This window comes from Mus caroli, chromosome 3 (assembly GCF_900094665.2).
Source record: "Mus caroli chromosome 3, CAROLI_EIJ_v1.1, whole genome shotgun sequence".
Lineage (NCBI taxonomy): Eukaryota > Metazoa > Chordata > Mammalia > Rodentia > Muridae > Mus > Mus caroli.
In genome coordinates this window covers 91,193,286-91,318,933 of record NC_034572.1, presented here as the reverse complement: position 1 = coordinate 91,318,933, position 125,648 = coordinate 91,193,286, and the positions used below count along the sequence as shown (strand labels likewise).

At 45.7% G+C, this 125,648-nt stretch overlaps 2 protein-coding genes and 1 non-coding gene across 7 annotated transcripts in view; 1 reads left to right on the top strand and 2 right to left on the bottom strand.

Annotated features, from left to right (window-relative positions):
- The first annotated feature begins 6,028 nt into the window (after positions 1-6,028).
- Bcl9 (BCL9 transcription coactivator) lies at positions 6,029-93,514 on the top strand. 5 transcript variants are annotated; one of them, XM_029475356.1, is made up of 10 exons: positions 6,029-6,195; positions 72,822-72,957; positions 74,932-75,014; positions 80,457-80,769; positions 81,657-81,751; positions 83,180-83,369; positions 84,110-84,209; positions 86,356-88,594; positions 89,756-90,016; positions 91,182-93,514. In XM_029475356.1, exons 4-10 carry the CDS (start codon positions 80,717-80,719, stop codon positions 92,297-92,299), a joined length of 4,056 nt encoding a protein of 1,351 aa, XP_029331216.1. In that variant the 5' UTR covers positions 6,029-6,195; positions 72,822-72,957; positions 74,932-75,014; positions 80,457-80,716; the 3' UTR covers positions 92,300-93,514. The 5 variants fall into 5 exon arrangements, with proteins under 5 accessions (XP_029331216.1, XP_029331213.1, XP_029331215.1 ...); XM_029475353.1 differs by having other exon boundaries at positions 81,657-81,973; XM_029475355.1 differs by having other exon boundaries at positions 81,657-81,973; positions 91,218-93,468.
- LOC115030797 lies at positions 24,728-24,807 on the bottom strand. The gene has a single exon (XR_003836370.1). It is a non-coding gene; the product is annotated as a small nucleolar RNA SNORD71 (small nucleolar RNA).
- Positions 93,515-120,487: 26,973 nt separating the features above from the next.
- The window catches only part of Acp6 (acid phosphatase 6, lysophosphatidic), a 17,804-nt gene continuing 12,643 nt past the window's right edge, over positions 120,488-125,648 (bottom strand). Inside the window, exons 7-10 of the mRNA XM_021157977.2 lie at positions 125,151-125,251; positions 122,976-123,071; positions 121,227-121,392; positions 120,488-120,687 (exon numbers count right to left, since the gene is read on the bottom strand). Of these exons, the coding sequence (XP_021013636.1) occupies positions 120,550-120,687; positions 121,227-121,392; positions 122,976-123,071; positions 125,151-125,251 (501 nt within the window). The 3' untranslated portion in view covers positions 120,488-120,549. The remainder of the gene's footprint in view (positions 120,688-121,226; positions 121,393-122,975; positions 123,072-125,150; positions 125,252-125,648) is intronic.

Genomic DNA, 125,648 nt, shown 5'->3' with positions numbered 1-125,648 from the left:
TGCCTCTCTGCCTCTCTGCCTCTCTGCCTCTCTGCCTCTCTGCCTCTCTGCCTCTCTGCCTCTCTGCCTCTCTGCCTCTCTGCCTCTGCCTCTCTGCCTCTGCTTCTGCCTCTCTGCCTCTGCCTCTGCCTCTGCCTCTGCCTCTGCCTCTGCCTCTGCCTCTGCCTCTGCCTCTGCCTCTGCCTCTGCCTCTGCCTCCAGAGCACTGTGACTAAACATGTGTACCACCACCTCCCAGTGAACATTTACCTTTTTGTTTGTTTGTATAAACCATGGTTCTCTATTTAACTGTCTGGAAGAGGACACAGTAGCTTAGTTTCCCAAACATCTGGTTCTTCTTGATTCCACACCAGCATGTTCAGTCACTTGTGATGCTCTTTATTGATGTATAACTTAACTAAGAGAAGACAAAGTAATAACTTGCAAGGCTTAAAAAACATGAGTTTGAGCCAGGCGGTAGTAGCACACACCTTTAATCCCAGCACTTGGGAGGCAGAGACAGGTGAATCTCTGTGTTAGAGGCCACCCTGATCTACCTAGCACATTCCAGAAGAGCCAAACAGCGAAGGCTACACAGAGAAGTCTGGTTTCTTTCTTCTAAGACATAGAAAATATTTTCCTTGAATGTTTACATTTGCCGTCTAGAATTCAAGGGAGGAGCTAAGGTCTCTACAGTTGCCTGTGGTCACAGAAATCTATGGCAACGTAGACAAGATAAAATAGCAGTAAAGATCAAAAGGTTGGGGTCAAACAGAGCCAAGTATGAGTCCCTTATATTTATGAATTATGTGACCTTGGCCTAAACCCTGATAACATTTAACATTTGCAGATTGCTTTGTGTGCACTAGACACTGAGCTAAATCTGCCAGATGCATTCATTATCTCATTTCATCCTTAAAATAATCCCATAAGGAAGGTGCTATTAATATCCTCATTTCACAAATGAAAAACTCAAAGCTCAATAGGTTGGGCAGTTAGTTCAAAATCACAGACACCAAGTTTCAAAAAACAAAGCATTCGATTGCAGCCCTGTTGTCTGTACTCTACTTACAAGCAAGAGTTGTGGGAACTGAGTAGATGATACACACCAAGAGTATGTCTACATACAGCGGTTCCTTCCGTGTAGTGTTTGTTTGTTTGTTTGAGACAGGGTCTCACTATGTAGCCTTGGCTGGCCTGGAACTTACTGTGTAGACCAGGCTGGCCTTATACTCACAGGGATCCACCTGTCTCTGCCTCTCGGTGCTGGGATTAAAGACCTGCGCCACCATGGTGGGCCTTATGAAGTATTCTTACTTCACATTGCCCACTAGAGTTTGTCCAGCACTATACCATTTATAAAGATCATTTGCTTAGTCAACCACTAGAAACTGGCTTAGAGAAGTGACAAACACAGATACTCAAAATAAAACCAGGCTGGGGAGATGGCTCAGCGGGGAAAGGCATAAGCCACAAAAGCCTGAGAACCTGAGTTCTGTCCCCCAAACCCACTTAAAGGTGGGAGGAGAGGACCGACTCCACAAACTTGCCCTCTAACTTCCACACATGTGCTATGACATGTACAACCCCACATGTATATCATGTGCACACATGCATACCAACTGGCACACAATTGTAATAAATTATAACTTAAAAATATAGCCTGGGTCATTTGGTTTGTAAATGCTCTTTCAGTCCCAGAATGCAGCAGCCATGTCCAACTTTCAATATGTGTGTGTGTGTGTGTGTGTTTCTGTATAACATATGCCATATATTATTATACATATTATATACATGCCATATATATATTCTTAGGTGGATTCTAGTCCTATCTGCCTCTAAATTGCTTCCTCAGGGTGGCAAATCTGGAAACTTTTCCTTTTCTTAATTTTCCACTTCATTCTCTCTTTTTTCAGACAGTTCTCCTTCCAGTGATGTGAAGGAACAAGAAGTCCCGTTTGTCTGACCCCCACATTCTTTCCCCAGTTAAATATCTATGTAGGGAGGTAGATGTCAAATTATAAATGGACCTTTTTTTTTTTTGGTTGATTTATAATTTGGGGTGTCTGGAAATCTGAGAATTTCCCGATGTTTTGAGTGGGACTCCAGTCCCCCAGGGATCCCAGAGGAACCCATCCCCTGTACCAGATGTAAAAAACAGGAAAGCAAACGGAGAAGATAAAGCAAGGGCTCCTCTTCCTGTGAGCCAAGGCGGCAGGGCTGAGTGAAGCTGACTGTGCCTGCACCAGGCACAGGGTTCCATTACAGGCACTTGGGAGGTGGAACTGGGGTGATCACAAGTTCAAGGTCAGGGTGCCTGCTGTACAGAGCAAGTTCCAAGAGATTTAGATCCCCCACCACCACCATACACACACACACACACACACATACGCACCTTTCAGTCTTCATTTGTTCCTAATAAAAGCTTGTCTTCACTTTCCATAGCCCCTCAAAATTCGCACCACCTGAAGGATGTTCTTCATCTTTCTGTTATTTTAAGCAACCTCCACATTAGACCTTGCTCACACCAGAGGCTCCTAAGTTCCCAAACTTTTGCCTGCTTCCATTTTGTTCCTCTAATCTGAGCCGCTATCTGATATAAACTAGCTCTTTGTAGCAAAGTAGAGTAAGGAGGTAATTCACACTGAAGTATGAGCGGCTGCTCTGCTTTATTTTCTTCACAGGTATTTGCATTTTAAAAAGACTGCTTTCTATGCAAATGAATTTGTAATTGGTGAGAATTCTCTCTGGTGACCGAAAAATAAAGTAGCAAGCGCCCATTAGGCAAAAAGGCATTTTTGGAAGAAGTGAGCTGTAAGCGAAGTAGAACAACTGACCAGCCACAGGAGCACTAGCAGCCTTTTCTCCTTCCCAAGAGTCTAGAGCCTTGGCTTTTGTACAGTACTTAGCTCTCAGAGATGCTGTGAAGTACACTTAGGAACATTCAACATCTTCATCCAGAAAACTAGCACTGAGAGCCCATCCCTTCTGGAGTTGTTTCATATGTGTGCATGTATGTCTGTGTGTGTCTATGTGTGAATTTGTGTATATGTGTATGCTCCTGTGTATTATGTATGTACATGTGTGTTCATGCATCATGTGCTTATATGTTTATGCATATGTATATATGAGTATAAATGTGTATGTGTGTTCATGTGAGTGTATTATGCATGTACACACTAGTGCATGTGTTTATATTGTATGCATATGTGTGCATGCATCTATATTGTATGTGTGTGTGTGTGTGCATGTGTGTACGTGTGTGTCACTATTGTCATTACCGCCATCCACACTTTTGCAGGTGTTTTTACTTTTTAAAAATTTTTTGAAACAACATTTTGTTGTTGTTTAAAATGGACAGACAGCTTTCCTGGTCTCCAGTGTCTTTCTCCATTACAGTCTGTGGCTGGTCACTGAAGGTTATGGTGACCCTTTAAGCAATTACTGTCCGGGAGGCCTCATTGTGTGCTGTGAGTCACCACGGCTCAGAAGCACAGGGTGACTCAGTAGCCTGTTAGGGAGAGGTTAGACGCTCCCCTGGACTAACATGAAAGGATCCAAACCCACAGCCCAGGAAGAAACATGGCACTTGCTTGGGCAGCCAGGGGGTCTGGTGTGCCTGATTATGAGGCGCCCAGGAGACCGAGGGCTACTCCAGCGAGAGAGCACAGTGTGGCGGGGGTGCTGGACTTTGGAGTCACAAAGGGCTCGGTTTTAGTTCTGTTTCTGCTCCACTCTGCTCTCAGGCACCACACACGTGCTCTGAGCCTCATTTTAAAATGTATTTATTTTTATTATTTTAAAATAACGTATAATAATAATGTGTGGGGAGTATATGAATATGTATGCGTAGATGACTACATACATGAGTATGTAAAAATAATGTCGGGTGAGTTATGAATATGTATGCATGTACCCAAAGGGTCCACAAGAGGGCATCAGGTCCCCTGGACCTGGAGTTACAGGCAGTTATGAGCTGCCATTGAGGTGCTGGGAACAAGAATCCAGATCCTCTGGCAGGGCAGCCAGTGCTGAGCCATCTCTCCAGTTCCATCTGTGCTGTGAGGGGTGTGTGTGTGTGTGTAAATGCACATGTAGTGTATATATACACATTTTCTGGCCTGGTAGTACCAATACACAGGAGGCAAGGCAGGTGGATCTCTTTGAGTTTAAGCCCAGCGAAGTCTACATACACAGTGAGTTCCAGGCTAACCAGAGCTACCTAGCAAGATCCTGTCTCAAACAAAACAAAGAAATCTATCTGTATGTGAACATGGTTCCTCTTAATAAAAATTACTTCGTGATATAAATGCTCTGGCAAATGTTGAGAAACATAAAGGTAATTATTATTCCTATCACCATCATGATTGTACATTGGGATCCAAAAATACAGTTCCCAGAACTAGTAATAATAGGGACCAAGCTAAGGGAAGGGAGTGACAGGGCTCAGATGTCTCTGTCACTGGTTCAGGCAGGGACAAGCCATTCAGCTAGGTTGAAGCATGTGAAAAGTCATTCTTTATTCCTTACTGTGTGCCTGTCAAGGGAGTAGTCATTTGTGTCCACAGCACTTCCACTTTAGAGAAGAAGATTCTGGGGAAGGGGTCCAAGTGACCTTCACGCAAAAACAGAGCTGAGGCTGAGCCGTGCTTCACCAGGGCAGCCATGTAGGCCTACCTCTGTGAGACACCAAGGCTTGCCAGAGATATGAGTGGTCCTCACGCCCTTTGTGGGTCCACTGCTCACAGTTCCTGCCTTCCCCTGCTGTCTCGTGTTCTCCTCATGTTCATAGCTCAGAGTCTGGAGTTCCATTTTTCCCCCTTTTTTAAAGCAGCCTCAGCCACTCTCCTCTCTCTCTCTCTCTCTCTCTCTTTCTCTCTCTCTCTCTCTCTCTCCCATTTCCCACCTCCTCGCTCCACACCAATCACATTCCTGCTTGCTCCTAGCCCCGTTCATTATCCTACCGCACTCCCCTTCATTCCTAGAAAACAGCTCACCCGGCCCCCCTCCCCCTCAGCTCATGCCCACCTTCCATAAATTCCAGCAGCCTGGCAATCAGTAACTTCAGCATCACACTTCACAGCTCTCAGAGTTTATACTAGTTACTACGCTCCTCCTCGTTATTGCTCTCTGAGATTTGGGTTGTGGACCGGGGATGGGGGGCTGGGAGTCGGGGGTTGGGGGCTTCACTTAAAAAAAAATCTGGCCATAAGTTGAACCTACAGTTAGGTTGACTCCCACATTTCCACGTTTCTTTTTGAAAAATCAGTGGCTTGGGTCTACGCTCTGTAACATGGTGAAAGACAACTAGGTCCTTTGGGGAACAACGGGGAAGAAGTAGAAAGAAAAAAAAGAAAATTTATGTATACAAAATACCTAACCCGGTCCACACAAACATTAGCCCTGGGTCCACCCACGGCATCTCCCCACTCCCCCAAGCCCAAGCTCAGGGGTCTTGGCTTTTTCCCTTCTGGGTCGTTTATTCCACTCCTTCTGAGGCCAGATTGCCTCTGAGTCTGTATGTGTGCACACGTGTGTGGCCACTGCTGGCTTTCCAAAGGGCTCACCTCTCTACTGCCATTTTGCTAGGGCACAGCTCCTTCGGATCTTACTCTCCCTCTTTCTCTCCCTGCCCCCAACTCAGCCTGTGCCTTTTCCTGTCTCTTAACTCCACCAGTGCAGCAGCAACTAGCCGAGCTGCTGGCGTGCGTGCGAGTGAGCGAGTGTGAGTGTGAGTGCGTGTGAGAGAGTGAGTGTGTATGTCTGCGTGCGCAGCTAGGCCAAGCCTGCAAGCCTGCCTGTCACTGGAGAGTTTTAGTTTGCATTCAGAAGAAAGGAGGAGGGGAGACAAGAGGGAAGGAGGAAAGGTGGAGGGGGGAGGAGGAGTGAGGGGGGGTGCGGAGAAGGGAGGGAGAATGTCTTGTTTGTGGCTTGTCAGCAATTGCTTGAGACAAGCTTCCATGTGTGAAAGCTACTTGGCATGAATGCCTGGGCCGTACCAAGTGTCACCGCAGCAAGAGGGGGAGACAGAAGAAAAACAGATCAGACCAGAGCAGACAATAGGCCCCTAAAGTGTTCCCCCTAAGTTGCTTTGATGTTGTCCTGGTGTCTTGATACCAGGAGGCCAGGGATTGCTGGAAAAGGGTCTTTTTTGTCTTCGTTCACTTCCCCTCCAGTTTCTGCAATGATTCTCCAGAATCTCTGCTCATGAAAAAGGTAAGCACTCTAACAATTCCTTCTTCTGTGGCAAGCTTGCTCGCCGGTGCTGGGAAGTGGGGGTCTCATTCCTGCGCTGCTCAGGAGGAGCGCTTGGGTCCTGCGATAGGAGCTGCTGCGGTGCCCCTGAAGTCTCTGCCAGACGCTTAGAGCTGGGGATGGCCCCTCTTTCCAGGGAACCCCAGTAACACGATCTGTGCCTCTGGGTTGGTGGGGGGGTGAGAGAAGGGGTGGAAGGAGAGGGTGGGAGGAGGATGGGAGGGTGGAGGGTGAGAGGCAAAAAAAAAAAGAGAGAGGGAGAGCAGCCTGGAAGAGAGGAAGAGAGGGGCAGAGCCCTATTTCAGAGAAGCCCCAGCCCGGAGCCCAAGGAGGCCTTGGGAGCCCCGCGCTGTGCATTCGCAGGCTGAGCGAGGCTGCCTGGAGCTCTACTCAGTGACTGCAGAGATTGCATGGCGCTTTGTGTGTGCGAGTATGCCTGTGGGTCTGGGTGTGTGTGTGGACCTCCCACACACTGCCCTGGCGTGTCTCGTAGTGAAGGGGAGGTACCCCAGTCCTGATCACCCAGCCCAGACTCGCAGGAAGAGAGCGGCATGGCCGGCCAGAAGGGTGAGAGAGAGGACTGCCCCGAGACATCCACAAACTTTTCCAGTTTCGGGGAATTCTCTGCTCTGAAACACTATAAAGGAGTTGTTGGGTTCTCCGGGCCTCAGTTTACCCAATCTGTGAAAGCGGGAGAGCTGACTGGGGATGTTGCACGCCTCCCAGGGGTGAAACCAAACAGAGCAGCCCACTCCATGTAACTGTGTGGCGAAATCTTCTGGCTGGCAATGCTGTGGAATCACAAAGTGGAAGTGTGACCATTATTCCTGATTATCGCCGTCATGACGATAAAACCATCATTAAAGACACCGGGAGACAAACAGACCGGCGAGCACAGATCAAGTGTCTGCCCATTTCTAATGAAACAAAAACCCTCTTTCCACCTGTTGGCTTCTGTCCTTTTCTCTTGTATCTTTTCCTTAGATTTATTGGCCGATTTGTAGAGAGAATAGAGTGGGAGGGGTTGGGTTTTCCCTTTTCTCCTCCTTCATCATACATATATATGTATTTAAAGGTCAATATAAGATTCTCAAAGGGAAACCGTGCCTCCCGTTAAAGCTCTTTATTCAAGACCTTGTGTTTCCTGGCGCTGGCAGGGTGTGCGTGCACATTTGTAAACTACCTTGGAGGTTAAAGATTTTTATTGTGGCTTTTAGAGATTAAATGAGATTTATTTACAATTGCCATTTATCGGAGAGTAAATATCAGTGTGGAGGGGTAAGAATGTGACGGCTGGTTTCTTCTCTGGCGGTTTTTGTGGATAAAACCTTTTGCTTTTTTTAAAGTGGCGTCTCAAGAACTGGGAGGAAGGGAGGCTGAAATCAGTATCTAACACCCGTCTTTCACATGATTGTTTGGAAGAGGAAAAAAATGTCTGCTTATGGTTTTGAATTGTGGATTTCTTCTGCCTTTCCATGGTTCCAGCCCTCTTGAAATTCCCGGGGTGGGGGGGAGTTGCTTGCCTGGTTTTAGGTTCTCTGTGACTCTGTTTTACTGTTTGTTCAAAAAAGAAGTCTGTGGAGGTCTGCGTGGCTGTGACCCCTTCCTATCCTAACTCAAATGTTTCAGATGATCTGTGATAGCCCGAGATGGAGGCAAAGAGCCATCCCTGGCTAAGAGGATGTGTGCTCTTCCTACAGAGGCCTGGAAACCTAGATGCTGGGTGTGGGAGAGGAGGAAAGGCATTAGGGGCCTCCATCTGGCACGAAGGTCCCAGAACTTCTTTATTCTATTTTAACGTCTTACATCTTCAGACTTAATCATCATCTGCTGTGAAGGCTGGAGAGCTCCCTATGATTTGTCTTTGGCAAGCTTCTGAGTCCAGATATCTCTTTTAAAATGTTAGCATTTCAGAACCGGAAGGGAGACGGAAGGTTACTTGTCATGTTTTTAGATGTGGGTGCTTGGTGAAGCTGACTGCAGCACAGGGTCCCAAGCCCTCTGAAGGTTGTCTCACCGTCCACTCCAACCTCGTCACTGCTTGCCCTCACACAGGAGCAGGCACCTTTCCCTGTTCCACTCAACGCACTGGGTTCAGCCGGCACGATGTGCCAGGTTCACATCACAACAGGGCCCAGACACGGGAGGCATCGGTTGCACCGTTGACTTGTTTCAGGCCCTGTTTTTTGAGGATGGAGGAAAATGTTAGGGGCCCATCCTCGGGCGATGTCTGGTCTTGTTAGTATGATCCACATGAGCCACAGAATCACACAAACCATTGGTTCCAACTAACTGCTAATGCATATTAAACAGCACGCAGGCATCACCATGCAGCGTAAAACTGTAGAAGCTATTGAAGCTATTTATTGTAGAAACTCCACCATGTTGTTTTGGAACTCTAAAGACAATATTACAATAATATTGACTTCCCCACCCTTCCCAGCAGAGCCTGCTATCTAACTATATGGCAAAATCTTACCAAGAAAGTGAGTTTGGAAGTTATTGGCCTTCCAAACTGTCATTTTTGTCTACGTGACTGAGGTTCCCTGTTCCAGTCTCACAGAGCCCAAGAACCCCAACAACTGAAGAAAATGCCCACCCCCATCCCTGCACCCTAAACACAACGTACACCAGAGACAGATAACATCTGTTAACCCTTATTTCACACTTGTTGTGAGCTGGTCTACGTAACAGTCATTATCTGGATAATTCACATTCACTGTAGCGCTTGTGGACGTTGTACATCGTGGTGCGCACTAGGCTCCGCACCACGATGTACAACGTCCACAAGCAGTAGCTATATATAAATTGGTAAGTTGTGTGGTACTCCACCATGTTGTTTTGGAACTCTAAAGACAATATTACAATAATATTGACTTCCCCACCCTTCCCAGCAGAGCCTGCTATCTAACTATATGGCAAAATCTTACCAAGAAAGTGAGTTCAGCCAATCCCATTTAGGGTCAAGTTATTAAACTCTTACTGGTTTGGTGATGTCAGAAGTACCCCCACTTCCTCTTTATAGCCTGCCTTGGAGAGAACACGTACCCATGCTGCTAGTCACTTCTAAAGAGTCACTCGGGGCTCATCCTAACATCTTCCCGGCTTTCTCTAGTATTCAGGGTAATGTTGTCTTCCGGGCTGTCAACCTGCTTCATCTTTTTAAAAGAAGACAGACATGCCCCCCCCCACACACCCATACACACAAATCACAGGTTAGGTGCCTACATTTCAGGAACCCACACACATTGTGTGTGTGTGTGGTTAAATCACGTCTCAGGCAAAGTGAGAGTCATTTCAATGCACTCGTCGTTGTTACACAGTGACGTGCTCAAGCCCACGTTGTAGCAACAACCTAAATCAGGAGCTTGTCATGTCTGCATTTGGAACCTGTGGCTTAGGCCTTCTCTCTCAGCAGGATGCACTCGATTCAATGTCTTTGATCACTTCCGGACACACTCCCCTAGATGCGAGTGACTGAGTGTAGCGGCACCTGTGGGGGAGGCAGCTTGAGTTGGCACCGGAGAGAGTCACCCAAAGAGAGTAAGGGAGTTGAAAGGTGAATAAAATGAGGATCTGGGTGGAAGAAAGATTTAATGGGCAACCAGAGAGCAGGCATACAGGTCAACCTTACATCCAAGAGAATAAAAGTGAAGACTGTTAGGACATTTTAAAAGGTTGTTTACAGACACTTATATTGAGTGCATCCACCCACTACAGGCAAGACCAACACCAGTGCAAGGCACTCCCTAAACTCATTAGTCACAAGTGATGTTTTTGTATGGAGTTTTACAGAAGGAAATTGATGGGTTTTTTCCCTACAAGAGACATACATATAAGATATAAAGTGGAAACTTTATTTCTTTTAAGCTTTGGCATCTCAATGCGAACTAAGATGGATGCTTAGTCCTCTGCCCTGGCAGCTCTCTGGAGTAGGTGCTATTGTCAACCTCATGTGATATGTAAATAAGGTTCCAAGTGGGTCATCTAAGGAGTGGCAAGGTAGCCTCAGGGTGAGATGGCTAACCAATTAAACAGTCCTGTTAGGCTAGTGGCTTGGGTTGTGACGTCTCTGATGGTTTCACAGGGGTCTTCAAAGACCATCTGAAAATGCAGATGTTGTCGTTGCAATTCATAATAGTAGCAAAATTACAACTATAAAGTAGCAACAAAATAAGTATATGGTTAGGGGTTACCACAACATGGGGAACTATGTTAAAGAGTTACAACATTAGGAAGGCCAAGAACCACTGTGATAGAGCATCTCCTCAGGAGATGGGAAACAGAAAAGAGGGCTACACAATTCATATCGAAAGCTCTGTGGTGACAGGACAGAAAGAGCCTTAGTTTGGGCATCCCACTCCCTGACTTTTAATTTAATTTAATTTAATTTTTTTAAACAAAAAAAAACCAAAATTCTAGAGATTTTTAACAATAATTTTAGTTAGTTAATCAGCGGAAGAGATTCCTATTTCTGACTTAATAGTGGCATGTTTTCTATAATGGGTATTATTCCAGCTTTTGGCTTGAGTTTGACAGAATCCTTGTTCTCCCACTCTGGATTCGCATTGGAGTGAAGGATTTGGACTAAGTCATCTTTATGGTTCCCTTCAGCTTTGCTAGTCAGTTGTTTTTCTGATTCTGTGAACAGGCTAAGGGGACAGTCTAGCCATCTAGATGAGGCCCCATTCAAGAGCTGCGGCTGCCAAATAAATACAGTGGGCTTTGTGGATATATAGAATAAATGTGTACACATATGCATCCATACAAACTATATTGACATTTTGAAGTGAAAGCACGTTAGGAAAGAGTGGAATTTTAATTTATGGATTGCAAGAGAATTTGCCAGTCAGCATGCAGGCACATGTGCGAGCGACTAAAGAGCCATTTTCAAAAGAATAAGCTGTTTTGAATGCATGTCTTCCTGTATAATAAGTATGAATTTAAAATGGATGGGCACTGGGTGCATCTCTTAGCTTTGCTGTTCTCACGTGCTCTCTCATGGCAACCACGCTGCTCCTTTTTGTATTATGGTCATATGCTGTTTTGAGGGTGCAAAGGACCCATTTAAGCAACTGGAGTGCTGACCGTCCATGCCATGAATTTCCTACTCACTCTGCTCTGGGGCATGGCGGGCCTAGCGACAGTCTTTATCATATGCAGCTCACGGATGTTCTTGTGGAAGAAGAGCCTTCTGCTAAGTTACTTGCAAACTGTGTGTGTGCCTGTGTAGTCTGTATGCCTAGCCTAGGGTGTGAGGAACAGACTGAATAATGGCTGAGATCCAGACAGAGAGGCTAGAGAATAAATGGTCTTTTCATTCATGATGTCCCCTCCATGAGTCATCTCGAGAACTATGCATTCAGAGTTGGACAAACCTTTGAAAGCTATCATTTAAAATCTTTACAAAAGATTTATCTATTTTATTTATATGAGTACACTGTAGCTGGCTGTGAGTCACCATGTGGTTGCTGGGATTTGAACTCAGAACCTCTGGAAGAACAGTCAGTGCTCTTAACCACTGAGCCGTCTCTCCAGCCCTCATGATGCAATTTTTAGAACCCCAGAATAAATTCTTCTACCATGGTTTAGAAATATCATCTTGCCTGTGGCAGGGGAGCCCATTTCAAACCTGTGTTGACAGTTAGTAAACCAGCAACTCTTTTAATTGGTCTCAATTTTTTTTTCTGAAAAAAAAAAAAAATCGAGTATATAAGGTATAATGACTTTCTAACTGAGAAAGGGGATTTGAGGAGCGAATATAATTATATTTTACTTATTCTTTTATTCTGGGTTGTTAAAAATTCCTACCAGTGGATCTCTTGTTTATTTCATAATCATCATAAAATGTACATAATAATAGAAATATATTAGTGACTTCAGAGGTAGAGAAGCTGGAATGGATTTATCAGCAAACATTTTAGGCAGCATGATTGTACTCTGTAGACATGTGTAGAATATTTAGTTGTTGATGGATGCTAACAGGGTAATAAACAAAAAGCACTCTGTGTATTACACTGCTCAGTTCATTTTCTGTAATCCAAGCAGTTACCAAGTGTTTTTAGGTCACTCACTTGATGATTAAAAATACCTTGAAGTCTAAAGCTTTGGAGAACTTTTATAATTAAAACCAAACCAAAACAAAACAAAACAAAAAGTAAACAAACAAAAAAAAACAAAAACACAAGGACTCTTTTTTTTTCCTGAAAAATAAAAATAAAAACAAAAGCAAAACAAAAAACTCAAGCAGCCATGAATGGCCTTTGGAAGGAGCCATGCCCCCACTGGCTAAGAAGGAAAGCTTATGGCCCCCGAGGCTGCTATCCTGTCTTCTAGGTAGGCTTGCCTTTGTTGTAGGCATTGGCTGGTGCAACCAGGGGAGAGCTGTTACTGGCAATCTGTGGACAAGGGACAGGTGAGGGAACGGTCAGGTGCTTGCTCGCTCTAGTCAGGACTGTTTGATGGTTTACTGGAGGGAAGAACACAAGCACTCAAGTATCCAAGGCAGCATTGTCTAAAAAGTCAGGACTTGGACTTGCATGCCAGGGACCAGGATTCCCCTGCCTACACTGTCTTTTACTTTGTCTTTTTTTTTTCAAACTAGATCCCTAGAGCCAGTCTACCGCATCCCTTCTGGACCTCCTAGGGTGGGCATGTACTTAGGCAGTCCTGCACTGGTTCATCTGCCTACTCCTTTAGTCTACTGTGTCCTCAAGGGTCGGGATGCATTTTTAGTCTTTGTGCCGTAATACCTCCGGAAGGATGAGACAGAACAGGGAACAAATCACTGTTGTTGAATAAACAATTTTCATTAGGAATAGCTTCTTATGGCACTGGGGAGATGGATCAGTGGGTAAGGTGCTTGCCTTGTAAGCATGAGGAGCTGAAGACCCAAGTTCAGATCCCCAGCACCCGTGTAAAAAGCCAGACTTCGTAACACGTGTCTGTAACTCCAGCACTGGACTGCGGTGTGGAGGGGATGGGTGGGGCATGTGGAGACAAGCAGCTCTCCTACATTGGCTGGTTCAGCAAAATCCAAAATCCAAGATTTTTTTTCCAGATTCTGTGAGATACCCTGCCTGAAGAAAAAGAAAAGGTGGAGAGTAGTAAAGGAAGACACTTGACAGCTACCTCTAGCGTCTACATGCATGCACACAGGCAAGTGCACCCTCACACAGGTGGACATACACATGCATCATGGACACAAGGAATAGGAAAAAATGCACCTTCAGAATAACATCTTTAAAATAGTCCTATTTATTGACTTATAGTATATGAGTGCTCTCTTTGCGTGTACCCCTGCATGACAGAGGAGGGCATGAGAACTCATTACTGATGGTTGTGAGCCAACATGTGGTTGCTGGGAATTGAACTCAGAACCTCTGGAAATGCAGTCAGTGCTCTTAACCACTGAGCCATTTCTCCAGCCCTGCTTATGAATAACGTAACCAGCCAAGTGTGGGGGCACATACTTTTAATCTCTGCACCAGAGTGGCCGGGCAGGTGCATCTCTGTGAGTTCAAGGGCTGCATGGCGAGACCCTGTCTCAAGAACTAGAAGAAGAAAATAAATTAATAGTTTAAACAAATACCAAAGATAATGGAAGCGATATGAAGTTATCAATCTTGTATATATCTCATCAAAAAAAAGGAAATGTCTCATTCTGTATTCATTCCTTTACTAAAGAGTGTCACAAAAGAATGAATCACTCATTCATCCTGAAGTACTGGGATACCCCAATCTATCTTTGCCTTATGACAGACTGCTGCTCTAGTTTCTCATTCTTGGGCCTTGTAATTCCTGCTAAGAGGGTTTTTTTGTTTATTTATTTTGTGCATATGAATGCTTTATCTTCATGTATACCTCCATGCCAGAAGAAGGCATCAGACCTTATTGTAGATGGTTGTGAACCACCATGTGGTTGCTGGGAATTGAACTCAGGACCTCTGGAAGAGCTGCCAGTGCTTTTAACCGCTGAGTCATCTTTCCAGCCCCAAAAGGTTATTTTTTATGTCCAAAAAATACCACTGACACTCAGTGTGATGGTTACCCTTTCCTAACCCTTTGTAGGGTCATGTACTGATATTTAGGCAGTAGCTAAAGAAGAGATATTTCCTGAGAAAGTCTACACAGTCAGACAACAGCAAGGAGAATACCTGGCCTGCAGACATCTGGACTATCAGAAATAAAAAAAAAAAGCAATTTATGCTTTAATTTTCTAAGCATAGGTATAAGTGAAGAACCCTCCGGACAAGGGCTTTTAGTTGCAAAGAACTGACTCACTTAAGTGCCCTCAAGCAACGGGGCATTCACGGTGAGGATGCCCACAGCCAAGTGGACATCACAACTGGATGCTTCTCCAGGACTGTGCCAGTCCCAAGGACATCCACCTGCCAATCTCAGTGTCTCTCTACTGCTTCTCTGTCCCCTTTGGTTCCCTGTGGCTTTAGGCTTTTTGCTTTATTATGGGAGAACCTTTTAATTTCATAGCTTTTTTTCTGCTGATGCGTAACTGTTGCTTCTTAGACTTGCCCGCACTCTCATGTCCAGCTTCTGCCTTGCCCCCTCTGTGGCTTCTTGGTTCATAGTCTTTCGGTTGTACTTTTCCTGATGACTGCGGTGTTCTCTCCGAGTCCTTTCTTCTTAGTGCACATTCCTGAGAATCCAGTTAGTCCCTTTTATCTTTTCTTTGTCACGCCTGTAATTCTTTGGCTGATTGTGGGTGTAGTTGTTCAAGAGTTTGAAGTTCTCCCGTAGTATATAGAGGAGGGAGGAGCAGAGCTGTTTCTGTTTGATGTAAGCAGAGAGGCTTTTTGGTAGAAACTATGGAAAGGCTCCCTTCCTTTCCGTGTGGTTGGCAACAACATATTTGACATATCTAATATAAGCCCATTATGAGAGTCTAAGTTAAGAATAACCAGGTTATTAAAAATTAAAATGGTTCATCGGTGATAATTAGTATAACTGTGATAAGAAAGCCATGGGACGAATAGCAAATTCATAACCAAGAACGAAATGGTGAGATGGAAGAGAGTTAGAGCTAGCTCTTAGATATCATGTTGTACGCTTGTTAGACAACAAGAGTAAGCGAATGGTGAGGATGAGCATATGTTGACACAGATCCTAGAGGCTAGCTTACAAAGCAAGCAGAACCCTGGAATCGAAGACCAGGGAGACAAAGAGAAATATTAAACTCCGTAGGGAGTTTGGGCCAGGACGTTCTTCCTGTGTGTTTTCCCCTAGGCTTCCCAAGTCTATTCTCGGTCCTTTTTATCTGAAGTTCTGAACAACCTGAACTGAACCAGTGATACGATACAACCGTGGACTGTTGATTCTCACTCCAACTCACTTTGCTCCCCTGTCAAATATGGACCATGCTAATTATTTCAATACCTTGTTATATGAATTAAATTAGACGGGACCATATCTTTAAAGTGAGTAATATATTACCTGGCATTAATGGGTCCTCGTTTGATTGTAGCAATTACTGTAATACACAGAAAGGAAGGAAATGATGATGAGATAATACAGTGAGGAAAATTTCACTTGTTACATCATTGACTTCGTGGAGCAGCCCCGAGAGACTTGTGTTTCTACTTTGTGAATGAGAAAACAATAACAATGTTGCTGGGGATGTAGCCTAGGGATAGAACATTTGTCTAGCATATACAAAGCTCTAAGTTTGACCCCCCCCACACCCCCCACCCACTCCCGTAACAACAACAAAAGCCCCAAGAGGGAAAGTATATAATTATTCAAAGAGCTAAGCTTAATTTTTTCATACACTGCTGTTATTAGTATTTCCATCTCATAGCTGAGGACGCTGAGATCCTGGGAATGTAACTTGCCCAAGATCCCACAAGGAGTAAATGATAGTCACAGCTGCAGTCTATGTCTTTTAAATCCAGGCAGTCTGCCTTCAGATGTTTCCAGAGACCCATATAACTGAGTCAAGGTTCAGGTCTTATTAAAGGTGCTAGCTAGTTCAGGTTACTCCCAGAGATGTGTGCAGACTGAACGCGGGACTGTGATAGACACGCAGCTGGAGTGCGCACCTGAATCCCAGTCCTGTGATGCAATAGGCAATGGCCACTTCTGGAATGGGTACAGACAATTTTAAAAATAACTTAGACATATCAAAAATAAGGTCTCTGAGATCCGAAGAAATGATTTAACAAGGACATCTATTGTGTCAGGCAATCAAAAGTGAGTGTGATTTGGTAAGGACTTAAAGATGAGTAAAGCTTGAACCCCTACTCTTAAGATGTGTTCATCCTGGTGGAGGAAGACGGATAATCACACAATTAATTATAAACCATATAGCAATGGACCAAAGAACTGCAGCAGTCACGGGAGAAAAAGATGAATTTGGCAGTGATGAGCGTGGTAGAGGAACCGGGGAAGGCTTCATGCAGAAGATGACATTTGCAATTGTCCTTTAGGGACAACTTTGGAAGTACCAGAAGCCTTCTATAATTTCCTTTTTCTTCACACTAGTGATTTTCTAAAGATAGTATTAAATAGATAACTTTATATCACACTACAGCACTCACATTATATGTATGCAGTGTTTTCAAAGATTAGGTTCTTTGAGGGAAAATGGAGAAATATCTACTCTTAATACGCATATGACAGCATTGGTATTTCCCCGGCCTGCACTTATGCAGATACCTATTAATGGAGTCAGAAAATGGAATTGTCTAGTTTGTGCTTTCAAGGTTGGGGCTCTAAAGCTGTGCGACAGCTGCCCAGAGCCCAAATGGTGTATTTGCATGTTGTCAGGAACACTAAGGCAGTCCTTGGGAAATCCAGACAGGCCATTTGTCTCTTTCTCCTCTTCTTCTTGCTCCTCCTCTTCTTCCTCCTCTTCTTCCTCCTCCCCTCTTCTTCTTCTTTCTCCTCCTCCTCCCCCTCCTCCTCCTCTCCCTCCTGTTCCTCCTGCCTCTCCTGCTCTTCTTCTTTTTATTTATTTATGAGTGTTTTGCTTGCATGCATGTCTGTGTGCCATGTGTCTGCCCTCAGAGGTCAGAAGAGAGCTTTGGATTCTCTGAAACTGAAGCTATGGATGGAACTGAGCTGCCATGTGAGAGGTGGGAATCAACCTTAGTTCTTCTTCAAAAACAAGTGCTCCTAACCACTGAGCCATCCCTCCTAGATTTTAGTTTAAAATTAGAAATTCCCAATTTTCATTACATTTAGCACCAGGTTTTCTGTATATATATATATATATATATATATATATATATATATATATACCACATCAATTTGAGATATCCTATGTTGTCTCCATAAGTATTGTGATTGTGGTCTGTGTGTTCTGGTTGTTGATTAAACTGAGATGCCCCATCCCAATTTAGCTCAAAGAAGCCACCACAGATACCTGCTGCATTTGGTTTCAGTTCCCTGGCGCATTCAACTCTGCACTGCAAAACAGAAACCTAAGAAAGAGCTCTTGACTGGGTCAGTGGGTCCTCGGTTCAAGTCTCCTCCCCCCAAACTTCTGTTGATCAGCGTTGTGCTCTTTTCTTCTTCCAAAGACCAACTCAGATGCTGCTTTCCTCCATCTTAGAGGCAGAGGAGCTACAGAACCAGCGTGCCCATCTTATCTTCCGGTTTCTTTCAAGTGGCCATAACAGCTTCATGTATTTCTTACCACAGATCACTTAGAGACAGTACAGCAGGTGCTGGTTAATTTACTGTCAGCTCAACACGGCTCCAGGAAGAAAGACCCTCAACTGAGACTATGCCCCACTGAATTGCCTGTAGCCAAGTCTGTTGGGTATTTTCTTGATTGATGATTGATGTGGGAAGAGCTTCTGGGCAGAGCCACTTCTGGTCAGGTCGTCCTGGGTGGTATAAGAAAGAACACTGCTCAAGTCATGAGGAGCAAACCATTAAGCAGCATTCCTTCATGGCTTCTGCTTCAGTTCCTGCCTCCAGGTTCCTGCCCTGATTTCCCTCAGTGATGGACTATGACCTGGAATGTAGAAGCCAAATGAACCCTTTCTTCTCCACATTGCCTTTGGTAACAGTGTTTACTGCAGCAATAGAAAACACAGCAGGATTGTAGGTTCCAGGCATCCCACAGACCACAAAGCCACAAAAAGGTAGCCTTGACTAACAAGTGCTGTTCAAAATTGCTTATTGAGTTCAACCAAATTGAATTTTTGCCTTGGTTGGCTTGGATTTGGGCATGATAGCCTGGATGTCTGTGCGTCACTTCTCTTTAGAGAAAGGAAGTATTTTAAGCCAGTCATGTATTACCTGTATTACTAGCATTTAGAGGCTGAGGCAGGGGAATTGCTATGAACTTGAAGCCAACCTGGGCTATATAACAAGTACCAAGCCATCCTCGGCTACAGAGTGAGACCCCTAGTTACAAGCAAATAAACAACAAACAAAAAACGTCAATGACTTTAGGATGAAAGAGATCGCATGCTGCTACCATTTAATGTAATTATTATTAATAAGCATCAACAAAGCAGTATGAAGTGATAAAATTACTTCCTTTGCTTGCTTTTGCAGGCAGAGTTGGAAGGCTTGATAAACTCACTGGCCCCTTCCATCTTTAATATCTATGATTCTTTGAAATCTTATGTAGACAAGTGCAAGCTAATGTACACTGGTAGGAACAATTGAAGCAGCTCATATTCGCTGATGGGCTCTGAATTACTCTACTTGTAAGTGCTCAGGAAAAAGATCTCAGATTCATTGTGGATTGCTCAATGGAGACATCTGCTCGCCGTGCGGCAGCAGTCAGAAGAATGAATGAGATATAATAGGCTGTATTAACTTTGAGAATGGAATAAAGAAGAATGCAGAAAATAATATAGTGCACATAATTTGGCATTGACTATTTCTGTAATTACAATAAAACATTTTAATGATATACATTGATGTTATGACTTCACCTTAAAATCAGAATTCAGCACTCGGCCCTTTCATTTCAAACAAAACAAAGCAGAATTATAAAGGATCCAGAGAAAAACAACAGACCCTCTCAAAGACATGCAAGGGACTCGCCTATAAAGAGGAACCAAAAAGATGAGGACATTTTAATTTGGGTAAAGGGGGTGGTGGTGGTGGATGACATTGTATAAATTTATTTAAAATTAATGAAAGTTTCAGAAAATTGCTAGAGCTCGCTTCTGATTATCCTTGGTAATGGAGGTCAGAGATAGGCAGGATAATTGAAATCCCCGATTATCTCCAACCTTCATTTTAGCCATTAACGGTAGCATCCAGCCCTGGCACAGTCTTAACAAATGAGTAAAAATGGGAAGCCCAACAGCCCAGGGTTTATGAAGTGGAAAGCCACGGCAGAGGCAGTCTGGGGTAGTAAGCTACTGTGCAATATGCCACCAGGAAACCTGAATCCAGTTCCTGCTCTCTGTCCATCATCTGCATAACCTGGAGTGTGGTACTTAACTTCTGTCCCCATGCCTAGCATTGCTAGGGGAATAAGTAAGCTGGTTGGGAAAGGTGGTGAGCCGCATCGCTCTGGGCTGGGGTTGTCTGTGCCAGCTTTCCCACTCGGCATGCCAGCCTCGGGATCTGGCATGGCTCCGAGCTCCCAGGTCTTACACACTCCGTGGTCCCTTCCCTCGGCATTCTGCGTGAGAAGATGCTGTTATCCTCAGAAGCATCCTCCACAACCCTGGCTCCTGGAGAGCCTGGAGGGAATTTTGCACGTGTCTTCATTTTATTTTGAGATCCTCTCACATAATCTTCCCAAGAGCCCACCAAGGTGGGGACCCCTCCTTTCCTTCTCTTTCAAATGGAGACCCCGAGGCATAGGGGACTTGCTTTAGAACCATGGCAGTTACAGAACAGAGATGGCACTGATGCTGCTGGCCTCTCCGTTTGTTTACAGAATTTAGAAAGCTGTTCATTATGTGTCTCTGATTCGCCCTTTCCTTAATCTCCTGGAGGCTGCTGTGTCATTCCTCAGCACCCAGTACAGGACTCTCCCTTCCCTCAAACTCTGAGCCTTCTCCTCCCCTAAAAGAGCAGCATGTCTGCCTAGGCAGCCCCCACATCGTAGTTCTTAACTCATATTACTAAGTGCAGAAGCCCCTAAATCCAGCTCAATAATACTCAACTCAAATAACTCAAACCCAGTGCAAATAAGAATCAGTGGTTTTAGTTAAGCAAGTTAGTTAGAACAGCAGTCATACAAAACGTGAAACCAGTCTTGGAGCCTTCATTTTAGCTTAAAACTTCCCTTGGGATTTTGTTGTGGCCCAAAGCTTTGTCTTTAGGGTTCAGGACTTCCCATGAGAACCCTGATTCTTTTGTTTGTTTTGGTTTTGTTTTATTTTGTTAAGACAGGGTTTCTCTGTGTAGTTCCAGCTGTTCTGGAACTCACTCTGTAGACCAGGCTGGCCTTGAACTCAGAGAGAGCCACCTCCCAAGTGCTGGGATTAAAGGTTGAGAACCCTGATTCTTGATTCTGTGTTAGAGCCACACATGGAAGTTTTCTCAATCTTTTTTTTGCTTGCTGTCTTCAAAGTAGAGTAATGTCTGAAAGAGACTGGAGAAACAATCGAGTTTTTTTTTTCCAGATGTAGTGATGTTTTACAGCTGTTTCTCCCACACTAGTTTTTAAAATTGTGTGTGTGTGTGTGTGTGTGTGTGTGTGTGTGTGTGTGTGTGTGTGTGTGTGTGTTGGGAGCGGATGGTGTGTGCACATGAGTCTGTCCAGGAGGCCAGAGGCATCAGATCCTCCGACCAGGAGTTTCTGATGCTGCCTGTGACTCAGGTTAATGGGGTGCTGGGAACTGGACTCTCATCCTCTGCACGCGCAATCTGCTCTCTTATCCACTGATTGTCCATGCTCGGCTCTAGCAGCCCTCCTGAAAGGCCTGTCTCATACTTAAAGCTGTAGGCATGGTTTCGTTTTTGTACCTGTAGCTCATGATTTCAAATACATTTAATTAAATCATGTTATAATAACACAAAGAACCAGTGCAAATAGTCTGCAAACATAGACTCTTGATAAACAGAAAACTCCTGCAGAGGAAGGTGTCCCAGGGTAACCTTTTGCTAGCAGGGGTGGCTCAGTATGCCATGGACCTTCGATGTGTCCATCGAAAGAGGCAAGGGAGGCCACGATGAATCAGTCGTGTGCCTTCCCTGGAAGGTACCCCAGCTCATCAGGGCTTCTGTTACATACTTCTGTCCTGAAAGCTGAATTCCCCGAAGGTCTAACTTCCATCTCTGTAGTCATTCTCAGAACCCAGCATAGTGATGGGCATATATTGACTAACACCGACTAACCAGCCAGCTAATAGGCTAAACCAAAACTCAAACTGGCCACTATATATCCTCTGGTGGGACTATCGAAAGCCTCAAGCCACTGCATAGAAAAAGCTGGCGAATGAATTTCGAATGTCGCTGCATGTATACTTTTCGAAGGCTGAGTAACCTAAAGCAGATGTTAAGGAGTGGATTCCGTGTAATATGTAATTAACCTAGGAAACTCACCAACATAAAATAACAGCAAGGCAATGCTTGATAACATTTTATAAGGGATTAGGTATGTTCTTACATGGGGAAAAAAATCTGTTCTTACAACACAGTGACTGACTACAGAAAGCCTCTGTGGTGATTATGTTCAGGGCCAGGCCGGGTCAAGAAAAAACCCTCCCCTCCCGACGCTTCCTCGCAGCATCAGTTTATTATCTGCTTCTGTGGCAAATCGAAGCGTTGTGAATAGAGCACAGGAGAGAGAAGTCAGACCTGAAGGATATTAAACTTGACAAAGACATTCTGTGGTGGGGGATTGGTTGGGAAGATGGAGGCTGGGGATAGAGTGTTGGTGATGGCAGGCAGGCAGGCAGAGCCTGTTTCCCAAAATAAAACCAGATAACGCATTTAGGCTTGTATGCTACAAATGAGTTTCAATTTGAACCAAAATATACTGAGCAAGCACAGTTGGAACGTTACAGAATGTTTACGTGGCCATAGGAGGAATGAGACGAGAAAGCCTATCCACGTTACATATACCCGCATATGCTCATGTGTGCAGAATAGAAATGTTTGTAAGATTAGGTGGGTGTGACCTTTCTCATCACTTTTCCATATTGGGGATCTGTGGGCCAGTTTCAGTGATTAGCTCTGGGGGAGCCATCTTTCCTTCAAGAGACTGTGAGATGGTTCTCTGGAGAAACAGACTGATTCGCCTTTTCCTTAATCTCCTGGAGGCTGCTGGGTCATTCCTCAGGACCCAGTACAAGACTCTCCCTTCCCTCAAACTCTGAGCCTTCTCCTCCCCTAAAAGAGCAGCATGTCTGCCTAGGCAGCCCCACATCGTAGTTCTTAACACATGTTACTAAGTGCAGAAGCCCCTAATTCCAGCTCAATAATACTCAACTCAAATAACTCAAACCCAATGGGATTGGCGTGGGACTAGCATTGTACGGAGTACCCCTTGGGTCCAGTCTGCATGCTTAATAAATGGTAGCGTGTTTTCCTTTGAATGTAAATGTAAATACCACTGATTTTCTGTTTTCTTTGAGGCATGGTCTCACTATGTAACACCAACTGTCCTGGAACTAACTATACAAACTAGGCTGGCCTTGAACTCACAGAGCTCTACCTGGGTCTGCCTCATGAGTGCTGAGATTAGAGGTGTTGTGCCACCATGCCCGCTACCACCAAGTTGTTGGTGGTTTTTTGTTTTGTTTTTGTTTTGTTTTTTTTACAAGATCTGTTGAATATGCTATTGTGAAAGCAGAAAGCCCACTACCAACTAGAATTACATGGATGCTGTAGCTACTGTCAGTATTAGAATGTTTGAACTCTTGATTTCAGAGTCACTAAAATGCAAAAAGCATGCATGTTAAAATCAACGAAGTATGGTATTTCACTTAATCCCCCCCCAACAACTGCTAGTCAGTGATATGTGTGGAGAAAGAAAGTGAGGCTCCGAGAGGTCAAATAATTCGCTTCAAGTCAAACATCAGAGCAGATGTCAGAACCGGGCTGTGAGCAAATCTGTCCAGTTCTTTCTCACAGTCCCATGCCACAGAGTGAGCTAAGATTTCCCTAGACCTCAGAGATGAAGCAGCAGCAGCAGCAGCAGCAGCAACGACAGCAAAAGCAACAGCAACAACAACAGAAACAACAACATCCTAATATTCTGCCAAGATCCATTTCCTTTTGGATCTGATTCCCGAACACCTTTCCTCTGAAGGACACCGGAGCCTGCCAGGGCTGTCTAAGGCTAGAAGGGAATTCTGAATTCCTGGGGTCTGTTCTCCTAGTTAGAGCCTGAACACCTGGTATTAACACCTCCCTCCCCAGGGACCCCTACCAGTGGGGACAGGCCCCTCAGTAGCTCAGTGCCTGGCCGGGCCGGGATCCTGGCTCTGTTTGTGAGATGCACAGTCAGTTCCATCCATATTAGCAATGCCTGGCTCCTCCCATGTTTGGGAATGGCTGTGAGGTCCTCTTATGGCTTCCTCTCTCTGCGTGGCGATCTCTATTTTCCTCCCAGGCTGTGGTGTAAAGACTGCTTTCTTGCTGGCCAATGTACTAATAAATACACTTACTGCATCCATACCCTTTGTTTGTTGTTTGTTTGTTTGTTTGTTTTTAAGGCATCACTATCTGTGCTCCTTTGGAGTGAGCGCTGTCACTTCACTAACCCCGAGTACAGGCTTCCCTTGGTACAGCCTGGGACAGTGTTTGGGTTTGGGGGTTGGTTTTTGTTGTTATTGTTTTTCTTTTCTTTTCTTTTCTTTTCCCAGCATCTCATCTGAATGTGTAAGTGCCTGCTCCCCTGGATGGGTGAGCTTCTCTGGGTCTCTATCTGTCTCTGTCTCTCTCACTCTGTCCACACGAAATTTGGGCAATTTGGACTTTAGTAATTTATATATTAGATTTAGGTTGTTTCTGTTCTTCTCAATTTTGAGATTAATTTTGTGACGGTTGACGTTTTATTTATTTTTCATGGTGTGTGTGTGTGTGTGTGTGTGTGTGTGTGCATGGGTGACAGTGCACGAGGGCACATGGGCACCTTGAGTGTAGGTTCCTGAAGAGACCTGAAGCTGGAGTTACAGTTGATTGCAACTCTTGTGTTGGTTTTGGGACTCAGGCTAGGCCCTCTGTAAGAGATGTATCCTCTCTTCACCACTGAGGCCCAGGTTTGACATCTTGAGAGCCATTTGTTGTGGGGTTGCTTGCTTGCTTTTGATAGCCATGCTTCCAATTCTTTTTAGCATTCTTTAAAAAATTTTTTTAATTAATTTTAATTTTATATGTGTGTGTGTGTGTGTGCACGCGCGCGTGCACCACATGTGAGTCTGGTCCTCATGGAAGCCAGAAGAGTGGGTGAGGTCCCCTGGAACTGGAGTTACAGACAGTTTGTTAGTCATCATCATGCAGTACTGGGAATCAAACAAGGGTCCTCTGGAAGAGCAGCAAGTGCTTTTAACTACTGGGCCATTTCTCCAGCTCCCAACTTCATAGTGTTCTTAAATGAGTTTTTTTTAATCTGTCAGCAGTTTAAGTGTCAGCTTTGTAATGAGATGCTTAGCAAAAGATCATTCCTGGTTTTTATCCTCTAATGACCTATTCAAAAATCTATAGCTTTAACCAAACAGAGCAGGGTGGGCTTGGGATGTAATAAGAAATCCTGTAGGGGCTAATTGACCAGATCACCTGATTTGCCTGTCATTCAATGTCGCCCCACAGTTCTCTAGCCAGTTTGAAAGAACGACAGGTATTTCACATCTCACATGCCACCGTAACCGGCTTGAAGCCTGTGTGCACCGGGTGTGTTTTCCTGATTTAGCTCGCTCAGGACCCCTATTTCCCAAATGATAGGGGAGTACTTCTGACCCCAGTTTTGCAATAGAGAGACACACTCTGCTACCTTCCCTCAGAGAATCAAAGGCAAGACAGCAGACACCTCACTCATCTTTAAGAACAGAAGCCAACACTCACCTTCCTGTTGATATCTCAGAGATACAAAAATTGTAGGATATTTCTTGAAAGAGATTGCTGTGGAGATTCCTGGGCTGTGGAATGATAGTTGGGTCTGTAAAACCAGGAATTAGGCTGAGCAGGATGGCGCACGCCTTTAATCCTAGCACTTGGAAGACAGAGGCAGGCGGATCTCTGTGAGTTCAGGGCCAGTCTGGTCTACATTGTGAATTCTGGAACTGCCAGAGATATACCACCGTGAGACCCTATCTCAAAAAAACAAAAACAAAAGCAAAAAGCCCCAGGAAGTAGGACCCAGAGAGGAACCTGGCAGAAAGCATCGTCACATCCATACTCAGTGGGCACCTTCGAGCAATGAGTCAGGAAGAGTGGCCTTCCTTAAGTCATGCTGATTAAACTGCAGATTTCAGAAGAAGTCACTGGTGTGAAATCAGAGAAATGAAAATGAATGTAAGCACAGAAACACCATCTACTGAATCAAGCTTGGTCAGCAAGAGAAAGTTAGCATAGATGGGAGTCCGAGGGGAGACGTCTCACCCAGGAATCATCAGCTGCCAGGCTCCTTCCTCAGGGAAGGAAGCATCCTGGGATGATCTTTACCTCCCGGAATGAGTGTGTTAAGCTCTTGTAGCAGAAGATGGCCAAGTCGGCCATCATTGGGAAGAGAGGCCCCTGGGTCTTGCAAACTTTATAGGCCCCAGTACAGGGGAACACCAGGGCCAAGAAGTGGGAGTGAGTGGGTAGGGGAGCAGGGAGAGGGGAGGGTATAGGGGATTTTTGGGATAGCATTTGAAATGTAAATGAAGAAAATATCTAATTAAATTTTTTTTTAAAAAAGAGTAATAACAAGGAGCGCTTTCTCCATGGTTCTTTAAGATTCGCAGGCATGATTAATAACAGGTGGCTTGCAACTAAACAATGTACTAGAAGCATGTGTGATTTCGAAGGCAACAGGGCTTCACGGACTTACTGTCTCGTTCATAAAGAGTCGAGGTCTTTGTGGAAAGTCAAGGATGGCCAAGGAGGAAAGCTGTCGGTCTGCCGCTGGGCACTGTCCTGTGTGTACACAGAAGTCTTTGCTCGGTGAAGCTCATCAGCACCTTCCTTCCTAAGTGGAGTCACTTAAGACAAATGAACTCTGCAGCTCCATTGATTGAGGTAAACCCCAACACACTTACTCAGGCTCTCAGGAACGCTAACACAAGGCTGGAAAATCGGGGAATTAGCTGAAAAGCTTACCCTTTTTTTTTTTTTTTTTTTTGAAAAGGATTTGCTCGATTCAAATTAATTGCTGAGGGAAATGTTGTTATTTTTGTTTTACTTTTTTTTTTTAATTCAGTGTGAGTGTTCTGCCACACATCATCCCCAGCTCAGAAGAGGGCATCAGAGCCCCTTACAGATGGTTGTGAGCCACCATGTGGATGCTGGGAATTGAACTCAGGATCTGTGGAAGAGCAGCCAGTGCTCTTATCTGTTGAGCCAACTTACCAGCCCTAGGGAATGGTTTTACACTATTTCCCATAAACCCACCACCTTGGGCTTGACAGACTGTGAGTAGCAGGAGCCACAGACATGGAATCTGTGTCCTAGGGCACTGTGGGCACACCGAGTAATTCCAGGCAACTCCCGGGTGACCTGTTCTCATAGCCACCCCATGGAAACAACGGAGAATGATTGCCATGTTTATTTGTGTTTCCACGGAGCTCTGAAAACACCATTGTGACGCTTCGAATGTTTGCCCTTCTCATTCCCTCTTATTATTATTCATGGTCTTCTAAAAAATCATCAAATTGAGCCAAGCAGCCCAAAAGATGAATTTTAGGATCTATTTGTCTATCGTCCATTTGTTGACCCCATCCATTTATCAAGAACCTCCGGAATGCCACACTCTAATGGGTACCGACGGGCAGGAAGAGTGACTCTGATTCTGTCTCCATGCCCAGGAAGCTGCATTTAGGAAGAGTGTAAGACATGCACACAGACAACTGTGACACCAGGAAGACTCCAACAAATGCTTTAAACAGGTTCAGGTAAAAAATCCTTCCGGAGGTCCACATGGGATCAAGCAAGAGCAGAGAAAGCATCCAGGAGAGAAGGTGTCACTGACTCCAGGGAATGACAGCCTAGGAGGCCGACAGCTGTAATTGGAGGAAGTGTCTAGCAGAGCTAGAAAACAGCACAAGGACAAACAAGCCACGCTCAGGAAGCTGGAGTCACTACAGGATGAATGTCAGTAAGTGCAGAGAGAAGTGGACGGACTGGGCGCAGGGTTAGAGAGGTGCAGTTTGGTTTCCTGGGTGCTGGAGAGCTATTGAAAGTTCTCGAGCAGGAGCTACAACTCAAGCAACCCTTTCTTTATTCAAGGGCTGGAATCGGGCTGCTGGCTGTACAAAGGAAAGGCTGCACTTCAGTCCATAAACACTGTTGAGGCACTCATGAGATCCAGCAACAGACTGCAGCGGGGGAGAGGCAGGAGGGGAGGCAGGCAGGTAACTGGCAGCCTGGTGATACTCTTAGAATTCGGCTGAGCGAGCGCTTGTGCACATGCGTGAGTCTGGGCAGGGGGTGGCTGGATTAAGAATAATCTTTTTAAAAGGCAGAGTCAATCTCATTGTTCTCCTACTTAATGTCCAAATGGCCCTCACTGCATTTAGAACAAAATCCAAACTCCTGCCCATGGCCCAGCATAAACCCAACATAACCTGGCCTGCCTTGGCTCTCACCTCACCTTTTAACCCTCTGTGTTCCAACTTCAACCGTTTAAACCCTTTCAGTCCCTCAAATGCACCAAGCTCATTTCTGCCTCTGGGCCTTTTCGTGTCTCATACTCTCTATCCATAACATTCAGCCCTCGGAGGTCCCCATTGTCACCTCTTCTCAGAGGCCTTTCCTATAGCATCATGTGTCATCACGTCCGTCGCTTACAGAACCCTCTACCACATGGTTTTCCCTTTCTATTATTCTTCTCAGCATCACCGTGTGTAATCTGTAGTGGGTCAGTGTTTCAGAGCAGTAACTGCTCTTCCAGAGGACTTGGGTTCAATCCCCAGCACCCACAGGGCAGCTCACAGCTATCTGTAACTCCAATCTTAAAGAGATTCCACACTCTTTCTGGCTTCCACAGACAATGAGTGCACATGATGGACAGACGTGCAGGCAATACATTCATACACATGAAATGAAAATCAATCTAAAAACACAAACCAAAACCAAACGACAGCAACAGCGGGGGAAGAAAAACACCTAGCATAGCATATTCCAGGTACGTGATAGTTAATCAATAACTGAGTAAGAGGGAGCTGTCTGTCAGAGAGTCTGGCTTTGTGTGTGGACGCACGTAATACTCAGGTAAACTAGGCAAAAAGTACTCTGGAAGGAGGCCGGAGGGGGCTGGGGGACAAAGTCTGACATCATTGCACGGAGAGATGAAAAGTCAGGGAAAGCTGCCCCACCTGCCCGTCCCTGATCTATCAGCTCCACCTGCCCAGTCCTTGATCCTATCTGCAGCTGTTTAAAGCCTGACCGACCTTCATCCACTTTCACCTTCCACACCCAAGCAAAAGCCCCTCGTCTTACAGGGATCTTTTCCATATTACTTTCTCTGAAAGTAGTTTCTGCAGGTCCTGTTTTAAAATCCACAAGAATCTGCAGTGCCTAAAATGGTATAAAAGATTACTAACTACCACTCATACACACTATGCCCCAGGGTCCACAGTGTCTCTCCATTAATGTATCCCATCGCAATCTAAGACTGGAAGAAAGTGAGCCCCTGGTTTTGCAGAAGAGGAAAGTGAGACTCGATTGTTTGAAGAGTGTCAGGTCTGCTGCTCAAGTTTAGCCTGAGTGTCCCCTGAGTGTGTGCTCAAGCACTTCGTAGGGTGTTCCTGGGGTGAGGGACAGACTCTTCTTTTTGGTGGGACTGTAACTTTTGGAAACAACCAGAAGCTCTGGAACACAATCTGGCTCTGTGATCTCAAAGGGGGTCCTGGCTCAACAGCCAGACAAAGGAACGCAGGGGGTGTTCTGTGAAGAGCCACCTTAGTGAGGGCTTAATTTTTCCCTCCCTTTCTCCTCTCATAAGAGACAAAGCCAATTCTTGATTTCTTCGGGTTTTCAGTTATCTGTCAGAAAGCTCCCAAATCCTGTGCCTCTCCTCGTGTTTCCTATTCTTATATTTAAGCATATGTTATCATGTGTTGCCATTTCCACGATGAAGGGCTGCGGGGGCGGGGGCTGGGGCTGAGGTAGGGTGCTCACCTTGTCTGTGAGAGGAACTGGAGGAAAATGAAGTCTAGAGCTTGGTTCAAAACATTGCTTCCCCACTCTTTGAAGTCTGTAGCCTTAGGCAAATATCTGAGTCTAGATTTCCTCATTGTAAAACGAGAAACTGTTACTCGGGTTCCCACATCACAGAACCCTGCTGATGCTCAAACCACACCCCATGAAAGACCTCTGCAGAGTATAAAGTTATACATTCTTACGAAGAACCTATTATCACTGTCTTCATCACAAAATGTGAGTGTCCTGTTGAGAAGACCTAAAATAGTCCTTGTGCCCCGTTTGGAATTACCGAAATTAACCCATGCTTCTGTCCTCTCCTAGAAACAGTTCTCAGTCCTTGGCGTTACCCTTGCTCGGTGTACCTGGTGTCCCTGCTTAAACAAAGTTGATGTTTGCCCTGACTGGTATGGTAGTCACTGGCCACACATAATCATTTATGTAAAATAACTAGGATGAAATTAGATATTAAAAATCAGTGTCTTAGCCACATAGCCTTCATTTTAGACATTCAAATAGTCTAATGTGGTCAGTGGCTACCATATTGGATGATACATATAGGGGATATACCCATGCTTGTGAAAAGAAAGTTCTATTAGGTAGAACCTTTCCATTTTTCGTGAGCTGATAGCTGTAATAGAATATAGTGTGCTTGCCCCTCAGTTAACGGATACCTTCCATTTGCTTCTCATTGGCCACTTTGTCTCACTCCTGTCATAAAAGCAACTTGAAAAAGGGCTGTTGGAGGGGACAGCAGCCATAATAGTGGGGAAGGTGTGGCAGCTGGAGCATGAGAGACTGGCCACACAGTAGGTCTGCATCGAGGGAGCAGACTCATGAGTGCTGGTCACAGTAGGTCTGCATTGAGAGAGCAGACTCATGAGTGCTGGCCACAGTAGGTCTACAGTAAGAGAGCAGACTCATGAGTGCTGGCCACAGTAGGTCTGCATCGAGGGAGCAGACACATGAGTGCTGACCACAGTAGGTCTACAGTAAGAGAGCAGACTCATGAGTGCTGGTCACAGTAGGTCTGCATCAAGGGAGCAGACTCATGAGTGTTTGTCTCGTGTTTTTCTTTCTTCTGGGACCTCGAGAACAGTGTCACCTACATTCAGAGTGTGTTGTCCCTTTTCAGTTAACCCTTTCTGGAAACACCCTAACAGAGGCACACCTAGAAATACATCTTGCAGCTGACTCTAATTCCAGCTGACTCCCATTGGATTGACTCGATCAACCATCAGGACTTCTTAAGACTAAACCATAGAGTAGGACATTAGCCATCGTCTTCCAAGGTTCTGCTTTTTTAACATGAGGAGGCTTAAGCCAGAAGTGATGAGTTTGCCCGCTCCAGCCCCTGCATCTCTCCACTGGATCCCCACTGCTGTTCTCAGGAGCTCAGAGTGAGAGGCAGAGGCGTCTGTCCCTCTTACTGGACTCCTGCTGCCATCTGTTCAGGAAAAAATGTTGCCTGAGACACAATTCTCACTCAGGCTGCCCACTTTGCCAGTGGACTGTCTTCCTCACTCCTGGTCACATGTGGACGCCAAGCTCTTACTATGTCACCATGGAGACAGGCTGGAAGGCAAATGTACCCACACCACACTCTTGCCTGGGCACCTCCATACAGTCACATGTGCCCTTCTCGGCTGGCTGCTTAGACAACTGAAATTTTCAGTGACTCAGAACTGCAATAGATTCCCCAGGCCCATCTCCATCCCCTGAGATTGGCCTTGCTCCTCTCCACATATAAGTTCAAATCATGAACTAAGGAACCATGATGCAAAACGCCAGTTGGGGTGGGCTTGGTGCCTTATCCTATGAGTCCAGACCACATCCAATGTGGATATAAAAGGCTTTTGTACTGAGATCTTGGCACATAGTAGGGCCTGGTGGGTTTCATTCTTTTCTTTCTAAATAGACCACTTCCATCCCAACCCTCTGTCCGTGCCTAGATGGCCAACCCAACACTTGCAATTCCGTTCAGTTGCTAAAAATCTCAAATTAGTGTTTCTTAAAACTTCTTATTCCTAAAAGTAATCCTCACTGAGAGCCCACAATCAAATGACCAGTGTACTATGAGCAATAAAGAGACGAGAACCAGACATGGTAACTCTTGGGAGGCAGGCAGATCTATGTGAATCAGGATAGACTGGTTTATGTAGCTGAGTTCCAGAACTACATAGACAGACTATGTCTCCAAAATGAACAAATGGAAAACAATAAAACGACATAAAAGTCTATCATGAAGACATTGAGTATCTTGTTGGTGTAAAACCACATCAGGAGATGACAGCACACTACATGTTAATTAGTAGATACGCCGGAAACATTACTGTTTGGTTACTCTAGCCTTCCAACGTCTAACTGGACTGGCTGACTACCTGGAGGGCCCATTCTTCATGGAAAAATGGATGTTGGGGCCTGAAGGAGATTAACTGATTATTTGGTGATGAAATATACGTACAGGCCGTGCTTTAGGGAGCTATTTTATTCCGTTGGGGGAGGGGGCTTCAGGAGAAGAAAATAATAAGAGTTAAACTCCCTTAGGTGAGGCTCTTCAGAAGGAACCAACGAAGGTGAAAGGCTCTGAAGCTTAGGTGACACTTCATTTCTGTGAGTTCTTTGGTGATGTTGTGTGTATGTGTGGTGCTTTGAAGGGAAAGCTACACACAGACAGCTTTCAGATACCCAAGGCTATTGCATTAGATGGCCTCATTACCTCATCTTCTATGGGGTGCGTTAAATCGGACCTCGTGGGAAACAGGTCTCAGAGGGTGCTGAGAGCCTCGTCCTTGCGGGAAGGATTTCCACTTCTGCACGGATGGTGCTTGCAGTTTTATTTCACATCACAAGGGAGTATCAGCTTCTGGTTTCCCTCCTTTGAATTAAGAATATATGTTTTAGTTTTATATTTTTGTGCATGCACGCGTGTATGCATCTGTGTGTGTGTGTGTGTGTGTGTGCACTCGAACACACATGAATGCAGGTGCCCAAAGTTAAGAGCTGCCTGATACAGGTGCTGGGGACAAAACCCTGGTCCTCTGACAGAAGCTAACTACTGGGCCTCTCCATCCCCTCCACATCCCTCTCCATGGCCCCCCAGACCCATTTTCTCCACCCATTGCTCCTAGCCTTCCCTCTCTCAACACCCACCAACTCCAACAAGTGGATTTTTGAAACCCCTTGGCTGTGGTGATGAGTTCTTATACAGCCGAGCTCATAGACAACATGAAACTTAGGAAATCGGGGTTTGCTTTTGTTGTTGTTGTTCAGAGAAGCATTTGCTCTTGTTTAACTTCCGGAGCCCAGGCTTCTTATTACTGCTCCTACTGCAATTGCAGTAACAGCCTTGGGTTTAGGAAAAGCCTTCTCTACCCTGGCTTGTTTTTTAGAAGCATAGATAACTTCCAACATATCCTAATTGAGCTGACATTTCACACATATTTGGTCTATGCCTAAGGGAAATTTAGGAGGGAGAGACAAAATGGAATCCATTCATTTATTTCTGAGTCAAGTAAAAGCCATAAGAAAAACATTAAAAAAAAAAAAGCTCAACAATTAATGGTACACAACTCTTTTTTCTTTTCTTTCTTTTTTTTTTTCTTCTTCTTTTTTGTTTTTTTAAAGCATCAAGCCCTCCATGAGAGAATTAATGCGTAACTCTAGGGAGGAAGGAAAGTGTGTAGGAGAATGAGACCAGAAGTGAAAGCAGGTAGTGTTCTTGCCCTGGGAGCATCACCCCGCACCACCCCACCCCCACCCAACAATCTCAGGAGCCAACCCCTCCTCCTCCTCCTAAGGCAGATCTCCCTTATCTGCTAAAGTGGCAGTGCTGGTGACCCACCAGGTCCGTCTGCCTCTCTGCTCAACTGCTGGCTATCAATTTCAAATGTAAGGTTCCACGTAGTTCTGACAAGCGCACTTTGGGAGAGTATGTGCAAGTCACAGACACACAGAACTGTTCGTGGTCTCCGGCGTGCTGAGCACACCAGCAGCTTTCCCCAAGAAAGCTCCTGCGGATCAAGCTTTAGATATGCTAATGAATCCACCTCCTCAGCCAGAGCCTTATCTTTGTTCAGCATCCAGGACGTCTCCTCTAGACCTCTGTCATAGGATGCCCTTGCTTAAGGGCAAAGCATCATGATCGGACGGATCATCTCTGGAGACAGGTAGCCTCAAGAAACTTAAGCCACAAGACACTTATAGTCTAAATAATGGTCTTTTTCTGAGAGGGAAAGAAAAGAAAGATCAGGCACGAAGATTTCCATGAATGTGAAGACTCCAAGAACATCCCGGTGATGGCTGGTGGAGCCTGTGACTGGAAATATCCAGCTCTCCGACTCAGTTTCAGCAGCCCTTTACTGCTTTCAGTGTAAGGTGTTTTGTTGAATGAGGTGTCTGCCTGAAGATACCCAATTTGAGAGCCATCTGTTGGTGAGCTGCAAAATCACCCACAGAGAGCATGTTGAATGAAAAGAAAGTCTTAGGGTGGAATTTGTGAAATCCTTGCTATTTCATTTAAAAGGCAGAAGCTTCGAGAAGGTGAAAGAGGGAGGAAAACAGTTAAGTGTCCCTGAAGACATTGAGGAGTCGGTGACGAAAACCTTCCAAAGAAGACAGGCAAGATGCAGGCTTGAAGATGTAGGCTGGAAGGCAGGCGTGGAGCAGGCCGGAAGGCAGGCAAGACACAAGCTGGAAGGCAGACAAGATGCAGGATGGAAGGCAGACATGAGGCAGGGCTGGAAGGCAGGCAAGACTCAGGCTGGAAAGCACCTAGGTTTGCCTGAAGCCACTTGTTTCTTTAGCCAATCCAGTTTCTATGGAGTAGAGTGGGTGTGGTTTGCCTAAACCTCTTCCAGTGCTCGGACTACACTTTCCAGTTCTTGCATGTAGCTTCCCAGGGTGCCTAGTGGTTAGGACTCAGCTATCTCAAATTCTTTCAAGTGCACGCTCTACCTTTTGCCCCTTGACCTCCTTGTCTCTCCGCCTCATCCACACTCAATGAACACATTACTCACTGGTTTCTAATCCAAGACTCCTTTACCTTCTCCAAGGTTTCCTGGAACCTTTACCACTGTCTGGTTTCCCTTGCACTGCTGGCCTCTCTAGAGTTCCAGACCCCATGCAGTTATCCCTGGGCACTCCAACCTCACAGGCATCTTCAGCAGAGAACAAACAAGCAAACCAAAAGAACACAGAAAAGAAGCCACGTTCACTTTATTTTAGAAAGGCGGAATCACTACCCGGTTTCCCTTTCCCAGTTAATTAATCAACACCACCTTTCATCCAGTCCCCCAAGGTAAAGCTCTTACACTAACAATTTGAGTTCTTTCCCCTCTTAATCTCTACATCCAAATACTCCCGAGAACCTGTTGAATTGACCTGAGGAGCATCTCCAAACTCATCATGCTCTTTCTCCATGTAGCTTGCACACCTCCTGGAGGACACACATCACCTTACTTCTAATCTTTGGGTAACCCTGGTAACCATGCTTAGCATCGCATCCAAAGCTCATCACACAGGCTGAAGGAATGCTGAGACCTTTTGCTGTTTGCCTCCCGCTTCCGGCCCCTCCTGACCTTCCTCTTCTTGTACTTCTGCTGTGCTCTCTGAACCATCTGCCAACCCAGTCCCTTCACATGAGACTTTTGTTGGAAGAGGATTAAGTGCATAAAACCAACTACTTTTGATTTTTCCCTTCCTTGATCCCCCAGCAGAGAACACCAGTTATCAGATGAAAAGGACCCCTCGCCTACTCTTCAGGGGATGGAGGTGGGCATAATCGCTGGAGAGCAGTTACTCCTTGGCGAGCACATGATCTCCCCCTCCCCACAGTGGAGCTCAGAATAGGAACACAGAGTCCGCTGAACAAATAAATAGGAATAAGCAAGAGTGTGGATGCTGAGGAGAATTTGAAGAAGAACCTGTGTCAAAGAAGAGCCAGTCTCACACCATCGTTGAGGACATTTTAAAGGCTGTTTAGGAAGACTCAATTCAACATTGAGCCTTCAGATTAAGCTCTCTAATTGGGAGAGTCTAGCCTGTTGGTCCCCAAATGATAGTGTTGGCTATAGATATTAAACAATACTGTATCCTATTTAATATTATTAATTTATTTATTATTGATTAATTTAATAACATATTAATAATAATTGACTATATTTAAATAATAGTAGATATCTCTGGGCCAGACATGTTTTTTTAAAAGGATCCTCCAGTCATGTAGAAACCCTGCCCCCACTGAGACTCATCTTAGCCACATGGGACCGGAGAACAGCTAGGTTAACTTAACCAAATTCTCCCTTAGGCACGCTTGCAGTGGTTTGGTTCTGAGTATTTCCCCAGGCACAGAGGCCCTCTGCTCTTTGGCATGTTTTCGTGGTATGAGAAGCCAAGGACCTCTAGCTATATTAAGGAATCAACAACGGTGCATTAATCCTCTGTCTGTGCATCAGAGAAGCGAGGGCCGGGAGGACGGCTTGATGAGCCACCTTATAAAAGGCTTCCTAATCTGCCAAAGCAGTTATTTATTTATTTTTCATGCCCTTAAATTACTCACCTACTATATTTGAAGGCCTGTTCTTCCGAGAGCTTCCTGCCCTCTTTCCAGATTCCTTAAAAGCATACTCCTCTTCAACCTGGGATGCTCCCTGCCCAAGGGCCTCACTTGCCAAGGCAGCGCATCCTTCTAGGCAGGATGAGGAGCCAACCCTGTGAACAGCAGAAGAATGGGTGAAAACCCTTAGTTCCCATTGGTCTTCTCTCCTACAAATCCATACCCCAGGGCGGGGGAGGGGAATCCTACAGATGCCGAGAAGATACTTCAAAAAGTGCACTGTCCTGGGATCTAGTGTTAGACTGGGCTGTCAGGGTGTTTGTATAGGTGGGGCGTGTTATTCCCTGTAGAATGGAGCCTGTATTAGACACACAATAAAGACTCCGTACTTGATAAATATTGCACACTTTACAAAGACGTAGACTGCAAGCCCTTCCGTTGCAGGGAGGGATGAGGGCAATCCATTGTAACAGTGACTCTGAGAATTCACTGTGAGTGAGGTTCTGCTCCCAGACTTGGCATTTAGTAGCAGTGAACGTTGTCTTTATTTTTAAGTTAGTTACTTGTTGAGGTCTCCATTTTCTTATCTTGAATGGGGAGTATTGTGGTAAGGATGATGTCAGAGAGAACGTGTAGGACACTCAGCCAAGTGTGTAAGGAGTGCTGCTTTTTTTTTTAAGATTTATTTATTTATTTATTTATTTTATTATATGTAAGTACACTGTAGCTGTCTTCAGACACTCCAGAAGAGGGAGTCAGATCTCGCTACGGATGGTTGTGAGCCACTATGTGGTTGCTGGGATTTGAACTCCAGACCTTCGGAAGAGCAGTCGGGTGCTCTTACCCACTGAGCCATCTCACCAGCCCAGGAGTGCTGCTTTTTCTAGGAAGAAGTGACTTCCTCAAGTTGCACAGCTGGTTAGAGAGCAACCAGAAAAATAGTCAGGCATCCTAACTCTGTGCCATGTGTCTTCTTCCTGCTACCACAACCCAGGAAAGAATGCAGAACAGGTAAAGGTAGAATTCAACTCAGATTTGGGTAATACAGTGCTCATGAGGGGGGGAAATTTTAAAACAATCATATTACTTTATTGATAAGTACCATGCATCTCCATTCCATGCTGGAGGTGCAGTTCACCTTTCCTGAAGCACCCCAGGATTCTATTATTGATCCCTGTCTTAGAGAGGGAGAGGGAGGGTTACACAGCATGGGAAACGTGCACCAACCTCTGTCTGTGTGCAGAGCCCAAGCCTGGAGTGCTCTGCCCCGTGGAGGATAGAACAGGAGTGCAGACACAGATGAGCTAGAACTGCAGGTTAATGGGAGCCAGAATCAGGCTGCATCAGATGGCCGTTTGCCACAGCCTCTCTCAGTGGCTGCTGCTTCCAACACATCTGTGGAGGAGTGTAGTATGCCTTGAGTGGAGAGGGCTTGTTTCCCTGTGTAGGAGAATCTGGGAAGACAAATGAAGAACCTATTTCCATCCCGTCCAGAATTCCATAGAACCAACTCTGAATGCACCTTGATGTCAGGGAAAGGCGCTTTATTTCCAGAATGAAAAGCCAAATAGTCCAGGAGTGATAAGATCACCCTAGCTTTTCTTATGAACTCCTAGAAGTCATCTTTGTTGGTATAAATGAGATCATTTAGCCTAATTAGTTCCAAGCTTAATTAGCAGTAATTATCCCAACATGGGAGTAATATCCGAGCAGGAAGTGCCGAGTCCTCGATTAGATAGATCTCTAATTGGTGTTACAATATTGTAATTAAAGCGTGTTTGTACGCCTCTGCCGCAGCGCGCGATTTGTTTCATGTCTGATTAAACAGGGAGGAACTGCAGTCTTTGAAGGGGCCAGAATTTTAGATCTGATTCATGTGACATATTAACCCTGTGACTAAAGAGATTTGGGATCTGCTTTTGTGGTCAAGGTGAGCGTCGGGCATGCTGGGGGAAGGGCGTGTTCTTCCTCGGTGGTCTGCTCATCTCTCTCTCCCATGGTGCATGCGCAGAAAAGGGAAGTATTTGATTGGAGAGTCACTTTATAAGGGTTGCATTTTTAGAGAAAAACTTTTTCTTTTTTTTTGAGACAAGATTTCTCTGTGTAGTCTTGGCTGTCCTGGAGCCCACTCTGTAGACCACACTGGCTGAAACTCACAGAGATCCCCCTGCCTCTGTTTCCTGATTGCTAGAATTAAAGGCATGGGCTTACCACCATCCAGAGAGAAGAGTCTTGATATAACTCAACAAAGGCTGTAAAAAGAGTAATGGCAGCTATCATTTATTGAGTATTTACTACAAGCCAGAAGCTGTGCTAACTGCTTTAAATATCAACACTCATTAAAACTTCAGAGGAACCCCCTGAGATAGCTTATTATAATCCTCATTTCAAAACAAGGACCTAAAAAGGAGGAAGTGGCTTTCTCAGGTTAACTCTAGGTTATTCCTCTGGTTATGAGTGAATGTCACCCTTCAGGCTACTTTTGATTTCCAGACCAGGTTAGCTCACAATGGTAGGCAAGGTTAGCTTCCCTGAACAGATCAGATTAACTCCCAGAAAGAGACAAGGTTCACTCACCCATATAGACCAAGTTAACTAATCCATGCCAACCAGCTTAGCTCCCTGAAACAAACCAGGTTAGTTCCTCCATACAAGCAAGGCTAGCTCTCCAATACAGATCAGGTTAGCTCACCCATGTAGAGCAGTCTAGGTCCCTGATACAGTGTTGGTATTTACAGACCAGGTTAGCAAACGCATGCTGAGCAGGCAAACTTTCCCATGTAGACCAAGTTAGCTCCTCCGTGCTATTCTTTCACACTCTTTTCTGTTGTCCACACAAAATCATGTTATCTCTGCTCCATTGCTTCCTGTGTGCCCGCACCTAATAAAGTGCTAGCCACACAGTGATTGTCAACGAATGAGAACCAAATTAATTATCAGTCACCCCACATACCAGTCACCTGCCTTAATGGATTCAAACCCAGGTTTGGCGTTTCTCTGGTCTCTTCCCAAGCTTCCTTTCGAGAGCGGCAAACCTAACACTGCATTTCTGGGTAGCGCAAGCACAATAAATGTGTGTCTGGGGGAAAGGGTGGGAGAGTAGAAGTCTTAATATTTCAAAATGCTGTCTTAAAACCTTTTAGGAGAGCCTTTAACTTATCATTTATGTTTATCTGCTCAACGCTTCCACTTCATGTTACAATTTAGGGATATTTTTAACCCATATCTAATAATTGGTAATTGAATCTAATAGCCCTGAGAGAATTGGAATAAACCAGATAGAATTGATGTGTCTTTGTACATCACCACAGATGAGAGTCTGCAGTCGTTTAATGTACCTAGCACTCTCCAAGTCTGTACTTCAGGCATCGGCAGTGACAGTTTTTTGACACGTTTCAAGAATATTCGGTTATCATGATCAGTGACACAAAAATTCTCAGGAATTTTTTCCACATTGATTTTGCTAAACATTTAAATAAATATGTTACCTGATGCATTGTGGAGGAAGAAGAGGCTGGATCAGGATGGAGGCAGGAGATTTTAAAGTTTGGAAATTACTTGTCTTAGTCAGGGTTTCTATTCCTGCACAAACATCATGATCAAGAAGCAAGTTGGGGAGGAAAGGGTTTATTCAGCTCACACTTCCATACTGCTGTTATCACCAAAGGAAGTCAGGACTGGGACTCAAGCAGGTCAGGAAGCAGGAGCTGATGCAGAGGCCATGGAGGGATGTTACTTACTGGCTTGCTTCCCCTGGCTTGCTCAGCTTGCTTTCTTATAGAACCTAAGACTACCAGCCCAGAGATGGCACCATGCACAATGGGCCCTCTCCCCTTGATCATCAATTGAGAAAATGCCTTACGGGTTGGATCTCATGGAGGTATTTCCTTAAAGGAGGCTCCTTTCTCTGTGATAACTCCAGCTTGTGTCATAAAACCAGCCAGTACATCACTCTGTGTGTGTGTGTGTGTGTGTATTTTTTTTCCCAGCTAATGTGTGTGTGCACGCAGGTGCACTTGCACCGTGGCATGTGTGTGGAGGTCAGAGGACAACTTCTGGGAGTTGGGTTTTGCTTTCCTCCTTCCTGAGTCAGCTGTCTCTTGTGGTTGGGGCTGCTGTGCTGCTGTGCTGGGTATTCCAGGCTTGCTGGCCATGGCTCCCAGGCACTTACTTCTCCTGTCTCTGCCTCTCATCTCAACATGGAAGCACTGCAGTCAGAGAGGAGAAGCAGCACCACATTTGGCTGACATTCAGGCTGTCAGGCTCAACAGCCACACCTTACATGTGGTGCTGGCTCCCACAAGGCATTGCTGTTTAATCTCCGTCCCCAGTGAAATGTATTTAGGGACTAGGGAATTCAATGATACTCTTGTTTATTTAAAACATTTACTTATTTTTATTATGTGTTGCTTAGGATGCCCCCAAACTCCTGAACCAGACAATTTTTGCTTCAGACTCTCAAGTAACTAGAACTATAGCTGTACACCACTACACCTATCTAAAACCACATTTCCTCAACAATGAATAATGAAATCTGGTGTGTGTTTGTGTGTGTGTGTGTGTGTGTGTGTGTGTGTGTGTGTGTGATCCACAAATCCAAGGAAAAGTGAAATCACAAAATTTTCAGGAAAAGAAAGAAGGAAGGAAGGGGGAAGGAAGAAAGAAAAAAACCTTCCTTATATGGATCCTAATTTATAATATATACCTGTATTTAAGTAAACAAACATACAAGTAGCTATAGTGCAACATTTAGAATGGAAGACAAGAAAGGATAGTTTTTAAAAAGACAAGGGTTACAGAGATGGCTCAGCAGTTGAGAGCACTGGCTGCTCTTCTGAGGAACCAGGATTCAATTCCCAGCACCCACATGGCAGTTTACAACTGTCTGTGACTCCAGTTCTAGGAGATCTGACACCCTCTGCTGGCCTCTGAGGGCACTGCATGCACCTGCTACACAGGAGATGTGTCTGTCTCATAAAATCACTCATACAATCAAATTAAATTTAAAAAAATACAGAAGCAAAATGCTTAGTAATGAACTCACATAGGCAGTAGACTTTCTGTAAGTCATCTGGGTGCTCTCTCAAGGTGTAACAGGTTGTCACTGCAGGACACCTCCTTAAACGTGATGCCCACACTCCATAAGTGGCTATTACCCCGCTGGGAGACCTGGATTTCTTTTTTGTTTGTTTGTTTGGGTTTTTGTTTTTGTTTTGTTTGTTTGTTTCTTTTCGAGACAGGGTTTCTCTGTATAGCCCTGGCTGTCCTGGAACTCACTTTGTAGACTAGGCTGGCCTCGAACTCAGAAATCTGCCTGCCTCTGCCTCCCGAGTGCTAGGATTAAAGGCATGCGCCACCATACCCGGCTGAGACCTGGATTTCAAACTAGTCACACTGACTAGTCCTGCAAGAGGCAGTTCTTTGTGAGCACTACTAAACTTACTGCATTTTGTTCTTTAAATGAGGATTTTAGCTATTCAAACTATAGCATTCGAAAACTGTTATAAGTATGTTTTAAATATAAGTTTGAAAACTCTGAGACCACCTGAGAATGCTGATTTTTGTTTGTTTGTTTGCTTGCTTGCTTGCTTGCTTGCTTTTGTTTCTGAATTTCAAAGAGTAGTGTGCCAAGAATCTGCAAACACCAAGAGATTTTGTTTTTGTTCTCATTCAACATCATAATTCTGAGTTGTATCATTGTTAATGGATAAACATACTTTTTATTTGTTTATTTATTATTATTTTTATTATTTATTTATTTATTTATTTATTTTGGGTTTTTTGAGACAGGGTTTTTCTGTGTAGCCCTGGCTGTCCTGGAACTCACTCTGTAGACCAGGCTGACCTCGAACTCAGAAATCTGCCTGCCTCTGCATCCCAAGTGCTGGGATTAAAGGCATGCATCACCACTGTCCAGCCATACTTTTTAAACAAAAATAAAAAAAATAAATAAAAACACATTTAAGAATATAAAGTTTAACATCTTAGTAGATGTATACTTGCACAAAGTATAAAACTCACAAGGAAAGTAAGGAGCCCCAGCTTCCATTCTATAAGCAGCTCCTTATCCTCTCTAATATTATATATTATAATCTTACACACATGCTAATATTATATGTTTGGTCTCACCCCTATTATCCCTAGGTCTCTTGTGGGCAAGCCCTTTAGAATTATCTCATACCCCCTCCCCCAGCCAATCTATAGGTATTAGCTTTGCTGGAGAGGTAGCCCAGGACCTCTGCCTTCTAGACAAGTCCTGTATCACTGAGCCACACACCTCAACTTTTGAGGAAGCAGCATAGTTCACGCTGAACTTACAGGTAAATTGACTCACTTTCTAGTCTGGGCAAAAACCAGAGAGTGAGCAGGAGACACTCATTACACAGAAACCGAAAGCCCAAGAGCTCCTAAAGACATTTTTCTGGCAAAGCGATTGTGAACCATTGTGTTGACAGCCGGCATGTAGCAGGTCATTTAGACCCAGTGCTAATAAATGAAAGGTACCACTGCTCTTGTTACAGTGACGTCATCCAGGGTGGGCTCTGAAGTTTGTTGGGTTTTTGTTTTGACAAACTTCAAGATGATGTTTCTAGTTGCGTCTCTCAGTTCTGGCCATGACGAGGCTGAGTTTAAAGGTTGCGATTGAAGTTAGCAACTTCACGTACTCCTGGTGTCCGGCCATTGGAGGAGTGGGGTGTGAGGGTTAAGATGGATCTTGGGGGTGCATGACCATCACAGAGAAGCTGCTTATACAGAGGCCACCCTCATCGAATTGCTTTATGGGGCCAGGGCTTGATGGAATCAGAGGAAACTTGTCTGAGCACAGAAACACACAAAGCTTTCTGCAATACTTACATGAACATTTGGGAGTTTTGTTGTTGTTGTTGTTTGTTTGTTTGTTTTGTTGCTCTTGAATAACCATGTTAGTAAAACAGTTGAACTTGCATTTTGACAAGTAACCACATGGGCTAAATTCATGGTCATTTGAACATGTCAGGGCACCCACACAGCACACCAGCCAAGGTCATTGTCAGCTTAATATCGTTATGTTTGGGAATTATTGAGTTCTGAAGATGCTACTGCAACTTTAATTTTTTTCAAACCTTATTTTTAATGATGGTCCTTAAATGCTTGAATGTCCCTTTTAGCCCACCACCCACCAGAGGTAGCGGAAAAGAAAGGATGGGGGTGGGGGAGTGGACCTGTTTAGAAAGGTTCTTTGGAGCAACTCTGTCTGTGTTGTCAGGAAATCGGCTGTTCAGTTCACAGGAGTCAGCAGTGGCAGCTCGATCCACTCCCAAACACTTCAGGGAGCCACCAGCATCCAAGTTCAGTAGAGTCAGGGTAGCAAACACTAACCAGCAGTGGTGGCACTACCTAGCAGAGATGGCCAGGCCTCAGCCTCGGCTCCCGTCAGCAGGGGGAACAGGAACAGCAGGAGAGGTTCTCAGCTGTGCCTTTCTCAGTGAAGCAAAGATCAGTGAAGACACAAGCATTGCACAGCTAGCTCTGTAAGCAAGCCCAGCTCAGCCCCCATCACTGTCCACTGATTTATATTTATACCCTCCAAACATCACTTGTCCTCCACAGGTCTTGCCTCAGTATGTCTGTCTGTCTGTCTGTCTCAGATGACATCACTGCCAATTAGCCCGAGTCTGAGGAAACGGCAAGAAACTGCAGCACACCACCAGAAGTTTGTTTTTTGTTTTTGTTTTTGTTTTGGTGTGTTTCTCTATGGAGTCCCAACAAATGGAGCTCAACTACACAGTGTAAGGCAGACCAATACATGTGTGTGGTTAGCAAAGAATCCTTCATCACATGTCCTTTCAAGTGCTGGCTTTAGCAGAACATCCTCTCTCCTGTGTCTGCTTTAGTGAAACGTTCCTTCATGAGTCTGCTTTCGTCGTTCACCTGTATCCACTTCAGCTAAATGTTCCTTCACGTGTTTGCCCCAGCCAAACACCATCCAACACAACTCACTTAAGTTTCCACTTCATGCTAGCCCTTCCGAAGCTGGGGTGGTCTGGTGGTCCTAAATGATCTCGCTTATATGTCAGATATCTGTTTGCTATTGTAACCTCCGAATTACTGATTCTAACTGAGCTTGACAATAAAAGACTCTTTTGCATGTTTCAGTGGACTTTGCAAATCTTGGGCTCGTCTGGGTTTCCCATGAACTCGGGGCACAGCGCTATCCCTGTGGCTCTCCATGGACGCAATTTGACTCTAGAGTCTGATATTTCTTTTGTGACTACAGAAAGCTCTCATGGCTGAGTAAAGCAGAATCCATTATTGGGATAAAAAGGGGTGAATGGGGCAAAATGCTCAGGAAGCGTCAGCTCAGCTCACGGTGACTTTTTATTTTTAAATATTCTTTTTAAGTTTAATTTTATTTATAAAGTATGATAAAAGATTTAATTATTATTAATAAGTAAATAAAATGTTTAAAATAATATTTAAAAAAAATTTTAAATTGTTCCATTGTGTACACAGGTTCATTTTGTGTCTTAATTTTTGGCTGGGAAAATATAACTGACTGCTGGAATAGACTGGTTTTAGGCTAAATATTTTTTACCTACACACACTTTTAAACAGACAGATCTTTTAAAAGGCCAATTTTTTTATTTGTTTTGTAGACCTTGATTTTTTGGTTTTGTTTTATTGAGGCAAGGTTTCTCTGTGTAGCCCTGGCTGTCCTGGAACTTGTTTTGTAGACCAAGCTGACCTCAGACTCAGAGATCTGCTTGTCTCTGCTCCCCCAGTGCTGGGATTAAAGGCATGCGCCACCACACCCAGCTCTAGACCTTGGATTTTCAATTTGTATCGATATGCTAGGCCAACTGCTGTCATATGCCACTTTGGGAATTTTCTGATCCTACCATCTGAGCTTTTAAAAGATATGTGTATTGTGTGTGCTGTGTATGTATGTTTAAATGTCTTCATGACGCCAATCTTTAATATGATTACAAATGAATATATATATATATATATATATATATATATGACTATATGGTGAATCAAACCCTCACTATATTAGTCAGGATTCTCTTAAAAAAAAAAAAAACAGAACTGAGAGAGTAAATAAAAGGGGCTTGTTATATTGGCTCATAGGATGTAGTCCCAGGTAGTCCAACAATGGCTGCCACCCACTGGAAAGGCCGAGAATCCATAACTCCAGAAGTCTGGCTATCTTAGCAGCCCAGATCTGATGTTGAAGACCTGGAAGATCCTGTTGTTCTTCTGTTTACAGTGGAACCCTGAAGAAGTTAAATCTAGTATCAGTAACAGAATGTTGTGGCAGTAGGATAGATGAACTTGCCAGCAAGAGTGAGAGCAAGTAGACAAAATACGGTTTCCTTCTTACACGCCCTTTTATCTAAGCTACCAACAGAGGTTGCCACCCGATCAAACAATCTGATCACAAAAATCCCTCTTGGGAGTAAGTGCCTAGCCATTTGCATTTTAGCTGATTCCAGATGCACTCAAGTTAGTATTTGGTCCCAGAGCCAAATATTTTAAATAGGTAAGTTGGTCCCTCATACCACACCCTCTAACTGTCACTAAACTTAAACTTAAAAATCTTCCTATTTTGAGGCCTTACTACAACTTTAGTTCTTTTTTTCTCAAGTTATACCCTCTAGACACTCCAGGCAGTTGTGTTGTTGTTGCTGCTGCTGTTGAGACAGGGTCTGTCTGTAGCCCTGGCTGGCTGAGAACTGAGAGATCCACCTTCCTCTGCTTCTTAAGTGCTGAGAATAAAGGTGTGCGTTCTGGGCTTCAACCCCAGCTCCAGCTCCGGCCCCGGCCCCAGCCCTGGCCCCGGCTCTGGCTCCAGACAGGATTTCTCTGCTGTCACAGTATGTCTAAGGGTCAGCTTTTCCCCCTTGCTGGCTAATGGCTGCATGACTTAAGTTCCACACTTAGCCAATAAATTTGGCTCCGCTGTCTTAGAGCAGGGCCTGGTGATGAGGTTTCCTGGCCTTCTTCCCCTCTGGGTCACACGCTTTGCGTATATTATGCATTCCAAAGATGGCTGTTGAATTGAAGAGAGTTTGTGACAGTCTGCACATACCACTTTTTACTGAAGAGACCTTCCTGGACTAACTCACGTCAGACTTCGCTTTCTGCCGAGTGTCTGTGCACCTGGTGTGTGTCACTGATTTGCATACTTAGTTTCTTATGTGTTCTACGTATTCCTTCTGAAGTATAAGGAAAGGCTACCAAGACTTGGAGTTGGGAAATGTGGTTCCGTCTCTGCTAAGGCACTGTATGTGGAACAATCACTTAACTCCTTTAGGTCTTGATTTTTAAAGTTTTAATCTGAAAGCTGGAAGGAAGGGCAGAGGGAGGAACCGATATGAAGCCTAAAGTCTTCTCTAGACTCAGAAGTCTGGTATTTGGTTCAATCCCTAGCACCGTCCGAGGGAAAATTCTGACTTAGGGTGTACTGACTCCCTTAAGAGGTCATAAACCTCTCCAAAGCAGACCTTCTGCCATGTGAAAGAGAAATGCCCTTGACATAGAGGATGTTTAATAGATTCTTCAGATCTGACTGCTACTCCACCCTTCTAATAAGGAAGTTACACCAGAGGAGGGGACTCTTCCAGTCCCTGCTACCCCACAGGACCTCTCTGAGCCAGCCTAGGAAATGCTGGGCACCTGGGGCCACCTCACGGTGAGGCTCATGCACAGGGCCCACCTAAGAGCTTTGCCTTTCTGAGCAGTTGTGTTTATGGTTGGCGCTGCTTGCCTCGGTAAGATCATTACCTTGCAGGTAATGAGAGCTGCGTGTGATATGGTTGAAATCATGTCCCTCGCCTGAGATGGAGAACTCACGTGATGCTGAGTGGGGCCCATTATCCCAACAGCACTCACAGGAACGCTAAGTCTGGCAGATATTAGCTGGGGAGCCACAGCAGCTGTCAGGAGCCCGGCCTGCCTGCCACCTTGTCACTTTGGGGTGTTTTCTGGTTTTCCTTTCCTTGGCTTCGGCATCACATTTATGTCTCCTTCATTCGTCCTTTTTTTCTCTTAGGAAGCAAACACAGTACACCCCATTTCCTCCATTCGTCTCTACCTAGAAATCCCGATGTTCTCATTCATTCCAGAGCAGAATGGGTTTCCTCTTTTTACTAAATGATGCACAATCCGCTTATTCATCCGCCTCTGTGCCCCTGGCCTGGGTATTGAAATCACTCTGAAGAAGATGCTCCTGCAGGCAGCTGTGGGTGAAATAGAGGAGCTGAGAGAAGTGCTCAAAGCTTCAGCTGCGGTCTGCTGGGGAAGCTTTCAGAAGAGGAGGAGGAGGAGCTGAGGAAAAACCTGTGTGGGGAAGGGGGTAGCGAGGGACCTTCCAGGGAAGAAAGCCCAACTCACATCTTAATGTGTATGAAGCAAATGCTCAGATGGAGTGGGGAGGAGTTGTGGTTTGGGTACAAACCACAGAGGAAATGAAGGACGTTGCCACTTTCCAGATTGTCCTTTGGCCATCTCAGGTGCTCTGCGAGATTAAGGCAGCATCTAGGAAAAGCTGCTCACCCCTACCCACCTCCAGAAGCACCAAGCACAGCCAGCCCTCTGTGAGTTTACAGAGTTTAGACTTGTCTTTTAAAGGATAAGCATACTGTAAAGTGTATGTATCCATTAGGACACCTGTTGTCCTAAAGGAGAAAAGGAGAGGATTTGAGGGCTGGGGAATGAGGTGGGAGGAAAGTCCTCTTCCCCTGTGACCTCGCAGCTGCCCTCCTTTCCAGCAACTCCCCTTTGTTTTCCTAATAGAGACCTTGTGACTGTTTTGATTTGGCAAAGGTTACTAGTAGCTCTGGGTCTTTTATTAAGGGTCTATTGGGTGCTGGGTGGTTTTTTTTTCCTCTTGTATTATTTCTGAGTAGTAGGTGTTATTACTGCTCCTGTTTTTTATAGGTGAGAAATTGAAGCCAAAAAAAAAAAAAAAAAACAAACCAGAAAGGAAGAAAGGGAGAAAGAAAGAAAGAAAGAAAGAAAGAAAGAAAGAAAGAAAGAAAAGAGAGAGAGAGAGAATAAGGAAAGGAAAGCCAGTAAGTCCCCCTTTGATCTTGAACTTTTTGCTCGGGTGGGAACACTTGAGCTCTGCCTTGCCACATTCAGATCTAGTTTTAGAAGTATTTCAGACATCAGTGTCACACCCTTGAAATTCAGGTTTCAAATGTGGATAATTACAAAGATGACCAGGGGTGAATTATTGAACCCATTTAAGCTGCATGTGGAATGCTGTGTCTGCCTGTTATGACAACCACTTAGGCCTCTTTATTGGAGACTTGTTAGAACGGCATGAAGTGACAGACGCGCAAGCATCCTACTGCCTGGCGTATAGTGAACTCACCAAAGGGATGCCCAAGCCTTCCTCCTGTGTTCACCTTCTGAACAAGCCTGAGAAACACTAAATTGCTTGAGAGAACCCTCCATTCCTTAAACTACCCTCCCCACTCCTGTTACTCTAACTCTTGAGAAAAGGGTACATCAAGGAATGTTAACCCCCAAAGAGAGACCCCATGATTCTCAACAATAAAACAAACGTGTTGGCTGTTGAGTTCCACTCTTCTGAAGGCTGAAAGTAGGAGTGGTGTTTGTGTCTATTGTTCCGGGTATTGGAGTAGGAAAAGGAGTATTCTAAGTCCCTGGCCTCCCTGAGCACAGGACCCTGGACCCTCGATGTAGTCTTGCCTCAGGTTGCTCTTTCTGGGTGCGTTCCCTCACTGGAGGGCCAGTTGCAGATTCCAGGCCAGGCCGCAGCTGCTTTTGATCAACCCCCATCCCCCCACCCCCCATCTCCCCCACCCCCACCCCTTCTGTGATGATTTTGCATGTGTTTTAGACCCTGGTGACTCTAGTTGCCTGGGTCTGGTTTTGATTGCAGTTTTATCAGGATTGTATATCTAGTTGAATTTGAAAAGCTTTTCTTTATTTCTTCTCTGAGTGTTCTATACCAACTTCCAAATCTGGATGGTTTTCCAGATTTATTTATTTTTTTTTTAGATATAATATTTGTATATTTTCCTGATGACAAAAGTAAGCGACACTCACAGTAGAGAATTAGAACAGTCAGTAAATGAGTAAATAGAACTTAAAAAAAAAAAACTTTTTAAAAAGAACTCTTAAAAAGCCAAAAAAGCAAATAACTTGCGTTGAAAAGGAAACAGAAAAACATACCTGTTGGTGTATGTTTGCATACAAACATGTTTGCAAAACTGGCCTAAAAATGTTAAGCCTATTTTGTGTCCTGATTTTTTTTTCCTGAGCATTACCTTGCATACCATAAAGATTTATATCGATAGAATATTCCACCTTATGAATGTACTGAGGTTTAGTGATTTTAGATGCCTTTGTATAGAAGATAAACAGATTGGCTTGTTCCTCCCCCCAACCGCCGACCCCTGACCCTGCTTTCATCTGTCTACATGCTTACCAAAGTATGAAAGGAAAATAACATTCCAGAACACATAAAATTCATGTGAGGCTCATGTTAGCATGTCTGGGAATGCAGTGTATTGAAGCTCAGCCCTGTTTCTTTATGTGCATGCTGTCTTTGGTTGTTTTCGCTATGAAGACCATGTGACCTGCAAGCTCCAAAATAATGGCTATCCGCCCTTTCCAGAAAGCAGTTTACTGACTTGTACCCAAGCATGCAATCTTCCATGCTGCCTGTGAGAGTGGCCGTTTGGCGACACACATGTTAGGTAGAGAGCTGGCCTTGAATGTGTGCAGCCCTGGTTCAGCCCCTCAACACCATATAAACTGAATGCGGAGGCTTTTGCTCCAATCTTTGTGCCCCCATGTTGGGGCGTAGGGGTAAAAGGAGAGGTTGGGTACCAAGTATCATCTTTAGGCACACTGAGTTTGAGGCAAGCCTACACTATCTGAGACGACATCTGAAAAACTCAAATTTTTACCCCGTGTTCACCACATGCTCAGTGCTCATGAAAAATAAAATGCATGTGTATTTTCTTGATTATTAATTATAAGCTTTTTAAAAAAAATATGTCTAAGTGGGTTTTTTTCCTGTTAATATTCTGCAAGAAATGTTAACATTAAACTCAAGCCCCTTTGTATTTTATTTGTATTTTTTTGTCATCTTAGGAATTCTTTTCTTAAAACTTTAAAAATTGCATGTATTTATGCACGTGTGTATGTGTGCACCCTCATATGTATGTGGGCACCCTCATATGTATGTGGGCACTCTCATGCTATGGTACTACAGGAGGTGTTCAGAGGGAGACTTGGAACCGTTCAAAGGTGAATTTAGGAGCCGGAACTCAGGTGGCCTGTCTTAGCAGCAAGTGCTTTTTACTCACTGAGCCAGCCCACCAGCCCAAGCGTCCTTTAGATATTAAAACATTAATTAACTTTCAGTCGCAGTTCTTGGAAAAGCTTTGTTCCCGTCAGGTCCTCTGCCTTTTAATTTTGTGATATTTTTCACATACAGAATTTTGCATTCATATGAAATAAAATCCAATTATTTTTTTTTCTTTGAGCTTATTCTAAGAATATCCATCTTTCCCTGTGGCCAAGTTTACATCAATAGATACCTATATCTCCTTCCTTTCATTTTAATGGATTCATTTTTTTAAACCCACTTATGTCTTCAGCTCTGGAAGTTGTGTTATATGAGATGAGATCTTAAATTTACACCTGAACAGGAGAACCATTATTGCAATATTATTGGTTGAGTAATAATTTTTTTCACTTATATGCACCTCTGCTAAATTCCTATGTCCCTGATGTGTTTCTGCCCCACATTCCAATTGTTGTCAATCTTGTGAGTGTGTGTGTGTGTGTTTGCGCACGTGCATTTGAGAGTGCGTGTGAAAGAGTGTGTGTACACACATAGTCATTGCTAACTCCTTGTGATACCCACTTAATTTTTCTTTGTTAGGGCTACATAAGACACAGACTCAGGCTAGAATTTTGGATTTATGGTTGGTTTTTTCGGTTCCTCACATGAAGGGGTGGTGGGAGTTGCCTCTTTGTGGCTGTTGATTCTGGTTCTCCAGTTGTGACTTTTGAGTTTCAGTAGCACCATCCCTGCCCTTGGTCCCTAAGTCTGGAAGGCAGTATACACTTATCTACGAAAAGTACACAAACTATCAGGAGCAGTCCTACGCGGCCAGAGATAGAGCAAGGGCCAGATCCTCACACACTTACTCCAGGAGCCACTGGGCTCATTCACAACCAGTCCAGGTGATAAAGGCTTAAGCGTCCCACCCTCACAGGTTAGAGGTTTTCTGGCCAAATAGCATCAACCAGCATAAAAAGAGCAAATCCCACGAAGGGGCTCCCAGAAGAGCTGTTCCATGATGCGGAGCCCCTAACCTTCTGTTAGCAGCTCACCCCAACCTGCCCTTGGTTCACAGTGGAGTTATTTCATTTACCAGGTGTGAAAATTGGATTTTACCACGGAGAAGGGGAGTTATTACCTAGCAGGTCTGCTCTTCAGGGGAGCAAAGCTTGTGATGGGATTTAGTAGGAGAGCTTTGCTATGCGTGGAACATATAATTAGGGATGTGCTCCTTCCTTTAAATCGAATTTGCTGTCTTTGTCATTTTAGTAGTGGATCTTTTTTTTTTCTTCTTCTTCTTCTTCCCCTGTGTTTCTGTCTGACAGCATCTCCCCTTGTAGACTGCATGCATCCTACCTAGGGTCTGAATATTTCATACGGCATCATTCTGCCAAGAGCCGGACCTCAGGGGTGTGACAAAGAGTGCAGCTCTGGGGTAGAGATTGCCTGTGGTGGGTCTGTTGATATTAGTGGCATAGCAAGATACTAAGCAAGGGAAGGGGTAATAAAGTAATGTTCATGTTAATTAATCGCTATATAGTCTGGGGCCTCAGTTTGATGTACGTATTAGGGTCACTCTGAGACCCTCTAATGAAAGAACTCAAATCAGGAGTTTAGATTTAATTACTTGTTGTTAGAAGCTATATAACTCAAAGTTAGTGCCTGGTTAACTACATTTGCTCTTTAAAAAGACACCTTGTTTACTATCTTGGTGAAGATGGCTGGATTTATTATTGTTTGGCGTTTCTAGCACACTTCGCTCTTGCTGAGAGCTTTAAGCTTATTTATGTATGTGTATCGGTTGCTCTTTGCAGCACTCCCAAGAGATGAGTGGGTGATAAGTTTTATTATTGCCTGGTTTTTCAACAAGAAAACAGACCGGGAGCTCCTGAGAAGAAAAGGAGGCATTCGCCCGAATTTACAGTCCGTAGTTTCTGCCTGCCCTCTTGTTAAGGGACCCTTAACAAAATGGTAATAGGTTCAGCCTGTGTCCCCTGTCATTGTACCACCTGTGCCCAAGCCCACATCCCACAGCAGGATGCTCCCCTGAAATCAAAATTATGACTTACTGGGCCCTCTGTGCTGAACACTTCCTGCCTAATGCACACGGTCTTCCTTCCTGCGCATCTTAGCCCCTGCTTTCCTCATAGAAGCCCCCGGGTATTCCCAACACCCATCTCCACTCTCTGACGTTACCTGTGACTCAGCCTTCCCTCCCGCCCACTTCATTTACTCAGTAAGGCACATTTCTCCTTTCTCTTCCCTTCCTCTGCCATTTCCACAGTCCACGCCCCCACCCCACCCCACCCCCATTGCCCTTACGTGGGCATGTGGAATAAGTGAGCTGAGTCTCTACATACATACATATGTCCTAAATTGTGCTGCCCCCTCAAGTCTTGTCATGATTGTGATCTTCTCTGCTCCTACCCCTTCCCCATCCCCTCCCGCCCCTCCCGCTCCTACCCCATATCCACCTTTCTGGTCAACCTTCTTCTAGGCACAGAACAACAGGAACACCAGTAGACTTAGGCAAGCCCACTTTGCCCACACTCAACAGAACTCCTCTGGGGCCCTGAACCTTCACAGTTACGATGCTTTCAGTTGAACCAACTGGCCCTGTGCTTTGGGAACCCCACAGTACGCTGGTTCGGTTTCTACGTATCTTATGAAGCCAGGATACACTTTTTACCAACCCTGTCCCTACTTGTTGAAATTTTTCTCATGATAAATTTAAGGACAGATCAAATATATCCTGCTCCTGTAAGAGCCTTCTGGTTGTCAGTAAAGGGTCGGATACGTCTGTCCTTCCACTGTACACTGCAGTCCTACATCTAACATCTAGTCCGATCTCTTGCCTGGTTGCCCCTCTTAACTCTAAGACTCCCATAATCCACCCTTTTATTACCACGCTAGATCCTTCATCCTGGTCCCAGGAAGCTCTAAGTCACTCCCTTGTGGGCTTCCTGGACTGCTATGTCCCAGTAGAAAAACCAACAACAGCAACTAACTTGTATTTATCTGTTTATCCTCACCCCTCAATGTGGAAGGCACAGGCCCTGCTAGCACAGGCCTAGCTGAATCCAGACTCAGCCCTTCTAGAACACACGGAAATGCCTGCCTTGTCTCCTTAGCCATCTCTCCCCCGCCGCCAAGTTGACTTTGTTCTTTTTAAGTCTGGGAAAGCGGGTTTTTCTGCTCTGTCTCTTTTGAACCTGTTTTATTTCCCCTGCTAGACTGCAAACATCCTTGAGGGGAGGAACAGAGGAGGATCGATGGGCTCCCTGTCCCCAAGCCTGGATCCTTCCCCATGACCGCAGGTCAATAAACGCTTGTTTAATTGAATTGTAGGATGCTGCGCTCAGCTAGCTGCTAAACAACCCCATTTAAGGGGTTAACTAATAACACTCAGAGACGATCTTCTCCTTCGGGGGCATTTGCATTTTAATGGGAATCTTAAAAACCCAAAGGGAATGTTCTCTAATGGTGGGATCTCAGGAGTTGGGAAAGGCTTTTTTTTTTTTTTTGGTAGTGGTTCAAGATGGGGACCTGAACGGTTCCTCTACCCTAGGGTCATTGAGGGCTTTTGTGTAAGGGGACCCCAGTCTTGTGAAGCATATGAACAGAAAGATTTTAAGTGCATAAAATTAAATACATGCTATTAAAAACTAGTTATAGTGAAATACAATGGTCTAAATAAACAAACAAAGTTTGCAATATATTAATATTTATGCTTCTTATTAAGGCATTAGTAAAGCCTGTGCAGGTCCAATAACTATTGTAATATTGTCACAGTGATGACTAGTTATGGTACTTGGATTATCTGTGATTTTATTGGCAAAAATAACCCCAAAAAACCCTAGACTGTTCCTACTGCCTTGGTCTATTACTCATCTGGAGTGGAGCGTAGGGGTGCTGGGAACCCACCCTGTAGCCTCATCCTCACAGCAAGCCATCTGCCACAGAGCTGTAGCCCCAGCTCCATTACATATGGGTGGCTAAGGGACATGAGTTGCGCAATTCACCTCAAAGTCTCCGTGAGTTGCTTCTGTTCTCAGAGTCCAGTGCTGGGACCGTTAAACAGCTTGATCCCAGGGTACAGAGGGGCTGCCGTCTTGGTGACTGAAAACTGAAAGGACTTACATTTTAATGCTGGGGGAAAGATTCCCTAACGCTGGTGTGAGTACTTGTTTGGGTGTACATGCTTTTGTAACTCTCCTTTTAACAGCAAAACAGAGACAAATTTTCCGCCTGTTCCCAGATAATCCTGTGTGTTTACTCACTTAGAGGTGATCTTCCACAGGCAGATTTACCCCAGGATTGGGGGTGGGGGTAGGGAAGTGGGTGTGCACATACCTCTGCTCTCAGTGAATGAGGACTTACAGCTTCTAAAACCTTTTCTATTTGTGACTTTTTTCATCTGACAAATTTGTATGCCACCCTGGATATGTAGGTCTCTAAAATAGTCATACAGCTTAAACATTTCCTGGTAATTTATCATAAGAATATATTTTAAAACAGTTCTTTAACATGCATATAATTTTACCATTTATTAAAGATTAAAGCAAATTTGCATGCTAATGAGATGGAGGTGCCTGTTTATTTTTATATAAAGAATTAAATCCTGGCCAAATATTTGACACTGCAGGATGTAGACCCTTTCCAGTGTTTTTCAGCATTGATCGATATTTTTGATTTTGTGATTGTCAATGCCGAGAACTCCACATCACTTAAATATTCAGTAAATAATGGCAGAGAATGTTTAAGGCCATTTTGGACATTCTGTCCTAAGCAGAAACCAAAATTCATTTAATGGCTTTTTATGAAACTCAAGCTACTCAGAGGTTTTTACAGGGTGATATGCTGTTTGTTTGAGCCCGATGCACAGGAGATAAATACAGCAATGGCCATCTTCCAGTTTTACCAGGTGCCCTCAAACTGCAAGTCCTATGCTGTTTAGGAAGAAACCACACCAGTTACTAAGCTGTTACCATGAGGACAGTCAACTAGAGCCAGAATTTTCTTTTTCAAATTATTTTCCAAGCAAACAGTAAAATCCAGTTTTCAGAGTCTGACAGATCAAATCACTTAAATTAGCTGGGCGGTGGTGGTACACGTCTCTAGCCCAAGCGCTCCTGGGAGGCAGAGGTAAGTGGATCTATGAGTTTGAGGCCAGCCTGGTCTACAGAGTGAGTCTAGGGCTACACAGAGAAACCCTGTCTTGAAAAAACAATAACAACAACAAAAAAAGTTGCTCAAACTAAAAGTTTGAGGATATAATTTTAATAGGTCCCAAAACAGAATGGAAAGTGGTATGAACATTTTCATGCCTTTGTATTATACAGAAATGACATTTTCTAAGTGTTCCCAACTAAAAGCACCAGGTACTTCTACCTCTCAGGCAAGCAAAGAAAGAGAGAACATTATTATACCAAATACTTAGGAAATAAAGGGCATGAATAGGACTTCCTTTTTAAAATATTTTTTATTTATTTTATGTATATCATGTGGTTGCTGGGAATTTGAATTCAAGAGTCTGCTCGCTTTGGTGGGGGCCCCCCGCTCACTCCGGCCTAAAGATTTACTTATTATTTATATCTAAGTACACTGTAGCTGTCTTCAGACACACCAGAAGAGGGTGTCAGGTCTCATTACGGATGGTTGTGAGCCACCATGTGCTGGGATTTGAACTCAGGACCTTCGGAAGAGCAGTCAGTGCTCTTAACTGCCGAGCCATCTCTCCAGCCCCCACATAGGACTTTCTTAAATCAAGCACATGATTATAGTCCTGTTCACAGTTACACTAACTCGATATTTACATGTTGAAGAACGACAGTAGGAAAGTAGTAAAAGGTTTTCCTTTCCTTAAACCAACGATCAGAAATCTTTGTATGTGCAGGAAAAACCGCTGAGGTCCATAACCTACAACAGCCTGAACGGTGAGCGGAGGTGTTTCAGGCACCCTCTGTTGTGATGTAGGCAGGGCAGATAGAGCATGTTTTTGGAAGTAGTTGTGGTTGTGCATTTAGAAACCCTTTGAGCTTGCCAATGTTTTTGTGACACCCCACCCCCTTCCAGCTATGCTATACTAGGCCCCCACCCACACTTCAAGCAGCCAGGGCTTAAAGGATACATGGAAGTAAAGTTTAATAGAAGCTGGTGTGCCGTTACCTGGGTGTTTGCATTCTTTCCTTAAAACTCTTTCTGACGATTATATATGCCTGTACGTATTTAAGCATTTATCATCGTGTGTGTGACTTTGTGTCTCTGTTTGATATGTGCACGTGTGTGTACAGTTGCATGTGCCTATGTGTGCGTGCAGACTAGACCAGGCCATTGAGTATTCTCCGTCGCTCCAGCTTTTCCTCTGAGGCAGCGTCTCTCACTGAATCCAGGGTTTGTGTTTCCTCAGCTACGCTGGAAGACAGCACACCCCAGACATCCTCCTGTCTCCACCCACTTCAGAGCCGGGGTTATTGGCCTTAAGTGGCATGCAGGCGTGTTACGTGGGTGGCGGGATCTGGGCTCTGGTCCTTATATCTTTATACGTGTGCAGCAAGTGCTCTTGACTACTGAGTTAGCTCCTTAGCCCTTAAATCATTGTCTTAAAGATAGTGACACCGAGAGGGTTGTCTATGGGGTCCTCTCGTTCTCTTGTATACCTCATTCAGCCTGTCACCTCAGTGTTTCCAGCTTCCTCTGTCACCTCCCTGGGGTCTCTTCTTCTATGGTCAGTGTTTACTCATAAGTCTAAAATTTAACTCTGCTTCTTCCTAGATCATCTGGGTTTTCCTAAAACGGCCAGTTCCTTGTGCTATTCTCCACATGCCACAGAATGCATATACTTATTGCAAATTAGCCAAGGCTATCATTATGTGGCTCTAGAGTGCTTGCTTCATAATCTCTGCTTGTCTATAGTTAAGAGATGCAGCTCAGTAGATGATAACTTACCTACTATACAAGGCCCAGGGTTTTATCCTCATACTAAATAAATAAATGAAAATGAAAACATTAGCATTGTGGTTCATCCTCATTCTACTCACACTAACCACTTTCTATACGAATTTTTCTTTACTGGGCATTTCTCGTAAGTGAAATCAAGTAACATTCGGGACTTTGGTTTTGGTTTGTTTTTTTTTTTTATACCTTGCCTCTTTCATTTAGCAAGGTAATTGTAAAGATACATTGATACATTTATGCTCTAATGCACAGATATACCACATTTGGTTTGCACATACATCAAGTGAACATTTAGGTTGTTTCCACCTTTTGACTAAGAATAACCCTGCTGTGAACGCTAACAGTCAAGCCTTTGTATAGTGTGTGGTTTCACTTCTCCAAGGAAGAAACTCAGAGGTACAGTTGCTGGGTCACATGGAAAACTCAGGCTTAACTCTCCCACACCCGAAACCCCAGGAAGGGTTTCTCTGTGTAGCCCTGGATGCCCTGGAACTTGATCTGTAGACCAGGCCCCTAACTCAGAGATCAGCTTGCCTCTGCCTCCTGAATGCTGGGGTTAAAGGTATGCACCACCACCGCCTGGCCAGGTTTAACCTTTTAAGAAACAAGTAAACTATATTCAAGGTGGCTGCGTCATTCTATTTACATTCCTATACAGCAGGAGGACTGGGAGGGAAGGGGAGAAAGACAGACACAGAGTTGAGAGAGAGAGAGAGAGAGAGAGAGAGAGAGAGAGAGAGAGAGAGAGAGATCAGGGCATTTTTCAGACCTTCCTTTCTGACCACAGTGCCTTCCCTTTCTACTAGTTCCTAAGCTAGAAAATTCGGTGTATACTAGCATTATATGCTGGGCCAGCTCCAAAATGGCCTCTTTTTCCTGACAGGGTCTAGCATCATCTCATTCGAGGGTATCTGACCCTAGACATGTATTTTAGCTGCTTTCCTTGTCTGTTGCGCTCTCTGCAAACCCTCCTTCCCTAAGCTGCAGGTTAATAGAATAGCAACCTGCAAAGGTCAGGCAGGCATGGGTGTGACACCAGGGAAGTTTTGGCATTGCCGGCAGCAGCCCTACATAGTTACATGGCCATGAGCTAGTCCTGTAACTTCTCAAAGACCAGTTCTTTCATTAACCTCCCTGAGCCTTTCCTCCCACCCCCATTTTCTCATGAGCAAAGTGAGCTAAGAATAGAAGCTGAGTTATAGAGTTGTTCTCTAATAGAATTAGCTTAGAAAGCCCTAACCATGATGCCAGGTAGAGAAAGCACTCAAACCAGTGTTGGCATAGAGTGTTAATGACCATATTATTATCGCTTCTCGGGAGTAGCCTATCTCCTGGTCCAGTCACATGATTTGCATAAGGCTCACATGTAGCTGTGAGTGTGGAAATGCTTTGAAGAATACTATGCAAATGCCAGCTTTTCCCTTGCAGAGTTTCCCTTGCTCAAGGGTTAGGGGCCGTGGGAGAGCAGCTATAACACAGGTTTTGCCACCAGCCTCACATTTAAGTCTTGGACCTTTAGTGCTATTTAACAGCTGTGAGGTCTAAGAAAGTTATTTACCCTCTCCAGATTGGTTTGTTCATCTGTGATATGGGTGCACAGTTAGGATGCCTTAAGAAGGAGGCTGTAACACAAACAAAGTTAGGTCAACTTAACACTGTAGCCTTTTCTACCTCTTTTTAATTAACAATGTATCTTTTTTGTTGTTGTTGTTTTGGTTTGGTTTGGTTTTTTGAGACAGGGTTTCTCTGTGTAGCCCTGGCTGTCCTGGAACTCACTTTGTAGACCAGGCTGGCCTTTGCCTCCCGAGTGCTGGGATTAAAGGCCTGCGCCACCACGCCAGGTTTACAATGTATCTTTTTTTATGCTTTCCCTAAATTGTTCTTTTCAATTAATTCTCATTGCATTTTTAAAAAGGAGTTTTAGCTAGGCAGTAGTATGGCGCATGCCTTTTAATCCCAGCACTCGGGAGGCAGAGGCAGGCGGATTTCTGAGTTCAAGGCCAGCCTGGTCTACAAAGTGAGTTCCAGGACAGCCAGGGCTACACAGAGAAACCCTGTCTCAAAAAACAAAGACAAACAAACAAACAAACAAACAAAGAAAAGAAAGAAAGAAAGAAACAAACAAGAAAGAAAGAAAGAAAGAAAGAAAGAAAGAAAGAAAGAAAGAAAGAAAGAAAAAACTCTTGTCATTTTATGTCCATGAGTGTTAAGTCTGTGAGGATGCCCCATGCGCAGGTGCCCTTGGACTGGGTAGGAGCTGAAGTTAGGCATTGCATTGTGAGCCACCTGAAGTGCACGCTGAGGATTAAACTTAGGTCATCTGAGACAAGTGCTCATAGCTGCAGAGCCACCTCTGCAGTCTCGTTTCCCATTATATTTCCCTAGCTGTGCTCCCTACTGACCCTCCCATGTGTATAGACAGGCTGCAGTGGCCACAGAGCCAGCTCTGCCTCAAGCCGACTGGCTTTAACCTCAGCTCCACACTTCTAGCTGTTGGCTTTAGGACAGTCACTTCCCCCATAAAGCAGTTCATACCTCATGGGGTTTACCTGCGTATTAAATAAGATAATACAAATTGTCTGAGTAAGTGGTGGGCCCGTGCTAACTGCTCTGTAAATGACAGCTGTCACTCTGATCATTTCTAACGTGCGTTGCCATTCACGCTCATTGCCATTCCTAGATATGATTTACAGCTACACATCTACTGTGCTCTCTCCCAGTGTCTGACATGGCACCTTGTCTGTCCCTCCTGATCATCTTTTCTTCCTGCATCCACCAGGTCATATTCTTTACAAGGCCATTTTAACCTCTGACCCTTCAAGAAACTGCCGCTGCTTTCCCCAGACTCTCGGCCCATGAATTGTTTTCCTTTTCTATGGAAGCCTAAGGTTTCTTGGTTTTTTGTTTTTGTTTTTTAAGCCTGCCTGTAATTCAATTAAGGTCTTCACTGTTATTAAACATTTTTACAGTTGTTTCCTCAACTGAACTTTATGATTTCTTCGGCTTCGGTAGCAGTCTCCCTCACTCCTGCGTAATTTAACACAGACGATCAATGATACAAGATTAACCATGTAAAGCAATAAAAAGTTTAGCACAGGGGTTCTTCAGTCATCTGTATATTGCCCTCAGTTCCTAAGAGTCAAGACCGATCCTGGCCAGAGTGACTTATCTCAAACCCAGAGTAGAGCAAGGGATGGGTGATGAAGAATGCCCGCAGACCAAGGTCAAAGCTACTTGAGTTGGCAAAGCTTGCCTTTCTGGGCACTAACGAGCTTGTTTTTATTTTCCTCTGACTTCTTGGCATCTCTCTGCAATTTCAACCCCTTCCTCCAATCCCAGAAGGGATGGATGCCCTCTGAGCATCTCTCTGCCTGCCTTCAATTTCTGAGGGAAGACCTCCAGGTTTCAAAATTAGCTTTTTCTTTCTCCCCACAATATTCCTTCGGTGCAGTCTGTAGCCTCAGAGGATATGACTATGGTCAGATAACTTCTTAGAATAAAGCAGAGTTAACCCTTTATTGTGTTTTCCTCAAGAGCTTGGGGGAAGCGATACTGTAAATCCAAAGGTATTTCTAATGGCAGAATTTAAAGGATCAGGCCAGAAGCATTAAAGAGATCTCAATGAGTAAGTATGGGTGTTAAAATGGAGGGAGCATTGTGGGGGATTTCTCAGGACCCCTAAATTTTCTCCTTCCATCCATCCCACTTTGGACAGTCTCGATAACCAAACATGAGAATAACCAACATCTACTGGGTAGTAATTTTGTCTGCTTTGGGTAGTATACATACTATCTGTATGTAGCCACTCATAGTCACTTATTCCAACAATGCTTGAGGAAGAAAACTATCACCCTTAATCCATACCACGAGGTCTGGCACAGTCAAGTTCTTTTCCTAAGGTCACGGCCTACCGACCGTGAGCCCCTCCACCCAGAAGTAGCTTTCACCAGATATGCATTTTGGGAAGGCAGAGGAGCACCCTCTCTGTGGGGAAAACCTAAATGCCATCATAGCAAACAAGGTACCCCAAGTGCCCCTCTGCTGTGTGGGGCACTGCATGGAGAGGGGCGTTGGCTGAGCCGCCTGTCTGAACCTCTTCCACCTCTGCCTCAATGAAACAGGGTTTCCTTAGCCCTGCCCCCTCAGATGACGACGGAGCTCCTCTGATTGCCATTTTGCTTTCTTGCCTCTGCGCTGCTACTTACTTATCAGCCCGGTTCTTGCTGCTTTGTGGCTATTTATATACATTGTCACACAGCTGAGCTCTTGCCCATTGCTGAGTCCTCTGCTCGGCTCCGCTCGCTCCTACGCATTCCTTAAGAGTCTGCTTGGGTCTTTTTGCATTAAGTCGCCTGTCTACCTAGATATATTTCTTTTGCATACATCCAGCACCCAGTATTTATCCGTATCAGTTATTATAACTGGTTATAAATGTGTACTTATCAGTATTTTTAACTAGACTCCAGATCCCAGCATGGGGTAGGGGGGTGCCTTATGTTTCCTTTTCTATTGTGAATTTTTAGTATTTTTCGGGAGGCACACAGTGGGCACTTACTCAACATTTTAATTTTTAAATGAAAGAACTGCCCAAGTCTGATGAACCTGACGCACGGGATTGATCCCTTAATATGTCCTGCATTTAGTAGGTCCTTGATAAAAATAGCAATGATGCCGGGCGTGGTGGCGCACGCCTTTAATCCCAGCACTTGGGAGGCAGAGGCAGGCGGATTTCTGAGTTTGAGGCCAGCCTGGTCTACAAAGTGAGTTCCAGGACAGCCAGGGCTACACAGAGAAACCCTGTCTCGAAAAACCCAAAACAAAACAAAAACAAACAAACAAAAAAAAAAACAAAAAAAAAAACCTAGCAATGATATATGATTCAAAAACAAAACAAGCATAAGGTTCTGCTCTCAGGTGGGAAACTGGGATGTACAGCAAGAGGTAGATGGTGTTTGAGGCTGCAAACTAGGTGTGGTTTCAAGTTGTGATGTAAAGAACTGAACTGAGTGAGAAAGAAAAAGGGAAGGTGTTGCCTGAAGTTCTTTCTTTCCTTGGGTTGTTATTGTTTTGTTTTGTTTTGTTTTTTTCAAGATGGTTTCTCTGTATAGCTCTGGCTGCCCTGGAACTGTAGACCAGGCTGGCCTTAAACTCACAGAGCTCACCTGCCTCTGCATTCTGAGCGCTGGGATTTAAGGAGTGTGCCACCATTGCCTGGAGTTTCCTGGCTAAAAATACAGTTCAATATCCAAACTCAGGTCCATGTGACTCTGAAGCCAGTATTATTGCTACCATGCCGTATCGTTAGGTTCTCAGAGTAGGTGGGCATCAAAGAACCAAGGTGGCCTCAATGGTGAGTCCTGGCTCGAGGAAAGGGCACTGCATAAACTGGAGGATATGTGGCCATCTTTAGGAAGTTCTGTTAGGAAAGTGACTGACAAAGGGAGAGACTGGAACCAGGATTGTCTGTCCAGCAATCCCCACTTGGAAAACAGAAAAGCAAGGAATGGATGAAAGGAGGAAATTCTGGACGCTGATGACTAAGACTACACAGAGCAGGAGAGGTGGAGCCGGGATTACCCTCAGGTCGGGGCTAAGCGAACATACAGACAATTGAGAAACGAGACTTGATTTTGAAAAATGGTGAATTTGGTTTTGACCTCTTCATGGAGATAAGCTGAAATACAGCATCAAATTCAAGTGAGGCTTGAACTAGACCTTTCCGGGAGGTGGGGGTGGGGGTGGGGTAGAGAAGGTGGGGTACAGGGGCGGGGGTGTGCTGGTCCTATGCAAAAAGAGATGGCCAAACTTGGCAGAGCAGGAGAGGAAGAAAGAGTCAAAGACCTTCAGAGCATCCTCAGTGAGGGACAAGCAGAAGCTTCAGCCAATAAAGAAGACGAACCTAGAATAGCGTCCCTGTGGGAACTGAAGAGGCTGGAGGAGAAGGCTGGGGTGGGAAGACAGTTACTGGTGGATTGGCAGCTGGGTGAGGCTGTAGCAGGAGCCTGGCTGGAGTATTTACAAACAAAGAAACTACCGTGTGGGTTGGTTTTTGGATGGATGTGGATGAAAAGAAAGGGGAAGAGGCTATCACTTTAAGATTTTACTAAAGAAAGGGATAAAAGCCAAACAGAAGGCAAAAACAACTTTGCCTGGTTCTCCTAAGGTGGGATGAAGCAAGAAAGACAGACCTCACAATGTAGAGCAGTAGGGAATCACACTTTAGGACAGTTGCTATGGGAAATGACACAGACAGCAAGGATCAGGAGGCAAGAAGCAAAGAAGCTTATGTTTCATTGTCTGAGTTCTGCTCAGGATCCATTTTCCAGCTTAAGATGATTCTAGTGCTGTCCAGCAGCCCAAACAAAGTCCAGTTACACCCAGGCAGCAGGGACTTCCACTGCCGGGTGGGTAGTCAAGAGGTCAAGGGAAGCTGCCTGGATAAAGACTGAGACCTGCCCTGCGTGCAAAGTGTAATGCTGAAAATGGTTGGGCAGCAACTTCAGTGAAGAAGAAGAGGTTCTTTGCGTGAAAGGGAAGGGCCCGAGAGCAAAAACTAAATATGTCTATAGAGATAAATACTAGATAGAGAACAGGATTCCTAAGAAATGCCCGGAAGGTAATCAAATGAGTAGAAGCATCTAGAACCATTGCTTGGGGAAGCAGTTAACAACAGAAAGTGAAATAACAAGTTAGTGGAATTTGGCAAGGGAGAGGGAAGTGGGACTCTAAGGATAGGTATGAGGAAGTAGTGTGAAAACGGAGGTTAGAGCCCAGTGGAAAAGCCCCTGCCAGGCAGGCATTTAGTCACTACCTTTAATGCTCAGCACTGGAGAGATGGCTCAGCAGCTGAAAGCACTGCTGCTCTTCCAGAGGACCTGGGTTCGATTCCCAGTACTCACTTGGAGGCTTGAAACCATATTTAACTCCAGTTCCAGGGGATCCAACTCTCGTTTGGCTTCTGAAGGCACCAGGCGCACACACCTGGTCTGTAGACACACAGGCAGGCTAAATATCCATTCACACAGCTTTTGTTGTCTGTTCGTTTGTTTTTCTATATGAAGATGAGGAGTTTGGGGGAGAAGTGGGTGACGCGCTCAGAGCATTTAGGTTGTGTCTTAAGCTGCGTGGACTACAGAAAAAAAAGGAGGAGGGGCGCATCAGCACTGAGTCAGCTGTTTAGAACTCTGGGACACAGAGCTGGAACCTTAGGGAGTAGGATGAGGAAGCCAGAGACAAGACCACATAGGTTGGAGCATGCGATAAAGCAGGGTGTCGTGTCACCTTCCAGGGGATCTGCCTATCACGCCACAGGTCCGTCAGTAGGATGGCTCCACACTCACTGTCTGCAGATCATGGATCAGGAGAAGGCACAGGAGGGAAGGCTAGGGAGCAGGGTCTCCAGCCTCAGGAAAAAGACAGCCCTCCCTTTTGTCAGGCAAAGATGAAGCTCTGAGATTCTTCTGTGAATTTTCATGGAAAGCTGTTTCTCCTTCATGGTAGCCTAAAAAAGTATTTCAGGCTACCTATGCACTGGACAAGTAACAAGAAGCCATTGTGTTCTAAGCCTGCATTTTTTCAGTCAGTGTGACCCTCAGTGGTATTCCTTCAGCATTGAAATTCACCGATTTTGACCAGTGAGGAGGATAATGAATGAGCGCAGCGGGAAGAACCTATGGGCTTGCCGAGGGCCTTGACCCCAGCGAGAGTTTGTTAGGAATTACTGTAACCCTGACACCGGCTGGCTGAGTGGCTCAAGCTTGCTCAGTTTAAATTCCGTGGCTCCTAAGGTAACTAACTGCCTGTTCTCCCTGACAGTTACTAATACTGTGGGGAATGAACAGTTCCTAGGAGTTTGGACTGTGCTGTGATGCATGGGACTCAAATCCTAGTCCCTCACAGCGAGAGCAATCTTAGCAAATCATTAAATTGCCACATCAAAACTGTCATCTAAGAGCATGGAGGGATGGCTCAGTGGCTGAGAGCACTACTGTGCTCTTCCAGAGAGAGGACCCGGGTTCAAGTCATAGCATTCATATGGTGGCCCCCAGCCTTTTATAACTCTAGTTCCAGGGTGTCTGATAGCACCCTCTTCTGGCCTCTGTAGGCACTGCACACATGTGATGAAGAAACATACATGCAGGTAAAACACCCATACATATAAAAAAAATTAAGGGCTGGTGAGATGGCTCAGTGGGTAAGAGCACCCGACTGCTCTTCCGAAGGTCCAGAGTTCAAATCCCAGCAACCACAAGGTGGCTCACAACCATCCGCAACGAGGTCTGGCGCCCTCTTCTGGAATGTCTGAAGACAGCTACAGTGTACTTACATATAATAAATAAATCTTTTAAAAAAATTTAAAAATATTTAAAAAAATATGTCATTTAAGAAACAATATGGATTCTTCTCAATTATAGTATTTAGGCACGCTCATAAGGGACAGATGAAACAAGAGCTTTTGTCCCTTTAATTTGGAAATGGGTGTCCTTGGCCAGGTGATAGTGTTGCACACCTTTAATCTCAGCTCTTGGGAGGAAGAAGCAGGCAGATCTCTGGAGTTTGAGGGCAGCTTGGTCTACAGAGCGAGTTCCAGCACAGTCATGGCTACATACTACAAAAGAGAAATGTTGTCTTGAAAAACTAAAAGAGGAAACTGGAGAGATAGCTTAGTGGTTAAGAGTACTGACTGCTCTTCCAAAGGTCCTGAGTTCAAATCACAGCAACCACATGGTGGCTCACAACTATCTGTAATAAGATCTGACATCCTCTTCTGGGGTGTCTAAAGACAGCTACAGTGTACTTACTTACAGTGTATTTATTTATTATTATAATAATAAATAAATCTTTAAAATAGAAAGAAAAAGAAAAACCAAAAGAAAAGAAATAGGAGTCCCGATAGAACAGCCTGGTCTGTTGAAGACTTAAGAAGTCAGACTTGCAGCATCCCAGCCTAGAGGCCACTATGTGTTTATGGTCCTTACGAGAAGCAAGATTCAGTGCAAGGAGTGCAGTTGAGTCTATGAAAAGCCTGTATTTTTAGCAGTCTTGCCATTTGGAGGAAGAAGGATTTCACAGAGTTGCTGGAGTAGCAAAAACATCACGAGACTTCTGTTTACAAGATGCTTTCAGAAGGATCTCTCCGCTCTCCACTCGTGTTTATACATGCACAGTCTGTCAGGCCCTTCGACACCAAAGGCAGGCTTTTGTCCAGCGAGAGCAGATGTGTGGACGTTAGAAAACTCAGAGAGCAAATACTCTAGTGAAAGAAACTATTGAGCAGAATATATGATATTTTAAAACGCATTTCTGTCCTGTGTGTAATATAGCTAAACTAACATTACTGTGGAGCTGCTAACCTTTACATTTCCTGATTTTTTTTTTCTCAGCGTGCTTAAGGTCCTGTTGCTATTGCTTGTAGCCTAGAGTTGTGCGTGTCATCCTTGTCTTCATTTTCCTTCCAATTCAGTAAATCATTTTTGAACTTTAACACATGGTTGCAAGAGTTTAATGCCTAGCAAAAACAGGGGTTTTTTGTTTGTTTGTTTGTTTGTTTGTTTGTTTTTTGCTTTTTTTATTTGTTTGTTTTGCTTTAAGTACATTATTGTCACAGTCTGCCCTTTAGCTTGTTGTCCAGCAGTGACCTGATCTGGAATACCCGAGTCATGCTGGCTGGTATTATGTCAACTTGACACAGCTAGAGCTAGGAAGAACTCAATTGAGAAAATGCCTCCATAAGATTCAGCTGTAAGGCATTTCTTAATTAATGGTTGACGGGAGAGAGCCCAGCCCATTATGGCTGGTGCCATCCCTGGTCTGATGGTCCTGGGGTCTATAAGAAAGCAGGCTGAGCAAGCCATGGGAGGCAAGGCAGTAAGCAGCATACCTGGAAGTTACTGTATCGGCTCCTGCCTTCAGGTTCCTGCCCTGTTTGAGTTCCTGTCCTGACTTCCTTCAGTGATGGTCTACAATGTGGAAGTGTAAACCAAATAAGCCCTTTCCTCCCCAACTTGCTTTTGTTCATGATGTTTCATCACAACAATAGAAACCCTAATGAGGACAGAAGTATTTTGGCAGTGGTTTTCTTTTAGGAATACAATCTATATGAGTCAAGACCCTTTCCCTTACATTAGCCATCCCAAATACTCTTACATACGTCTAGTTTGATTGTCTTTTCTCATAGTCACACGTGATCTTTTCTCATGCCTCTTTTAGAGAGGTTCTTAGCTATGTGGAATCTAATTTCTAAAGCCAAAAGTTGATAGCTCCCTCCCCCCAAACCCTTCAATTTTATTTCTTACGTGGACTCAATTTGCTCTCAGGTTTATATCGTTTAGACCTATCTGACTCTCTTTTAAACTTATAAACTCAGTCTCAAAGAGAAAATATCTTGCCACAGTTGTTCAGATTCTAAGCCAGGGAGAAACTGTATGGAAACCCACATGACCAGTTGTGAGTTTTGAGTAGATTGGAAAGTAGTGAGTGAACTTTATTATTTAGCGTTCTATTATACCATCCTTTACGACAGCACTGCTCCTTAAAAGGGCACCACAGGAAGGTTCCCTATTTTATATAGAGAAAAGCGGAGGCAGTACTGGCTGTCCTGGTTAAACCCATGTAGGTCTTTTGGCTATGTTGCTTGCTTCCATCTTCGGGGAGACTATGTACATTCTCAGGTACACAGAATCCACTTAACTGTTAGAAACTCTTTGGACCAGTGCACAGAGTTGCAGGAGAATCCTTAAGATCGACTCCGCAAAGTACAAACTCGAAGATTAGTAGGGTTTTGTGGCGAGGGCAGACAGTAACGATGGCTGGTCAAGGCAGTAACATGGCCCCACAAAATAAGGATAACAGGAATCTGAGCAAAGCGCATTAACCAAGATGTGAAAAAGTGCTACCTAATGAGCTAACATCTAACTTCACAGGGGTAGTGCTGAACGCGCCGCCCTCGAATTCTCAACAACAAAGCTCTTCCAAAAAAAAAAAAAAAATTAAGGGAGTGATACTGTGGTTGGGAGAAGACCTGGGGGCCGGGGCAGAAGGTGCTCTCTGGAAACCATAGGTAGTGCTGGCCAGGCAGGGCGGGGCGGGGCAGGGCCCGAGGTGAAGGAGACCTTGCTCTAGCCACAGCGCCAGCAGGACCCCAGAGAGTCTGTTCTGGGAAGAGGAGAAGAGTGCAAGCCGAGGGGACCAGCTTTCCAGAGGGAAGAAAGCCCTCACGGGCAAAGGTAGAGTGGACACCAAGGGGCGGATGGGTGGGCTGGTGGAAGCAAGGCGGAATCGCAGTGGAGAGGTGCGAGGAGGTGGCATGAAGACTGAAGACTAGGCCCGGCCCTGAGCGGCGGGCGAGTGAAGGAAGACCGGTTCCTTCTGCAGCTCCCAGTTAGTTTCTGTCAAAGATGGCCAAATTCCACTCTGCCCTTCCCCCTCCCGCGCCTTTTCTAATCCCCTTCGGTGGCTCCCAGTACTGATGGAGGCCGTGGGGAGTCTGGGTGAGTGAGCGCCGGGAGGAGGGTGAGGAAGGAAGAGAACCTCCCCGCCGCACCACCCGCCCCGTGGGTCCTGCAGGAGGATCTTTTAGTTGAAAAAGAGGGTTCTGTGGCTTTAAACCGGGGAGTGGGCGTCACCGCGGGGGGACCCGGTGACTAGCCGGGGCGGGGTTGGATGGGAGGGGTCATGTAAAGCAGGAGGCGGTGCCGTAGGGGCGGGGCATCGTGTAGCGCGGGGGCGGGGCCCCGGGTGGGCGGGGCGCGGGCGGCTTCTCTTGAGCCAGGCGCGGGAGGGGGCGGAGGCCACGGCGGGCTGGTACCATCGATCGCCTTCGGGGAGGGGGACGGGTGCCATTCCCCCGGAGGGGGCGGGCCCTGGCGGCGGCGGGGCCAGGGCCCCATTCCCCGCCGGGCGGGCCGGGGGAGGGGCGCGCCTCCGCTCGCGTCCGAGGCGGGGCCCGCGGTACCTTTCGTGGCACGGTGCGGCTGGGGGAGGGTCGAGGGGAGGGGGAAGGGGCGGGCCTGGGAGGGGGAGCCGGAAAGGGGGAGGCACCGGCGGACAATGGAGCCTATGTGTGCCTGCGGGAGTGGGACGGCGCCGCCGCCGCCGCTGCCGCCGCCGGGGGGAGACGCTGCGCTGCTGCTGCCGCTGGTCCGGGCCCCGGCCCCCCGGGGCTGAGAGCAGCCGGGGACCGCAGCTCCCGCCCGCGCTCGCCCCTCCCCCTCTCCGGCCCGGGGTAAGTGGCCCCGGGGAGGGGGAGGGGCGGGCCGGCGCGGCGGGGGCCGGGTCCGCGTGCGCGTGTGGCCGGGGGGCCTCGGGGGGTCGGGGCGCTGGCTTGGCGAGTTGAGTCTGGAGGAACCTGTTGGGGGAGGCGGGGGAGCCTCGGGAGCTGTGGGAGAGACCGGGGCATCTCTCGGGGTTTTAGAGGTTGTGTCCCAAAGCTGTGCTTGGAGAGGTTACCTGAGGGGAGATGACCGTCTCGGGGTCTTGGGATGGAGGGGCGATGGAGAGGAAAGAGCGCGCGAAATTAGGAATTTCGGGTTGAGTTTGTAAGACCCGGGAGATGCGTAGAGGGGAGAAAGGGGACTCCGCAGGCCAGTGACTTGTTGAAGGGTTGGGGGAGGTGAAAGCCTAGAGGAATGTCTTGAGTTGTAAAGGGTTCCAGCAGGTGAGTTGGCGACGAGTGAGTTAGGTCACTGAGTCATTGTGAGGGTCGTAGAACACACCAGTGGTTTTCAAATTGGAACCCCAGAGGCTGGCTGGCTGGCCTTTGAAAGTTGCAAAGACTATTAAGATGTCACTTCGAAGTGTTGGGTGAGCTTGGTGAAATGGAGCTATCCTAAGGAAAACAAGTCGCAGAGTTGGTGGTTAGTCCAGAGGGAAGGACCAAGGCCTGTAGTAGTATTGCTGGGAACGTTATGTTAAAGCTGCCAAGGATGAGAAAGAAAGCTTGAAATCTGTCCTCCAAGAGCCTTGGTCTGCTGGAGGTAAGGAAGGGCGTTTTTTTAAAAATGTTAAAAGAGTTATTCTGAGGCCAAGATTGGAGTCAAAGTCATTAGATAGGGTAGTGAAATGGTGGCAAATATGCCACTGTGGACATAATCCAAGGCAGGATGCAGTGGATACAGAGTTAGACTTTAGTTAAGGCAAGTACAAGTCACCCCCTGACAATGACTTCAGTGGCCATGTAAAAAGTCAATGTGATGGTGCATTTGTTTGATAAATTGTGGAATTAAATGGTTGTTTTGGCGACAGAGATCTGGGCTCTTGTGTAGGGAACACAGTGATGAATTAGTTATAGGAGGTAAGGAGTAGGTAGTGAAATAGTCGAGATGTTGGAAGATAAGACTGTTAGAACCTGGGACTTGGAGGCTTTTAAGTCTGGTTGGTTTGAAAGTTTTTGACTGGACACTAGTCATCGGGGAGTTTATCATGAAGAAGTGTTTGTGTGCAAATCTGATGGTCCCGGGGACCAGTAACAAAGTCTTCTCTCTTCTCTTGAAAAGGCCTATTGACAGGGATGGACTAAGAAGAGGGTCCCTTAGTTTAGGTGTTGCAAACATGCTTTGAGGAATGAGTGTGTATATGACATTTGATAGCTTTATGACCTAGAAGTTGGATATTGAGCCTTGAAAGTCTTTGTAATCGGTTGCTGGATATAATAGTTTCAACATGGATGATAGTTGGATGGGCAAGTCATTGGCCTGAAGATGGAAGCACGGTTTCTGTATGGTTTTCTATTTATAGAACAAGTATCATGGACCTGGCCCTTGAGCAAAAGGAATGTTTTGTTCTTGATTCCTGTTAGCCAGCACAAGCCAAAACAAAAACCAAACCAAACCAAAAAAAACCTTAAATACGTTGGAATTTCTTCTATGGGTTATTTCCCTGTGGCCTTCAGAAATACCTGCTGCTGTAAACTCAAAAGAAAAAAAAAATGCTAGGTGGAAAAGACCCAGGGATTTCGCAAGCATTGTAACCAGCCGAATATTGGATCATGGTGACCTGGCACAGTAGTGAAAAGCCTTGAACTTGGAATCAAGATGTTAGCTCTCTGGATGACTTACTTTGAACAGATCTCTGGTGTTTCCTGGTGTGGCTGCTTCTGGAGTGGCGGCTGCCTGCTCCAGCCGCTCGTAGCTGCCTTCCAGTCTAGCCAGTGAATGCCTGTCCAGAAAGTTCTCGGAACGCCTCTGAGGATGAGCCTCTGAGGATGAGTGATTATGTAGTATAACTTTTTAAAAAAATCCGACTTTGACTGTCTCACTAGCAGACCAAATTCAACTTTCTTACAATCATAGTAATATGGTTAAAGAACAAAAAGGGGAGTTTTGTGCACTTGTTTTGTTTTGTTGTCCGAATTTAGGGTTTTCTATTCATTTTGAAAGATTAGTGTTTAATGAGAGGACAGTGATTTTGATGGTAATTGTAAATACGGAGCATAAGTCAGCCCGGAGTGTGAGAAGGCAGATGCTGGCCTAGACTGCAGGCACCCTGTGTTGTGTGGCCTAAGGCATAGCTCTTGGTTTCCTACCTAGTCAGTCCTCTTCGGCCATGGGATAGTGTGGGTGGTCCTACTCTCTGCTCTCCGCTTCAGCCAGTGTGGTAGCAAAGTCTCTGGACGCTTTTCTTGTTCTAACTCTGGGGTTCTTAGTGTTTTTCTGTCCCAGTACTCTGCAATAAAACAATACAGCGTCCCAGCTGAGAATGTTTCCTAAATGCACAAGATGTAAGACATAGAAGTACAGATGAGCTGTCAAAACGTTCATGGTGGCGTGGTAATGTGTGCCTCTTGGTCACACACAGAACCATGTCTAAGGAGACTGGTTTTGAAGCAGTGACGAGGGAAGAATATGTGTCATCTACATTATCGAGTCGTTAACTAATGTGATGTGGTGCTGTTGGCAGCACAGTCCCACTATTGCCGATGCTACACCCACTGTTGAAGGCTGCACTAACTACGTTACTTAGAGATTAGTCAAAATGATGGTCTGTGTTATCCCCTGAAGGCTTCAAGCCACCTCTCCTCTCCATGTAGATTCCTTGGGAGCTGTGAATCATAGAGTTAAGAGCTACCTTAGACCAACTGAGTCTGATTTTTTTGGTTTTTTTTAGTACTGTGATTTTTGAAAGTTAACTTAAGGCTGCTTACACTTTGGGCTTTGTGATATTTTTAAGTAGCTTCATTATGCTAAGAACGGACGAAGAGACCACATGAAAAACCAAAAGTCATTTTGCACCCTGTGCCAGCCGTTCCTGGTTGTACAGAAGGGTAAAAACAAGACCTCAAAGGATGCTCTTGTTTGTTTTGTTTTTTCCAAGTTCCCCAGATGCCATCACATATGTAGTTCCCTAGGTTTCCTATCCCTTTTCTCTGACTTGTACTTGAAGTTTTAAGGGGGTTGCCTCCTTTTCCCATTTTTGACTCATTTCTTTCTTCTCCCAGGTGCCCTCCATTTGGCCACAGCAGTGGGGAGTGGGGAGTTTTCCTTGGAGTTGGTGTGAATTTGCATAGGAACTTTCCCTTTCTTCTTGTCATCTTAGGACTTGGATGCGAGACTGACTGGTGTCACTTCACATTGACCTAACCATTCCTGTGTGGTGAGGTGACAGTCCTCCTTCTCTGGAAGCTCCTCCCCGCCCCAATGTAGAAGACAAAGCGGAGTGGACATCTTGAAAGGTAAAGGCCTTACCTTAAGCAGCAGCTTGTGTGACATCAGCTTGAGCATGTTGGAGTTTTGTCTCTCTGCGGTTGCTTATAAGGTAAAGCTGGGCTGCTCTTACGTTTCTCGGCTAAGCCATCTTTCCAGCCCACTGGGCTGCTCTTGATTCTAGAAGTTGCCCAACGTGCAACTCATCTAAAGCAGATGCAACTAAAAGTGCCGCTCCCCTGGGTTTTGTGTGACCTGGGCCTTGTGTTTGCCTCGCTGCAGAAGGCGGAGGAGAAGAGCAGACTGGGAGAAATAAAGCTGGTGTTTATCATGTCCCCTTGGGTTTGTGTGAACGTGAGCTAAGAGGAGCAAGCTCACTGTAATACATCAGTCAGCCACGTTTGCTGGGTTTTTGCTGGGTACCAGGTGGTTGGATGATGATTGACACCGTCCTCGGGGAGTTCCCTATCTAACTATAGCAGTGATACTGTTTTCGAGATGTTAAATAGTAAGGGTAGTGCCAGGGCCCTGGCTGATGGACAGGGGAGTAGCTGGCACTCTGGGAAGACATCACAGAGAGGGGATCACTGTGTACAGTAGTACTTTGGTGGCTGTTATTCTTATGGATAGTACTTCGGATTTACTTTGAACATTTGAATTTTATCAGAATTCTTTAGCTTAATATGAATTTTTGTTTCCTTAAAGTTTAGTAGCCATTGGAGGACAATAGATGGCATTTTTGCCCCATGAATACTAAACCACGCAGCAGTGTTTTGTGCCCACTGAGTCATTTGTTCTCCTCTGTAGTCTGGAGAGAGGTCGGCTCTTCCTTTTGTGTGCTTGAAGAAGCCGTTTGGGTGTTGGCAAGCCAGAAGTTAAGATTGAGCTAGGAATGGAATCTTAAGACCTTTTAGTTCCACATTCTAGGATGCTGTGCCTTTTATGGAGTAGTGGTCATAGCGCAGAAATGAAATTTGTTAAACATGACATAGTTCTAATAAACTTGACTCCATGGAGCAGGAAAGGAAGAGTGCATCATGGGAAGAGCTGAAGCTGGAGTTTTGATTCTGAGCTCAGTCAGATTAGGTTGTGACTTTACTTGAAACTTTGCTGATCCTATCCAGTGCCCTTTTAAAGATTTCCTAAATAATTTGGCTCTCAATCTTCTAGAACTTTGTTTTCCTTTGAAATCACAAAACTAGCTTCTGCCATGAAATGGCTCAGCCTGTAGAGGCGCCTGTGCCAAGTCTGACAATCTGAGTTGAACTTTCAGGACCAGAACACTTACAGTGGAAGGAGAACCGACTCCCACAAATCTTCCTTGGACATCCACACATGCACCATGGCGCATGCACATGCATGTACACATAGATTAAATACATAAATAAGTATAATTTGTTTGGGTCAAGTGTTATAATTGTAGTCTACAGGGACTGATGTTGAAAATCTTACAGGCTACCAGCATTCCTCAGTTCAGCACTTCACTCTGCACACAGTAGGCACTTAATAGAAGCAGGGTTGTTTAGTCCTAAGCTCCTAGCAAAGTATGGAGACACATTTTTCCTGACAGCTGTTGCTGGGTAGAGTTACAGCTGTGCAGAGGGAGTAGTGGTGAGCAACCCTAATGTTGTAAATTCAGACGTATGCCTGGCATTTTATCTCTTTGCACCTTCAGAGTCAACGTCCAATCTCTGTACTAGGAAGACACATAGAGGCAAAAATGTGGGCTTTCTCTTTTTTCATTAAATGCCTGGAATTTCAAAAGTAGAAAAGTTGATCATATTTGCACTTACTGTCTCATCCCCAGAGCCTTGAATTAGCTACATGTACTGTAAACATCCTTTAACGCTGATTGTTTGCGTGTAAGGTGGTGGTCTCCTTTTTAAAACCCCAGAGGAAGTAGGAAACCCGTTCTTCTCTTACGCTTACGGTGGTTGTTACATTGCTATTGTTGGTGTTTTCAGATCTACTTTGAAAAGCCTACCCACTTTATTCTCTTCTAGGTGAGGGTCACCTTTGAGGAAGGCGCTCTGACTCCTCCTCACCCCAGGATGAAGTCTGCAGTGTCGTGACCCTTGGGGTTTCGGTGAGTAGATGGATGGTACCATGGGAACATGCCTGGCTCGGGAGTGAGAGCTTTACACAAAGCATTAGCTTTCCTTAACAGTTGATATTTTTCTTTCAATCACTGGGCTCTGGCTCCCCTCCCTAGCCTTTAGCAACTGCCATTCTCTTACCTGCTTCTGAGTTCAACTTGTTAAACGTGTATGAGATCATATGGTATTTGCTTTTTTGTGCCTGGCTTATTTAATGTCCTCCAGATTCATCTGTGCTACTACAAATGACAGGATTGCATTTTTTTTTAAGGCCAAATAGTCCCAGTGGCAGGGAGACTTGCCATAGTTCGTAAATCTACTCAGTTCTTAAATCATCAGTGGATAGATGCTTGGGTATATTCTGTATCTTAGTTGTTGTTAAGAAGTGTGCAGTAGCTGGGCGGTGGTGGCATACACTTTTACTCTCAGCACTGGGAGGCAGAGGCAGGTGGATCTCTGAGTTCGAGGCCAGCCTGGTCTACAGAATAAGGTCCAGGACAGCCAGGGCTACACAGAGAAACCCTGACTCAGGGGGAAGAGAATTGTGCAGTGAGGCTCAGGTGTTTAATTCCTAGACTGGGGAGGCAGAGGCAGGTGGATGTCTCTGAGTTCAAGGATAGACTGGTTTATATGGAGCGTTTCAGAACAGCCAGATTACAGAGTAATACCCCTGACTCAAGAGAAAAATAAAAAGCCCCAGTGAGGGAGGACACTCTTGGCCATACGCATTTCCTTTCCTTGAATAGTAGTTTTTGAACAAATTCCTACCGGTCTAGGCTCCTTAGTAAATGCTAGGAATGGAAGTGAGGAAAATTAATGAGCCATGGTCCTGCTTCATGGAGCTTAGAGTCTAAGAGGAATGCTATACAGGATCGCATGATGGTGTACACAGTTAGAAAACCTGAGGAAACCCCAAGGTGCTATGAAGGATTTCATGTAAGTGGATGGTTTTAAGGGATCCTCTCTGAGGAAGCAATGCTTGACCTATGACTTTATGTTAGGTAAGTGGAAGATGCATTTAACCGCATGGGGGAGTAGTTTTAGAAGGAAGACTATCCTAAGGGGAATAATTCATGTGCAATCCCGTCAGTTTTGAACCATCCCCGAAGGTGTCGAATAGCCGATGTGTTTGCAGAGTTGCGGAGTACCAAGATGTGTGAACCTGGGAGCTGTTGGCATAGCAGGAACTCACCGAAGGAGAAGAGAGCCCAGTGTGGAGTCTTGTAAGACTCGGGTGTTAGACTGGGTAGAGAGGGGGCTTGGGATGTGTATACATGAGGAGTAACTGGAGAGGTGAGGGGACCTGGCAGCTTAAAAAGGAAGGAACAGCTTGCAAAACTGGCCACAGCGCCCAACCTTCTGCTCTCAAGTGACAACATCTCTAGAGCTCATGCTTGAGAACCACATAATCGAGAGGTTTTAATTAAAGAAAAAAGTCATGTAATGTTTTAAGTAGGTTTTTATTTTTATATTGGGCTACCAGTACATTTATGGCTACTGTGTACACACCTGATGGATGATGGAGTGAGATGTTAGACCAGAGGCTGGGGTGACCTCACAGAAATTGGTACTGTGATCTGGGGATGGAAGTTAATTCCTATGGTGGAAGGTGGATGCCAAGAGAACATTGTGCCTCCTGTCACGTTCATGGCGAAGCTTGGCTCTGAGGGGAGTAGAAGCCTAAACTGGTTTTGATTTGCTTAACCTATTTATTTGTTTTGTTTTGTTTTTTTCATGGATCTATTCACTCTATGTGTGGCTGTGTATGGGTGCATGGCGTGTGTTGCCATGGCACAACTGTGGAGTTAGAGGACAATCCCTGGGACTTGGTTCTCTCCTTTCAGAGTATAGGTCCCAGGGATCAAACTCAGGTTGTCAGGTTGGCGACAGGTACCTGAGCCCTGTTTATTTTTTTTCAGTGCTGAAAAGAAACTACAGTGGTTCTGAATGCTAAAGGTCTGATGGTTGCAGCAGAGAGAAGGGGTGGCCAGAGAACAGAGTAAGCGCCCTCAGGGGGCAGAGTGACCCTAGGCATGAGCCATCCCCTAGCCTTTTGGTGGGTTTTGTTATTGTTTGTTTTGAATGGAATGGAGCACAAATGGATGGGTACTCTGGGAAAAAGACTTGCAGGTTTAGTGTGGGGAGGGCCCACATGGTAAACTGTCTTCCTCCTCTTTAAGTCATAGCCAGGACCACAGACAGGAATCCCAGCACTCGGGACATAGAAGCAGGAAGTCTGCAAGTTCTTTGTCAACATGATCTGCATAGCAAGTTCCAGGCCAGCTAGAGCTATAGAATGAGACACTGCATTACGACAAAACAAACAAAAGAAAACACTAGTAACCCCAAGCTAGGGTTCCAGAGGGAGGAAGGAAGATGGTAGGCAGACAGGGGCAGATAGAGAAGATGCAAAGTGGTACCTGGCAGAGGAGCCAGTGAGCATGTTCCAGAGTGATGCTTACCACAGTGAGAGTTGGTCAAGCCCTGCTGAAGGACTGACTCTTGCCAGTTGTGGCATTGCCATGTCAGGAATACACTTCAGCCTTGGGGTTTGGGCCAGACACTAGCTCTACAACCAGTAGAGTGAACAGAAATGTCATCATTAAGGTGAGGTAGTAATAGCTGTCTTGTGGGCTTGCTGTGAATAAGTTGGTGTATATATACCGTGCTTAGAACAATGCCCGGGGCTTAGGAAAAGTGTCAGGTATTCTGGAGAAGAGAATCATGGGAGCAGATCTGAGGCTTGAGGAGTGTTCGTCTTAGAGAGAAGTCCCTCTCCTGCTGTGATGATCTTGTCAAAGACTTCTTCCAGTTTCACCTGTTTAGCGTAATTTTATTCTTCATGGCTATCATAAGACATTTGGTAGTCTTTGCTTCGTTGTTCTCTCAGAGTGGCAATCTAAAGTTAGGCCTCATTTCACCTCTCTTAGGTTAAGAATCAGAAACCTGGATTTTATTCTCAGTCTTTGCATGAGGCCTCTTGTTCCTCTCGGCTTCTATTCTGCCTATCCATCCAGAAAGTAAGATTGAGGAAGGAGGGCCGGGTCTGAGAACATTGGTTGGCTAGAGAGGCCATTTGTGTGTGTGTGTGTGTGTTTGTTCTGGTTAATTCCAGTGGGAAATACCTGTGGATCAAGGTCAGGCACATTGAGAGAATAAGAAATGGCATGTAGAAGTACTTTGAAACCAACATGTGGGCTGGCAAGATGGCTCAGCGGGTAAGAGCATCACTGTTCTTCCCAAGGTCCTGAGTTCAAATCCCAGCAACCACATGGTGGCTCACAACCACCTGTAATGAGATCTGACACCCTCTTTTGGTGCGTCTGAAGTTAGCTACAGTGTACTTATGTATAATAATAAATAAATCTTTGGGCCACTGATCGACCGAAGTTGACTGGAGCAAGCGGGGTTGAGCAGAGCCAGCAGAGGTCCTAAAAAAAAAAATATTCAATTCCCAACAACCACGTGAAGGCTCACAACCATCTGTACAGCTACAGTGTACTCACATACATAAAAATAAATAAAGAAATCTTTAAAAAAAAAAAAAAAGAAAGAAGACCAACATGTTTTATGTTCATGCTATCATTATTAGAAATAATCTTTGCTACCAGCTCATCATAACTGCCTGGCAGATTAATGAGGCAATTTGATATTTGTGATGTATTTTGCATTGCACTGCCTGGGAAGAAGAGTACAGTACAAACGCCAGGTATTTCTGTTCTCTGGGGAAGCTGATAAGTCACTACCTCCGTAATACATACTGCATCCTCATGCTGAGAAGTGTAGAGAAACCAGAGAACTTAAAATAAGGTGCTTGTCTTCTAAGAACACAGTCTTCACAGGGAGGAAAATACACACAAAGGATTGCTGGGGCCAGTGGCCGAGCAGAAGATGCAGACAGTACTACAAGTTACAGCAGCGTGTCTAGGTGGTAACTGCTTTCCTCTGCCTGAGGAGGGAAACCTTGACTGAGTCCACTCAGGGCTCATCTGCTACTTCTGATTTTACTAAGAAGATTTAGTAAATCTTTAATAAAGATCCTATTTTTTAATAAGAATGTAAGAAAAAGGTTTATGATCTTAATTTTCCACACTTGACAACTATAGTCCATTCTGTAATTTAAACTGTTCAACAGAAAAAAAAGACAGAGGGTGTGAGGGGTAGAAACATGACCCTGAATATAATTAAGATCAACATGTTCTTTAGAACATAAAACTGCTTTAGAATATCTTCTTCTGGTTCTCCTTCTTGCCTCCTTTATTTACAAAGGAAAAGATGTAATTGTGTCTACTTAAAACTCCATAAATCTCCTTTACTGGCACAGGTAATATAGTTGGGACCACTGGGGATGCCTAATTGAAGGATTTTTGCACTTGACAATTCTCATACAACCACTACAACCTAAACAATAACTACAGACCCTCCTGATTGAGACTCTCAAAATATGTGAGGCTATAACACTCAAGCTGTTTCTAGCTCCTTTTATTTTTCCAGCCACTAATCCTGCACCTGATGCTCTCCTCTGTCAGTCCCATCCTTGGTCAGCAGGTAGAGAGGGAAGCGCAGGTCATGGTGGCTACAAAAAGATGGTTGTGGAACTCCTGGGGGGGGACCCGTGACTTCGAGTATATCATGTTTCCCTCCCCCACTATCTAGGCTTCTCTACATAAAAGGCTTTTTCATTTGTTCCATAGCCAGCTTTGGTAATATTTTATTGACCTTTATGCTTCAAATTAGCCTTGCAAATTGGCTCAAAAAATATCTTAGCCTTCAAAGATACTCCTTTACCTTCCAGACTGTGGCTCATTGCCATGCTTGCCCATGTCCCTGTCATTAAGGTGAGGACACAGTTACAAAATCTGCATAATTTAATAGAAGAATCATGGAAACTGGGGGTGGGGGGGCAGAACTGATTGTATTGGTATTAGCTTAATGTTTGTTTTTAGAAGAGTCTCCTTCAGTGCCCCATCCCCCTCAGGCCTGAAGAGTAAAAGCAGCGATAATGTGCTACATAGTTTGAAATTGGGATGGGTTTGTTACACATCTCTGCCCTTGTTTGCCACCCCAGCCCACCATCAGAAGGCAATGCCCAGTGGTCTCAAAGCATTATTTGGGAGAGGGGGCAGACAACCCAAGTCCATTGAGACTGTAACATTCAGAAATAAACACAAGGGAGAATAAATGGCTGAAAATTAACTCCCTCTTCTCAACCGCAAACACAGTTGCTTGGATGGGAGGCCCGTGTGCTGATCAGAATTTCTTAGTCCCCTTCAGTTGCTGGAGCTAATGGCTGCAAGAGGACTTTTCTCCTTTATCCAGCAGGAGCAGAGGCATGCCCAGCTGTCTCATGTCCAGACAAATGACCCTGTAGAAAGGTGTTTCTGTGTTCATTTTCACTCTCACCTCTTGCCTTGTGTGTCCTTCTCCTGTAGTGTGCCCTGGAGATGCGAGATTTTCCTTCAGCAGCAGGAGGCACACACTCAGAGAATGCTGGAACTTCAAGGGGGAAGGACCCACTTCCACAGCAGAGAAAAACAAAGAGGAAAAAGGCGAACAGGCAGCCAGCACTAAGGGACGCACCAAGCAAACAGTGGGCAACCGCCTCTGCCCCTAGCAGCTACTTCTGCTGCAGCCCGAGAGGAACTCGGTGAGCCTGTCTCAGTTAGTGACCGAAAGCTCAGGATTTCAATCAATGCATCCCAGTAACCCTAAAGTGAGGAGCTCGCCATCAGGAAACACACAGAGGTAAGGGGCAGGGCTTCACTCTCACCCATTGGGATGGCACATGGGCACCACACACACTCATTGCTGCAGCCGCGGGTACAGTTAGAAGCAGGATGGACACTCGTGGCAAAGGAAGAGGAAACTTACTGAAGCAGTAACAAGTGCAGTTTCTCTGGGCTACTCTCAGCCACCGTTCCCATATCTCCCACCTGTACCATTTCCCCACCCTTTCAAAGCAAAAGCAGAAGGACCTTACAGACCAGCCAGCACCATCTGAGGATCTGAGGCATAGAGTAATGAGGTCCTGGAACTAAGCCACCGCCAACTACCACCCAGAGCCCTTGCTGCGATTCTCAGTACCCAGTTATTTAAAAGAATGTTTTGCGTCTTCCCTGGGCAGAGGTTGCCTGCCCTGCTTTGGTGCTGTGTTGCTGTTGGAAGGGATCTTGACACTGGAGGATTTCCCTAACCTGACAGCTCCAGTGGGTTTCCCTTCTGCCCTCCTGGGCCTGCTTGCTTGTTCCCGCAGAGCAGCTAGGCTTTCATTACAGCTGTTCCTTGTCATGAGCCTGGGGGTGGTAGTATTTTGATCTTAACGATGTCTGTTTGTTTACTCTGAGCTAGTCTTAGTGTGAGAGTCACTTTTCTATGTACATAGAAACGGTTGTCCTTTATTGACAGAAGCCCTAGAGATAGGTCCCCATGTGACTCTAGTATCCCTGAGACCTGGAGGCCATTCTGTTTGATCCTCCTCTCTGTTGATAGCTCTAAGATGGGAGCCAGGGTGGCAGGGACAAGCAAGTGGGCAAGGTTGCAGCACGCAGGGGCTCCTTAACCCATTCTAGAAACATCAGTTTGTACTGGCCATATCTGGTATCTGATCTCTCTTTGTTATTTGTTTCTTTTAGTAGCCCTAAGTCAAAGCAGGAGGTGATGGTCCGTCCCCCTACAGTGATGTCCCCATCTGGAAACCCCCAGCTGGATTCCAAATTCTCCAATCAGGGTAAACCGGGGGGCTCAGCCAGCCAATCCCAGCCATCCCCCTGTGACTCCAAGAGTGGGGGCCATACCCCTAAAGCACTCCCTGGCCCAGGTGGGAGCATGGGGCTGAAGAATGGGGCTGGAAATGGTGCCAAGGGCAAGGGGAAAAGGGAGCGAAGTATTTCGGCCGACTCCTTTGATCAGAGAGATCCTGGGACTCCAAACGATGACTCTGACATTAAAGGTATGTCTACAAGATCTTTGAGACTCAGAGGGAAGTAGGTGTTCCCTGGGGAAGGCGTCTAACATTCAGTAGAGGCCAGAGGCTGCTGTCAGTGAAGTGGGAGAGCCTGGAAGTCTGCAGCTTAGGATAGATAAACTACTGCTTCTCATTTTTCTCCTCATTGAAGAAGAGTCTAGAACACTTCGTTGAGTTCTTGCTCTCAAAGGTGTGTGGCTTGATTAGATATCTTACAGTCCTAGCTCATGTTCGTAAGCATATTTCTGGCCTGTACTGTGGTTCTTCAGTCAAGCCAGTAGCTGCAGTCAGCTGTGTCTTTGCTGGGTCTTTTGCCCACTAGAGCAGCTTCTCTGACATTCCCGCCTTGGAGAAATCCTCCAGGACTTAGGTTTTGTGCTTTCTGGTTGCCACTTTGCCAGACTGATAAACACAAGGGGAAGCCTTAATGGCCCTGGCACTAGTCCAGAGCTGTCACAGCTGATTTCAGTGTGGCAGGAATGAGTGGCTACCAGATGTGGTAGAAAGTCGGCAGGCACCACAGTGGAACAAGTCAGGCAAGAGTATTGGTATGGGGCTTTCGGCTTTTTTCTTTCTACATTAAAACTAAAAAAAAACAAAACAAAACAAAAAAACTTAAGAGCAGGCCAGAAAGTGAAGATACTGTTTAAGAAATGAAAGTGAAATTTCCTCAGCCCAAAATGAAAGTGTAAACCTGAGTAACCTCCCTGCCTCTCCCTGCTTCCTTTTCCCCTCCCTGTCTGAAGTGTTCCTGGAATCCCAGCCCTCTCCTGGGGACTGAGGGTGCAGACAGCAGGACAGATAGTTGTCATCCATAAGGATTTGAGGGCACCTAGAAAGCCAGCCATCAGACCATCCGTATGAAATATGATAAATACTAAGTTACTAGAAGGGAGCTATGAGTTTGATTACCAGGGGTATCCTGTCTTGTCTAAAAGGTTTCAGAAAGGAGGGACGTTCATGCTAATGTGTGTGCTGTAGACAGGAGAGGGTGGAGGAGTGATGCATAATGAGTCGTTTAGGGAAAAGTATTTGATGTATATGAGTAGAAGAGTCAATTTCTCTTAGCAAGGAACTTGCTCTTGAAATTTTCAAGGTGGATTTGTGTTGTGATGACGCTGTAGATGCTAGCTGGACAGCTGGGAGGAGCCGCCTGTTCTCCCCGTGACAGCGAGTCTTTCATTCTTTTAGAATGTAATTCTGCAGACCACATCAAGTCCCAGGAGTCCCAGCACACGCCACACTCCATGACCCCGTCAACTGCTACAGCCCCCAGGTCTTCCACTCCCTCCCATGGCCAAACTCCTGCCCCAGAGCCCATATCTGCTCAGAAGACGCCAGCCAAAGTGGTGTATGTGTTTTCTACGGAGATGGCAAATCAGTAAGTGGTGGCTGAGTCTCAGTGTTGAGCTTGCCGGGTGTTTGGAGTCCAGGGTTGTTCTACTGTGTTGTCCAGGGGCAGCTACTGACAGCTGCCCTGCCTGTGTCAGGAGAGAGTAAGGTTATGTAAACACAGGTTGAATGTACAATATACAATTTTCTGCAACCTGTGTGTCCTTTTTTAAAAATATACCACAAACAGTAAATGTCTATAATGGAATAAGGAGAAAATATAGGAAGAAAAATCTCTGGAATTCACCAAAAGTAGCTACTGTGAACATTTTGCTATATATGTTTTAAGTTGTTAGCTGACATAATGAAGTTTGTTTACTTACCAAGAATACCTTCACACACTTTACCCTCCTCATTTTCTCCCAAGGGGAAGTGTGGATCTTCACAGTCCTACTCTAGATCCAGGTGTTGGGATTCCATGTCCTAGGAAGTGTTTGAATGAGAATTTTCTATGAATCATCTAACTAGATTGATCTTGGACTTTTTAGTGTGCTTTGTTGGTTTGGTTTTGTTGTTTAATGCCTATGTAGGCATTCACTCACAACCATCTTCTCACTTCAGACATTTGGTGGTAAATGATAAGCGCAAATAATGAAGTGTGTTTCTTTTGATTTCTTCTCATTCAGCATTCCTAGTGGGCCTTTACCCCCATGGGGTTATTAGCTTGTCTAGAATTGCAGCTCATGTCACAGAAGCAAGTGCGAGTGCGTTGTCTCATCTGTCTTGCAGGGCTGCAGAAGCTGTACTGAAGGGCCAGGTTGAAACAATTGTCTCTTTCCACATCCAGAACATCTCTAACAGCAAGTCAGAGAGAAGCACAGCCCCCCTGGTATGTTGTTTAGCCTTGGAATGGTGGCATCAGAGTTTTGCAGTGCCTGAAGAGCAGTGGTAAATTAAACGGAGAGTGAAGGAGTCTCAGGGGCACAAGTAGTTGTCTGGGTATTTCACTCAGTTCTGGCATTGTGAGGTCTTAGGCTTATCATCTGACTAGCTGCTTCTCCTGGAAGAGGCTGGAGAATATGGAAAAAAGCAGAGCTCAACCTAATGACACCAGGATCAGAGTCTGGTGACTCTCCAAATGATTCTTATTTGTTTCGAGTCAAGGCCCGTTGAGTACTTTTTAATTGCTTGATACTCTCAGAGGGACAGCGAGTTAGTCTGCTTCCTCCCTGGATCGTAGGCAGCCAGTATAAACTACACTAGAAGAAAAGCATTTCTCTAATCCTACAGATTTCCACGTGTAATCAAAACTTATTTGTTGAGACATTGTACCAGATGCTGGAGGTGGGTAGAGATTTAAAAGTTCTAGACACAGTCTTTCCTTTCAAAGAGCATAAAGTACAATCCTGGGGTGAGTCTTAAACATGAGAAAAAGTTGAATGGCAGTAAATGATGAGTTATAATAATACAAGATAAATTAGATGGCCTCTTGTCTAGCTTGAATGTGGAAGAGGGCTCGGTCTCCAGGGCAGAGCAGCACTTGGGCTTTGCTGGATTTAGAAAAGGTGCTTCCTAGGCCTGCACCCCTTGGCTGCTCAATGAAAACCCCTTGTCTGGGGTGGGCAGCAGTGCAGCCTACTGCTTTATTGACGCTATGACAGTTCCTGACACAGCGCTCACCTCTGCCTTATCTGGTACTAAAATGACGTTGGAATAGGAGCTTAGGGAGGATTGGTAAAGACTGACTTGATTGGTCTCCTCTGCTGTAGTTGCTTTATGAAATTAGTATCCACCTGCAGCAAACTCATCACGACTGGACAGCAACGCCAAACTGAAACAGCAGCTAAGCAGAGGTGTCCTCCACCAAGGAATTGCAGATGTGGAATATGCTTTTGATGGTTCAGAACTACAAAGATTGAGAATACAAACACATATACACTGTAGATACTTATAAGTGAAACACAAACTGTCCACATGCATAGATGCCCACAAAGATCTGTGTACAGATTTGCCCACAGGCAAACATGCAAGCAAAAACATGGACCTCATCCAAACACAGTGTCCATATTCTCGGTGACATGCTTTTATCTAGGATGGAGTATAGCAGCTGTCCTTAATAAATGATAAGCAGTCATCCAACCTGTTAAAGGGGACAGCCTTGTTGATTGGGAAAAACAGATCCAGAGACACTGTGAGATAGACAGTCTCAGATTTCTCCACAGACACTTCCTGCCTTCAGATTAGCTTACTACAGCCAATATACAAACTCTTATCAAATACAGAATCAGTGATCACAAACCGAAAACAGAAACCAGAGAAGCCAGGCCATGGAAACTCAAGGAGGAAGTAAGTTGGTAATCACTCTGTCAGGAGGTATGGCATGGAGCAGCCTGCCTCTCTTCCCTGCTGCTGTGTCTGGCTGAACACAAAGCCACAAGTGACTTTATTTCCTTCATTTGGAAACATCAGCCCTTTTGATTGATAACGAGAAGTCTGTGTAATCAGGAAACAGAAGGTGTTGGGTATAACCTCCCACATGCCAAGGAACTAATCTTTCCTTAAATCAAAAGTGTGTGTAATCTCGAACCTGTTCCTCAGAATAGATTGTCAGAGGTATTAGGGTAGCTCCCACTTGGCACAGTTAGGAACTTATTGAGCCTGATTTTTAGGAAAGGAAAGAAGGTTTGACATAAGTTTTAAAAAATTATTATCCAGGGCTAGAGAGATGGTTTAGCAGTTAAGAGTACCGACTGCTCTTCCAGAGGTCCTGAGTTCAATTCCCAGCAACCACATGGTGGCTCACCCATGTGATGGGCTCTGATGCCCTCTTCTGGTGTGTCTGAAGAGAATAATGGTGGTGTACTCATATGGATAAATAAATACATCTTTTTTTAAAAAAGGTTATTTATGAGCAATTTTAAAGGACTTATTGCTATGGGTTTATGTTACTGAGGTACAACTTTTATATCTTGTTTCTTTAATTGCCCTTCTGCTCAGTTCACCATTATGATACAAAGCATCTTTTTTGTCTTCAGAACACACAGATACCCACCCTTCGGAATGATCCAAAACCTCTCCCACAGCAGCCTCCAGCTCCCGCCAACCAGGACCAGAACTCTTCCCAGAATGCCAGACTGCAGCCAACTCCTCCCATTCAGGCACCAGCACCCAAGCCTACTGCAGCCCCGCGTCCCCTGGACCGGGAGAGTCCTGGGGTAGAAAACAAACTGATTCCTCCTGTGGGCAGTCCTGGGAGCTCCACTCCACTGCCCCCAGATGGTACTGGGCCAAACTCAACACCCAACAATCGAGCAGTGACCCCTGTCTCCCAGGGGAGCAATAGCTCTTCAGCAGATCCCAAAGCCCCCCCACCTCCACCAGTGTCCAGTGGTGAGCCCCCCACGCTGGGAGAGAACCCTGATGGCCTCTCTCAGGAGCAGCTGGAGCACCGGGAACGCTCCTTACAAACTCTGAGGGACATCCAGCGAATGCTTTTCCCTGATGAGAAGGAGTTCACAGCAGGACAAACAGGGGGTCCCCAGCAGAACACTGGGGTTTTAGATGGACCTCAAAAAAAACCAGAAGGGCCAATACAGGCCATGATGTCTCAATCCCAAAGCCTCGGTAAGGGTCCTGGGCCCCGGACAGATGTGGGGGCTCCGTTTGGCCCTCAAGGACATAGAGATGTGCCCTTTTCTCCAGATGAAATGGTTCCACCTAATATGAGCTCCCAGTCTGGGCCCATAGGACCCGACCACCTGGACCATATGACTCCCGAGCAGATAGCATGGCTGAAGCTGCAGCAGGAGTTTTATGAAGAGAAGAGGAGGAAACAGGAGCAGGTGGTCGTCCAGCAGTGCTCTCTCCAGGATATGATGGTCCATCAGCATGGGCCCCGGGGAGTGGTCCGAGGGCCTCCCCCTCCGTACCAGATGGCTCCTGGTGAAGGCTGGGCACCTGGGGCAGAGCCGTTTCCTGATGGTATCAACATTTCACACTCTTTGCCCCCAAGGGGCATGGCTCCCCACCCCAACATGCCAGGGAGCCAGATGCGCCTTCCTGGGTTTGCAGGAATGATAAATTCAGAAATGGAGGGGCCAAACGTGCCCAACCCAGCATCCAGACCAGGTCTCTCTGGAGTCAGTTGGCCAGACGATGTGCCAAAAATCCCAGATGGTCGAAATTTCCCTCCTGGCCAGGGTGTCTTCAGTGGTCCTGGCCGAGGGGAGCGGTTTCCAAACCCCCAGGGCTTGTCTGAAGAGATGTTTCAACAGCAGCTGGCAGAGAAGCAGCTGGCTCTGCCCCCAGGGATGAGCATGGAGGGCATCCGGCCTGGCATGGAAATGAACAGGATGATTCCAGGCTCCCAGCGCCACATGGAGCCAGGAAGTAACCCCATCTTCCCTCGGATACCAGTCGAGGGTCCTCTGAGCCCTTCCCGGGGTGACTTTCCAAAAGGAATGCCTCCACAGATAGGCCCTGGTCGGGAACTTGAGTTTGGCATGGTTCCTGGTGGGATGAAGGGAGAAGTTAATCTAAACGTCAACATGGGAACCAGCTCTCAGATGATACCTCAGAAGCTGAGGGAGGCTGGGGCAGGCCCTGAGGAGATGATGAAATTACGCCCTGGGAGCTCAGAAATGCTGCCTGCCCAGCAGAAGATGGTGCCCCTGCCATTTGGTGAGCACCCTCAGCAGGAGTATGGTGTGGGCCCCAGGCCATTCCTTCCCATGTCTCAGGGTCCGGGCAGCAACAGTGGCTTGCGCAATCTCAGAGAACCAATTGGGCCCGACCAAAGGACTAACAGCCGGCTCAGTCATATGCCACCACTACCTCTCAACCCTTCCAGTAACCCCACTAGCCTCAGCACAGCTCCTCCAGTTCAGCGTGGCCTGGGGCGGAAGCCTTTGGATATATCTGTGGCAGGCAGCCAGGTGCATTCCCCAGGCATTAACCCTCTGAAGTCTCCGACAATGCACCAAGTCCAGTCTCCAATGCTGGGCTCACCCTCCGGGAACCTCAAGTCCCCTCAGACTCCATCACAGCTGGCAGGCATGCTGGCAGGCCCAGCTGCTGCTGCTTCCATTAAGTCCCCTCCTGTCTTGGGGTCTGCTGCTGCTTCGCCTGTTCACCTCAAGTCTCCATCACTTCCTGCCCCGTCACCTGGATGGACCTCCTCTCCTAAACCGCCCCTTCAGAGTCCTGGGATCCCTCCAAACCACAAAGCGCCCCTCACCATGGCCTCCCCAGCCATGCTGGGAAGTGTGGAGTCAGGTGAGTAGCTTACACCCTCACACCTTACAGCTGGAGGTTGCTACAGCCTGAGTTTGTATTTTAAGGAAACTCATGTCTTGATCGAATAGTCAGAGCAGTGGCCTTTGTCAGATTTTGTTGCCAGGTGCATGATTGTTAGTGCTTGCGTAAAGTTATTCACAAGCATCCTGGCAAAGATAATGTATGAGGGGCTGGCGAGAGGCTTGAAAACAGACCTGCCGAGGCGGGCTTAGTTCTCTGAATCATTGACGTTCGCATGTGGATCCATGGTGCTGCAGTGGAGTGATGACTGCTTAAGTGTGGCTTCCTGAAGTCCTGCAGCCACCCACTCCAGCAGGTTAACATCCAGGCAAAAGAACAAGCATAATGAGCCCAGCCAGAGGGAGGCCCCTGCTCTGAGACCCATGCAGTCCTCTATCTATCAACTGTGAAAATTTACGAAAGCTCCTTGGTAAGCTGCCCTAGCCACACATCGGCTACAGTTTGTTACAGCGTTTTCTGCCTAGGAGAGGCTCTGGCTGATGATGGTACTTTCCCGAATTGGGAGCAGAGGTGGTCAGTAAGGTAGCCTGGGGTGTTAACGACTGGGTTGGTGCCATCTCCACTCGAGAAACACTAGAATCAGAACAAGGCAGGCGATTTACCCTAGCAAGGTAAAGTATCTCTCCGTGGGGTGGCAGTTCACTAGCACAGTCGAGTGGAGTGGAACCGCCTGCCACCTCAGACATGTTTGTCATGGAAATTTATCAAGAGGTTGTGCAGAGTGATGGGGTTTGTACCTGAGGTTGAGCACACTCCTGTCTTGTTGGCATACAAATACCTGAGTCAAGGTCTAAATTGCAGTTGCCCAGGGAGAGAAGCCCACTTGTTAAACACCCTTCATGGAAACGGTTATCTCTAAGCCTTGTTTTCCCCAATATTGAACCAGTGTATCTGGCACATCCCTAGCCTGCTCATCTTCGCACCTGCCGATCCTTTACCTCCATCGCATTGCTCTCCTTTGCACATGGAGCCAGGCTGGGAGACTGACCCCTGCCCCAGCTCCAGCAACACTGCCCTGTCCATCTGACTTATTCTCGGCCTCACTGGGTCATAGCTGGAGTGCCCAGCACCCTTCAAGAAACATCTAAACCCCTGCCTTATTTTGCTTTGTTCTCTCAGGTGGCCCCCCGCCTCCTACAGCCAGCCAGCCTGCCTCGGTGAACATCCCTGGAAGTCTTCCCTCTAGCACACCTTATACCATGCCTCCAGAGCCCACCCTTTCCCAGAATCCACTCTCGATTATGATGTCTCGAATGTCCAAGTTTGCGATGCCCAGTTCCACCCCATTATACCACGATGCCATCAAGACTGTGGCCAGCTCCGATGATGACTCCCCGCCAGCTCGCTCGCCCAACTTGCCATCAATGAATAGCATGCCAGGTAAGACATGGAGCTGGTATAAGGCAAAGTAGGAGCATTGTAAAGTGTTTACTCAATAGCCATAGACCGCATAGATAGATTTAACAAGTTGAAAAAATGTGCCAGGCAAATTTCTATGTGAAGTGCCTGGCCTAGAGGATTGATGCTCGGTTAGCGTGGTTCTGAGTCTGTAAGAAGGAAGAAGGGTGGGTGTGGTCAGTTTTATAGTGGTGATCTTGTGTGGGGCGCCTTTAGGTTTTGGTTTTCCAGCAACAATATTACAGAGCCTCTTTTTAACGTGCTGACTGCACTTTCATTTCTACGTTTCTGGGCTGCTTTTCTGGGAAAGCAGCTTCAGACCCCGGGTTCTTGCCTCCTGTTCTGTCTGCATTCCCTCCTGTGCTCACTCCCACCAGCCTCACTAACAGGAAGTGATGTGGAACGGTAACACTGATCATCAGAGAAGCCATGACTTCTCAGCCATGCATACCTGGTTCCCCTTTCATTCTGATTGCTAGGCACACTGCTTATTTATCAGTTAATTAACCAGGTTAGGACATGCTCTGTGGATGTCAGAAGGAACAGCCCTGCCATACTTGACTTTAATTCTAGAGAACAAATAACTTCCATGTCTCAGAGTCTGCAGCAGGACTGCAAGTGTTCCTTATCTATTGGATATTACTGTTTCTTTAACAGTTTTATAACCTGGAGCTTTAATACCCTCTTTACGGCAATGTGAAACAATACAAAATTCCACTTGAAGGAGAAACAAAAAGACCTGTTTGCGTTCCTTCTTGATATTTGTGCTACTTGAACTTAAAGAGACTCAACCAGTCCTTTATCCAGAGTAGGCTGCACTTGCGCCACCCAAACAAATCCTCTTCTGTATGAACTGTCTCCAATGAAGAAGACCATGCTCATTTGAAATTTAACTAAGACCTTTTCAGAGGAGATGTATCCCTTGCTATCTTTAGTCATACAGTTAAAGGCTTGGTGATATGTTGTCTGCTTCCTGGTGCTACCGGACTGTGTCCCTCCTCACAAACTTTTGGTGACAGCCTATATGTATTTTCCCAACACGATGCACATTTGATGCATAATAATTTTTTGTTAATGTGTGATTCATTATCATTTTTGCCAGTTGCTTTTGGTTGAGTTGATTCCTTTGATGTCTTTATTTTTCTAGGAATGGGCATTAACACACAGAATCCTCGAATTTCAGGTCCAAACCCTGTGGTTCCGATGCCAACCCTCAGCCCNATGGGAATGACCCAGCCACTTTCTCACTCCAATCAGATGCCCTCTCCTAATGCCATGGGACCCAGCATACCTCCTCATGGGGTCCCAATGGGGCCTGGCTTGATGTCACACAATCCTATCATGGGACATGGGTCCCAGGAGCCTCCAATGGTACCTCAAGGACGGATGGGCTTCCCCCAGGGCTTCCCTCCAGTACAGTCTCCTCCTCAGCAGGTTCCATTCCCTCACAATGGCCCNACTGGNGGACAAGGTAACTTCCCAGGAGGGATAGGTTTCCCAGGAGAAGGACCCCTTGGTCGTCCCAGCAACCTGCCCCAAAGTTCAGCAGATCCAGCACTTTGCAAGCCTGGAGGCCCAGGGGCTCCTGACTCCTTCACTGTCCTGGGGAACAGCATGCCCTCCGTGTTTACAGACCCAGATCTGCAGGAGGTAATCCGACCTGGAGCCACCGGAATACCTGAGTTTGATCTCTCCCGAATTATCCCATCGGAGAAGCCCAGCCAGACACTGCAGTATTTCCCTCGAGGGGAAGTCCCCGGCCGCAAACAGCCACAAGGTCCTGGGCCTGGGTTTTCACACATGCAGGGGATGATGAGCGATCAAGCCCCAAGAATGGGGTTAGCATTACCTGGCATGGGAGGCCCCGGGCCAGTAGGAACTCCAGACATTCCTCTTGGTACATCTCCATCCATGCTGGGCCACAACCCAATGAGACCACCAGCCTTTCTCCAGCAAGGCATGATGGGACCTCACCACCGGATGATGTCACCAGCACAATCCACAGTGCCCGGCCCAGCCACCCTGATGACCAATCCAGCTGCTGCTGTGGGCATGATTCCTGGCAAGGATCGGGGGCCTGCTGGGCTCTATACCCACCCAGGGCCTGTGGGTTCTCCAGGCATGATGATGTCCATGCAGGGCATGATGGGACCCCAACAGAACATCATGATTCCCCCACAAATGAGGCCCCNGGGCATGGCTGCTGATGTGGGCATGGGTGGGTTTAGCCAAGGACCTGGTAACCCAGGAAACATGATGTTTTAAGCTGCTACGATTGGATGTGCCGATCCTTGTCAAGATGAGATTCCAGGTCCTGTGAGCTGCTTTNATGGAGTTCCAGGAGTCCTTACTGTTGGTCATGCAATAGGAGAAGAGGGACCCGGGGCTGCTTTGAGGGAGGAGGGAACCAAGAATGTATGGATTTACCGGAAAACAAATTATTCATTTAATCAACAGGTGTGTTTTTTTTAAGATTTATTTTTTAAAAATTATTTTTGTGGACATGGGGATCCCGTGACGGCACCTACTTTTGGGAGTCTGTAGCCGTGTTTGAGAATTGCCATCGGTCATGTGTTGCACCGTTCTGTGTTTACGTCCTTTGGACTGGCTTCTCCCAGGATTCTTTTCTGGTTTTTTTGTTTTTTTGTTTTTTTGACTTTTGATTTGGGCTTTATTTTGTGTGTGTGTGTGTACTGTACTATATTGTAAAAGGGATTTTAGCAGAGACTTTAGTCTTTGGGGCAAGAGGAGAACAGGAATGCTGGGCTGTTTACTTTCGATGGAGAATCCATCTTCAGACCTTGGACTATTTTCTTTCAACTCCAGTGTATAGAAAAACCAAACTACGACCTCAGAGCAGAGTATTAACGAAAAGCACAAAAAAAGGAACTGAGTTCAGCGAGGGGTGGGGGGAGGGGGGACATTTTTCTTTTTAAAAATACTGAAGCTTGGGACGTTTGTTCTTCGGTTCACGTGCTCCTCAGCACGGTCTGTCTCCAGTGTACAACCCTCCCGCCCTCACGGTTTCCTCTCTCTCCTCCTTCAGTTCCTTGGTTACGCGTGTTTCCTTCCTGTGACCCCGCTGGTGGCCCTCTGCTTTCCCCTCTCTTCTTCCCCTTGGCAGCTGCAATACCCGGGCTCTCTGGGGTTCTCCCTGAAGCCTCGCCCCTGCCTCGGATGCCCTCTGGCCTCTTGTCCCTCCCTGCCCTCCCCGCCCTGGTGTACTCTTCCTTGCCCGCCTTGTTTCTTGTTCTCCTTTTCTTAGGAATTCCCAAGTGAATTTTATTAATGTGTGGGAATGGAACCGATGCTAAAAGCTATCCAGGATTTTGTTTTTGTTTTAAATTTTGTGTTCCTTCCCTTTCCTCCCTCTTCCCATGCGTGAAACGTTCTGTGTAATCTTCATTAAATTTGGTACAAAACCACTCACCAGAGCTGTGGTGTCAGAAAAATAAATATATTGTTTCTTACAAAACAGAACTGCCTTTTTGTGCCTTGGCTTCCTATTCACTTCATATCAGGGCCATTGGTTACTATGTGACTGGAGTCCTGATACTGGAGCTGGCTGTAGAGATGGGGAAGCAGAGGACACTTGGGAGCATACCTTGCTGTCAGCGACCCTTCCTTGTGGAGTTGCTCCCTTCTCTGGAATCCATCACAGCAGAAGAGCAAGCCTTCCTCACAGCTGATCTTCCCCTCTAGAGCAGTGGTTCTCAACCTTCCTAACACAGTGACCCTTTAACACAGTTCCTCACGTTGTGACCCCAACCGTAAAATTATCTTTGTTGTTGCTACTTCATAACTTTAATTTTGCTACTGTTATAAATCTGTTTTCCAACAGTTTTAGATGAGTCCCTAGGGTTATCTGACCCTTGGGAGGGTAACCACTGCTCTAGAGCAAGAGCTGGCCTTTGTTAGGTTCCTTGATGAGAGCCAGCAAAATGGTATAAATCAACTAGGAAGGCCAGCATAGATCTTCAGTTATTTAAATAAGCTCTGAGACCTCCCTGGATCTTCCTGACATCAAATATTACCACACCTACACATCCTGTGTTTTGACTGTCCATGCGACTGTGGTGTTTTCTGCCCACCCTCCACCCCAGCCTGCCCCTGGTCACCTCTGCTAACCACATATGGCTTCCCAACACATTGATGTCTATCCTACAAGTCGTGCATTGAAGTACTCGGTGCTGTGTCCCTGCACAGCTGATTTGTTCTGGTGAGTGTACTCCTTTTGAGTTGTCTGTGAGTGGAACTCAGCAAGAGGGTGTCTGTGTGCATGTGTGTTCTCAGGTGAGATGCTGTGTCTGTGTGCATGTGTGTTCTCAGGTGAGATGCTGTGTCTGTGTGCATGTCTGTTCTCAGGTGAGATGCTGTGTNAGATGCTGTGTCTGTGTGCATGTCTGTTCTCAGGTGAGATGCTGTGTCTGTGTGCATGTGTGTTCTCAGGTGAGATGCTGTGTCTGTGTGCATGTGTGTTCTCAGGTGAGATGCTGAGCCAGGAGCAGCAGGTGCGAAGTCAGACATGGACAAATTAGACTTGGCTGCTGTTTCACACACTGTTACCTGTGAATATGGCTCTCTCTCTCTCTCTCTCTCTCTCTCTCTGAGACAAATGGTTCTGAGAGCTGCTTTCGTCTTCGCCTGTAGTGTCTGTCTGCTCAGGAGCCCCAAACAACAAAAAAGTGGATGTGCACACTGGGGGATCCACACTGCTAGCCCCCTTGGTGTGTGCTTTCCTTAAGAGGACCTGTGAAATATACAATAATCACCTTTACGGTTGGGGCAGTAGAGCCCACAAGTTTAAGAAGAGACTTATTTTGATCTACTCTGTTGATACTGGATAACACATTTTGTGTCATAGAGACAGTAGGCCAGAAAATGATAACGATTCATGGATGTAGCTGCCCTGGTCTCTGATGTTTCTGGCCCTGAATTATGTAGCAAAGAACAGGGTGAAAAGCATGAGGACCATGAGATGAAACCCTCAAGAGACAGGCCAGCTGCTCGGGCTGGGGCAGCCCCACACCTTACTGCCAGTACTGGTATTGCAGTCACGGTGGAATTTGGTCCCATGGCTACTAGCCCAGGTAGAGAGGGGGTTGATCTAAAAGCAAGAGGTGTGGAGACAGCCACAGCCTGCTGGGCGACCATGGGTGTGTCACTCCTCCCTTGCAGCCCCCTGCTGGAGAACTTGGAGTAGCACAGGTCAGCCTTCCCATTTCTTATGTTTTCTTAGGACTTGGAAGCCTTCCTTGTTCCTCCTCAGCATCCCTCAGCCACAGTTCATCTCAAGGACCAAATTTATGTGAGCTTTAGATGTAATTGGTAAGTTAATAGGATTGACGTAAAAATCACACTTTTGAGAGATTGAGTGTGGGTGCATAGAAAACTTAGCAATGTAATGTTTTTAATAAAGAGGGGCAAAGATGGAATAGTGACGTAGTAAAGGCTTAGCTAGTTTCTCCACCCAAACAGTTTGGGTTTCATGGAGAAAATGAAATCATAGCTTGTTACTTTCAGGACTAAGTGGTGTGCGGTGCTGTGCTGGCTTTAAGGGTTGGTAAGGACCGTGCAGCATTTTCTCCAAAATAACGGGATCTAAAACAAGCCTATAGCTAGAAATGGAAATATGCAAAGATATAACTTTAGTCCGCTAATGTAGGGTGTGGCATGAGAAATTTAAACGTTTTGCGTGGCACAAAGGGATTGAACCCAAGGCCTCACGTGCAACATGGGTGATCTACGATTAAGCTGTCTGCCCCCAGGCTAAAGCCAATTTGTAAACAATTTCAATGTTTGAAGCTGCTTTTGAAACCGTTGATTCTTTTCTCACATCCTTTCTCATTGTCACTTAATGCTATAAATTCAGTTCAATGGCATTTGTCAAGGTTGGCTTCTGGGATGTATCACCTGTTCAGGTAGACTAGATGGGGCCTCAGCATAGTTCAATAAGGGGGCTATCACTTCAGCACTCTCAATATAGAGGTCCCATGCTTCCGTTTTTCCCTGGGCTCCACCGATTATTTAGGTGACGGTGACTGTGACTGTGGTAGCTAAGTAAAGTCACGGTGCTCCACAGCGGTATGGGTCGTGCTCCCATGATTATTCTCTTAGCCAGCAGCTTCAAGCACCCTGGGAAAGATGGCTTCTGTGTTGCATTTGAATGTTGCCTGTGTTAGTGGTTTCTTTTTCTTTCTTTTCTGGGTGCTTTGAAAGTGCTGAAAGGAAAAGGGAGTTAGCCTTAAGGGGAAGACTCATTTGCTCAGCCGACACTGACAGAGCACCTACTGTGTGTGTGTCAGGGATTGTGCTGAGCCCAGGATAAAGAAACTGTGAATCAGTTACAATACGACCTGGTGGCTACTGCAGAGAAGTGGGAACAGAAAAGGAACAAGCAGCCGGAAAGGAAGTTTCTTCAAAGGAAGGGTGATCTTTGAACTGACTCTGGAAGGAGGGAGGCTTCCTGGAAGACAGGTGGAAGAGAACGAACAGCAAGGGCCTCTTTGAAGGAAGACAGGTGTAGAGAAAATGCTCAGAGAGAGGGGCTGGATCATGCAGACCCTGGTGTGGCCCTCTAGGTCTTGGAACTTAAATTTTAAGCAAGGAAGCCTTGCAGGTAGTGCCCTAAAGTTACTTGGCCTCACAAGGCTAGGGTTTGATGTCCAGTACCGTATGTAAAACGTTTTAAGCAGGGAAATCAGGTAATTGCATTGGCTTCAGAAGTACACAAAGTGGAGTGTGGGAGACAGGCTGGGTGGGGGAAGGGAGCCACGGGAAGACAGGTAAACACCCATGTACTCTAAAATCTTAAGCTACTCTCCTCTGCTTAAAAAAGGCAGATTTCCTACGTTCTTCATCAGTACTGCCTCTCTCGTTTCTAGTTTTTCTGTAATTGTTTCGAAGTCATAAACTCTTATTTTTAAGAAAGTCACTAGAACCTTAATTTCTTGGTAGACTCAAAATAACACATTTAAAGCAGATCATGAAAAATGAGCAGAATCTAGTTTGTAGACAACGTTTCTTATTGGAGGGAGCTAACCGGGAATATAATATTACAGGGTGCTGCACTGTAAGGAGCATAATGAAAGGTATTTTCCTCTGCCTACTGCACCTGTCAGGGCTCCTGTCAGACAGGCGTGCCTTCTGCCTCTGTGTGGGTGACCACACTTCAGCTCTTAGCTTTCCGGCTCAGTACTTAACTGTGCTTGGAAGCCACACTGCTGGAGAAGGTGAGTATCCGAGAGCCTACGAGCCCTGGTCGGTGCAGAAGTCACTGCCTCCCTCACACAGATTTAAAGCCTGGGAAAGCTGAGTTATCTCACCAAGCACAAAAGAACAGGTGTCTCTGCAAAAATACTTCTTCAGGGCCCCTGAACAATTATGAGATGCCCCAGGGTGTCAAAGCAGAAGTTAGAGTCCTGCTGGGAGAATAAAGTCCAGCTGTGCTTGCTGGGGTGGGGGTGGGGGATGGTGCTTAGTGGTAGGGGGGGCAGCACAGAGGTGTGTGGGGGGGTGTTCTATGTGGCTTTGAGAAGATTTTCAAAACCCTTGCTTGGGAAGCAGCCCCTGCATTTCTTGCTCATTCCTGTTGCTGGAGCACAGGTGGAGACATACAATTTACATTTCTCTTGTTATCCAGTGTTCAATTAATTAGTGTGAATTTACGTTTTCAAGTTTTTGTTTTATTTATTTACCACAGCAGAAAGCTCTTTCTATTAAAGTCTCCGGGGGAGCCTGTGTTTATTTCTCTTCTTCACCGCACTTCCAGGGGCCTTCATTTTTTCTCACTTCCCACATAGACACTCCTCCACTACTTAGGGAGTGACTTACCCTGGAGACTCCCACAAATCAATCTGTGATCTAAGCATTTGCCTTCCCGCTGTGCACTGAAGGCTGCCTTAAGTGCCTTCCATGGAGGAAGAGCCCTGGCTTCCTCACTGTTGGGTGTGTGGTCCTCAGACTGGGCCCAGGCCCTTGCTAGAATCTGAGTCAGCCCCTTTTGGTTCAGGCAACACATTTGGTTACAAGGGATTGTGGGGCACTGTGATCTGTTTTCCAACCACAGGAGATCTAGGTTTGGGCAAAGTTGTGTACAATGGTTGTCAGTAGTTGAGCTACTAAAACGTTTTATGGCTTTGAGCTGGAGAGATGACTCAGCCAGCAATTAAGAGCACAGGAGCAGAGATCAATTCCTAGCACCCATGTCAGGTGGCACACAACTACCCATCACTCCTTGCACCTACATATTGCCCCTCCAACATACCCGCATCATTAAAGATATTTTTAAAGTTTTATATGTGCATACAGATTTAGTTATAGAACTATGTAATTACTATGCTCCTTGATTCTTTGAGACATCATATGAAGTATTTTGAACATACTTACCTCCCACATGGAGGAAGAAGAGAATCACCTCAATAGTTGTCCTCTGACCTCCACACGCACACAGTGTGTGTGCACACTGCTGTTCACATTCTGCATCGAAAGCATTACCAAACGTAGGCAGTCAGGACAGAGTGGCCATATGGGCATGGTCAGACCCTTCTTTCTATATTAATCTCTTCCTTTCCTTAGACATTCCGTCAGCAAACATGCAAGGCTCTCTTCTGGCTGTTCTAGTTTGCCCAGTCACAACTAGGAAATGCCTTCTGTATGCTGATAGCAGTTAAGTTTTTAAGCTGTCTGCACAGCATAAGCTCTGGACACACAAGTCACCCTGATACCTTAAACTTAACTGTCCAATTTCCCCATGATGCCACTTTCCCATTACAGGAAACAGTGTGTCTTCCCCCGAGTCTCATGCAGGAGTCATTCTTTTTTAACATGCTTATTAATTCTTTGAGAATATCATACAATGTATTTTGAATATAGTCACCCTTCATGTCCTCCCATAACCACTCTCTTATCCTTTCCCTCCCAACTTTAATGTTAGTTTTTTTCTTTTCTTTTCTCTTCTTTTCTTTTCCTTTCTTTTCTTTTCTTTCTTTTTTGTTGTTTTTTTTTCTTCCTTCGAGCCCAGTTTGTGTTGCCTAGCTAGGAAGTGGGACCTGCCTTGGTGTATGGTTGACCTAAGAGAGGCCACACATCAAACAGTGACTCTCTCTTTCCCAGAAGCTACCAAATGCCAGTAGTCCTCAGGTGGTAGAGATACCTGGTGTTTCCTCCCTACTCCCCACCCTCCACTCCGCCCCCCCCCCCCCCGCTGGGATTTTGTCTGGCTGGAGGTTATGTAGGTCTTAGGCATGTTGACACAACCACTGTAAGTATGTGCACCTGCCCTGTTTTATCTGGGAAACTCCTGTTTCCTTGATGCTACTGACCACCTCTGTCTGGCTCCTATAATCTTTCTACACCCTCTTCCTCAAAGGTCCCTGAGCTTTGGGAGGAGAGGTGTGATATAAATATGTCTAACTTAGGGTTGAGCCCCCACAGTCTCTTACTCTCTGTACACTGGTCAGTTTGGGAGGGTTTCTGTTTTAATTGCCATCTACTGGAAGGAGAAGGTTTTCTGATGACATCTGAGAGACTCTCTGATCTATAGGCATAGTAGTACCTGTTAGGAGTTGTTTTACTACTATGTCCATTTAGCAGACTAATAGTATGGGGTTCTCCCTAGGGCCTAAGACCTATCTAGCCACAGGTTCTTGTCTCCATTAATGGTGCCAGATATGGGTTCCATGTCTTAGATCCGCTCAGAAATCAGTTGGTTATTCCCATAGGCATATCTTGTCAGGTCAGTTGTTATAGTTTGCAAGGTTCATAACTTGGCAAGAATGGGGCTTACTTTTCTGCTCCAACAATGTGTATAACACCTTTCATCACCATGAAAACTAGCCAGTAAGGACGATGCTTGCAGGTAAGCACCAGCTTGGTTTTTAAATGTTATTATTAATCCTTTGCTTTTAGCAAACTGTCACATCCTCTTGTGTCTATTTCCAAAATATATCTTAAACTCACCCACTTCTCTCCCATCACCTTAGCTCATGTTTCCAACCATCACATGGTGCTAGTTATATTGCTTTTAATTTTAAAGGAAGTTATTATTGTATATATGTATATGATGTGGAGAATTGGGGAGAATGAATGTCATATCATTCATGTAGAAATCAGAGGACAGCTTTGTGAACTTGGGTCTCTCCTACCTTCATATGGGTTCTGAGGGTCAAACTCAGGTTACCAACCTTATACAGCAAGTGTTTTTGCCAGCTGAGCCATCTTGCTATTGTTACTGTCTCAATCTCTATCTTCTCTTGTCTTTCTATTCAGACCACTTTCCCTATTGCAGGGAGTAAACTTACACAGAGAAAGATACATACACACAGAAACACACAAATGTACAGACACCACACACACAATTCAGCATCATAGAACTTTATTACATACCCCTTAGCAATAACTTCCGTGAGCCACTTTATGACGTCAGGGACCTGTTCTCTCTTGCTCACCAGTTGTTCACTAGCACCTCACATCTGGTGTCTGCATTTGACAAGAGATCAGTAAATATTTGTTAAATGGACCAGAGAACAGAAGGATCCGCGTGAGCATGGGTAGCTAGGGAGCATTTCACAGTGGCTGTGATACATGGATTGGAGCCAGACACGAATCAGAAAGATGGTGTACAAAGGCTCAACACAGCTAAGGGAAAAGAAGTGGAAAGGAACAGGCCAAGGCAAGGAAGCCAGCTGACATCAAAGAGACAGCTTAAGTAACACAAATCAGTTGAGTAATAGAATATGGAGTTAGAAAGATGGAAGGAAAAACAGTCTCAGAGGCCAAGAGATGGGATTGCATCTTGATGTGGGAATCAACTGGGGTGCGCTCTTTGGTCTTTATCAAGGCAATTATTGGTGCACTGTTCATAAAACGAGTCGGGCAGGTACATGCAAAGTGAACAGGGTAAAGGCAAAACTGAAAGAGCTTACAGTGGCAAACTCAGTACTGTTGCGTTTGGAGACGAGGCTGCGGGCAATGGTGTGGAGAGAAAAGGGTGAACTGAATGTGCTTTGAGGGAAGAAAGCCAAGATGTCATTAGATACCAGGAGAAGGGAGAAGTCAGGCAGGAGTCTGAAGCTTTGAGACTGAGCAACCGAAAGCTAATGGAGGGGATTCAACCACAGCGTGGAAGTCACATGTATCTCCACTGAAGCTCCAACAGATGTTGAGAAAATTGTGCCATATAATGAGTTAGGCTTCTGTGGTGGTTTGAATGAAAGTGGCCCCCATAAGCTCATAGGGATGGCACTATTAGGAGGTGTGGCCTAGTTGGAGGAGGTGTGGCTTTGAGGTTTCAAGTGCTCAAGCCAGGCCTAGAGTCATTCTCCCTGCTGCCTACCCATCCAGATGAAGAGCTCTAGACTCCTCCAGCACCATGGCTGCCTGTGTGCTGCCATGTTTCCCACCATGATGATAATGAACTAAACCTCTGAACCTGTAAACCACCCCAAAATTAAATGCTTTTGTTTATAAGAGTTGCTGTGGTCATGGTGTCACAGCAATAGGCGCCCTACGACAGCCTCTTATGACTTTTTTTTTTTTTTTTTTTTTTTTGCCTAAAATGGGTCCCAATTCATTCTTAGGAATAGTTACAGAACAAAGACTGTCCTTATTTCATATGCCAGCCTCCTAGAGAGTAAAAATGGCCCTGATGTTCCTCCCAGTTATCTCTGTCCCATAAACTTCCCTTGTTGAACAGTTGAGATGAGTGGGACCTGCCTTTCTCTCCCCAGCTCCTCACAGTTTCTCCACAGCAGTTTGTACACACACTGCAGGAAGTGTTCAGTGCCAGTCTGACCCCATACTCAGGCAGCAGTTACCTCAACTCATCCCAAGCTTCCTTATGATCTACTGTCTCTTGGTCTCGACAACCTTAGAAACTTATCCTAAAATTCCGTGTGTTGATTCTTCGTAATTTTGTATTCAAAGGGAAGCTGTTCTGATTTTCTTGCAAGTGATGAAAACACGCAGAAAGATCCTGATACTTTTGAGGCATTTTTTTCACTCATATTTGGTTTTGTAGAAAAAGAAAAAAGAAAAAAGAAAGAAAGAAAATGAAAATCACAGCCTAAAATCTACCATTTTAGGTATGCGTGAAGATGCTATGCATTTAGTACATTTGAGTCACTGCATCTGCCCTGGCTCTTTTGTGTCAACTTGACACAAGCTAGAGTCATCAGAGAAGGAGTCACAGGTGAGGAAATGCCTCCATGAGATCCAAATGTGAGGCATTTTCTCAGTTAGTGATCAGTGGGAGAGGGTCCAACCATAGCAATGGGTGCTATCTATCCCTAGGCTGGTGGTCCTGGCTCCTCTAAGAAAGCAGGCTGAGCAAGCCAGTAAGCAGCACCCCCTCCATGGCCTCTGCATCAGCGCCTGCCTCCAGGTTCCTGCCTGCTTGAGTTCCTGTCCTGACTTCCTTTGGTGATTGTTGGGACCGAGGTAAAACATTAAAGCCTAGGTAGCAGTTACCTGGCTAGCCTGCCATCATAAAGAAACTGATTCTGTTTTTTACAGAAACTTGATTTGCTAGGAAACAGATTGATTACATATTCTGTTATATTCTGTGCCCGTGGAAACCAACCATGATAGAAATCTGAAAAACTGTTTTATATAGCTACCCACCGTAAGCTTGGACTTGAACCAACCACCCAACAGCATGTCTTGTACCTATATATAAGCTTTTATGGTATAAGCTACCCCTAGGGTGAACCTCAACATGAAAGAGACACCTGCACCACTATAAGGAACTATTCGGAGTTTTGGAGTAAGATTTACACTTTGTGTAGTGGTCAAGTAAAGTTTAAGTTCCCAAGACTTCCCTGGAAACTGATGTCCTACTTAGCGGAAATGTCAGTTTGACATCCTAGTTGAGAAGTTTTAAGACATGAATGTTAGACATGTCCTATCCTGGCAGACAAGTTAAGACATGAATATTAGACAAGGCAAGTCTCCTGCCATAGTTGAGTGCCCCAACCAATGAGAGCAGGTTGTATACAACAAAGCCATGTTCCTAAAGAAGTCCCTATACCTAAATTCTGATTGGTGGAGTAACTTGGCACAGATGTTTGTGGGTTTGGGGCTTAAGAACCCTGTAGGATCTTAACTCAGGGTCATAGTTCAGTTCCTGAATCTGGACCACGGCCCTGGTTGCCGTCCTGGGGCGTATGCTCCATACTATCCCTGCCTGACTGAGATCTGTGGTTGCGTAGTTGTGAGGTGATTTCTGGACCCCAGCAGTGATGAACAAAGATGTAGAAGTGTAATTCAAATAGACCTCTCCTCCCCAACTTGCATCTTGGCCATGGTGTTTTGTTGCAGCAATAGAAACCTTGACTAAGGCAGCATCCACCACCACCATCAGTCTCCAGAGATTCTCCAAGATAAAAACGGAAACTCCACGTGAAACATCTGCCCGTTCCTGTTCCATGGGTTCTGGCAATGGCCTTTCTACCTTTCTTCTTTATTTTTATTTTATTTATTTATTTATTTATTTAGGAATTCCCCATGAGTAGAATGTATCGTATTTGTGATTTTGTGTCTGGCCTGTCCCACTTAGCATTAAGGTTCATCCACACTGTAGACGTGTCAGAATTAAGTAGCCTTTTAAAGGCTAATTTATACTCCATTGTATGATATATATTTGTCTATCCACTCATTGTTTATTTTCTTTTTTTTTTTAAGATTTATTTCTATTTATATGAATACTCTGTAGCTGTCTTCAGATACACCAGAAGAGGGCATCAGATCCCATTACAGATGGTTGTGAGCCACCATGTGGTTGCTGGGAATTGAACTCAGGACCTCTGGAAGAGCAGTCAGTGCTCTTAACCGCTGAGCCATCTCTCCAGTCCCCATTGTTTATTTTCTAAGATTTATTTATTTTTATAAGTGATGAAATGAACTACCCCAATGCCCATATTTTTTTCAAAAACTGTTAGGGCTAATCTTTACATTGACATCAACCCAGCCCTTGATCCAAGTGTTAAATGTATGTGTATAATCATTATAAGTTTCCTTACCTAATTCACCTTGTCCATTTACCCATCAAATAATTCATTCTCTGTCTGTCTCTATTTCTGTGGCTCTGTCTGCATCTATGTGTCTTTGTCTCTGTCTCTCTGTCTCTGTCTGTCTGTCTGTCTGTCTGTCTCTCATGTGTGTTTGCATGTAGCATGTGTGCATGGGTGCCCGCCGAGGCCACAAAAGGGCATTGTTATAGGTCTTCAAGTTATAGGCAGTTGTGAGCTGACCTATATGGATGCTAGGAACCTACCTTGGGTTCACTGGAAGAGCAGTAAATTAACCTCTTAACCACTGACCTCTCTCTCCAGCCCCAGGATTCTTTTATTAGTACCTACAAGGCTAAGTATTCACCCAGCAGTAAACTGATCACATGTGGTCCTAAACCACTCCCACCAAACTCAGAGTCTAGTAAAGAAGTCAGAGTGTTTACAAGTCCAGGCATGATGGGAAAGAAGAGGAGGTAGCTATCATCTAAGCTAGGTAACCTACCAAGAACAATGTTAGCAAATTTCCAGGGAATCTTCCATCCATTGGCCTCTTAACCCACAGGAGCAAGGAAATCATTTAAGTTCCATCTCCAAAGGGTGATAACTGCTTTCATTCCTGTGCTCACGGCCTCTCGTTTGTGGGAAATAAGGCATCTCCAGTCTTAGGTTCTATAGTCCAAGGTGGACTTTAAAAACTGAGGTCATCTTTGCCTTTGTGTTTTCGCTCTGAGACTAGAAATATGTCTCTCTTGGTTTGTCACGTGTTGCTGTCTGACACAACTCGTGTGAGTTCTTTATTTATTTCAGGGTATTGTTCATCAGACAGGAAGATCTGAACTCATTAAAAGCAGCCCGGTGCTCTGCCCTCCCTTCCCCAAAACTACGACCCTCTTACGCATGCTCACTTGGCCATTTCAGCCTGAAGAACAGAGTGCTTACACTGGAGAGAGTGATAAGGAAAGAAAAGGATTTGGAGTTGTGCTGGTTCATGCTTCATCAGCTTGGCACAAACTAGGGCCATCAGTGTGCATGTATGTGTGTGGGGTGGGGTAGCCTCACCTGAGAAACTGCCTCCTCCATCAGATTGGCCTGTAGGCAAGTCTCTGCGAACTTTCTTGATAAATGATTGATGTGGGGGCCCAGCCTGCTGTGGTTAGCACCACCCTTGGACAGGTGACCCTGGGTGATGTAAGCGAGGAGCTGAATGTGAGTCTGAAGAGCAAGTCAGTAAGCAGCACCCTCCATGGCCTCCACAAAAGCCCCTGCTTCCAGGTCCCTGCTTTATTTGAAGCCCTGCTGATTTTCCTTCATGACAGACATTAAGATATAAAATGAAATAACCCCTTCCTCTCACGACTTGTTTTGGTCATGGTATTTACCACATTCATAGAAAGCAAACTAAACAGGAATTAACTGGCTTTACTGGGGATTGAGCCCCACACTAAAACAACTCTCTGTCAAGCGAATGTAGCCCTGGCCTGAGTCTTTGGGTTTTGAGGTAGGGTCTTGTGATGGAGCCTGAGCTTGCCTGGAATTTACAATCCTGCCTTAGCCTCCCAAGTGCTGGGGTTGGTGGTATACACCACTGTTATGGCTCCTCCATTATACCTTTCCCCTATAGACTGCGCCTGCTGCCTTTACCATCCCCAGAAGAAACCCTTAGTTTTCCTCCTCACCTGACTCTAGCCAAGTTTATGGCATCCTTAATAAAAGTGAAGGAAGCTGAGGAAGGGACTCATTAGGGCATAAGTGGTGTGAGGTGATGGGTCACTACATGTGTAGGGAGGAGGACGGCACATCTGGACTGCCTGTGGAGGTGAGGGCTCGCTCTCTCCAGGAATGTGAGAGCAGAGGTCGAGGACTAAGCCCACGAGCTCGGCAGCACGAATGGGGCAAAGCTCCAGCAGAAGGAACACCAGCTCACAGGAAATTATGGAAATGTCCACCCGCTTCCACCTCGAGACCAGCAGGGAGATGGCAATTCAGGCGGAAAGGATCAGCCACTAAAGTAGCTAAGGAAGCACTAAATTGTAAAAAGTCCAAATGGTGGGCACAGTGGCTTCAAGAAATACATGAGGCAACCCAGCGCAAATGCCCTCAGGAGTCAAATCACTAACAGCAGTTCTTGAAAATGCTTGATGCAGTCAGTCCTCTTCCAGAGAGCAGTTCTGGTACAGCGGAATAAACGGGAGTGTGGTGTGGATGTGCGTGTGTGTGTGTGTGTGCGTGTGCGTGTGTGTGTGGTAGGTACTCTGCACGGTACGTGAACTAGTAGGTTTGGCAGTCAGCACCAGGCAAGTGATGGAAAATAGATGAGAAACGAAAGGAAAACAGAAGTAAGCGGAGTGTGAGGTAACAGAAAAACTGTCTTAGGAGAAAAGAAGGAACCCACTGAGTGAGAAAGATTGGGTAATAGAGTTCCTAACATCCTTGGCAGAGGAATCACAAGACACAGGGAAGGAATCTGGGCCCAGGGTGGAAGATACCAGACAGTAAATGGAGCAAGTGTCACTTGAGGTAAAGGAGACAGAGCTAAGGGAAGACACATTCCAGAGGACACTGCAGAGAGAGGTTTGGTAAAAACGAAGACCGGATGTCATTTCAGGTCTGTTTCTGCCCCTCCAGGTGCTGATAGCAAAGACGTTTTTGTGAAATGGATGTCAGATAACACAGGTGTGTGTACTCAGGGTTTATCTGAGCATTTCTGAGTCACCGAAGACCTTGCAATGCAAAGACAAGATCTGGAGTGGCTTCAGTAGTGAGTTCAAAGGCTTACAGATGCATCCCTACACTATACACACACACATACTCACACACACTCACACACACACACACACACGCATGCACACACACACACACACACACACACACAATCCTACATTCTACTTTCTTTCTCAGAACTGCTCTCAGAGAGAGAGAGAGAGCAGCTATCTTTTTCAATGCTGTGCCTCTTGGTGGCCATCTACTTCATGATGGGACCCAAGGGTGACTGGTGCCAGAGCAGCACTGACAACCCCAGCATGGAGGAGAAACTGGAATACCTGGAAAATCAGGTCAGATTGCTCAACATCTGCCCAAAAAGGGCTCTCAAGAGCCTGAGCCATTCAAAGGACAAAGGACAAATGAAGGTCAGCTGAGCGGCCTGAGTGGAAGACTCCAACTTAAGATCTCAAGAGTATAATAATAATAATAAATGGTAGAAAGAAAAAGAAAACAACTGTCAGTATCTCAATAAACTGAGCAAGAACACCATGCCTAGTAACAGTATTTCCCATGGTGCTTCAGTCTCAGACGCCTGCTGGAGAAGGAACCAATCATTCATGTAGTCCGTGTGAAATTGCTGCTAGGGAAAACCGTATTTGTTAAGCAAAGGCTATAACAGTATTAGCTGTCTGGTCAGAGAAATATGTCTGTGCATAGAACAGAAGTTAGTTTCCCCAAGCATTTAAATGCATATATTTTCAAGGTTTTTAAATAAAGGCAGGGTGAGGAAGAAACAAGTCCGGCTGAGCACTACCTCCCTTGGCCCCTCATGTCATCCTTAGTGCCACCTGGCTCTGTAGCCCACACTCAGCTCCAGCCCTAGGGTTCTAGCTAGCGCCAAATTATGCCTCTTCTCTCTCAGGATTGATTCAAAAGCCTCTTGCTGCTCCGGGTTCTCAAAGATAGTACTTCAAAGCCATGAAGAAAGAAGGAGGTATCAGAGTAGACATTCCAACACAGGCGGGTGAAGCAGCAACTGGAAGCTGTATCCCCGGGCTACTGTTTGCTCCCTGCCATCCCAAAGCCTGCAGGACACACCCCAAGTGGGGCAGGGCTGCGGAGGGACTGACTGTTCCTGGGGGTCAGGCCAGGGTCACCAGATTCTCAAGCACCTCTGTGCACCCTCTTTAATGTTCAGAATCATCAGATTAGAGGACCGAACCTTGTTCCCGACCACATGAAAAGCAAAATGAGGCTTTCTGACTCAGACTGGCCGGGAGGATAAAGGATGCCATGAAATCTCAGAACCACAGACTCTCCAAGTAAGCAGACACTGGCCAGGGTGTGACCCTGGCTCGATGCCAGTGTAAGCTCACAGTCCTCCAGGGACACCACCCTCTGAGGTGGCCCAATTCATCCATGCACAGCTCTGATTCTTTCAAAGATTTCCCTTCTACTGATCTCAAGCCTTCCTATCCTGTAACTTGTAGGTGCTTGTCTGAGTGTGTCCTCTAGGCCCACATAAATCATGCATTTGATATGTTTGGGACGACTCAGTCACTTTGATTCTCTCCTCTTGATGGTGCTTCTCTGGTTGATGAATCTGTCTAGCTCTGCTCTCAACCTGGCTCTAAGATCTATGTCCAGGTCTCTGGCCACGTGGCTGCTGTATAGCAGAGGACAGGACCATCAGACCCTTTCTTCCGGGTACCAGCTGACCACTGTACATTTAGAACTCTGAGGACCACAGCATACCGAGTGAACACCATGCTCACAAAAGCCTCTGTCAACTGTGAGAAACTGATTTTGAGGGCCTAGGGTTAGAGCCCTGTATTCAATGTTGGCCCTGGATCCAAAAATGGTATTCGCACGAACTCACTCCGTCATCCTGGGAGACCCCTCCCACTTCTGTCTTTGGTAACTACTATTACTCGAAAATCATGGAATTAACATGTACAATGAGGTAGAAGCCTATGAAATAATGTGGAATATGTCTCCAAAGAACACTTACTACTGAATTAATGGCTTTAAGCATTAAATTCGATCAGATTACATACTGAGCCCCACTCTGCTCCAGGTCATGACCTATGTACATCAGGCAATGTATTCAACAGCACACAATAATAGTAAATCACACAAGAGGCCTGCCTACAGAAGAGACGGGATGATATATTTTTTTAAAGAACTTAAATAAATGCAAACATTTACTGAGCGTTCCCCACGTGACAGCATAGTTCTAAAGGCTCTTTGTACTTTTTCTTGATAAAACTTCATGCGGTGAGAGCCATGATGATTCCTGTTTCTAGGTAAAGGGCACCAAAGCACAGAGAAGTCAAGTCATTTTCTCTGGGTTGCACAGATCCTAAGGAATGGAGCGGCCACTGTACGTTTAGAATTCTGAGACTGTGTCATGTTATTGAGTCATACTAAAGGGACTTCTCACTAAAACCTCTATCCAATGGTAGGATTAGGTAGTCTGGCTCAAGAACCTGTGTGCCTAACCAGTCCTTCTGCTGCACCTGTGTAAATAAACATAAGCCTACTCATAGTTACATAAGCAGATGCTACCAGGGGCAAGGATGACATCAGTTTTTTTTTTCTCTTTTTTAAAAATTTTTGAGATCACTCTGCAGTCACCACCTCTTCCTTCCCCTCCCTCCGAGCTCTTCAGAATACCCTTCCCCACGCTCGTCCACGTTCATTTGCCTCCTTTTGACTAATTGTTATTCCATGCACACACACACACACACACACACACACACACACACATATAACCTGCTCCGTCTATATGTTACCTGCACTGTGTTTTCAGCACTGACTACCAGGTACCAGATAACAAATCAGTGTACGCTTCCCTGGGGAAGATCTGAAGGAAGAATCTCTAAGATGGGATCTGAGGACAACCTTTCCCAGTCTGGGAAAGGATGAGCGTGGTAAGGGATGAAGCTAGAGGTAGGCAGGGGCTGCACACACTCAGGATTTGGGTTACAGTAACTCACCCTGTTCAGAACCTGCTGAACTGCTCCAGCATCATTGAGCCTCTTTACAGCCATCTTGTTCACAGAAACACAGAATGCTTGTATTGTACCTAGGAGGACTTCCTAGGATTCTCCGACAAGATCCAAGAATATTCCTTCACACTCCAAGCAATGCTTTGTTCACCAGTGTTGACAGAGAGCAAGCCACACAGGCCAGGCAGCCATGGTTCAGAACCCACGGAATCTCCATCTTGCGGTGTGACCTTGGCCTGGTCACAGCCTAGCTCACTTTTTTTCATTCCCATGGGACTCGCCACTGCTGCATAATGTCACCTTATTTCTAGAGCTGAGCTACTGAGGTACCAAGAGAGGACACTTTGACCTAGGGAGTGGTCGCTGGTTGCTCCTTCTGCCGCCCCTCCCCCACCCCCTTGCCCTTCTTCCTTCATGGCCCATGTGAGCTGTGTCCACCTGGATGCGTTTGGCTTCAGTCCCTAACCGTGCCCTTGGCTGCTCTCTCAGTTCTCAGAAGGCCCGCTGGCTTGACCCCATCAAGTCCTGCTTACCCGAGGGTTATACAGCCCTTCCCTTAATTACACAATCAGTTCCTCCCCAGTTCAACCTTTTGTGGTCTCTGAGCATCCCAGCTGCTCTCCAGACGTGGCTCCCCCGGCTGAGTCTTGGCCGCTGCTGAAGCTCTGGCTTTCTGAGCCTGCGATGCCAAAGTTGAAAGCCTAGCCTGCTATTTCACACCCTATTTCCTTCCAAATTAATTCTCTGATGAACACTGTCTTTTGCTGAGACTCAGAGCAGGCCATTTCCGGACATCTTCCCCTTACCTTTGAGACTTTTAATCTCTCCCAAATCCAGATGTCTCTCTGAGAAGCCTGCTTTGGGTCAGGGTGGGGTAGGAGGGGAAGCCCTGTTTGCCTACCAAAATATAGAAAACAACCTCTTCCAGCACCACCCAGCCTCAGCTACCCAGTGTCTGGGCACATAGTAGCTGTTAAGTTTTGGGTTTTTTCAACCCCAAATGTAAGAAGATATGGACTCCAAATCTGTATTGGAGCATCTAGCTCATTCCAAATACACAGTAATTTTGCTTAACACCTTCCCACCTTACCTAGTCCTTAGCAGACAGCATCGTCATTCTCACAACACACAACAGAAACTGCAGTATTCTGAGAGTTGCCCAAGGGCCCAGGGCCCAGGAAAAGCTAGAATTCAGGTGTCTGGCTGTCAACTCCAAGCAAGGTAGGTGTGTGGTTCATGCAATCCTAGAACACTGTAACCCCCAGTCATAGAAATTGTACCTGTTAGTGGTATGCCAGCACCAAGCATAGTGGCTGGATTCTGGAGAGCAGGGAAGGGCACATGGACTTCTCTGGAGCAATATGGGCAGGGTCTTCTGGTCATATAGCACTTTCTATCTTAGGAAAAGCTTCACCTACCCAAGTTATGTGATGATTATACAACACCGAGAGGAAGAACACGAAGTGAAGAAGTATACAAGTGAAGAGGTATGAATATTTGTGTTTGTATAACCTATATTTGTGATGCCAGGGATCAAACCGCAGGCCTTGTATATGCTAAGCATGCACTCCACAAGCAAGCCACACCCTAGTTCCATACAGTTCACCAGCATGGGCCACACCCTAGTTCCATATGGTTCACCAGCATGGGCCACACCCTAGTTCCATATGGCTCACCAGCATGGGCCACACCCTAGTTCCATATGGCTCACCAGCATGGGCCACACCCTAGTTCCATAGGGTTCACCAGCATGGGCCACACCCTAGATCCATAGGGTTCACTGCATGGGCCAGACCTAGTTCTATACGGTTCACCAGCATGGGGTTCACTAACTTGTCCAAAACTAGGCCCACAATAAAGGCAGAGGGGAGGACCATCACCCACTTGACAGGACGTCAAGGTCAGTACCCCTTCCGTTCTCAGGCCGTGTTTAGCCTTTGCTTCATAAATATCCATTCTGCCCCTCTCCCATTTCTTCGATGAGCACCAAATCTCAAAAATCAGGTAGGGAGAGAGGAGAAAGGAGAAGAGCAGTTGTTGGGGAAATGACTTCAAGAGGCTAGTCAGGTGGCAAAGGCTTGCAGAGTCTCTTGGCCACTAGAGGGCAGGGCCTGCACGGAGCACAAACCAGTTCCCCAGAGACCTGCCCTTCCAGCCAAGCTGAAACAGGATGCAGGCTTTTGCCAGGCATCCCCAGGGCACACCACCCTAGCAGCACCCCTTCCCCACCCCACCCCCACCCCTGACACGCAGCAAACACAGCAGTTAACACTTTATTTTGCAAGCCCTTATTCCTACAGGCCTCCTTTGGGGGTTTCTGGGTGTTCAGGAAATGTCCCCAAAAGCTTCAAGCTTAGCAGGGTGCCAGGTACCACTTAAAAAAGACTGGAATTCAGGTTTCTTAGTGTTTCTTAAAAGCCTGTGTGTCTGGTCCTGGTGCTTTGAGGACTATGGTGTTAGGATGAGACTTCTGCTCCTCATCTCCAGGTTGGGTTCTGGTCCCTTGCTGTCTCCTCAGAGAAGTTCCTGTTTCACTTCCCCAGGTCAGGAAACTGTATGGAGAATCTGCACATAACTGAAGCACTGACTGGATTTACCTAATGCCAGTGCTTTCATTTCATTGACTAGCAGAACAGAGTCCCGTAGGGCAAGCCTCAATCAAGGCCCTCAGAAAGTTCTAGCACGTGGGTCCTTGCAGGTTGCAGCCTCCTGGCTTGAGCCCAGCTATGGTAGGAGTCAGAGAGAGCTGGAGAAGAGAAGGTCTAGGGAGGCCCTTTGCTTTGCCGCTCTTGAGCAAGCCATCTCTAGGATTTCTTTAGCAGCATTCTTGGACACCCAGAGGAAGGAGTTAGGTCCTGGGACAGGGGAGGAGCCATGAAGTCTCTCCACACCCACCTCCTCCTTCCTCGCTCAGGCCAAATTGCCTGGTGGGCAACTAGCAATGTCCCTGCCTTGTAGATAAAAGACACAAGCTCTTAGAAGTTCCATGACTCCCCTCAGTCACACCAGCACTGAGGGAGGGAGTCAGGATGTGACTGTTCCCTCAGGTGCACTGTCTGGACATGGTCATACAGCAGGGCGCTGCTTGCAGGGCAGGGGACTCAGGAGAGGAAAACCTCACAGGTTAAACTGTAGTGGGAGGCAGGGAGAAATGGAGAAAAGACACTTGGGGCACTTTCTGTTGGCTCAGTAGAGGCTCACAGTTGAGACGTGGCTATTGGAAATAAATAGTAATTAAGCATTAGTGTTGCCATTTAAATGAAGGGAAAATAGGCTCTTTGGAAACAGAACTTGAACCTGGTTACAGCCTAGGTGTTTTCTTTTGCTCTAGGCATCCCCCTAGTGGCAAACCGAGAAGTGTGCCCACAAGGAGACAGTTCTCACTTCCCTGGCTGGTCAGAACACCTTTGCTGAAGACTGTGTCCTATCAATTCCTGCACTTGCCTGTAGACTATAATAGCATACAAGAGCCATAATGAGTGACCAACGTCCAAGTGACCAACAGAACCGTATTAGGAAGGAGTGGACAGGCAAATGTAACAAGTGTGCAGGGTCAGGGGATGGAATGTGTGCCAAAAAGAACGAGGCCAAAAAAGTGTAATTTCCTTTTGTAAAAAACATAGTTCTCAGGGCTGGAAGGATGGCTTGCAACGGGGATAGTTGGGGGGTGGGCGTAAAGGCACTTGCTGACAAACCTGACGACATGAGTTCAATTCCCACATGGTGGAAGGAGAGAACTCGTTCCAGAGTGTTGTCCTTTGACCCTCCATATGCAGACTGTGCCATCTGCCCACCTACCCACCATGCAAAATAAACAAAGGTAATGGTCTGCATACACAGAGTCTTCACCTGTCGAGCCAGGGAGGTGTGTGAGAAACAAGGCTGGAGAGTCAGACCTCGGAGGATGATGGGAAATAAAGGTGTGAATCGTTGGGAGGCCACACCAGTGACTTAGAAAGGTGAATGGGAGTTCAGGAAAGCAGTGACAGCGAAAGAAGGGGACCTGTCATTCAAACACTCCAGGTCGTGAGCATGTGTTAGATACCAGTCTACTGCTGACAGTGCTAATGGATGAGACAGTCAAGTCTTCTCTGCAGGGCTTACTTTCTAGTCAGTAAGACAAGTATATAAGTCCCTGGATCTGTAGTCGAAAGCCCTAATAAATGCTGTGGGGGACAGTACTTCTGAGGGCCGCTGTAACAAAAGAACCACAGGCTGCATCAGAAATTCACTTCCTTCAAGCCAAGCCTAAATTGAGAGGCGTGGCAGGGTTGGTCTCTTGAGACCTCTCTCCTTAGCTCACAGAGAGCAGTCTTACGGTGTGGTCCCATGAAATCCCCCCTGTTCGTTCAGTTCCCTCAATTCCTTCTTCCTATAAGGATGCAATCACACTGGGCCAGGATTCAGCTATATGACCTCATTGACCCTGATGGCATCTTTTGAACTTGTCTAAAAAGAAGAGGGCCGAAAACTTCAACGCAGGAACATTTGGAGGACCTTAGAAGCCCATGGTACAATGTGATAGACTATAACAAAGGCTCAAAGTAGAGAGGCAAAGGAGCTGGCATGTTATTTGTGGAGGATATGGGAAACCTTCGTGAGAGGACAGTGAATTGAGAAATTGAGATCCGAATGAAGAGTGAGATCTAACCACCAGGATGACATCCAGGAAGTGCACAGCCTGTGCAAAGTTACTGCAGTCAGGACAAGGCTCTGGGCTTCTTGGCACACTCCTTTTCAAGACCACCAAGATAGGGGAGGATGAAGGTCAAAGGGTACACATTTTTAGCTAGGGAGAACAAGTCATATGATGTCCCTCCCACACACGTGGTGAGCATGATTAAAAACGTGTTGCTAGACTGCTTGGGACTTTTGTAATGGGATGCCACAAATGGGTAATTTTAGAGAAAATTCATGTCACATAGTTCTAGAGGCTGGGACAGCCAAGACCAAGACACCAGCAGGTCAGAGCCTGGCTCTCTGCTGCTAAGATGGTGACATGTGCATCCTTGAGAAAAGGGACAGCATGTCACCACATGGCAGAAGAGCAGGAGACAGAGTCCCTCTCTTGGTGGCACTCACTGATCCATGAAATAGAGCTGCAGTGACCCAAACGCCTGCCATTGGGCCACATGTCCCAGTTCTCTCACCCTAGGGACTAGGGTTCCACATAACGTTTAGACAGGAAAATGCACCCAAACGGTGGCAACTCTGTTCTCCTTCCTAAACGTACAGATTTTTGTTTTCTCCGTGCACAAAAGGGTGGTCAGTTATGTTCATTAGCTTGAGTTAAGCATTTCATACTGTAGATCTATGTCAAACACTAAATTTTTCTTTATAAATACAGACAATCATTACTCATCAATTACAGGTAAAGTCAAAAGTTACCGTGGGGGTGGGGGTGGGTGGAGCATGAACAAGAGGGCAAGGCTTCCCAGGGCGGTGAGGACCACTACAATGACTGGCGCTTAATTTGAGACAGGAACCAGAGAACCTGGGGGCAAAGGAGAATCAGAAGCAGACTCTATTTAAAGGAGCATCTGTGTTAGGATAGTCTGGGGAGGAAGGGCAGAAAGGCAGGACTGGCTAGGAGGCCTGAGCAAGAGTCCAGGACGTGGACTCAGGGAGTGAAGACAGGAGCAATGCAGGGGTCAGTTCTGGGTACAGTGGAGAGACTGAGTTAGCAGTCACTGATGATGGTGCGGTGGGCACAGGCTATGAGAGTGGGAGAGCACTCAAGGTCTTGGTTCAAACAACTTGGTGAACAGTGGGTTAGCTAGGTGAGGATACCTGTTGGAGGGGATGATGGAAAAGGAGGCTTCAGAGCTCAAGGTTTATTGTGGGCCATTAGAAGTCTCATTCCTATGAAAGTTACTATCTAAATTTAATATCTAGCATCTAATTTAATATCTGATTTAATAAATAAAAGAATTTAATATTTAAACTGAGTAAAAAGAAGTGAGACCAAAGTTCAGAGCCTTGGTGAAGTATAATTTTATCATGTAATTGATACTTAAAATTACAGAACCCCTTGAGATCACCAGGGAGTGAGAGCAGAAGAGGTAGGAAAAAGTGTCCAAAAACTAAGTTCAGGAAAGGGGGGATTCAACAAAAACAGAAGAGTCGGGAAAATGGAAGAAGCAAGAAAGTGCCTTCGAGTCAGGTGGTGATGGCAACCTTTAATCCCAGCACTGAGGCAGAGGGTCGCTATGAGTTCGAGACCAACCTGGTATACAAAGGATAGCCAGGGCTATACAGAGAAACCCTGGAGAGAGAGAGAGAGAGAGAGAGAGAGAGAGAGAGAGAGAGAGAGAGAACACGAACCAGAAGCCAAATGAAGAACACCCCCCACCTCCCGAATGCTGGCAAGCTGAAAATTGGCTATTGGATTTGCCAGAGGTCACTGATGATTTTGACAAGGGCTGTGTCTCCATGGAGTGTGGGCGTGAAAGCATAATAAGAAGAATCAGGGATGGCGACTATTTTTGAACAGCCTTGCTAGAAAGAAAAATGGCATAGCTGAAGGATGGAGAGAAAATTTAAGACAGGAGATTTTATAGCTTATTTGTATGCTAATGGGAACACGAAGTGGGAAAAGAACACTGGCGATACAGAAAGGCCAGGCTGGAAGGCTGGCCTGGGATGGGCAGAGGGAAGGGCCTAAGTAACAGGAAGAGAGGAGGGGGAGAGGGAGAGGAGGAAGAGAGGGGCTGCAACACAACGCAGACCAGCAGACGTGCCGAGATGTGCACACTTCTTGGTTTGCTTTCTTAGTGAAATAAGGGTTGCAGGAAGCAGCAGAGTAAAGACAGACAGGACATGGAAGACAAGATGGAGAGACATAAACGGGTTATAAAAATAGACTAGTAGCATGACAGAACTTAACTGACAGCATAGGGCCACTTCAGAGGACACACTGGCAGGTTCCTGGTTAGTGGCTAGAGGAATGGCGTTAGCGCCTTCCATTCAGGTTGGGCGAGAGGGAAGCCTGTGGGAGCAGTGTTAGGAGAAAAGGGATTTTTTGTCATGGAAGATTCTGTCGGCAGGACAAGCAAGGGGACATGACAGTCTAAAGCTGAGAATGGCTGGCTTGGGCTCCCCATCTGCGCAGCTGTCACACAGACAGCAGGGATGAGGGAGGCTTTCCTGAGGGCTTCTCTGAGAAGTTGGTGATTTGAAAGCATCATATTTAAAACTGGTGCTGGGAAAGAATGGGGCTGCAGACCAGAAAGCAGGATTACCAGCAGCTGCGGGCATTACTAGATACCCAATCAAAAGTGATACTCAGCATTGATCAGGTCCCTACCTTTTCATTATTAGTCGTGTATATTCATTATATTATAGTAATAGGCTTCGTGGATATTTTCATCCAATCATACCGTATGTTTGTCTCTGTTTACCCTTTCTGCTTTTCTTTTCCTATATAATCCTCTTCTAGTTTCATGTCATCTATCTTTATAACTATATCAACATGTAAAAATATATATACACTCTAAGACCCACATGTAAAAAAACCTTATCTTTCTGAAAATGGCTTTGATAGTTTAATACAATTTGCTACAGCTTGATTCATTTTTCTGCAAATATCCCTTTGTTCTGTAGATATCTGAATAAAACGCCTTTGTGTATGCATACCACATATTCCTGACCCATTCCTCCACTGATTGACATTTAGTTTGGTTCCATAGCTTAGCCGATGGAGAACGATGGAGCAGCAGAAAATGTGGACCCACAGGTGTCTCTGTGGTACGCTTCGAGGCACACCTCAGAGTGGTACAGCTGCATTGTACGACAGATCTAGCTTTAGGTTTTAGAGGAACGTCTCCGAGATCTCCACAAGGACTAGTTTTTGTTCCCGACAGCAGCGTGGATGGGTTCCTTTCCCCACATCCTTACCAGCATTTGCTGCTGGTCCACTTCATTGCAGCCTTTCTGACGGGGATGAGATGAAATCACAGTGTGGGGTTTCTGTTTGTGAGGGCTAGGAGTTTTGAGCATTTTTCCCCCTTATACTTAAGGCACTCAAACTTTACTGTTTATGTGCTTGCCCACTTATTGAGCTGTTCATAGTTACTTTTTTATTGCTGTGATAAAAAAAAAAAAAAGACCATGTTCAAGGCAGCTCATAAAAGAAAGTTTTATTTTTTTATTGGGCCTATGGCTTTGGAGGGTAGAGTCTGTGATGGTGGCAACAGCTGAAGAATTCTTAAAACACCTTAACTGCAGGTAGGAGGTGGGGAGGGGTGTCTTTTGGAACCTCAAAGCCCATGCCCAGTGACACACCTCTCCCAACAAGCCACACCTCCTAATGCTTCCCTAAAATTCCCATCACGGACACTGGGGATCAAGTGTCCGAGCCTACGGGCCCGTTCTCATTCAAACCAACACAGAGGGTTGTGAGGTGTGTGTTAGGTGATAGTGTTAAATTCCTTTTGAGTTCTTTAGAGGCATTAGTGCCCTGTCAGCCTGGCAAAGGTTTCTTCCCTGTCTGTTGTTTCTCGTTGCTTCTTATCTGAGGAAGATTTTGAATTTCATACAATCCTCTTCATCGTTTGCAACTTTTTCTTGAGCTGGAGTACTTGTCAGGAAACCCTGGCTGGTGCCTCTCTCTGCATGTTTTCCTCTCACTGACAGACCCAAGTTTCAGGCCTCCGGTGCCATTGCTCCCTTTTGATTTTTGTACGAGGTGATAACTAAGGATCTAGTTTCATTCCTCTACCTGTGAATATCCAGTGTTTGTAGCACGGAATTGTTGACGTTTGGCTTTTCTGGTGTGTATGTTTTATCTTTGTCAAAAATTGGGTGCCCACAGCCAGGAAGGTTTGTCTTGGCCTTCTGTTCCATCCCATTCCGTTGGTTTATGCATGGTTTTGTGCCAGTACCATGCTGGTCTTGATGCCATGGCTCTGTAGTGTAACTTGACATATTATGGGACCTTCCGTACTGCTTTTTGCTTAGTATTGCTTTGGCTATTTGGGGTCTTCTGTGCTTCTGTAAGTTTTAGGTTGTCTTTTCTGTTTCTGTGAAGATTTGTCGCTGGAGTTCTGACGGGTTGCAGTGGATCTATGGGTTGCTTTTGGTAGTATGGCCGTTTTCACAGTATTAATACTGCAGACTGGCAAACATGGGAAGCCCTTCCTCTAGTGTCTTCAGTGTTTTAAGGTTTTCTGTGTAGAGGTCTGCTCTCATTTGCTTTCCGTTGCTGTCACAAACCAAGACCAAAAGTGGCTTGAGAAGGACGGAGTGTATTTCATCTAATACTTCCAGGTATTATACAATCCATCATGGCGGGAAGGTAGGAATATAAGCAGAAACCATGGGGGATGCTGCTTACTGGCTTGCTCCCTCTAGTTACTGCTCAACTAGCTTCTGTAAACAATCAGGATCACCTGTCTTAGGAGTGGCACTGCCCACAATAGTCTGGGCCCTCCCCAACAACTGGCAATCAAGACAATCCCCCACAGACCTAGATACAGGACAATCTGATCTGGGCAATTCCTCAACTGAGACTCCTCCTTCCCAGGTGACTTAGCTCAGCCACATTGTCAGTAAAATCTAACCAGGACAAGGTCTTTCATTTCTTTGCTTAGTTTTCTTACTTTTAAAACCATTTTTATTTCTGAGGCTATTGTGATTGGGACTAATTTCCTGTCTTCTGTCATTGTTTTATAAAAAGGCAGCTGATGTCTGAATGCTGATTTTGTATCCTATTGCACTAAGCTTGTTTCCTTGGGGGGGGGGGGGGCTTTAGGTCACCTATGCATAGGACCATGCCATCTGCACACAGGATAATCTGGCTTCTTCCTTGCCTATCTGTGTGCCTTTCTTTTCTTTCTCTTGCCTTATGGCTCTAGCGAAGGCTTCAAGCACCATATTGAGTAAATGGAGTGGACGTGGTTGTCTTATTTCTGACTTTTTAGTTTTTCCTTTACTGTATGTTGGCTATAAGTCTGTCATACGCAGCCTTTATTGTGTTGAGGTATGTTTCTTCTATTCCCAGTTTCTTCAGGGCCTTAATCATGAAGGGATGCTGGACTTTGCCAGAAGGCTTTTCTGTTTACTGAGATGATCATGCGAATCCCGTCCTTAAGTCTATATACATTCTGTATTGTATTTACTCATGAATGCTGAATTTAACCCTAACTACTACTCCGGTGTCAACTTTGACCAAGACAGCATTTCCCCAGAAGGCTCCTTAGCTTGTCTGTGTAACCCCTACCAGAAGGAGCAAGCCTGTTCCTATGTTCAGAACACTGCACATAATACACTGTCCTAGCTTAAGACACTGCCCTATAAGCCACTGACTACTTATGTTTCTCTCCACTGAACTGCAGTAACTTGAAGGTAGAACCCACCACTTTTCTGATAATCAGGACTTAACAGGGCCTGAGTAACACAAGAAGAAAAGTTCTTGGAGTCCCAAAGTGTCACAATTCCCTAGGCTCACACCAATGCTTTGACCTTAGAAATCATGTCATGAGGCTGGAGAAGTGGCTCAGTGGTTACCAGCACTGGCTATTGTTCCAGGGGAAGTTTGGCTTCCAGCATCCTACACAAAGTAGCTCACTACCATCTCTAACTAATTCCTGTTCCAGGGAATCTAATACCCTCTTCTGGATTCTGTAGGGCATCACGTAAGCGGTACACAGATTTACATACAGGCAAAACATTCATAGACATAAAATTAAAAATCAAGTCACAGAGTAGAGACCCCCCCCCACTTTGATCTCAACATGATGTTCTTTTATATAAAGGCACTTTATTTAAAAATCAACTTGTCTGTGTAAACAAGTCACTCTCCAAGTTCTATTATTCGTGTTTTGGAGCAGAGTGTTCGGTATTTTTCTGGGCTTACAGAGTAAACTGACATGGTGTTCAAGAACTTGTCCAGTGGACAGAGCTTGTCGGGGCAGCCTCTTGGTACCTGCTCCTGGAAAAGAAACAGAAGTCAGCAGGTCTGCAGAGAGCTCCACCCTCTGCCCTCAGTTGAGCCCAGAGGCTCAGCCACACAGTATGGATGAGCACACATGTAACAGCCAGGAAGACCCAAGTTTCCAGACTAAAAAAAGCATTGCATCCTGACTGACTAGACGAGAGGCCTCAGCAGAGTCCTGGCCTTGAGCTGAAAGAGCGAATAGTCCCATCCCTGCAGAGCACACAGTTCCTCTCCTAGACATCAACAATGCTGGGTCAGCCAGGGCACCAAGACACCTCTGTGACTTCCTGAAACAGGCCTCACAGTGAGAAGGTACAGCTTGGCAGACACACTCAGGAGAGCTGGAGAGTAGCCCTATTTCTAAGAGATCTATAATAGAACTGAGATGTGGCCATGTTGTACTTTGTTACCACAGGCCAACACTGCCCTATGCTCATAGAATTCAGACAGCCAAAGCTACCACTCGGAACTCCATTGGGCTTGAGAAGAGACATCTGACACTAAACCACCCACTCCCGCCTCAGAGATCTTACCTTCCCATTGTAAAAGAGTTGCACAAACCACTCCTTAGATTCTTGGTGCTGGTAGAGTTCCATGGTCAGGTCAACAGCAAATGGGGGCCATTTTTGGTCAAAAATCCCCAAGGCCAATAGCATGGGCAGGAGGGTTACATCATGTGTTGCATAGAGGTACATCTTTCTGCAAAAGGGAAATGATTCTCTACAATTGCTGGCCTTGGGATCAGGATACCAGGAGGCCAAGGCATTGCCTGTCTCCTCTGAGAGAATAACAGCAGGTGCCTCAGAAGCAAGGGGCAGCTAGCAGTCAGCTGAGCTGGTTAAAAACTCCTCTGGAGCAGATGGTGAACAGCCTGTTCCCACTCTCACGTCTCACGGAGAAGAACGACCCCTGGAGCAAATCTCTTCGCTTCTGCCTTCCTGCCCACTCACTCACTCCTCCCCTGGTGAGAAACGTGTGGCCTACCTCTCTCCTTCCTCTGGGTCCTGCCATCCCATGACTGATGTTCTTCCTACTCTTGGCTACGTGAGTGTAGGAGGGTCACTCCTGCTCCTTGCAGGTTTGGAAATTTTAATTAGTTTCAAACATATATTAAGCTGCTTGGTCTTCAACACATGTCCCAGGCAGCCTTAGCCAGTAATTTAAGAAGCCATTTTATGGTATCTGTTTGATGCCAACATTTCTCTCCTCAGCATGGTCCAGGACTTTACTGACTCTCAAGCTAGGAGACCAGCACAAGGGGGAGAGCGGCAAGGAGCAAAAGGTATAGGAGATGCCATGCAGGCATGTGTGATGGCCAGAGACGGACAGGAGATGCCATGCAGGTGTGTGTGATGGCCAGAGACGGACAGGCACGGTTTCACTGTTAGAAATGCTGGGGTTGGAAAGATGACTCAGTGGGTAAGAGCACTGACTGCTCTTCTAGAGGTTCTGAGTTCAATTCCCAGCAACCACATGGTAGCTTGCAACTATCTATAATGGGATCTGATGCCCTCTTCTGGTGTGTCTGAAGACAGCTACAGTGTACTCACATGCACAAAATAAATAAATAAATAAATAAATATTCTTTTTAAAAAAAGGAAAAAAGGAAATGCTGCTCCAAGTTCCAGGCCTGTTTCACCCCTAGGAACTCAGCTCCCTGCACCTCTCGCACCCACTGCAGGCTTTTAGCTGTATTATCTCGAGCCCTCCCCTCTCTTCACGCCCTGGCAGTACTGAATATTAAGGAACATCTAATTAAAATGCAGGTTCTGCTTGGACAGGACAGAGAGGAGCCTAAGACTTAAACAAGTCTCCAGGCTACGACACTGTTGGCAAACCACAATTTGTGAAGCTAGTTCCCAGGACACATGGCATTCCAAATCCAGGGTCCTAGCCTGTGAAAGTGGGGATATAAGCCCATAAGCTGTTTCCAATGTTTTAAAAGGTACAGTGATCATACTTTCTGTACACCAAATGAAAGACTCAAGCCGAGTCATCATTGTTTTGGACCATCAAAGTATCAGACCAGTGTGATGCTAATGTACTTGCCATACATCCAGTTAGTTTTTAAAAAGGAAAAGAAAAATAACTTTGAGACATTAAAATAAAAACATTCAAGGAAAGCCACAGCAGGAAGAAAGGTAAAAGGTTGTGACCTGCTTGGGAGTGTATGGCCTTGTAAGCACCAGCCACCCACAGCCTGGTTCTTGACGCTTACCCTTGGTCCCTCCCTACAGCCAGAGGCCCCCACAGCTCTCATAAGCATTCACTGTGCCAGGTACCTGGTCTTGCTGGGTGCGGTGGTAGGGTCCACAGTTTTGAGCAGGTTTCCCTCCAGGATGTGTAGGAATGGGCCCACTGCCATCTGGATGCTTTCCCTGTGAAGCGGGAATAACATTCAAGTACCCAGCAGGAACTCAGCGCTCAGGAGAGGGGTCAGCTCTGCCTCCTAGGACCTCAGGAGCCCAGTCAGAGGAGGCGAAGAAAAGACAAGTAATGCAGGGGGCACAGCAAGGGCAGGGGGAGAAATGGTATTAAGTTTGAGGGTTCTCTGTAAACAAGAACTTCCAACAAAAACATCAGGATATATATACCCCTACCATGAATGCAGCCGAGATGGAGACACTCAGGGAGTTATAAGGGAGTGGGCCCTGGGCTGGAGATATGGCCCAGAGAGTAAAGTCACTTACTTCTAAGCCTGTTAGAAATGGGGAATCTATGCAGTGGAAGGAAGCCCATCCACATCTGTATACATCATATGCATGCATGTGCACACATCATACATAGCTTTGTGCACACAGCTTACACATGCATGTGAACATGCACAATAAATAAATGTAAACAAACAAACAAACAAACAAAAACAAACTACACCTTGAGGAATCAAAGAGCAGAGCTGGGAAGGGTAGAGGGAACAAGACTCAGAAGTCCACAAAGACAAAGCAGTGGGAAGGAGGCGCGCCCGCTGCCTGAGCCTCCAGCCACCTCTAACTTCTGGAGCTGAGCCATAAGGACTCTTCTTCAGGCCTGTCCAGCTCCCATCCCTTTTCATCTGGGTCATCTCGTCGCAGTGACGGTAACTCAACTCGCAGGGTAAGGAGCATAGCAGAGAAAGGCTGCCAAGTGACAAAAGATGTATTGTAGCTGTGCCTCACACTTCTACCGGGGGAGGGAGACCCCCCCCCCCAACTAAAACACAACCTACTACTCTTAGGATGCTAAATACTTAATTGTACAAGGGAGAAGGAGGCTGGCGTGACTGGTGTGAGTCTGTTGTGGAAATTGCCACCTTCATAGCTGAAGGAATGGTAAGCAATGGCCGAAGGGGGCAGGGGCAGCCACTGCATGTGGCCAGTGCCTGCCAGGTACACAGGCCAGACAACCCAGGCTGCACTGTGACGTTGTACCGTTTGTCCTTGAAGAACACATCAGTTTTGTGAAACTGATATAAGTAGAACGACCAGCGGAGCAGAAGGAAGAGTGCTGCGGTGGCCAGATACAAGCTGCCTGCCTGGCCTCATGAAGTTTTACTAGAACATACACTGGCCAGTTCGTGTGCATGTTACCCATAGCTGCTGCACGATGCCTAGGAATGAAGCCGCGACAGACCAGGCATGGCCCACAGAGCCTGAGGTATTTACTGAGCACGTTTATGTGTGGACTGGCAGGAGGGAGGACAGTGAGTGGTTTGGCTGGAGCACTTCTGCATGCCCAAGGCTAGCACACAGGCAGGCATGCTGACTCCAAGCCAACTTGACCAGGGGCTCTTTTCTTACACAACCGACCCTCCAAATTCTTGAAACATTAACTGTTCCCCTCCCGCCAACAGTCCTGGATTATCCCTTCACTCTGGCCTAACTGTTTCCACCTATTCTTAGTGCAAACTGGATGTTCTTAATCAGAAAAAGAAAAGCAATGGGTGTTCCAGAATGGAATCACAAGGACCAGCAAGATGCAGCAAACTGGTCAGAGGATCTGGGACCAAGTCTTCTCTCTGGCATCTGCCAAATGAGCCCAGGAAAAGTAGCCAGTCTCTCTCAGCCCAGTGCTTCTCCCTCTCAAGCAGTGACAGGGATTAAAGGAGGGCTCTGTAAACCCTGTCCAGCAGCAAAAGATGCCTCCCAGGCAGTGAGAACAGGGAATTACTTGTAAACTGAATCAAGACCAACAAGACTGTAGCATGGCTCCTCCTCCTTCCACTCCCTCCACCTCTGTCTTTTGAAAGGTAAAACAAGAGTCTGACACTCTGGACTCTGGGTAACAGGAACAGAGGTACAGGTTACCACCCCAGTAAGAGCAGAGGTCTGAGGGTACGCTAGCAGAGAGGGTTTCCCCTCTTCACACAGAGGTGCCAGCTGAGAGCTGAAACTGCCCTGCCCCAAGGCATGCAAGCACAAAAGCATGCACCTCTGCCACTGACTAAGCACGACCTGACCTGACCTGACCTGACCCCTCACCTGTCTTCTTGTTCCACCATGTACAGGGCCATGTCCACAGCTCTCTGCTCAATCAGCTGGGCGAATCTCTCCAGGGCCGGGCAGTTTAGAAGGCTGTGTACCTGTAAGAGTCACTGGTGATGTCACAAGACAACACTTCTTGCCTACTAAGGATGCCAATTAGCTTCCATTAAACCGTAGGGGCGGGTTTCTTCCTGGGAAGCCTATGTCCTCAGGCCCTGTAGATCTACAGATCTATAGGCACATATCCCCTGGAATTGGAGTTATAGACATTGTGTGTGCTGGGAATTGAACCTGGTCCTCTGGAAGACCAGCTAGTGCTCTTAATAGCTGAACCATCTCTCTAGCTCCATATAGGCACAGAATTGTAAAAACTGTTTCATACCCCATGATGGCTCCCATGCACTCCAAGTTTTAAAAAACTAACAATTTTTAATGAAGAATAAAATATAAGTCAAGGAATTGACAAATTTCATTTGATTTTTATTTTTCTTAAAA